The following is a 144,179-nucleotide window of genomic DNA, read 5'->3' as shown; positions in this document are numbered from 1 at the left end:
TTCGGTATTTATCATTATCATCACCGGCTTATTTCTTTGTCCACTGCCGGATGGTGACCTCTGCCAGCGTCCTCCAATACCCGCCTCTTGCCGTGGCTGATTCCAACTTGCGCCTGCAAATTTCCTAATTTCATCACCCCATCTAATCTTTCGCATAGTATTTATTATTTCGGGCATTTATGTATGTCCACCGAATAAGACACTAGGAATTTTCAACAGCGCAACTCAAGGACTTGGCATTCAGTGGCACTGGCGTATGCTTCCACAGTTCGGATCATGTCCATAAAAATTGTGATGCTTTGTTTTCCTCAAAAGATATGCAGGAAAAAATTATTCGAAGGAAGGAATAGAAAATGGAAGGAGAAAGAACGGGGTCGCATCACGCCTGAACTGATATCAAAAATGTGCGGATCCCACGCGATGTTAGAGTCAGTTTGAACGACGCTCATTGGGATTCAGGAACAGCGCATCTCTTGTTTATCGACCAAGTGTAGAGCAGCCGACCAAGTTGGTAACATTTTCGGCAGGAATCGTGTGGCTCAACATAAGCTCGTTGCGCTTAAACGTATGCGCATCACACGCATGACGACGAAGAAATGACTACGGTTAAGAGGAAGGTTTAGCTCGGTTGCTCCAATCTAAATACATGTAAAAGAGAATTCGTTTTTCTCGGCAACCACTGCACCAAATTTGACAAGGTTTGTTGCATTTAAAAGAAAAACTTAAAACCTATGACTGTTTTTTTTTTTGGATTTCTGATTTTGTTAATTTTTTATTAAAAATTGGCTCGTGTTTGCGGTAGTGCTCAAACTACGAAAAATTAAGAAAGAAATTGGCATTTACAATGTAATCATTCCTTTCTTAAAAATACGTTATGTCAAGTCAGCTTCAAAATATATTGGACAATACTCTAATAGCACGGGAATGTAAAGAGGTAGCTTTCGCTCTCAGTGAGTCATCGTCGCCTCCAGTATTCATCACTTATTATTAACTTTTCAGCACCCTGCATACGACATGCTCGAGAGCCAGTAAAAAAGACCTGTCGTGAACGCTGCAGTCTTAGATACGTTCATCGGCACTAAATTCTTCACCTTAACCTCGGTAGATTTCATTACATGTCAGTCAGTAAGTCCGTCTAACACGTGCAGAAACGTTTCAAAATCAACGTTTTTCAGTTTAACAAGACCTGTCAATGCCAAACCGCGGACGAATTCGCTAAACATGCAGTTCTCCTTACAAAGTCAGTTACTATCATGGGCGCCCGAGTGCATCTCGCAAGAAAAAGACCGCAGTGAAACATGTGGGCAGCACATCTCTGCATTAAGTGTCCACGAGGAGATTAGCGCTGCAAAATGTAGGGCGCGTGGCAGTGAACATAAGTAATTAAAGTGAAAAAAAAATTCTACATGCATACTGCATACGTCGACTCCCACCTAGGCAACCCGCCAGCCATCGACATCTTTGCAAACAGCAAGAGGTTTGCCTTATAGCTCGTAGATGGCGCAACAGCAGTTTGCCCACGCCAGCAACTTCTATAGCGCGCCGGCTGCAGCGCCGAAGACGGGGATGCCGTGGTCACGCTTTGTACGGCTGCGGCGCATGCCCGCCATCGGCTCTCGACAGCCATACTTGGCAGTGCTGTCACGAGTCGCGTGCTGTAGCCGACCTTCGCTTTCTTCGAGCGGATCAAATGCAAATGCAGGATATATGTGAGCCAGAAATTATTAGCAACGGACCCGCCACGGTATCACGGTGGCCATGGCGTGTGCTGTTGAGCTGGAGGTCACTGGTTCGATGTTCGCCATGGCGGCCGCAATCCAATGAGGGCGGAATGCAAAGATGCAAAGTGCATTGTGTGCAGGTTAATGAACTACAGGTGGCGAATATCCGCAGTTACCCACTGTGACGCGCTTTAATCACTTCGGTTTTATTTTCGGCACAATAAACCCCAGAATTTAACTCTAAATTATTATCAACTGTGAGAGGCTGGGCTCGTTGCATGCAACCGCCTAACGCGGCAAAACTCGGCATTGGAGGAATTCAAGGGACGGCGGGAAGGTGCACGTTAAAGTCTATTCATTTGAAACGTAGACTTGTCATTGGCTGCAGGAATTTCGCAATCCTTGCTTAAGAATATCGCAAATAAAATATGGACGGGAAGCACAGGACAGGCGCTAACTTGCGGCTCGTTATTTCAAGAAACCGTCATTGCAGTAAATATCGGATGGCTGCACGTGTACAAAAAGAGAACGTGAGTCTCCTCAAGCCGTATCATGACTCCGTTTCTCACGTCGCCTTCAGTCGCTAGGATGGCTTCCCTTCGCCGCGGGGTACTGTGGTAGGGATGAAGCAACGCATGCAGCAGTGGTACACTGTCTGGGCGGGAGATGCGAGCGCAGATCGCGGGCTGTTGACGACGGCTTCGACTGTCTTTGTTGTGCCCGTCGTGCGGTCCTTCCGCGTGCTGTCCAACGTTAATAAACCTCATTTCAAAACATACAAGTTTCAGTTTTCATACCGCTGTTTAGACAGCCGATACCGCTGCCTGTGTGCCTTAGCATGAATCAATAATCAGCTAGTTCAGCAGAACGTATTAGTCAGACTTGTTTTTAACTTTCAAGTAAATTCTTTTTTACAATTTCATATACAGCATCCAAACATACATCGCCACATCAGGAGGGAGGCTAAAGGCTCTGTATGCCTGACGAGGCCTACCCTCGCAGTCGTAACTTCAAAGGTAAAATTTGTTCATGTACTGTTCATGTAATGTTCATGTAATGTTCATATAATGCTCGTGCAGCGCTAGTGTCGCGGCTAGTGTGACCAAAAGTCACTTTGTTATAGGCAAAACTGGGGAACACATTGCAATCCAGCAGTTGAACTTGATCAGAGCTCAATTACGTTGAATCATGGGAACCTCACTACTAGCATCAATTTGGGAAAGTGGTCTCGTAAAGATGCCAACTAGTGCGCACTAATGCATAGACCTTCCACGCAGTTTTGTTTCGTTGTGCTCAGGGATAGAGAAGGTTTATGGACAAATTTATGAGTAGGACTGCAACGCCTACCGCTCCGCATTTGCAGGATGCGTAACTAAAGATGGTGCTTATCTCCACAGTTCTGGTAAGCGAACAGCACCTCCGCACAGACTAGGCTCGCTTCCTCGATTACTATATGCGGCCTAAACTGATTACTTAAACGTTACTGACTGAATGTTGATTCCTTATGTCACTCAGTGGTGTGTATAATTGAAATTTCAGTTACAAGGGAAAGGAGTATTTTTGCCAGGATATTTACCCTTATCTTTCACACTCCCTTATAACAAATTTTTCAGCGCTTCTGCAGCACACCGTACTTTGTATACTTAAGCGTATATATAGCCGACAGCTTCGTCTAACTTTCGTCTGTGTGTGATGACGTCAGGCGTTTCTGTGAGCGGAACCTTCGGCCTGGTAAAACTTGGAACAAAGGCTAAAGGAGTCGCCCTGACACATGCAGCTGCACAATTGGAAACAAAAGCTTGCGGCGCACGAACAAGGACATTTATGCAACTCTAGATTATGTGATATGAAGAGCCGCGATGTCCTTCCAAGATAACAGACTTGTAACAATGGAAATATCTATGCATTAACTACCCATGTTGGTTAACCAGCATAAATGCGCCTGGGGGAAATTAAGGTCAGATGTTCATCTGGTAATTCTTCTGAGACAAACTGTAAAAGGCGTCATAACCAGAATCACAAGCAGCATACATTTTTTAACGTTATGAAGCGGTACGCTGCAATAATATAGAACTCCTCATTTTAAAGGCCTTAATTGAACCCAATTCAACTTTCTTGACGCGATGAAGTGTCACGAGGTAATAGTTTGTAATTCCCTAAAATCAAATACCGTAATGGGACTTCCATTGGAAGGTATGCCTCCATTAAACAAACCGACTCCTGACGTTCTTTAATATATATATATATATATATATATATATATATATATATATATATATATATATATATATATATATATATATATATATATATATATATATATATATATCAGGTATGATGCTGCGGCTGCTGTTAGAGCAAGAAGTTGCACTTGCAGCTAAAACTGTTCCGGAGGCACCACAGACTAAGGAACATGGCGCGGTATGAAACTCAGCACACCCTCCAAATGTTTGTCAAACATTGACTGTCGTAGGCATCGTGTAAAAAGAAACTGGTTTTTGTTGCAGCGTTGTTTTTACCATTGAATGATAGCAGGGATGACGACAAATCTTGCGAGGCGATGTTCCCAAAAGGCAATTGATGCTTTTCGCAAGTGAGATTCTCTGCCACTATATCGATGGACTAAATACAGGTGACATTCAATCAGTTCCCTCGCCACTGTAAAAGCAAGAAGTTAATTTATGCACGGCGGCCCTGCTCGGCTTCTACCGATAAAGTTCCAACGTGCTACCGTCTATCGCCATGCTTACATGGAACTCTACATCGGTAGAATGACTCGCTTTGTCGTGAACATTTGGTAGAGACAGAGAGATTGCCGCAGCAGCAATAAATCACCGCGTCCAAGGCGAATGCGGAAACTAGGCCTACCTCTTGCTGGGAACCTGATCTACACGTAAACCTTTGCCTTCATCCATTAACCAGCCAGCTCTGGATGCTTAACTTTCTTATGTTAGTTCTTTCGCAAGAGGAATTTGATTTGGGGTTTTTTGAAATGTTCCTGTTTTTTTTTTTTTTTGACACATGAGCGGCAACAGCTGGCGTGAGGTCTACGAGTTGCAGAGAACATCGCGAAGATGACCCTCTCTCTTTGCGGTCGTGTGGTGAGTGTAGCGGTGACAACCACAAATTCTTTTACTATGACTGTACGAGGCAGTGAGTCTCAAGCCAAATCACACTCAAGGCTTTGAGACATGCGGAGCTTGATCGGGATGTGCAGTCGTCAACCTGTAGAACCAAACCTTCTTTATTATTCGGGAAAAACCGTAAGAGCCGTAGAATATGTTGCATTGCCGGTCGTTTTCGAAACATTATCACACTCTTGCAACACTATAACAAATTTTGTGGGAAACAAACGTGACCGCTCAGACCGTAGGCAGTGTTCCAGCAAAATAAACTTGATAGCAACGTAATGCGACTATAGGGCTACATTACAACCTGTCGCCGGCCATGTTAGCACGTCAGTTCACTCACATTCACTCACATTCTTCCAATCGATGAAAAACGCAATCGGTATCTGTTTCTGATAAAGGGAAAATCAGGCATCCACCCGTTCGTAGCAATTGCTACAAAGGAAACCGATACGGGTTCCTCGAAAGAAAAGCCTCAGAGTTGAAGAAAAATTCGTCCTGGTACGGGACTCGAACCCGTGACCACCGCCTTTCCGGTGCAGCCACTCTACCATCTGAGCTAACCCGGCGGCTAGCAGATGGCAGGGCGAAGTCGAATTTGTCGACAACACACGAAGCAAAGGTAAGTGTTTGACGTAGTAGTTCTGCGGAAACCCGCAAGGTGGAGAGAAGTAATTGATAAAGGGAAAATCAGACATCCACCCGTTCGTAGCAATTGCTACAAAGGAAACCCAATCGGGTTCCTCGAAAAAAAAGCCTCAGAATTGAAGAAAAATTCGTTCTGGTCCGGGACGTTTCTCTTTCTGTAGCTTTTACGAGACTATGCGTTACAGTTATTAGTCGAGCACTTACAAGAAATTTGCGACTTATCACCTTGGTTGCAAAATGTTCCATACCCTCTAAACCTTAGAAGAAATTTCTGGCAAGCACCAGAGTGCGATAAACAATTTTCTACTCTACCTGTTTCTTCTCTACCAGTTTCTCTTTCTGAACGTGCCCAAGAGGTTGGATTCATTATGACGTAACGACACTCTGGCTCGCTTTGTGCCTGTGATTGGTTTAGTTGCCACACTTGAGCGCAACCAGCAGAAACAATCGCAACACCAGAACTAGCCCTCCCCCCCTCACCCGCTTATTGCTACACGACCTCAATAAATTTTGCTCCATGTCATGACGTCATGCTAATACAATAAGCGTAGTCGACGGTTCGTTTATTCACAGGGTTCGCAGGCTCCCATTGGAGTATTAAAAGAGAGGGGGGAGAAACAAGCTGTGATTAAAGAGAAGCATTAGCGTGTTAATAGTTTTCGCGCAAAGAAAAGCCGTGTGTTTCTTTGCGCGAAAAACTGTTAACGTGCAATACCAGCTAGCCCACTAGTGTGTTTTGTCAAATCAATATTCATTATACGAAGCGAGTTACAGGTCGATTACAATGACATCATCAGGATGATGCAGAAAACAATACAATGATGAGTGAGGGCTCGTGTAAAGTAAACAAGTTGACAACAACAACGAAAATCATGAAAATGCGGCAGTCAGTTCTGATCAAAATTTCACCGGCTCGCGGATGTTGAGCATATCCAGGAAGGCCGTTCCACAGTTCGATAGCGTTTGGTAGAGCTGATGAAGTAATTGTTTTTTTGCATCTGAAGATGCCTTTCAAACATCGGTAATTGTGCAGACAGGTGTGAAGTACGAAGTGGTTGCGAAAACAGGTAGGGAAGACGGGCGATTGCTTAAATTACTTTCATATAATACATTATTATTTAAACACACCCCTCTCCAAACCACTGTAAAACCACTAGATTCATGGCTATTCGCTCGTAGCGGGCGAGCGCCATTATTTGAGGAACAAACAAGCAAGGGAACATGACCGCGGCCTCCACTGTGAAACAATACTGTTGTCGCAGTAAATGTGTTCAGGGACAAAGAAATCGGTAAGGTCAGCTGTATGTTTAGGCAATGATTTGCATGAAACATTGCCAGCTCTTAGTGATAATGGATGTCAGTTTTCCCTACTGAAATAATGAGTAATAACAAATGTTTCACCTTTTTATTACCAACATATAAACAGAATTAAACAGAAAGAAGTGTGAGGGTAAGTGTGCCAACTAATGACGAATCACCTGAAGCAATAAATCGACGGACACCGACCAAAAGAAGTACTAAAAATGATTAAATCTAAAAGACGTTTCGGCTTCCCTACGGAAGCCTTGTTCATAATGGGATGAAGGAAAGTTCAGGGAAGCTTATGTATACTTCAAAACGTGACGTAAGCAGCGCGTGTATGAAGGGGGGAGCGTTCCCTCATTTCGATTGAGCGTGTGACGTGTTTTTTGTATCTCCAGGGATTCCAGATACAGCCGCGATTTCAGGTTTCTTTCTTGGCCGATATCTCTCGAGCGATCCCAGTCAATCTTGTGGCCCGTTGCATCCGTGTGCTCGGCAAGGGCATTCGAAACTGTACGTTTCTTTTCAACATCTTTCTGATGCTGCCTCAGTCTCTGTTTGAAGTTGCCCTATTCACAAATGTATGCGTATTCGCAATCTGCGCAGGGTATCTTATCGACTACGACGGGAAACGATTCTCTCGGAAGCCTGTCCTTACCGCCAACGCGTGCTTGCGTCAGCTTACACACGGGCACGTGCGCCACCTCAACGTCATAACTGCGCTGAGTGCGAGACAAGGTTTCGCTTATCCCTGGAACGTAGGGTATGGCAGCACGCTTTCTTGGTCGGGGATTAGCCGGACGGACTGAATTGGACAGGCGGCGTTCCACAGCACTCAAAAAAGAGATGGGATAGCCGCTTGCCGGGATATCTCCTCGCAGGTGGTCCAAGTCTGTGGAACGACTTTCTGCTGTCGTGCAAATGCGGTTCGCACGGTTGAGCAGGGAGGCAGCAACCGACCTTTTGTGAACATCAGGATGAACAGATTGAAAGTTCAGGTAGCGGCCAGTGTAAGTGTCCTTACGGTATACGCTGAACGAGAGCCGTCCATGGCGTCTGGTGACAAGTACGTGTAAAAAAGAACGAATCATCTGTTCAACTCGACGCGCACTGAATCCTACAGAGTGTAAATGATCCTGCCAACAGGCTGTGACACAAACGGTGGCTGGAAACCATTCGTAATTCATTTGTGAACCAGTATGTACTTAATTGAAACAACCACAAATATTACGGTGCATCAGTTAATGTGTGACAGGTGCAGGCTCAATAGCTTGTCACTTGAGACAATATACTTCGAAACTGCACAATTCGTGAGGATAATTGCCGGTGTGGTCCTCTTTCCTATGCCACATCGTCTAATATTGTAACTTTCACGGTCGAAACCATGTTTCCAATAAAAGTCGTCGTATATTATTTTTTGGACATTTCTTCTTCAGTCGAAAAGCACTTAAAACTCGCTACGAACAGCGGTGGCCGGAAAACACAATTTTTCATGGACAGGTCGCTCTGAAACCGTCTCACGAGGAGCGGGCACATATATTTTCGTAAAATCCTGCTCAACGCTGGTTCCCATCTATTTCGCTGCAGAAGGTCACGGGCGACAAAGCCTTTCGTGAAGTTCTCAACAATACGCCTTTGTCATTGTCATGTCCTTTGCTCAGTGCGCGGACATGTCGCGAGAACAATGGCGTGGCCTATTTTCTGTTTCAGGGACGCGCGCGCGCAGATTTGTCTCCCCAAATTCTGCGAACCTGTGCCTTACCGTCACAAACAGGCATTGGCCAGCTGAGGGTTTCCTCTTGCCTGTTTCTTTCATTTCTCCCTCTCAAGATATTCGAGAGCGAGGCTTCCTTCCTCCAACGAGGCACAAGACATACCGCGCAAGCACCTGAGCCGTACAGGCCACACCGTAATCATGGGGCCGGCACGTACTGGCCTTTTGATCCTGGGTAAGTTCACGTGAGGTATGAGGCTAACCGCGCACTCATATGCGTGCCGACCGTCTTTAACAGTATAAATGCTTCTAAATGCAATTCTATATTTTGCACAGTAATTCCTTTGCGCACGAAATTGATTCTTTTTTTTTCTACGAGAAATAGAATTGATTTGCTTTGTTACTTTTGCTATCTGGCATACGAGTCGCTTCAGCGAAAGCGTTGTATGCATGCCAGCCTTCGTATGATCAGACGTGGTGTTAAAACCCTCAATTCTTCAGGAAAAAGATCTTCGCGCTCTTCACGGTCAAATTTTAGCAGTCCAACGCACCTGCATCGCTTGCTTTTATTTTACGCCCAAGAAAAGAACTCAACATGAGTGAAAACTCACGAAACGCTCGTTCATCCTTCCCTCGCACAGTTGCTATTACATCACATGGAAAACTATATTAGCATAAGTGTTTCTTCATAGCGGCCAGAACACCATATGAATTCACATTGTTAGTGCAATGAAAATGCGCTTGAAATAATGCTCTAGTGCAATGAGATGCGTGAAGTGCGCTGTCTGAGAAATTGTTGCATTTCGCAGCAGTATCTGAGCGGAACCAATAAAACCGTGCAACACTGCGTCGTACTCCTTAGTATGCGCTGGATATCCGAACACTTGGCTGCGTGTTCAGGCTGTGACAATATTAAGCGCTTTCTTCGATATCGTGGTCCGGTAACTTTTGATGCAAACTCCGAGGGAGAAAAGAAAGGCTTCCCATTAACCAATGTACGCTCCGGCTGGTTGCGCTGTACGGAGCTGAGGGAGTAAAAAATGCTTACATTTGCATAACTCGCACAATTTACCTGTTTCCTTATCTGCCATAGCTGAGCGCTATTCAGCACATTTCTGGTGCGCTTTTACGGCTCTGATGGATACGATTTGCATGATATCGAAGAAGAAAGCGTGTCCTACCAAGCCATGCAGTTTTAAGCACATCTTTGCATTATATAAACTTCACACTAATTACGTTATCTATATATCAAACCAAGAGAGGCCGAGAAGTCTTCTCTCCTTCCGCCAGTGTAGTTATAAAGCTAAATCGAAAGACTAGGTGCATTGCTAAACGAGAACATTCATGCATCAAACAGGACAAAAATAGAGAGGCAGTTCTTTCCTTGGGAAAACTGTACCAATGCGTTTTAATTCTGCGCAATGAGATGCAGGACTCTGAAAGAAAAGTTTTTGACCCCTATAACTACTTATTGTTAAATTGTTATGTTTTCTGGCATGCAGGCATATTCGTCACCTGTGGCTCTGCGCAGAATTTCAACTTCGGAAATGGTATGCATTTCTTTATGATATTAGACACTGGTTTTATTTTCTTACGGTTTCATTTTTATTTCCTTTCACATGGTCACGCTGGTTCTTCACAGGCTAACAACGCGCAAATGATTCAGTCATCGCCGCTGCAGATAGGATTACCAAAGAAAAATCGTCAATCGATTCAATCAATTTAATGACTCACGGGAGGTGCTTAAGATAACTGCCAATTAACATTTTCTCTCAGCTACACATCTTTCGCGACCACTTTTTTGGCAAAAGCTGCAATACAAAACTAACTTGCGGAATGCAAGAGAGGAGGCACGATCACATTAACATGGCCAGCATTCCCGTTTTGAGGAGGATAGCCTTAATGCTCATTATCTCTGCCCCCGCGCACATCAGCTCTCTCCTTTTCTACTACGAAGTAAGCCGTAGCGGACAATCGAAAAAATGCTCCCTCAAAGTCGCCGCCCTGGACACAATGGCTCAGGTATTCAGTGGCATGGCCACCTCTACAGTGCTGTGCAAAAAATATGCAGTAGCATGGGCCAAAAAGTTTCATCACCGGCGACGACATAAGATGCCTTAGTCTGACGACATGCGTAATCCTAAGAGATGTCTTAATCTAAGGTACAACCGGGGAAGAAGACGCGGCTGCGCGTTGGTCTTTTTTGTCGGTTTAATCTGAAGCAGTCCTTTCGAGATTTTTACCACCTAAAGGAGCTGTCTTCTTCACCTACGTGGACATGCTGCTGGCTGCTTCTGAACGCCAAGCTACAGAGAACACAATAAGCTCAATGTTCATAATAGCTAAACTATCTATAATAAGTGCATCACAAATTTAATATGTCGCTTTTATCTGGGCTTTCTTTAGAAGACACGAGCAAATAATAAAGCTTCTGTATTGCATCTCTAGTATATGTCCGTACTTCAGTCTGTGTATCCACTATTTATTTACATCTATAACAAGCATATATTATTGTTCACTGGTTCGTAGCTGCGTTCCAGCGTACGGCTGCAGTTTTTAGAGGAGCTGTTGCCGTCAAACCTGTACACATGCCGCGTACTCTGGCTTTTGCTTTGGGTGACGTCACCACAGATATCTCGAGCTGCTACTTCACAAGCGCACTGAAGATGAATAAAACTGACGATTATGTTGTAGCTTATAGTAATTAACCCGAGAAATGGCACAAGGTAATTGTGGTGGGTACGCCAAGTATACCCGGTCACACTACAATAACAGGGAAAATAAATTGAGGTACAAAAAGAGATCCTCAGTAAAAAAACAAGAAAGAGAATTATTGTGAGCGCAACACATGTCTGACTTTCATCTTCATCCTCTCTATGTATCATTATCATATATCATATATCATTATCATCACCAGCTGCACAGGTTGATCCTCGTGGTGGTATCACGAGCTCGGATCAAATAAAGCGGTTCCTTATAGTACGTAAAATGGGCGTAATCACTCTGCAAGCCACCATATCATAAGGTTATCGATGCCAGGCTGATACTTGTGCATTACCTGCAAATCGTGGGCATACTGGGCATAGACTAGCATCTTTTTTTTTTCTTAAGAACATTTGAATATGTTTATGCGCTTACTGCTCTTCCGCTCCAGGACGAATTTTGCCGAAATATTGAATTTAAAGGTCAGAATTCTTCAATGTAGCAGCTGGAACACTTACTCAGCTTTTTGACATTAGGAAAAAACAGGTGTAAATTTGCCTAAATTTTGATTGTCTATATCGCACCCCCCCGCTCTAGCTATTAATGGAAGCCAAACTACAAAGTCATGTCTTGCCGTACTGCAGAAGCCAGAAATGATATAGCCGCGGCATTTTATACATCACTCACGGAGGGCGATCTATCATTCATAATAAATTCATCCATCGTTCACAAGTTCACAAGCTATGCCGAAACGCAAACACCAATTCAGGCTGATGCACAGCGTCACGCGTACACGCTGCAATGTCACAAGGTCGAAAGTGATGCGTGATGCTTGTCGAGGGAAGAATGGTGGTGAATGGCAGGTGTATGCACAGGAAAGTACGGCACATACTACCAAGCAACCTTTAGGTATACTGTAGCTCTTCCCTCACAGTGGGGCATACACATGCTGGCCGATTAGCCAAGAACGGGCACATTCCCAGTGGGACAGACTGAATCGCTAAAAAAAAAAAAATTATGTAAATCAATGATTCTGTGAAATATGATTCACCATTTTATTAACCAGTGTGATTTGTACATATCTGTGAACCGACATTAAGTATTCAGTCTTTATGTAGAAATTATACTAGGACTGTAGGATTGGAAAAAACGGGCATACGCCCATACCTAGCGGCTAAATCAAGGAAAATAAAGTAAATCCAGGAATGCTTTAAATTTCATTTAACATTCCATTAACAGATCGTTCTGCATGTGATCCTACATTTTATGTCCAGGTTTTATATAAAAAGTTGATATAATAATTATTCATATTTTTTTCCGCACACATTGTCAATATGCAAGAGTAGCATGCTGAATCTGAGCCTGGCGACGTTTAATGCTAGAACATCATCTAGTGAGGCGAGTCTAGCAGTGCTATTAGAGGAATTAGCAGGCATCAAATGGGATATAATAGTGTTCATTGAGGTTAGGAGGACAAATGAAGCATATACAGTGCTAAAAAGCGGGCACGTCCTGTGCTACCGAGGCGTAGCGGAGAAACGAGAACTAGGAGTCGGATTCCTCATTAACAAGGATATAGCTGGTAACATACAAGAATTCTATAGCATTAACGAGAGCGTGGCAGGACTTGTTGTAAAACTTAATAAGAGGTGCAAACTGAAGGTCGTACAGGTAAACGTGCCTACATCCAGTCATGATGGATAATGGATGAGATTTCAATGCCAAGGTAGGCAAGAATCAGGCTGGAGACAAGTTAGTGGGGGAATATGGCATAGGGTCTAGGAATAGCAGGGGAGAGTTATTAGTAGACCTTGCAGAACAGAAAATTATGCTGGTAATGAATACCTTCTTCCGCAAGCGGGATAGCCGAAAGTGGACGTGGAGGAGCCCGAATGATCAGACTAGAAATGAAATAGACTTTATACTCTGCGCTAACCCTGGCATCATACAAGATGCGGATGTGCTCGGTAAGGTGCGCTGCAGTGACCATAGAATGGTAAGAACTCGAATTAGCCTAGACTTGAGGAGGGAACGGAAGAAACTGGTACATAAGAAGCTGGTCAATTAGTTAGCGGTAAGAGGGAAACTGGAGGAATTCAAGATCAAGCTACAGAACACCTATTCGGCTTTAGCTCAGGAAAAGGACCTTAGTGTTGAAGCAATGAACGGCAATCTTATGGGTATTATTAAGGAGTGTGCAATTGAAATCGGTGGTAACTTCGTTAGACAGGATACCGGCAACCTATCGCAGGTGAGGAAAGATCTGATTAAGAAACGCCAATGTATAAAAGCCTCTAACCCTACAGCTAGAATAGAACTGGCAGAACTTTCGAAGTTAATCAACAAGCGTAAGATAGCTGACATAAGGAAGTATAATAGGGATATAATTAAGAGCGCTCTCAGGAACGCAGGAAGCCTAAAATCGGTGAAGAAGAAACTATGAATAGGGAAGAATCAGATGTATGCGTTAAGAGACAAAGCCGGCAATATCATTACTAATATGGATAAGATAGTTCAAGTGGCTGAGGAGTTCTATAGAGATTTATACAGTACCAGTGGCACCCACGACCGTATTCGAGGAGGAATTTGGCATACCACATGTAACGCCGTAGGAAGTAGAGAAAGCCTTGGGAGCTATGCAAAGGGGGAAGGCAGCTGGGAAGGATCAGGTAACAGCAGATTCGTTAAAGGATGGTGGGCAGATTGATCTAGAAAAACTGGCCACCCTGTATACGCAGTGTCTCGGGACCTCGAGCATACCGGAATCTTAGAATAATTTACCATAATCTTAATCCATAAGAAAGGGGGCGCCAAAGACTTCAAAAAATACACACCGATCAGCTTACTTTCCGTTGCCAAAAAAGTATTCGCTAAGGTAATCCCAAATAGAATCAGGAACACCTTAGACTTCTGTCAAGCAAAGGACGAGGCAGGATTTCGTAAAGGCTACTCAACAACAGACCGTATTCACACTATCAATCAGGTGATAGAGGAATGTGCGGAATATAACCAACCCTTATATATAAATTTCATTGATTACGACAACGCGTTTGATTCAGTCGAAACCTCAGCAGTCATGCAGGCATTATGGAATCAGGGTGTAGACGAGCCGTATGTAAAAATACTGAAAGATATCAGTAGCGGCTCCACAGCCACCGTAGTCCTCCATGAAAAAAGCAACAAAATCTCAATAAAGAAGGGCGTCAGGCAGGAAGATACGATCTCTTCAACGCTATGCACAGCGTGTTTACAGGAGGTATTCAGAGACCTGGATTGGAAAGAATTGGGGATAAGAGTAAATGGAGAATGCCTTAGTAACTTGCGCTTCGCTGATGATATTGCCTTGCTTAGTAACTCAGGGGACCAACTGCAATGCATGCTTACTGACCTGGAGAGGCAGAGCAGAAGGGTGGGACTAAAAATTAGTCTGCAGAAAACTAAAGTAACGTTTAACAGTCTCGGAAGGGAACAGCAGTTTACGATAGGTAGCGAGGCGCTGGAAGTGGTAAGGGAACACATCTACTTAGGGCCGGTAGTGACCGCGGATCCGGATCATGAGAATGAAATAATCAGAAGAATTAGAATGGGCTGGGGTGCGTTTGGCAGGCGTTCTCAGATAATGAATAGCAGGTTGCCATTATCCCTCAAGAGAAAAGTGTATAATAGCTGTGTCTTACCAGTACTCACCTACGAGGCAGAAACCTTACGAAAATAGTTCCACTTAAACTGAGGACGACGCAACGAGCTATGAAAAGAAGAATGATGGGAGTAAAGTTAAGGGGGATAAGAAGAGAGCAGATTGGGTGAGGGGACAAACGCGAGTTAATGACATCTTAGCTGAAATCAAGAAAAAGAAATCGGCATGGGCAGGGCATGCAATGAGGAGGTAAGATAACCGATGTTCATTAAGAGTTACGGACTTCATTCCAGGAGAAGGGAAGCGTAGCAGGGGGAGGCAGAAAGTTAGGTGGACGGATGAGATTAACAAGTTTGCAGGGACTACATGGCCACAATTAGCGCATGACCGTGGTAGTTGGAGAAGTATGGGAGAGGCCTTTGCCCTGCTGTGAGAGTAGCCATGATGATGATGATGATGATGATGATGATACATGCTAATAGTTCAAGTTCGCTGGTGGTTTAACATAACCTTCGCATAGATATCTACAAATATATCCGCCGAGGTAGCGACCTGTTTCTGACATCTGTTGAGGTGATATGTCCTGTTAAATCTATCAAACCTCTCATTCCGACTCAACAGCACACCGCAGCTTGCAGCCAGACAGCCACGTAAGACCTGAGAAAGTGGGAAAAGAAAATTTCGCTTTACAAACTCCAAAATAAAAGGGGGAACGTAGCACGTTGTCTGCGATGCTCAAAGACTTTACAAAGTTTAACAAAAAGCTCCAGAAGTACGGGGATAATCAGTGCTTCTAGCACTTTGTAATAAAGCTTCATTCTGAAGCAACCCTTTTACGCGCAGGCACGAATATTAAAAGACTAAAATAGAATATCTAAAGTAATTTACGACACATGAAGGAATTAGAGGTACCGTACACTGGCTTTCGGATTCAGCAATCATAGTGGGTGAAATAGTGGACGTCGGCTTGCATTACCTTGTTTCAAGCGTTTTCTGACGACCACCGCATTATTTTAATGCATTCAGCACGCACCGGTGCCTTACGTCCTGCATAGATAATTTAATCAATACCACAATACCAATGCTGCCACAATTGCTGGAAGCCTGCCCTACTTCCTCACTATATAGTCTCCCATTATTGTTAGAGGGCGCCCTTTAAGTTAAGCTGGAAAAGATCTTTGCGTTTGCGTGTTCGCCAATGCTTTAGACATTTGTGTGGTTGCGCGATCGAGCTCTGCGAATCGAAACCACAACGCAATTAGTAACAGGTAAATGCCGCATTTTACCCTGCACTTGGTAGCGCAGTAGAGCTGTTCTCACTTATATTGAGCCGCTGGGTTCTGAAACACTCAAGACACTCGTGCTCGTTACACCTTGAATCTTTTGAACCACTCGCAGAACTCCAGCTGGGGCACAGAGGCCGCGTCTGCCGTGAACTCTACGAACTAGGACTGGCAGGCGTTCATCCTATTCACCTTGGCGCCGTGACTGGAGGCCGGAAGCTTCAGCGCAGCGGAGTGGAGTCGTCCCGCGTCTGGGCCTGGCTGGGAAATCATGGAGGCCGCGGCTTGTGGGGCGGCACCTTGGGCTCTCATCTTTGGCTTAGCCCAGCGCATGTCAGGCACGGTGGCCGCTGGGGCGTCCTCAGGACTGGTGTTTGGGTCATGCACGGAGGCCGTAGACTGTGGATCGCGCTGCCGATGTATGGATTTGGAAACACCATCGGCTTCTCTTCGGCAGTCCGCATCGACAGACGAGCGACGAGTGGCCTAAGGACCGGAATGCCGCAGGGCCGCGCCGGTCTCATCGGTGGCTTCGAATCTATGGGATCGAACGTCGATTCTGGTCAAGATGGTCAATGGGGTTTCAGAGGTCGTAGCAGGACAGGCAGAAGAGGCAGAACAGGACGAAGAGGCCCATGGAACCAGGAACAAGGAGGCATGGGCGGTGATCAGGGGTGGCTCCCTCGGGAGCAACAGAACCAGCGTGGCGGCGGGCAGTGGGGTCGCATAAGCCAAGATGGTAGTGAATTAGGTGGATCAGGTGGCTGGGGAGCTCCAGGGCTCGGTGAAAGCATTGGCGGTGAGTCTTTAAATGTGGGTGAGGGCAGTTCCTTGAGCGGTGGGGCCGTCGGTCAAGGGTCGAGAAACTTAGAAAATGTAGAGCTTGGCATCAGCAGTCTAGGACAGCAGGGTGCACAAGGACGCGATTCGAGCTTAGGAAGACAAATTAGCTCCTCTGGCAGTGCGCGAGAAAGTGGTGGCGAAGCTGGATTGGGCTTCAGTACTGGATCAGTGGGACAAGGAAGCCCATGGGGCCTAAGGCGAGGGAGTGGTATGGGCTTAAGCGGCAGTGACGGAGGAAGTGGTTCTTGGGGTTCTGAATACGGAGGCGGTGCCTTCGGAAGGCTCGGAGAATCTGGCTCTTGGGGGATACGAGGCCTACAGCAAGGCGGTAGCGGTCGCTTCGGGAATTCGCTAGGAGGAGGAGGCACTTTTGGAAGGGGAAGCCTACAGCGAGGCGGTTCTGGTGGCTTCGGGAGTGGGCTAGAAGGTAGCAGCTCATGGGATTCAGGAAACCTATTAGGAGGTGGTTCTGCTGGCTTCGGGAGAGGCTCGTTAGGGTCAGGAGGCTTATTAGAAGGCGGTTATGGCGGCTTCGGAAATTTGCGAGGAGGAGAAGGAGGCTCTTTTGGAGCGGTAGGCGGTTCTGGTAACTTCGGCAGTGGGCTCGGAAGTGGCAGCTCATGGGGGGGAAGAGCTCTGTTAGGAGGTGAAGAGGGTGGACAGTTAGGCGGCGGTATGTTGGGGCGAGGGTTCCAGCTTGGAGGAAGTTTCGGTTCCAGGGGCTCGAGGAGTCAGAGTGGAGGCTTGTCTAGTTCGTTCGAAGGAGACTCCCTTGGCGTCGGAGGCACATCTGAAGACGAAACAAGTGGTAGTAGTAGTGCACTTAGCGACCTTGGCGGCTCCAGCGGAGAGCAGTTAGAAGGTGGCGCAAGTTACGGTGGACTGTTTTCAGGAATAAGGCGTTCCGGGGGTTTAGGGGGTGGATCAGGATATCGTAGTTTTTTGAGCAGTGAACGAGGAGGAGGAGGCAGCCCCTTCAGTTTCAGAAGAATAAGGCTTATTTTACCTCGGCTAGGCCGCCCATTACGGCGCTGGCTATCTTGGAGCAGCTCACCTACGCAAGACGAAGATGGCTTTAGTGATGGAAACGTCGGTGAATCTTCGGGCTTCTTCGGAGGGTCTGGAGGAGGGCTCTTTGGGGGATCGGACAGCTCATCCAGCTTTGGTGGCTCGCGTGGGTCTTCTCAGCAGAAGATATCATTTTAGTTCCCAGACCAAAGCCTGTGTCTCAAGGAACAGATGCTATATTAGCAAGCCAGCGGCACGTTAACCGGGGTAATAAAGTCATTCTCTCTTTCTGTTTCAGTTCCTGCTTAAAATTGAATAAATGAAATGCTGACACCTACGTTGCGTCTTTATTCACGAGAGTATTTTCACATTCTACTCAATGAAGAAGTCACTTCTACCCATTTTGCCTCTTCCCATCGCAGCACCTTATACTTCTCTAAATTACTACGACTGCAGGCGCGCAATACGGAGATATTTAAGCACAAGACTTCTCTTGCGCATGTTTGTTTCCTCGATGGCACACCAAGTTATGTTGTACACTGGTAGCGAAAGCTCCATAGACATCTATTGGTCCAAAAAATGGCGGCTCATGGGCTACCCAGCGCCCCTGGATGCTGGGGGGCATGCTTACGCATGCGTGACGTAGCATGACGTCAGACTAACGTATGCTTTGGCGCAAATTATAAACCGGTCTTTTTATAGAACCCGCATTTTCGAGCCCGTATTGAAGGTTGCTACCTTTCAGCGCGCGCCAACCTTTGCCAGTCAAGTGTGCTCGAGTTCCTGCTAGTTATGTCCTTGTTTATGCGTTTACGTACAATTGTGAACCAAATGAAAGTGACTGGCAACGAAGGCAGCATAGAAAGACAGCAACACTTACAGGCACGGGCTAAGCATGCATAATTCGTAGCTCAAATACTCGTACCAGTACTTTGTCTCTGAGTAGAGCGAGGTACGGTCCACAAAGCGCTGGCTCAAATGCAGTGTTCACGATAGAATGTACGTCTGGTATAGCTTTAATTTTCATGGTTAATTACATCAACCAAACAAATACAGTGATAAAGCACACCAGAAACTGCATGTCCCAGGCAAACAAAAAAGTAACACTGTATAGCTGGCTAATCATCCCGACGGTCACAATGTAGATAGGAAGAAGCGCTGAAGTGCCACAAACATTGCCAGGTAGGAAATTTAAATGTGCAGAAAACAATGCTACGAGAGCTTCAATTCAGAAAAAAATGACATAAAATAAATAGGTGTATCAAGATATACCTGGAGCATAGGGCACTGGGGCACTCTTCACATTTCATTTCTTCAGCTGAAAGAATATAGCAGCTATGTTTACACCTGCAAGACAATGTTAAAGCCAGTTTTAGCATCAACAAACCTGATCAACCATAGTCTGAGCCTGCGTACAACCTCCAGACCTGCTTGTGGTCGGCAACCACAGTATTTTGAAGCAATTCTAATCCAGCTAAACCATACATAAAGTACATCTTACAGTGAGACGCAAGGGCATCCACATGGCAATAAAGCATATATCGCCGTCTAGCACGTTTTAATATAGCCAGATAAAGCTCAAGCGCTGTTCCGCGTTTCTTTTCTTGTCATCTCATTGTGCTGCAGAAGATCCTGCTAAAACTCGAAGGAGACGCAGCAAGCCTGTTTAAAGGTGGCTTTGTAGCCAATGGTACTGAGTGGTAGTTTTGAAGACGTGGTTGATTTAGTTTTACACGTCAGCACGAAACCGCAGGGGGCGGAAAGGTGTAAAGATTGACCCCAACATCGCGGAAACCAGTTGAATCTACTGCCAAAAGGGTCTCCTTAGGGAGGCATTCTATTTATCGGAATGGAGCTTTATACGACAATATTGCACAAGTACATAAGGGACACAAGAAAAGGCTGTACAGTGCATAAAAGTACCGTAAAAGAGTGACATAGTGGAATGAGGAATGAATGATGCCGCATTGTTAAACCATTGCTCCTTTGCGCATACATGTCACGTCCTAGCAAAGCCAAATACACAAGACAAAAATAGAATACAATATTGGGGGCGAGGACTTATGGAGTCGCCATCTGTCGGAAGCGCCTTCCTTACGTAGTATGAGGGATCACGCGGCGCGCTCCTCATAGGTTTCGCTTACGGCGCTCAATAAAAACACCACGAGGAAGCCCTCGTGGAAATTTATGTAAGTACTCTCAAAAAAAGGGAAGTTTTTGACTGTCGATATGATAATCTTAGGCAAACTGAAAGCACAAAATCGTTTACAGATGCTATCTCATTACCGAATACGTACACTGAATGCCAGTGCGCGCTGACGGCGCGATGGAGTCTCCCGAATCGGCTTTCTGCGTGAAATGTAGACAAACGCTGAGAGTAAATTATGTGAAATATGTTCTTATAGTGGGCTGTCTGTATAACCAAATGGAGCATCACAGAATGAAGCCTCGATGAAGCGATCGCACGGGTTAGCAGCGACCGACAGCACGCCTGCATGCATGTCCGCGTACGATGTTTTGCTTTCGCTGTCAGCGCGTTTTCGCACCGTGCCGGAAGCTTTAGGCAGCAGCATATGAGCATTTGGCAGTACACTAGCAACCATTGTTGCGTGGACGCTATAAGAACTGTTCAAAAATAACTTCGTTATAGAGACTTCGACGCCTACGGAGCCTGTGATGTGCTGTCGCGACGATTCAATCTTCTTTTTGTCTTCTAAATTCTTGGACATTTCAATATCATTTCTCAGGTTGCGTCGTACTTTATGTCTATCGGTTTCTCAGGGCGCGATTTCCCTCTGCTTCTTTCCTTAATCCAGTGCATTGATTCATAACACAAACATGACCATATGCCATTACTTTTTTTTTAAGTGCGTCTTAGCGCTCCATTTTCGTTCCAGTGAACTTGCCAGTATCTAGCATCAACAAGTTCATAGGCCAAACCGTCACGACATTAGCCGGGCAGCGGGCGCGGGCGAGAGTCTCGGTGCGCGTTTTCTGCTCCTCACCGAACATCGCAGTCCCGGCGCTGCAGCAGAAATCTTCCTCGCGTCTGTGCTTGCTGCATACCCGAGTTGTAGTCGATGGCTGTTTGCCGGTCCTAAGTTTCACGAGCCAACCTTCACGCAGCTCCTTGACCTGTGGCTACGTGTGAATAAGGCAGACACCGGGCTCCGTTGCGCACCCAGCAGTAGCCTACCATGCTGCACGCCTCAAAAGTCAGCCACTACCTATTATAGTACTTTCAAATATTGTCAAGCAGTCACCCAAGGCGGTAAAGCCTCACCACTTAATCAGAACAGCAGCACAGCTGGGACTTTAATCTTTCGTTTTCAGCTCGCTTCGGCACTTCCGAAGCAGCCGACGCGGCCGCAGTGTCCACGTGATCCCTCATGTCACGTCGCGCCGACGGTGGCTCCAGCTTTTCCAGTGGTGGAGCTCGCCCCCAATAGCCAGGCTGTGAACCAGAAAAACCATTTGGAGCCCTCTAACAGCCTAAACAGATCTGTCATACACACTGGAAAATAGCTTGCAACTTCACAGAACATTCAACCAGTAGCTCGGGAACTGCATCAAGTGCGTAGCCCTAGCGCTTGCTTCGTAGCTTTCCATTTAGTGGTTTCACTATGAAGCTCAATATTTGTTCCGCGCGCAATCCAATTCAGCCTCACCCTGACGAACAGGGCAAACAAACCATCATAAATATCATCACCACACATAGTTAGCGATTTTTCTAGCTTGGCATGAAGCAACAAGCACTGATCATGCCCTACGTGTTCTTTTCCCAAAATATCGGAGGCAGATACGATAAAAAGCTGCTCGCAAGCATTGATGAATGCTACAAAGGAGGGTGCAGGAACTGACAGGCTCCCAAAGTCTTCTCCAGTTCTTTTCACTCTCAAGTACAAGAGAACTTGGCTTTGATTGGTAAAGGCTGCGTTCTCCTGCTTCAATTCACACTTATGCGACCCGGTAGCACACCTGTGGCCATTCATAAACGTATGCGCAAGGCAGCCTGCAAAATACACAGTGTTGTTCTCTAGTATCGGAGATGGATAATCATTAGCCAGAAATTCTGCTGCAACTAGCAAAGATGCCGTAGGTGTACCGAGAGAAGGAGCAAATTTAGAAAAACAAGCTGGGAGAGTGGCCAGAAGACAGACAATGCCTTCAGCACAGTTGCTGCTTTCCGACAGTTTGAAAAAGTTGCTAACTAAAATATGTCTAAATTCCGCCTGAAACTGTCGGCGACACGAGTTGCTGTTCGTTCAAGATTTTGACCTAACTATTGCAAAGGTGTTTTCAAGCGTATCCTGGTTCAGGTGTCTGGTAAGGAAGTATGCCAAATCATAGCAAGAGGCCAAGTGGTTCCATAACAGCAGCAAAGCCCTCATAGTTTCGCAGAAGCCACGGATGCAAAGTGACTGCCGTGTACAGCCTAGAGCTTTGATATTCTCGAAAACTGCAGTGCACTCCTCCAAAAACTCTTTATGCACAGATCCTGCACACATTGCAGATACATACGGAGACTTTCCCCACTTCTGTGAAATATTTGGGCTGTCAAAGAGCCTCTGAATCTTCTCAGTAAATTTGACCGTGTGGATAGCCTCTGCTGACAATTGCTGGAATGTTACCTGCGTGCACAATGCAGCAGCGCAACGGTTGCTGAATACTTGTGCTGCGAGTTTCACCAACATCTTGGAAGCAAAAGTCAAATTAAAGTGTCGGGCACTCAGTATGGGAATGGAGCGAATTTGCATTTCTCGATACCTATCACAAGCCTGTCGTATGTACGAGCTTTTAATTGTGTCACTGCCTACCCTGGAGTCGTACTTCAACAACATATTACGTAAACATCCGAGCAAATGTGGTGGATCAAAAATAAAGAAAAGTGGTTCACCATTGACATTTAAGTACGGCTTTTCAGGGGTTAGAAGGTTTGAAAACAAAGAAACATTTTTGTTCACCTGATCACAAACCACAGCCACACACTGCAATCCAGCTACAACCAACATTTTGCGGCATTTGAAAAGGTCATGCAGAACAGTCACAGGTGCTGCCTTATCTGCAAAGAAATAGCCGAGAGGCTGCTTACACGGTGTGCATACACGTATTCCTTTAGACATGAACACAAGTGCCTTGTTTGCGAGATTTGGACCTGATAGTGCACTGTACTATTCCAGGACATAAAATCTGTCGGACACTGACCTATATGACAGCTCCTATGCTACATGCATCTCATCAAAAAATCTAGTGCAAGCCCTGTCTTGCCTTGGAAAAGACGCTGCTTGTTTGCTGATTAAATTAAAAACTTCAGGGTAAAACCCAACCCTCAGCGGTAGGCGGGCAAGCCACAGATGCAGAGACCTAACAGATGGAAGTATTAGTAGTGTCCTACAAAATATTTACCAATAAAGAGAAAAATTAGACAGGCACCCGTTCATAGTAATTGCTATAAACGAAACCCACACGCGTTCCTCGAAAGAAAAGCCTCGCAGTAGAAGACACATTCGTCTTGGTCCGGGACTAGAACCCGGGACCACGGCCCTTCCGGAGTCCGGACCAGGACGAATTTTTCTTCAACTGCGAGGCTTTTCTTTCGAGGAACGTGTGTGGGTTTCCTTTGTAGCAATTACTATGAACGGGTGGATGTCTAGTTTTTCCCTTTAATAATTACTTCTTTCCACCTTGTATGTTTCCGCAAAACTATTTCGTGAAAACGTGTAACCTTTTGGACTACGGAAGTATAAACCTAAAGCAAAGGCTTTGTTTTGGCTACACCATCGACGGCTAAACTAGCTGACATTACGCATCTTCAGCTGAGCTTTGACAAAAGCAGCAACAGCTGGAGTTAAAGGCTCGCACAGACTCTCTACCAGTTTGGCGGTGATCTTCATGCGACGACGTTGAAGCAGCAGTCCTTGAAGCCTGAGATTGGCTCGAAATTTCTGAAGAGACCGCCTTTCGTTGATGGGGCTTGTGGAAGATCCTGAAGGGTAGATAAGCGACAGATGAGCAATAAGTTGCTGCGCCTGGTTTAGTCATAGCTCCATGTAATCTTGCAGCGCCAAAAAGTGCGCAATATTTTGAAAATGTTTCAAAATCATTAACCTTTATAAGAAAAAGGTGAAGTGCTGAGCGGAGCTCCTGGTGACAGATCAGCACTCACTGATAATGCTGTGACCTCTCCTGCCGTGTCACGTTCCAGAGATTAAGTGCTTGCTTCAGAGCTTGATTGTGCGAACGTGTGGTCAGCTGCGACCACAGGATAGAGAAAGCAAAATACAGTGACATCACAGTTCTAAAAATGAAGCCAGAAACCAAACAAATAACTAAGCCCAACAAGCTGAATTAACACTTACACCGAACCATCATCAAGCCACTGGCGTGGGAACGAGCTTGGTTCACCGTAGAACTGGCACCATCTGAATCTGCACAGCGCAGAGTAAAGTAATTGGAGCATATTTCTGAGCCATACCAATTGGACTGTTCCAACATATCCTAAATAACACTCGCCTTCTTGAAAGAGTTGCAGCGACTGGCACGACTTGGCAACAGGTTCACCGGAGACAGCGGCTATCACTGGAAGCAGTCCAATTGGCTTTCAGTTATCACCGCTTTTGAAAGACGTATGCAAATATGCATGCAACCTTGCTCACCTGGTTCCCCAGCACGGCGCATTGATGCCGAAGTTTCGCTCGAAGATGGTGCACAGTCTATGTGGCTGCTGCGTTCGTCTGAGGTGTCTGAAATGGCAACATTGTTGCGAAAAGAAAAGAGAGCTTAGTACCTTCATGGCTAATAATTTCCAAACAACTATACCTTCCACAGCATGCGGTTAAGATATGACATTACTTACCCGCCGTGGTTGCTCAGTGGCTATGGTGTCTATGGTGTTAGGCTGCTGAGCACAAGGTCGCGGGATCGAATCCCGGCCACGGCGGCCGCATTTCGATGGGGGCGAAATGTGAAAACACCTGTGTACTTAGATTTAGGTGCACGTAAAGAACCCCAGGTGGTCGAAATTTCCGGAGTCCTCCACTACGGCGTGCCTCATAATCAGAAAGTGGTTTTGGAACGTAAAACCACATAATTTAATTTTAATTTACTGACATTACTTCTGAAAAAATGCTTGTCTAATCAATGTAACACTAAGCGCAATACAATCATGAACGTCCACCAACTTGCCCCGTTTATTGCATCGCCATTTTCTTTTTAGTTGTTGCTCCGGAACAAAACCGAAAAGAAAAAATAATGGTTTTCTATGCAGATTGGCCACCTTTTCTGGAGATTTTCATGCATGCATTGTCTGCCCTTGTGGCTCAGCTATACTAACCATCTTCCCGTGATTTTTAATGTAGCAGCACCGTTAGTGCGAATTTCAGCATGTTGTATCAGGGGACTGATAAGGCGCTGTGTAAACGCGACAATAGAGACTTATAGCTCAGCGAGCCAGCGGGCCCAGCGTGCCTAGCGGGCCAGCGTAGACGCCACTGCGCATGCGCGGTACAACATGCGCTGTGGCGTCTACGCTGGCCCGCTGGCTTCGCTGAGCTGTAACTCTCTTACGTCTGCATCGCATCCAATGCGCGGAGTCGCGGGATTGATATGCATGCAACGTGCCTGAGACCGTGAAGCACGCATAGTTGTTGCTTGTCCCCTGTATGACTGTGGACAGCAGGCGTTGATCTCTTCGCAAGCGCCAATTAACAATAGGCCGTTCAGTGGAAAAGTGTTACTGGGCCATTGACCCGACCTATCTATGAAGCGAGCCATAAAGGCTCTCTGAGAATATTTACTTAATACAGGCATAGATTCAAAGCTGTGGACGGGCCCTTCGAACACGACTGCCTGTATAACCACCTCTTACTGCCTGTCGTTATTGTTGCTCTTCAGTCACCTATTTTCCGGCTCTTCCACTCGCCCCTGAATACAGTAGCAGGCTGCAGGGCTCCTCTGCGTTTCCTCAATACATTCTCCTCTCTCTCCCTCTTTCCTTGAATAAAGCTTCGCTTCACACAAATTCCAGTACGGGTGTTGGATCTGCATAATTCTTTTGTAACTACGTGCGGCCGGTACAACAAACAGCAGCCGTAGTCTTTCACTGCAACTTAGCAGCGGCGTTGAGCACGTGTACAGAATAAAGTTGCGCAGCTTTCTTTTAATTATTTTTTGGTTATGCAAATGAACTTCAACCGATTCGCACCAGCTTGAACCGTTATTTTCTTCCCTTCGTAGCTGAACCGGAACTGAACGGTTTTCGGTGAATCGAAATGAAAATCAGAACGAAGAAGTTTTCGGTTGGACACTGTGATCCGGCACACCCGATTGAAACTGATGCGCGTGGCGACGTGATCATGTGATCTGGCACAGCCGGTGGAGACCGGCGCGAGCTGACATATCACGTAACGCGACGTTGCAGAGAACGATCCGCGCTTCCCTTTCCACATTCCTTCTCACCGTCTCGAGTCTCCATCAGCACAACACCAGCGGGCCCTTGTACTGAGGTGCCCCAGTTCATTGCCAATTCTTTAATATAAAGTTTACTACTACTACTACTACTACTACTACTACTACTACTACTACTACTACTACTACTACTACTGCTACTATTACTACTACTACACTCTAAAAACTAGGAAGGGTATCGCAGGAGTGAAACTGCCGGTTCACTCTTCAAAGCGTCGTTTTACTCTCGCAAAATGTCGAGGAGAGTGAAATGCATTGTTCACTCTGTCACCAAGGAGAGAGTGAAATGCGCTTTTCACTCTCCCCTTCAGAGAGAGGGAGTGAAAAGACTCTTGCGACAATAGAAAAGAGAGACTCTTGCGACAATAGAAAACAAAACGTAGCGTAATCTTCTGCTTCAACCTTAGGTGGCTGGCCCCGAACATGGCAATGTATCATTCATGCACGCTGAGCAAAGAACACATCCTTTTGCTTCTAAGAGAACAGGCCGCCGCAGTTCAAAGGAACGCGTAGCGAGCGCTCTACTTTTTCACTCGGAGTGGCTCCACCGCGCGCGCGCGCGCTCAAGATCGCGGAACAACACAGCCCTGGAGAAAGCTGATCCGTCCAGCGGGCAAAGGCCAGCCGAGGGAGATTGTGTGTCGGCCATCTCGCGTCGCCACGAAAACACGACAGTCGTTCGTCATGCCTTGGATATAACAACAAATCCTCCACGGTAAGTGAATTCTAACTGAGGTGCACATTCTCCGTATGTCATGCTATCGCCAGGAAGTCGTCGCTGCGCTTAGCCGACGCGATTGACAAAGGACTAGGCGTACGCGCTGTCTCTCGATGTCAATCTAAAAAGCCAGTCGTCGCGATAACTGCATGTGATTTTATCACTTTGCCGTTGTCTGTAAGAGCTTTAAAAATCGCAAACGCTGCCAGAACTATGGTATGTTCAATAACACGCCAGGCGAGAGGACGCTTAAAATGGTTAGTTCACCAGCCCGTGATTCCGAGCCTATGCGGAGCGTGATTAGCGTGCGTTTTGTGTGTTTGAATTTATTCAGTTTGGCAGTCTACTGTGTACGGAACGCTGTTGAACTAAGGAATCACATAACAGAAGGCGTCATTTTGCTGGCAGCATGCTTTTTTTTATAAATAAACCGCGCGCTTGACGGTGTCTCGCGCAGAGGGAATCTGCGACCACTGAAGTTACGTGCAGCACCAGTGCTAGTTAGAAACTTTGCCGCAGGCATTCAGCTGCATGCTGCAAGAGGTCAGTTGGGCGTGTTATCTTGAACTTACTGAAAACGCATGAGGAATCCATGTTTTATGCTAAAAAAAGTATAAACCCCATATAAGCGATCTTGCGCGCGGCAGCTACAAGCGACGCGACGGAGATGGCTGTCGCGTTCGCTCGTCGCCTACAAGTCGTACTCCGTGCGAGCGACGATTTTGAGCGACGCCTCCCCGGTGTTGCCGGCATGAGGGTTGCAGTCACGCGTGACGCGTGCTTTAGTAATTTACGTTGATGTATTTTACTATAAAAAGTAGCATAAAATATTTCCGGAGGTCTTGCAGTACGTTCTTATCCTTGCACGTATAAAAATTGAATCATTTGCTCGTTCCGCGCGACAATCGGTAGTATTTGAGCGATGTATGTACATCCAGTTCCGGCTTCGCGCTATTGGCTAGTCGCTCATAGCACTTCTGGGCGACGAGCGACGATTTCTAGATTTCCAGAACCGAGTCATCTGTTCAAGCGACGGCCCGTTTTGTCGCTCGAAGCCGTCGCTCGTCGCCGTCGCGCACTAAATCACTCTCACAGTGTTTATCCCTAAGACTGAACTGTTTTTGCTCATGTTGAAATGGTGTGATTATTGGTCTGGTTTTGTCTCCTGTTGCGGTTTTCGTGCACGGTGCGAAACTGAAAGGATGCTTATGGTCTACGAACTCGGTGAATTGTTGAGCAGCTAGTTACGCATCGGCATCGAATATAACGGCTGCTGTGTGGAATTACAATTGCAGGGGCGCTTTGCATACGCTTATTGTTTTGGACATGCCTGTGCATTTGCTAATATGAGTTGGCGTGGCAGAGTTATGTCATATGAACAGCTAAATCAGCCTTCCTCTGGGGGTTACAAGCGTAATGTGTGCATTTTGCTATAGCATGGCAGATCAAGATGTGTTTATCGCTTGAATATTTTTAGTAGAGAAATAAAATATCAAAATAAAATGTTGCTTTAATTCCGTGTTACCAGTCTGTCGTACTCAGAACAATAGGTTGGTGTAATAAACTAATAACTGCGGTTTAACTGCAACTTTTACATGCCTACAAGAATCTAAAATGCTAGATTTCAAACTGCAGCAGTAGTCGGGTCTGTCAAAAATGAACTCCACTGCGCACTTCATGCATGAAAATAAGTTCATGCCTTTTAGTAAGCTTAGATGCAGGCCGCAGTGAACTTGTTAGTATTGAAATGTGGGTAAGCTTGCCATAACAAGCCTTGTTGCCCTTTTTTATAGGCACATCCATATATCCATTGAGCTGAAGGACAATATTTTCATCCCTACTGAGCATCATGTTTGCAGCTATAATCCTCAAATTATGGCTTCAGCAGTGGCACAATCAGGGATGGTGCGGGGGGGGGGGAGGGGGGGGCACACTGGGCACGTGCTTAGGATGTGTCACAAGTGGTGTTTGCAATACACCAGACTCTTGACAGACCTATGACGTCCGAAAATGACCAATATTCTATTCATTAGCAGGAGTATTCTAACATTCATGAAAAACAAGGATGAACTGTGGTTTATTTGTTTTTTGGCTTAAATCTAAAAATTGAAGTTAGTTTAGCAGTTGACTGTTGCAGTCATTTGGATGTTTTGCATGCATTTCACTAGGAAGACTGAGAGCTAAGACTTTTTTATTGCCATGGCCTTGACTGTCTTGATGTTGTTTTGCACCATGCCCTTGTGTTGACTTTTGCATACGATATTTTTCAGGCACCCGCTTTATATAACGCAAGAAGGCAGCTGCAAGGACACGAGGATGTGAAAGAGCCAGTGCAGCGCGACTTCACGTAGTGCAGAGGAGCCAATGCCAAAAAATCAAAATACATTGGCATGTTATTTGGACAAGAAAACTAGTATGTGGGTATATTGGGTGTACCATTTGACCAAATGTCAACAAAATCAAGATACAGTATGTTACACGAAGATGAAAATTCTCACGTGCTCCAGGCAGTCATCTTAACATGGTATATTTATGTGATGTCTCTGATTGGAAAGTCAAATCAAGTATGCTCTCTGGAGACAAACACATTGCAGCAAGTGTCAATGAAAAGTTAAAAATGTGTTTTAAGAAAGCTGATTAGTTCTGAGAAGTGACTGCTTTTTGTCTTGCCTCTCAACAGATATATCCATGTGATAAAAAAATAGTGGTACAATGAAAATGCATATTTGCTTAGCGACATGATACATACTTGCAATGAGCACGGTGCCTGTGTTTACTATAAAAAGCAACAGCCCATGCTTGGCTAGGTTAGGCCAACTACAACATGCAGGCATGGGTGATTGGCGCTTTTTTTATTTCTGTGTCGTGAGGTTTATTGACGTGCATATAGGTGCAGTGGCACGCAGTATGGCTAGTACAAAAAAGGGGGGGGGGGGGCAGATATATGTAGCTCACTGTACACGACACAGGGCAAAGGAAATCCGTGTTCAGTAACTATGTTAAATGCCATGTACGTAAATTTTACAACGCTACTCGTTCGAAGCGCGCACAGGTGCATATTGAAGAAAAGTTTCCAGGGTAGATAATTTAGTTCGTAATTTACACTAATTTTGCTCTAACCACGAGACATAATAATTTGAATATACTGCACGGAAAAACCTAGAGCGAATTAAATTGTGTGTCAGCTTCGTGTGTATACATATAGTCTTTCCTATGCATTAGGTTTTTTGCGTAATGCATTAGCAGTTGACAGCCTATCTTATGATGTGTACTCTGTTTACAGTTGTTTATTAGTTTACTCGTTTGTTTTGCGACTGATGAAATGCCGGCATATATATATTTTCCACATTTTACATAACCCTGTATGTTTTGCAGGGACAACCCAGGACGTGCATTTCTCAGCACCCAGTCAACTGCCAAAAGTGACTCAAACACAGGCCACCAGTAAGTGGACAACAGTTGCAATTTCACATTATGCAGTTGGCGGCTGCCTTGTACGGAGGCTTTTTTTTTTTTAATGAGATGGTGATGTCGTTCTAATGTACATTTTGACCACAAAGGTGCGATCATGTCTCACAGAGGCATATATGGTTGCTATTCTCTGCTAGGGACGTGTTCTCGTGTTCGTGAAGCATTTGTGTTTGGCCGTATTGTCGCCCAATGAGTTGGATATAAACACTAACTCGCCACTGCCGGCAAGTAGTTGCGAGAAACGCATTATGACGCTGTAAAGTTATTTCATTAATTTGAAGGAAAGTTTCGCAGCAGGAAAAAAGGTTGCTATTCTAGGTAAACATGTCTTTTTCTCACAGGTTATTTAGCCAAACTGTGGATACATGAAATTCGTGACTTATGAATAGATTTTAATTTATTCTTTAGTAATGCTTTTAAAAGAGACTAGAAATAGCATGTGACTACCTCTGCAATCAGTAGACCATACATTTACAGTCATAAGTGGCAGTTCCATGCAGTCTGGCACTTTATATAACCTTTCCTTTCAGCAACATTGGAACTGGTGGCTGCGTTTTCAGAAGGAGAAGTGCACTTGACACTGTATATGAATGTGTGAATTCGGTTTTCTTTGTATGTGTCGGCTCACTGACAAACAGTGCAAAAATCTGTTGTACCATGAGCCTGACGACGCCTTCTGGTGCTAGAAATGCGGCACTGCGTATTTTATAGTACTGCATGACATTTAAATCAAAGCTACCACATAAAATGATCAAGAAAACTAACCGCTGTTATAGCTGTTTTCCTCAAAGAACGCTTGTCCTTTATGGGCTGTGTTAATCTGAGCTCTCCACCGATGTTTCAGTAGTATTATCCCTTAGTGAGTGAGAGATTGGGGACAATTAATCGTGTTAGTGTTTAAGTGGTGTCCTAATTATGTGCATTTGTTCCAACAAAGTTGTCTAGATTACTTTATTGTGTAGTGTAAAGCTTATGAAACCATCAGCAACTAATGAGTTGCTAACGCGCATATGGATTTGTCACTATACAGGTGGAACTCGGCTGCACCACTGCAGTGCTGCGGAAATTGCCTTCACCAGCGGCTTTGCAACAGCTGTTTCGCAGCATGTCGGTATGTGTTAATTTATAATTATGTTGGGATGGGCTAGTATTATGGACCACTGCTACTCTGTATTGTGACAGATCCATATGATAAGGGATGTAATGGGCACAGCGAAAACCTTTGAATTTTTTACTATGGTACATAAACAGGCTCTCCTTTTCGTCACTGGAGCAGGAGAGAAGGGCATGCAGGCACTCCTGAATGTACATATATTTCAAAACATGAGACACACACACACACACACACACACACACACGCACACGCACACACACACACACACACACACACACACACACACACACAATTAAACTAAAGGCAGGGACGTTCCATCTTTCATCTTGAAGTGAATTGTGCAGCGCAAAAATACAACACAGACCACAGAGAAGCACACATGTTAACAGGTTTGATACACACGTTAGTTCAACAGATTTGATACTTCAACTGTGCTATTTTACACAAGGGGGAAGGGAAAGGGGAGAAAATCTGAAAAAAAAGTGGAGTGGAAAAAAAGGAATCGTGCCAAAAAGCATGAGAAGCATCGCGCAGCCAGGATCACCAGCAGGACATCTAAAAAGCACTCTGATAAAATTACATACAGGACAACCTTACGTATAGTTTGTTTCAATCAACTCAGATCACATGCAGCCATTACTGCAATCAAGTTGTTTCCTTATGTCATATGAGGGAATGATGTGGGCCCAAAAAACTGTTTAGAGCTGAAGGATTATGTTCCATTCTAGCCTCATTGCCTGTTTTTTTATCATATTGTTATCAGCTGCTTATGTTAGGGACAAAAAGTAAGAGTACGAACTGTTTCCCGATTCGCCATTCCACACAACATGTATTTGTGACTATATGTACATGCAGATGATCCATAGTTGAAAAATATTCAGTACAGTAGAATCTCATTACAAGATGCACTTGGTTGTAAGAGACATCTGAAAATGGTTTGGTTGGTTTTCCGATGTTTGCCACGTTAACAATACTGTATACAAGAGACACCTTTGTTACTAAGGGTGACTTTTTAAGTATTCACTACTTCGAAGGGACACAACCCAGACACATTCACTTTGTGCACCTTGTGTGCTCCGAAGGGCGTAAAGATCACGCAATCCTTACACAAGTCAATCGCGCATGTCTCTTTTAGCATGAACCAGAAAAGGAGGGTAACGAGGACAGTGCAGGGCAGAAAGTGTCGGCAGTTGAAGCTGACGAGCGTCTAAGAGCACCTCAAAGGTACAGCGAGCAACAAGGCTTGCAAAGTGAAGTGTTTAAATTCCAGAAGTTGGGAAGGAAGCTAACACAATCTACAGTCACTAAAAAGCTGTGAATGTCTTCTATAAAGGGCCCCTAAACCACAGAGGTTGAAATTTAGTTGCGGTGTTGCAGTTCTACACAATAAGGCGATGAACAGGTAGCCACGAGAATTTTTCGAAACGGTGCAGTAATAGTGGAGCTACGTGTGTTTGATTATTGAAAAGTAGTCCCCACTCATTTGACACTTTCATCTGGTACACGCCATATGGACAGTATCGTCTTTTCCTTGCCTAGTACACCTCCAAATGTTACGGGACAGGCCAACACCAACGAGCTCTGTTGCTGCCGCGCTGGCCTGTCGTCCTGCGAGGGGTAGCGCTAATACAACGGAACTGTATGGTGACTCGTGTTGAAGAGCCTCATAGGGAGACCCTTCTGTTGGCGTTTCTGTTCTTTGCCCCCATTGGCTGCCCACAATGGCATCGCGCGCAACGCGACGAGGAAGAAGGAGTGTGTGTATTTGCTTGCAGGCCTTGCCGGCAGTCGTACACTTTCGTTCGACCAATCGACAGCACCGGAAACTGGTGACATCATCAGAGACAGCCTGGTGACGTGAGGACAAACTGGGGGGTGCAGGATAGGTCCAGAGAGGCGCACGGGGTCATTTTCTTCATATTGTGGTGCTCCGGCAGTGCTACGCACTCTGGCATTTGGCTTCGTCGATCGTGACGGCATTCTGATTTTGATACGCGTGTTTACTTGAAATGTTCAAAAAATGTCGAGAAGTGGTTTAGGGGCCCTTTAAGCCACCCTGAGCATTTATTCCTTCAGATATATCAAAACATACTTTACTGATGATGCATAATAAAGTGATCTAGTCGGGCTCCTCAGTGTCTCAAAATTTTTGGTTTCGAGAGACATGTTTCCCGTGCCTCTTGAATATCTTCTGATGAGGCTTTACTGTAATATACACAAATAATTGTGTAACTCCTCCTGCAAGTATTATTCATTAAGCCCGGTCACTTATGTGCAAAGCTTGTGGTTAAGTCTTGATGTCCGTACTTTTTAGAGCTATGTTTATTAATTCATGCTGTTCTTATTGGTTCTTCGATGCAGGAGACAATGCCTACGAAATTATTGGCCCTGATCATGAGAGCCCTCAAGGGGCAAACAACATCTCTGTTGCAGAAGTGAGCCCGATACCACTTGGAAGTTACCATGACAGATGACACGGCAGCAATAGATACAGAGACTGCCATGTCTACTGCAGCTGCAACAGTGTACGAGGCAAGCAGCAGCGCGTCAGCATCAGCAGCAGTGTCAGAAGGAACCACACCAGGCCTGGTAGAGCAACATGTGTGCTATCACTGACTTTTTTTGTAGTGGATACAACTCATTTGCTCAACATACAAAAGCTTTTCACCACGACAGTGAGCCAGTGTTATTGTGCAGCAAGTGCAAGACTAAGTTAGGTGTTATAACACAGTACAAGCATCACTTTAATATATGCAAATGCAAACATATTACAGTTGTTGCCTCCCCAGCCAGCCCACATAGTGACAACAATGTTGAACACATGGTGGGACACACCTCTCCCCCATTACAAGATAGTAGAGACTGTCAGTGTTGTTGCTAGATTGACTGGTCTTTGTAGGCAACTAGAAGGACAACACAGGTGTCATAAGATCGTTGTTGATGTTGTTGTTGAAGAGGTAAAAAAGAAGTTTGATGCAGCTGAAGTGCCAACTGATATTGAGCAAATCAGAAGCAACCACCTGAGAAAGCAACACTATCGAAATTTGGGTATCTATGTGCCGCCAACTCTGGTAAGAATGGCATAGGACAGAAGTGTGATGAAAATCACACAGACACTGCTGTTGCATCACTGGCCACAGTGAGCAGCGACTTGTAGGGCAAGAGAGTCAACTGAAACTAACATTATGATATAGTGTCATGCTCCCATGTGACCACTTTTCAAGTTATTTTGCAAGATACAGCTCAACCTCCAGAAACGAGACTGCAACTTGTCTGTAAAAAAGCTTTCACAAAAAATTATTCATAACACTATTAACATCGCAGTATCTTTTTTTTTGTGTCGGTTCGAGGTTCCCGGCTGTCCATTAATGCAAAAATTGAGGAAAAAAAGAACATGTGTCGTACTTACACCTTTTTAACAAGTACGAGGGGGACAGAACTTTTCTAGTCATGCATCTTCATCATACTATCAAGTTTTTAAATGCCTTTTATAATTATTATTATCAGTTATATCTGAGTGCATTTTTTGCATGTAGCAGGTGTAAAATCAGGTCAGTTGGATCAGATGCCTTATCTGCAAGCGAGCCCTATATTCAAGAATTTGAATTAAAATAGTTACGTTAGAGACGCAGCCTTTCAGCACTTTATTGCCAGTGGTTTAAGCATTGCTCAATACTTTTGTGGGTGGCGATTTCAACCGGCACAGCACTGCGCTTTGCCACAGTCACATTTGTCTTCAAAGCGGTATTTACCATTTGTGTTGATCTGTTTGTGTATGCATAGAGCAAGTTTTTAATTTATATTTTTCTGTATTCTTGTGCTTGCACCAAGCTTGTATAAGGCAGTTACAAAATGTGGGTCACTATAACGAACTGTTCTGTTGAGCTTACACTTGCAAATAATCGTGTTCAGATGGCCGCACTTCTATGCGGGTGCACCGCTAGCTTTGTGTATGTTCTCATGTTTGTATAAAGCTTATATAAGCTAGTTAGAAAATGTATGTCACTAAGCATTGTGATATTCTTTAAAGAACTGCTTGGTTGGTTTTACACTTGTGAATTAGTATTGAGGCGGTGGTATTCCCATGTATGCCCACTGCTAGCTTTCTGTGTCCTCACGTGTTTGTATTAAGTTTCTACAAGGGAGTTACAGCATGTACATCACTAAGCGCTGTGATATTTTTTAAAGAACCGCTTTGTTGGTTTTACACCTGTGAGTAATAGTACTCGGGTGGCACTAGTCATGTGTAGGTACACAGGGACCATTTGTATACATTATGCTCATGTAAAGCAGTTACAAAGTGTATGTCACTAATTACTGTGATATTTGTTGAATTGCTGTGATGGTTTTACACATGTGAATAATAGTGGTCAGGACACAGTACTTGCGGTGTATAGTTGAATTTATACACTGGCAAGACATGGGCTGTATACGTACCAAAGAAATGTATGTCATTATATTGTTGTGATTATTACTGTTTGGATTTTAATAAACTGTAATAAAATTGTTTCTTGTATCTATTGAGGTATGGCAATTTGTCATGCCACCAAACTGAGGACCTGAACTTGTGCATACAAATAAACAGCTAATTTAAGAGTATACTGCTCATATTCTGCTAAACCAGTTTAACAAATCTTGTACTACAATGCTGGAAAAATGACAGAGCTGACTCGGATGTACAGAAAAAGTTCTGCACTGGCTGAAGGACTGCCCCACACTGGAGTTCGTAATGTTGCGTTTATTGGAGTAGAACAGAAAGTGCACTTCTATTAAAAATGCGACAGTCGGTGCAGAAACATAAGGCAGACGAGCGGATGTGGCACATTTTTTTCAGGGCCCTCCATGCCTACTACTGCATTTCTAGTCTTCCTGTGCTCTGCGTATAAGCCCCTGTTCAGCCAAGGTTTTTACTCCATGACAGTTGTTCTACTGGGTTCGTAGCAATATTGAAGAAAAAAATTCGATGGTTTTCAAGGACTTTCGAGGCCCCGACACAGTAACTTCAAGGACCTCGTGCAATGTGTGTAGTAGTTTGGACAGGCAATAACTTGTTCAAGAACACCGTTAACTTTAATGCAAACAAAAGAAAACAAAACAAATCGCATTTCAGTGATTTCAAACATTTGAAAGACTGCTAATTTGCCTTTCACCGCCCACCACTAAACGCACACAAGGAAGCATTTCAAGAAAGCGCTCAAAGTTTTTCTGCAATAGCACAATTAACTACTTGGACCTGCAACATTTGCAGTTTTTGAATACTGTTTGGTTTGACAGTGTATGTGATGTCATCTGTTGCCTCAGCTTTTTTCACCATCAAATACGCAATAGTCATTTCTAATTTCTTTTTATTGTGTCTGTCGCTCTCAATTTACTCTTCACGGCTTCTCTTCGAATGCCTCAACTGTTGAGCTTCCTGCTTCTGCTCCTCCAAGCACATTTGTCGCCGGTTCCATGTGCATAAAACTGGTATCTGCAGCTCCTTTGTAATTTCAACTTTAAGGATGTCGCTTTCCTTCTATTACCTCTAGAGACAATTTTCTCTGACATGCGAAAGAGTGTCACAGAAGGGAAAAAAAGCGCTTGGCAATGTCTGCTAAGTCTAGCCAAGTGTAAAAGTTTAAGGACTTTCCAGTACTTCTAAAATTTCAAGGGTTTTCAATGCCTTGAAAATGGCATTTTAGAAATAAAGGATTTTCAAGGATCGCTACAAACCCTGGATTCTAGCACCTAAATAATTTTACAAGCTTATTTTGGCATGGAGTTAGGAAATTCATGCTTTCTAGCTAACGCTGCACTATCTCTGTACAGTGAAGCCACGAGAGCGCAACTATTTTGGAGTAAAGAAAAATACTGAAAGCTTTTAATACCACTCTTCTTTTTTTCTATGGAGCTTGGTATTGCCTAGTTAAGTTTACGAATGTGCCTGGTTTTGGCGGGCGTTTCTTCGACATTTTCTGGAAGAAGCAGATGTCTAGCCCCCGTATTCAGAAATGTATCTTAATGCAAAGCTCATGCTTGACTTGATATAAACGACGCCTGGTGCGAACGTCCCCCAAGACGCTCACTGTCTTTCTTTTGGTGCGTTCACGACTTGCGTCGTTTAGATCAAGTCAAGCATGGGCTTCAAGTTATGATGCATTTCTGCATATGGGGGTAAGCGTGCATAATTCCGGGCAACGCGCTGTGCCATTGACACTGAGAGAAAACGGGGAAAAGAGAGTTAACCACTTATGCTCCTAAACTTTCGCGTACCTGTGGTGTGCGTGTATCGTGGAAGAAGAAACAGCGCAAACACAAGGACGAAAAAAAGCATCAACCACACCAGCGCTTCGTGGTGTGGCATGTTTTTGCGTCGTCCTAGTGTTGCGCTGTTTCTTCTAAAATGCTCAACCAACTAGCCGGCAAGTCCATCCTGTGCATATATAAATTGAACACACGCATGAGTGTAGATGGTCTTCGAAGCTTTTAGAACGAGCACTGCCACAGGATACGAGCAGTGCACGCGTAACAAGTGGACACATTAGTCATTTAAACATGCGTGCCAATGCATTTGACGCGGCTATCGGCATAAGCAGTCTCCAAATGCTGGAATGCACGCGCTTCAAAACGCTAACGATCCGCTGCTAATGCTGGACAACAGCTCACAGCGGACTGAACCAAACTCTAAACTAATGCACTTGAAAAGAACGCCTACACGGCAGCGTGAGGCACGTCGAAATGCCTGGTACTGGCGTCGCAGTTGCTCACCAGTATACGCGCGAATTAAATTCACATACGTGGATGGTTGGCGGAATACTTTGTATCGGCGTATTTTGGAGAACATGGACTGGAGAAGCACTCGATCATGAGCTGAACGGCACATTTGTTATTTTCCTGCGGTGACGACAAGCCGTGAATAGTTCTCACGTTGTCGTCTACGTTGTCTTCCTTCGTTAGTCGTAGCAAGGAATGGAAATGATGCAAACGCACACGTATTCCAGTACACAACAGCACAGCACACTGCAGAGAAACCCCACCCACCACAGCCGCTTCATCAAATACGTTTGGTATATATATAACCTCTAAAAGAACACGACTGGGCGTGGCGGCGCTGTGGTGTAATGGTTATGATGTGTGTTTTGAATTGTACAAATGCGAGTGTACGCGGGTTCGAATTCAGGTGATGTATAGAGCATTGTGATTCTTGATAAGTATGTGATTTCTTTGACAATTGTATTCTAATCAGATTGTGTGACTCCTGATTGTGAAATTTGCGGAGATATTTGCAGATTAAGTGTTAATTCGCATTTTTTTCTCCTCAGTGGCGTTCGTGACGCATACGCATAGGCCACTTCAGAGCAGTCACGCCTCACGGTAGGCAGCAAATAGCCAGGAAAAAATGACTTTAAAATCCTGCATAACTTTGCTCACGCCTATTCTGAAGGCCGCTTGGAATCGGGCCAGTGTCTCTGAGGAGCCGCCTAGGGAACAGTATATCAGCGGCCCTAATTTGATCTGATTTCCTGCCTGCATGCGTGACCAGGACTTGGCTAAGAGGGTATTGGGAATAGTACTAGCACTCTGTTCTGAAGGAGTACAAGCACTCTGTTTGGGGGAGTAGAAGTACTCGGTCTGGCGGTGTACTATTAACCCTGCGGGGAGAGTATCAGCACTCTGCGGAAGAGTACTAGCACTCCCTGTGGGAAGAGTATTATCACTCTGCGGAAGAGTACTAGCAATCCCTTGCGGTGGAGTAACAAAACTCTGTCAGGAGGAGTTGACCTACTCTCTCTCAAAGAGGGTCGATCTACTCTCGAAAAGAGAGTGAAATATGGGACAAGCAGCTACTCCTTCAAAGAGAGTGCCCGGCACTCCCTTAGTTTTTAGAGTGTACTATTACCTCCTTAATGCGACAAAATGATTTTGCTGACCTCCACTGTTTTGCTGTATATGCTTTTACATTAAATCAAATAAACGTTAATACGCGTAGAGAGCAGCGTTTCCACAAAAGAGGCTCACACTAAGATGAATAAGTGAATTGACCCGGGAAACAATTTAAATATCTCACCTAAAAAAATGTCGAGAGACGTCATTCAATTTGATTATAGTATCATTTAATTACAGAGTTACATCAAAGACAAGGCTTTACTGCAAAAAGGTCATTTCTTGATAACTCTACGTCTCTGGTGTTGCCTATACTGGCTCATATCTTGCCTCATTAATGATGTTATGCATTTTGATGCACGTAGCGGTGAAGGCGCTTATGTGCTTCTTGAGGACGACGGGCTTGTGCGAACATCTGTGACTATTAATGCAATTTCTATAAGACCACACGCGTCAGCGAACTCACCACTAATTTCCTTCTTTCCTTCCCTCCTCTCTCTTCCTGTCATATTTGTTTCCCCTTTCCCATTCCCCCTGTGTGGGGTAGCCAGCTGGACGTTATTTTGGTTAACCTCCCTGCCTTCCGCTTTTCTCTTTCACTCCTTGATGCACGGGATGCGAGATGATGCGATGGAAGTCGGGCGAAGCGTCCGATGTGTATCCCCTGCATTGCCGCTCGCCCTCGTTCAGCGTTTAGCAGAATTATTGCCGCCAACCATGGAACTTTACCGTCAAACTTCACGCCTGCAGCACGACCATCTCTACCGCTGTGGTGCCTGCATCAACCAGTCCCCTTCATTGCTGTAATAAATGTTATTTCAAGTACATCGGGCTTCAACATCCCTAACCTTCCTCCGCTTCCTCGTACTTTATATTTCGTCGACAACATCGCGAAGGCCAGGCACAGAACTCGCACCCTCACGTACGCCCTGAACAACGGTCTGTCTTCACCTATGTTGGCTGGTCTACTCGGAAACGTCGCCCCTATAGAAAAAACGGCATGACGCCTCTGCAAGATTCTTCGAGCGGAAACGTGGCGACAGATTCGACTCTTCCGGGTCCACATTGCGGCGATATGCGAGGAAACAATGGACTCAGCGGCTTCAACAGCAATGATGAGGTATTTCTACGACTTCGCAGAGTTGCATACCGAAAGCTTGTGGAAAGGCTCACTGAAGAGCCTCCCTAGAAGAAAGAAGCGTAAGCCTCAAGGAAGCAGTGCCGTCAACCTATCCGGTAGAAAGATCGCCGATTATGTGCAACAGACCCTAAACAAGGGATCAAAACACGCAATTGAACCCCCGGTAACGGCAGTACAGTTTCTGGCCATGGTTCGCTCAGTCGCGGAAAGGACCCCTGAGCCAGAAAAAGTGACTTACATCAAAGAAGTTTTGACGGGAGTGTCGAAAAAGAGCCTTGTAGAAAAACCCAAGCCTGCAGGAACAAGCAGAGTGACTAGGTACCCCAAGAAAGAAAATCTAAAACTGTCCCTCTCGGACAAAACAGGCGCGATTGTCGTGATCAACGTTTCTGAATACGAAAAATCCGCCCAAGAAGTGATCCGCAAGAATTTCGCAAAAAGCGTCATTACCTACAAAGCAATTGCAAAACTGAAAAGCGAAGCCGGCAATACATGTGAAAGCATGGACTTGACAAGATTGGCAAAGCACGTGAAAGAGAGCAAAGAACTCACTCTGACGCCATTTTTCACGGTAAAAACCCACAAAGAGGGAATTACTTTTAGGACGATTGTTGAAGACCACGGAACCTGGCAAAAATGCATCGCGGCCTACCTTCAGGCATGTTTGAACTCCTTACCTTTCGACGACCCGTTCTTGATCCGTAATTCTGACGAAGTTATTGCAACACTAAAGAGTAGCACACCAAAGTCTTGTTTTTCAATAGACGTGAACGACCTGTTCTACATTGTCGCGAGGCCAGTGGTGGTACAAGCTCTAGAAGAAGCCATCGGCACGTTAGGCTAAACCAAATTTCAGGACGTGTGCAAGTGCAGTATTTCTAGTTTTGTGAACTTTCTAAAACTGTATCTACAGGGTGCATTTACCGAATATAGTGACAGTGTGTATGAGCAGAAGGATGGTATCGTTATTGGTTCCTGTATAGCTCCCGTGCTTTGCGATTTATGTTTGAGTGTGGGAGATAGAAAACTTCCCGCCTTGTTTGAAGAAACCAACATAACTACCTGTTGCGGATATGTTGACGATTATTTGGTGTGCATGAAAGCAAACCAAAGCGAACCAATTAGCGTAGAAACTGTCACCAGCATGTTCAAGAAAGCGCATGAAGGTCTAGAATTCGCGTGCGAGACTCCTACCGAAGGTCGATTGCACTACTTTGACATAAACATTAGGCTCAGTGGCTTCCACATGTGTTGGTGCTACAAAACTAGAGGAGAAAAAGAAATCCTGTGGTAAGACTCTTGCCATTCTAAAATCATAAAAAGAGGCATCGCCAAGGCTTGCATCAGTCAAGCAGTTGAAAAATCATGCCTCCATGCTGTGGGGGAGAGCACCGATCTGCAAGTAAGCCGCTTAAGAAACAGTGAGTACCCGAACAGTATGGTGGTGCAAAGCTGTGAAAACATGTTGCCCAAAATCAGAGCCACCAGGAAAAGGCAAAAGAAACACAGGAAAAAGAAAAATTGAAAAAACGCGTGGTGTTGTCTTACATCCATGGGTTGTCACATAGGATAAAAAAGACAGCCCAACGTCATGACGTTCAAGTACTGTTCTCCGTTCCGCAAAAGCTAAAAGGTATGTGCAAGAGGGTGAACGCAGGATCCAAAGAGGGCAGTCCTAGTGCCATGGTCTGTCAGACTAAGCCAGTGAAAAAGTGCGTAGAATGTGCTACTTCAGTGGTTTACCAAATCCCGCTAGATTGCAGGAAAGTGTACATTGGGCAAACTGGACGTTGTCTAATGATAGGTTACGGGAGCACAAATACACGTGCCAGCTTCTGACAGCCCCTAGCAACTTCGCTGCACACTGCAAACAATGCAAATGCTATCCGCTACTAGAAAGCAGCACATTCACTGGCACATAAAAAACAAAAACGGAGCGAGAAATATGGGAGGCATTTGCGATAGCTAAAAAAAAAGAGATGTGCGTAAACACTGCGTCCATCGCGCTTACCGAAGCTGAGGTCGAGTTTGCCAGGGCGAACGGGTGCAAGTGAATGATGTGTGCCTGGGCCAAAGTATGATCACATGTCGTCATGTCATATCTTTTTATATTCCCCCCCCCCGCCATAGCTCCTTGTATATAAGCCCGTCCTTTAACCGTATTAGACAGTTGGTAGTTTGCGCTACGTACGTCCACGTCCTGTCCTTCACTTAAATCGTCAGTGTAACACTAAGCGCAATATAATCATGAACGTCCACCAACTAGCCTCCTTCATTGCTTTACTAGCATGACTTGCCTGCCGACATCTTACGTTCACCGATTGGGGCACACTTTTTTTTCTCAATTTTGAAACATGATTTGTAAACGATGACCCTTCAGCAATTGTATACGGCACTGATCCTTCGGAGAGTCGGAATCATTCGTAACATCTCAAACGGTTAGAAAAAATCCGGACTTCATAGCCCAATGAGAAAAGTTTTCCGGAGCTCGCGTATATGATCTATAACAAAATATTAACCTGATCTTCCACTCAAGCCTATAGAGTACAATATGCCCGCCAAGTGTCATTCGGTCGACTAAACCTGAACATTTGTCGACCTGATAACATATGCCGTAGGTACAGCACTCGAAAAGATTGCGACCCATATGAATGTCTCCTTAGAAGATGCCTGCAGCGTGAGCAGAGAAGGTGATTTCGGACCCTCTCCTCTTTCCTCCTCTCCACCAGGGGTCGGCTGCGAGCGCTACTTGTGGCAGCTGCTCCAAACTTGAATCACGTTCCCCTGCCTCCGAGATTTTAGCGGCGCCTGTTGGGATCCCGGAACCAGGAGCCTCGGTCTCCCGTCGTGTGCGTCTATTTGTCGTACAAAAATCCCTCACGTGACATGATCCTAGGTGCCTAAGGACAGCATCGTTTAGGGATTTTTGAGAAGGCGCGATGCTGGCGCCGAGCGACGCCGTGGCGTGTTCGTTCTCGGCGTGATCGTTCTCTGGACCGTGCGTTGTTCAACATTGCTCATGTGATTGTATACGTGCGTTGCTTGTGTGTTGGTTGTAGGTTCTGTGTTACTTGGCGGAAAGCCGTGAGTAGTAGCGGTGCGGCACTGCGGCTTTGGCTTCGGTGAGCTCTGGGAGTACAGAATCTGCGTTGTGTGACCCGTGCTTTTTTGAGAACCCGGCGGTGGTGACAATTGAAATATCAAAGTGGCCTAGCGCCTCGGCAGCGAAGTTCTGCGAACCGCGATGTGGCGTCGCCGTGTCCGACTTTGCTTAACGGACATCGAGGGATGTGCTGCTCGTTGCAAGTCATGTAAATGCAACTGCGTCGACCGCCCACTGTTAGCGCTCAATGTGTGTTTGGTGTGCTGTGCTTGAAACGAGTGGTGCAGCCGTGCAGCGGGGGTGGCGGAGGAGCAGAGTGGCTCCGTTTGCGCGTTCACAGACATGTGCTCCCGTCTTGGTCTCATTAGCGGCTGTCGCGGGATTGTGGTGTGCTAGCTCCTTGCCTAGTATGAAGTGTACGACGCTAACACACAGCATGATCACGTTTTTCCGCGCCATATGTCGTTTGCATGACGGCCGAGTTGAATCTGTGTTCTTTGCGTTTGTGTGTTGTAAATTACTTTCTATTGTGGAACTTTTGGGAGTCTTATTACGCAAGGAGTGCGAACGTAAACATAAACACATATGCGTGTCTGAAATATTGAATTACCCATAATACCCTTTACGACTGATAAGTGGGCTACACGGCCTGTGTGAATCAGCTACCGTATGTTCCGTCGTTCTTACGTGTGGTAGACTGATGCATGGTGCGCGTTTATTTCTGTACTGTTGTAAAAACCATTTGTTTATTCATTCAATACAAATGTACGGCTTCTTCGCCGAGTACATTTTAGTTACGTGGTGAAGCATACTAAAAGTGGGAGGGGGCCTCTATCGGCCAGCGTAGTATGTCCACTTAGGTGACCTGAGAGGTGAAGGGTGCGCGAGTGTATAATTAAAGAACTCTTATTATGTCCAGTGACAGTGGCCCCTTTTCATTTTTAGTATGCTTCACCACAGTACATTGCTTGGGCTTCACCGCGAAATATTAGTGTATTGCGAGAAGAATGATCGTAAAAAGCCTAATTATGCAACGTTTCTTTTGTAGCTTGCTACACCGCAATACAGGGGCGTAAGTAAGCATCGTGCAGTAAAGCGTACTAAGAGTGGAAAGGGCACATAGGTTTACACTGTGCTCATTATATTCAATTGTGACATAATTTACAAGTGCATCTGTGCTCATGGTAAGCTTCATTGACAATTCTTTGTGCATAACAAATTCATATTGCAGGGAAGCTTACTAAAGCACATTCGCCATTATGGTACGTGTTATTCACCTTCAATGCAGCAGCACAATGCGGATTCTTGCCCCTGCTTTTGGCTGGACTGCACATGCTCTTTGAGAATTGATTCATTTCATTGATTCATTCTTTGATTAAGCGCGAGACCTAGCAATGGGTAGCCCAAATATAGATTTGAGAAAACGAAAACGAATTCAGCAGTAAGAAGCTAAAGGGCTTTGGACCAGTGGCCAAGCCTGGATATGAAAGAGGAGGAAGAAAAACTGAGTCTTTCCACTTCAACACAAGAGTCGTGCAAAGTCTGCCCGACTCTTGGCCAATCCCCGTGAGTGGGTAAGCGCCAAACTCATCAAGGACATCATCATCGTCAGCACTGGGAGGCACAACTCCCACAAATAAATACGACTCTTATTTTACTTTTTTAAGGAGATTACTGACTTGCATTGGCAAGTGTTCACTTCAACAAACACTGCATGAAGTAAGTTTCCTGTGCATATTTCACCAGCTACTGCATCATTGTTTCACATTATGAGTGAAACTGCAATTTTTTTATGCCACAACTTGCGCAATCTTGTGTTTTGCAGTAGGACGTTAGCAGTGCTATTAAGGCACTTAAATACTCGTGAATAGTAGTAGGGAGAAAAAAAATAAAATTAAGAAAGGAGTGGCTTTTTGTGCGTAGACTATGCATAGACCTGGTGCTCTTATGGTCATTTTTCCCTATCCACTAAACTATTCTAAACAAGAAAAGTTTATACACAATTAGTTTATACACAGACCACAACTAAACCACAGGTATCGTTGGTAAGTAAAGTATATTTATTCGGTGAGGTTTTCTGCAGCCCTGCTATTGGGCTTTCCTTCCTTCCTTTTCAGCTGTGCAGGTTCATTAAGAGGTGATGAGACAGTTTGACAATTTTAATCGTTGAAAGACTTAGCGAAACCTTTTTCAGGTTGTTTTTTGGTTTCAGACTCTGCTCATTGCATTTTAAGGCGTGTTTTGTGTTTGTTGCTTTTTCTTTATGGGTAGGACATGTCAACAATTTTCACACCATGTTAAGTATGTGGTGCCACAGACTGTTCTTAGATGGAGTCTTGCCCTTTCATTCTGTACAATATGATGTAGGTTTTTTGTGTCCAAGGCCGTTTTACAGCGTGATTGTAGCATTTTGCTAAGTTTTGCCTTTGTCACCCAAGCTTGAAAGATTGCTACCCACTGCAGGTGGCATGACACATGTCACGTTTCTTTTTCAATAAAAGGAAGTCTATCACTTATCCTGTGCACTGGTTGTCTTTTGTCTTTTTTAATTGCAATTTTTGCCTATATTTGCTCTTTTGTTGCATTTCAGATTAGGAATGGCTATCATAATTGACGTTTAACAATATTGCACACAATGTGTATGATATGTAATTGCAATATATGGCCACCATAAATATAATAGAAGTTAATTCAAGAATAGTGCATTTGCATGGTGGTACAGCCATGAATTGTGGCTATAAGGTACCAGCGCTGCAGATAGCACTGCTTGTGCAGAATATAGTTCAACTCTACTACTTTCAAACATTGTTTTTATCTGCATTTGTATAGCTCCAGTTTCTGTGAACAACACACATATGGTGGAAGAGTGGCTTGCACCTGCAGTTGGGTCCAATGAATAGACAAATTTCTGCCCGTTTTCATGTTATTAGCATATTAGTAAAGGCAGTCGTTTTTATAGTAGCCTGTTTGCCCAGTGTAGAAGCCGCTGCAGGGTGTAGGATCTCATACACGTCTTCAGCTTTGCAGGGGACACAGCATCTGGCACATAGTTTGTCACAGGCCATGTATTCGGGGCAAGTTGAGTTCACTACCTAGCAAAGGGAGAACCAAGCTTGTCGGATATGAAGTAAACCGCCTGTATACTCAGTGGCCTTCATTTCGTGTGACATATGTGCTTATAGCGACCCTTGTTTTAAGCACTTCTTGGCCAGCAGCAGTCATTTGCTTTTGAAACACTCAGGATAGCTTTCAGCAAGCTGGAAAGGAATAACACTGAAAAACCAGCAGATGTTAATTGTTGCACTTATCCTGCGAAGGTTCGTACAGTATGATGAGGGCGTAAATAAACTAGGGTGTTCCACAAGGCCTTGTAGCACATGTCACGAGTTTGCAGCAACATGATGTATAGCACTTTTTTGATCGCATGGTATAGGTTTAGCAGGTGTGGCCATGGTTGAAGTGCAGTGCAAGGTAAAGAAAAAAGATATCTATGAGCAGCACCCTGGTAAAGGAGACTCTGGGAAACCTAGTGGGAAGCCTGTTGAACATCTGGTTGACCCACTTGCTGGCTCCATCGGGCAAAGTATGATGAAGAGAAGGAAGTCATCTACACATCAGAAGGTTTTTACATTTAAACACTGTGCTAAGGTCATAACATGCCAACAAGTCTCAGTGCGCAGGCTATGCACGACCAACTACATATGCCTTCTGTTCGGACATTGCTCATTGTAACTAACAAGGATGGAGTGGACAAAAAAAGAACAGCAGCTCCATTAATTTGGTTTCACTGGTATCAACAGTGTTTTGTAAGTGTACATTGCCATACTCCCCAATGCCTTCTTGGGTGACATCAGCATGGACCAGCTTCAGGCAAGGGGTAATAGACGTCCTTACGAGCTAAAAATGCATGCATGCCTGGAGAGCACATTGTGTCCAAAAAGTAGGCACTTCACAGGTGCACTGGAGAAGGAACAGGTTATTAACAGTGGGCAAAGACAAGCCACTAAACACCCAACACTGTTGCCATATAACGACCTCTGAAACAATCCCTCTTAAAGAGGAAATCATCTTTGTGTATCCATAAACAGGGCAGATGGGCAAAGCCCCTTCAGTAATGCTGCCAGCTTCAAAAGCCCATTTTGCACATCCTGAACGCTTCCTTCTTACGACTTTGCTGGGTGCAAGCATTCTACTGTCCAAAAGCTGTCATTGAGAGCACTGTTGGTTTGGTGGCAATAAAGTTCAGAAGCAATTGCAACAAACCTCCCTTCCTAGTTGGCCTGGATGCTCACGGTGCTTATGAAGCAGCACCATGAGGCAAGCAAGGTGAACGGATGCCTCCAAGCCCTTGTTCGTTTATCACACTGTTCTGTTAGTAACAACCATAAGACTTGAAAACAACAAGCTCAAGCTCGGCGCTCGCATGGTTACTGCGGAGGATCCATAAAAAGCACAAAAACAGAAAACTCAAGGGAAAGGATAAAGCACCATTTAACACTTAGTATTGCTACACCCATCCCCTTCTTTTATTTTGTCTGGTCGTGCTACATCTTTTTACTATATATAGTCATGAACTTAGGTGATGTTCCCAATCAGTGTCCAATTCTTATATACACTATGTGCTGGTTCAAAGAGGTTCGAAACACTGCAATGGAAGCTTCAAGTAGAAAAGGTGCCTGGAAGAAAAAAAAAAGCTGTGCTGCAACCATCTCGGCAACATCTTGTCCCTTTAATAAAAATTGTGCTTCCATATTAACTTGAGCCCTCCAGTTTAGAGTAAAGTACCAGTGCACTTATGAACAATGAATCCATTCTCAAAGAGCATGTGCAGTCCAGCCAAAAGCAGGGGCAAGAATCCGCATTGTGCTCCTGCATTGAAGGTGAATAACACGTACCGTAATGGCGAATGTGCTTTAGTAAGCTTCCCTGCATTATGAATTTGTAATGTACAAAGAATTGTCAATGAAGCTTACCACGAGCACAGATGCACTTGCAAATTATGTTACAATTGAAAATAATGAGCAGAGTGTAAACCTATGTGCCCTTTCCACACTTAGTATGCTTTACTGAACGATGCTTATTTACACCCCTGTATTGCAGTGTAGCAAGCTACAAAAGAAACTTTGCAGAATTAGGCTTTTTAGGATTATCTTTCTCGCAATACACTAATATTTCGCGGTGAAGCCTAAGCAATGTACTGCGGCGAAGCATACTAAAAGTGAAAAGGGGCCACTGTCACTGGACATCATAAGAGTTCTTTAATCATACACTCGCGAACCCGCCGCCTCTCAGGTCGCCTAAGTGGACATACTATGCTCGCTGATAGTGGCCCCCTCCCACATTTAGTATGCTTCACCGCGTAACTAAAATGTACTGCGGCGAAGAAGCCGTACATTTGTGTTGAGTGAATAAACAAATGTTTTTTACAGCAGTACAAAAATAAACACGCACCACGCATCCGTCTACCACACGGAAGAGCGTCGCAACATACGGTAGCTGATTCACACAGGCCGTGTAGCCCACTTATCAGTCGTAAAGGGTATTATGGGTAATTCAATATTTCAGACACAAATATGTGTTTATGTTTACGTTCGCACCCTTGCGCAATAAGACTCCCAGAACTTCCACAATAGAAAGTAATTTACAACACACAAACGCAAAGAACACTATATGTCTCGTTTTCAACTCGGCCGTCATGCAAATGACATATAGCGCGGAAAAACGTGAACATGCTGTGTGTTAGCGTCGTAAACTTCATACTAGGCAAGGGGCTAGCACACCACAGTCCCGCGACAGCCGCCAATGAGACCAGGACGGGAGCACATGTCTGTGAACGCGCAAACGGAGCCCCTAAGCCACTCTGTTTCTCCGCCACCCCCGCTACACGGCTGCCCCACTCGTTTCAAGCACAGCACACCAAACCCACATTCAGCGCTGAACAGTGGGCGGTCGACGCAGTTGCATTTACATGACTTGCAGCGAGCAGCACATCCCTCGATGTCCGTTAAGCAAAGTCGGACACGGCGACGCCACATCGCGGTTCGCAGAACTTCGCTGCCGAGGCGCTAGGCCACTTCGATATTTCAATTGTCACCACCGCCAGGTTCTCAAGAAAGCACGGGTCACACAACGCAGATTCTGTAGTGCAACAGCTCATCGAGGCCAAAGCCGCACTGCCGCACCGCCACTACTCACGGCTTTCCGCCAAGTCGCACAGAACCTACAACCAACACACAAGCAACGCACGCACGATTACATGAGCAATGTTGAACAACGCGCGGTCCAGATAACGATCTCGCCGAGGACGAACACGCCACGGCGTCATAGAATACGGCGTCGCTCGGCGCCAGCATCGCGCCTTTAAAGGATCCCTAAATAATGCTGTCCCTAGGCACCTAGGATCAGGTCACGTGAGGGATTTTTGTACGACAAATAGACGCACGCGTCTCCCGTCAAGCCATTGGTCGAGCGCGCGCTAGCCTGGTAATCGTCACTTCCTCCGCGACAGGAAGTAGGGTCGGCAGCGAGCGCCGTCTCTCCGAGCCTACCCTGAACTACAGGAACCTCCGCTCCTACGGGAACACTTGCGACGCGACAGGCATCTAGTAAAGGAGGTATTGTCCATATGCAATTTCTCATCCCTTAAGTTATTCCAAAGACATGTGAAAATGCTAACATCATAATAAACCACAAAAAAAGAAAGGACGCTGCAGAACTTAAATTTTGTGGGGAGCACACGCGCCCATCTTCCCCCGCGTCGTCGCGGTCGCGTCGAGAGCCGGCATAGACACGGGAGAGGCGCACTACACCCTCTCCCGCTTCTCCCTCGCTTTCGCGACGCGCACGCATCCTTTCTCCCCGACTCACGGAAAGACAGCTGACGGGCGAGGAGGACATTCCCCTCGCCAAGGTAAAAAGGTACAAAACAGTGCCACTGGAGGAGACCCTCGCTCTCTGATGCCGGACCCCTAACATGCCGGACTGGAGCACTTGCCGCAACCCGTGAGCGACCTCGTTTGCCTGACTAACCCGGGCAACGAGGCCAGCCTATTATTACTTATTACAGAGAGGACACCCCTCTGCCAGTGTTCTTTATTGCTGGTAGCAATAAACGTTGTTACAGTTGACGCGGCTGGTTGCCTTATTCGTTCGAACCCGACGTAGCCGCAATTCCCGCGCTACGGGTTGGGGAGTACCACGGAGCGACTGTGTGGGGCTAGATCCGCAGTTCGTCTTTAGCCCTAGCCGCACGCAGAGTAAATGTGGGGGTTCCAGTCTGCGTTCCAGCCTGCTAAGCCCGCATAGAACACAGGAAAGTGTTGCCAGAGAATGTTACTCTTTCAAAAAAAACGCCGTTAATTATGCGGATGCAAGGTTTCCCAACCTCTACGCTACTGTTCTTCTAAATTGCCACGCCAGCACAGCTAGTGATTTTACGCTTCTACGGACACATTTGATAGAAACTGGCAATTGGCTGCGGATTTGCCCACGTGTTGGACAGTATATGTTCATTTTGAGCATCACGTACTGAACTTCGATATCAGGAGTGCCAGCATAGAGAATCTTGGCGCCGGAAGAGACGATGGACACATCTCGGTTTACAGCATTGCAACTGACCTTTACACGGCTGGTTGGCTGGCTGTCCGGTCTGGCTTGGCTGGCTGGCTGGCTGGCCAATCGGTTGGTTGGTTCGTCTCTATGAATGACTGAACCTTTTGCCGACATCTTTAGTAAAAGGAGGATGTTGTAAGCTGTAGGCTGATATAGCCTTCACGTCATCCCTTTTCTGTTATCCGCTTCAATTATTTGTTCTGAATGGTCGTTCGTAGATGGGAATTGACGCTGAATGGTCGTTCGTAGATGGGACAGCAGATGTGGACGAATGGGAAAATTTTTATGCGAAAGTCATTGAAGATGGCGTGCGCGTATTGATACCTACAAAACCACTCAATTAGTGAAAGTTCCCTCATTTGTTTTCGAGAGAACTGGGGCGGAACTCGCTAAGCGAACTTACGCACAAATTTTGGCGTAAGAAAAATCTTCTGAAAAAGCGCATTCACGAAGCTAAACGTGTTCATAAGATCAGCAAGCTTGCGATGCCCGCCGCTGCAAAGACGAGCGCTGTAGTCGAAAAAGAATGCGAATATGTAAAGGTAGGACAGGTATGAACTTCAGTATTTCCGCCGACAGTAAGCGTAAGTCGATCCGCAAAGCCTAAACAGCCATCGCGGGTGACGAGTTAAGAAGTTTCTACAATAGGAGTGTAGCAGCCTTGCGAACATAATTATGTCTATCTGCGCCGCGCGAGCTGATGCGAGTAACCGAAGGAACGCGCTGTTGCGGCTTATTGGCACAACTAATAGCTCAGTATGGCGTGTGCTTATATCTTTGCGGTGCGGTCTGATTTGTCATCTAAAAGTGCTTTGAGCTGTTTCAGTGCAGGTATGTCAGTTATTGAGCGTGCGCTGCCGTGGAAGGCAGCAACACTAATGCTGTGTGGCGAACTTCTGCCTGATGTCTGATAGGCTGTGTTTCTGTATGCGCGCAATAGCCTGAACTTTCGTATTCGTCATGACGCTCTTTTGGGTGTTAGAAAATAGAAATCTCCGTCTCTGACAACCGTCTAGTCATGTGTTATGAGCTGTTTTATCTTATTTTTTCTTTCTAGCTTGAGCTTTCTCTTGCTCGAAGGGCTGCGGATGATTATATTTTTCAGTGCTTTGGGGGCTATTATTCTCCGTGCGAGATAAAACAATGAAAAATAGCGTAAACGTTTCTAATTATCAAATATTGTTGCTGTTGCACAATTCGTTGTCGTCTTCTATGCTATTAGCCTCAGCCTTCTATTATGTAGCCTGTATACAGTTTCAATTCAGCACTAAGATGAAGTGACGTAGTGTCTATGCCCACCGTTTTGCTCGTTCTGAGGCCTACGGGGTAAACCAACGTACGCGTACGGCGGATGGCAATACCGTATGTGATATGGAGCGCCACGTCTATATAATGAAAAAAAAAATGACGAGAAATAGCACGCACCACCGTTGATACGAAAATCATATAGACTGCTTGAACAATAGTGATGTTGTGAAATAAAATGCACCGCACGAACGAAGCGAAGAATTGTCGCATGAGTCGACACGCACACACACACACACACACACACGAAATGAAGTAACTCACGTGTTTCAGTCTCTTCGTGCGATGTTCTTTCTATAGTTTTCTCCTTCACTTAAGAAACTCTTCGTAGGCCTTTGTGAATTCAACACAAGGATTTTCTTCCAGCTGGCAACAGTCCTGCGGTGATCCGCGCCTGTTGCACAGTAGTCAACATGACGGATGAAATCACCGGTCGCGGTGGCCTAGTATCGCCAAGTGAACAATGTGAAGCGTGCACGACACCAAGCACAGTCACGAAAACGCGCCGTATCGGCAAGATCAGCATTTGCGTGGCTCGAATTATGCTGCCTTGTGCGCACTCGCGCAGGCGCACAGTTCAAATGATTCAGAGCGTTTCAACGAAGCCACGACATGTGCGTGCAATTAGCTGTGTACGTGCATATCGTATGGATTATGCTGAAGGACTGAGCTAACTTCACATGAAGGCGGGGTGCTTGCGGCATACGGCTGACAACTCAATAATTATTTCATTTTATGTGCAACTTCCGTATTTACGTTCAGCCGCAACGCGCGTATCCGCAACTTCTCAGGCTTCGGTTGTGCATAAGCGATTCTTCTGGCTTCACGTGTATTAATTACTCGCAAGAAAAGTAGAAAAATACGTATCGAGAAAATCGTCAGGCTAAGGAGACACAATCTTTCCAACTATATTGATCGCATGCTTAGAAGTATTCAAGCTATTAGACTGAGAACGGGGAAGGATCAAGGGCGATGATCAACGCCCAATATCTCTACAAGTTTCAGCTTGCCGATCACATTGTCCTGTTGAGCAACGCCGGGGAGACACTGCTACAGATGATTGAGTACTTTTACAGAGAAATTCTAATATTAGCATAAAAATACTATGCAGAAGACGAAGGTAATGTTCAATAATTTGTAAAGCGAACAATTAAATCATGATTGGCAGTAAACCTCTAGGGTATGTACAGGAGTAAGATTGTCTAGGTCATTTAGTCACAGGGAACCCTGATCCTTAGATTGAAATTTACAGATAAATGAAAATGGTCCGAAGTGCACACGGCCGGCATTACCAAACAGTGACCAGAAGCTCACCGTTGTCATACAAAAGTGTACAATCATTCCATTCTTCAACTGCTATCATATGGAGCAGAAACTTGGACGTTAACAATGAAGATGGTGAATGAGTTAAGGACCGCTCAACTAAGCGATTGAAGGATTAATGTTAGGCCTAATGCTAAAAAAGAGGAAGAGAGCGGCGTGGATCTGAAAGCAAGCGGGGTTAGTCGTAGTTGAAGTTTAAAGCGAACATAGGAGCTAGAAAGGCCGCGTAATTCATATGGCAGATAATCCGTGGTGCATTGGAAATACGGAGAGGTTGCTGGGGAAAGAAAGCGCTGTTGAAGACGCCGGAAATTTAGGTGATTTAATGAAATCAGGAAATTTACAGGCATAACTAGGAATCAGTTAGCGCAGGTCCGGGGTAATTACAGATCGCTGGGAGAGGCCTTCGTCCTGCAATGAGCGTAAAAGTACGCCGATGACATTTTCATCATCATCGTCAGCCTGGTGACGCCCACTGCACGACAAAGGTCTCTCCCATCCTTCTCCGAATACACCAGTCATGTACTAATTGTGGCCATGTTGTTCATGCAAACATCTTAATCTCAGCCGCCCACCTAACTTTCTGTCGCCCCCTGCTACGCTTCCCTTCCCTTGGAATCAAGTCCGTAACCCTTAATGATCATCGGTTATCTTCCCTCCTCATTACATGTCCTGCCCATGGCCAATTCTTTTTCTTGATTTCAACTTAGATATCATTAACTCGCGTTTGTTCCCTCACCCAATCTGCTGTTTTCTTATTCCTTAACGTTACACCCATCGTGCTTTATTCCATAGCTCGTTGCGTCGTCCTCAATTTAAGTAGAACCCTTATGGTAAGCCTCCAAGTTTCTGCCCCGTAGGTGAGTACTGGTAAGACGCAGCTGTTGTACACTTTTCTCTTGAGGCATAATGGCAACCTGCAGATCATGATCTCAGAATGCCTGTCAAACGCACCCCAGCCCATTCTTGTTCTTCTGATTATTTCAATCTCATGATTCGGATCCGCGGTCACTACCTGTCCCAAGTAGATGTATTCCTTTACTGCTTCCAGTGCCTCGCTACGTATAGTAAACTGCAGTTCCCTTCCGAGACTGTTAAACATTACTTTAGTTTTCTCCAGATTAATTTTTAGACCCGCCCTTCTGCTTTGCCTCTCCAGGTCAGTGAGCATGCATTGCAATTGGTCCCCTGAGTTACTAAGCAAGGCAATATCATCAGCGAATCGTAAGTTACTAAGGTATTCTCCACTAACTCTTATCCCCAATTCATCCCAATCCAGACCTCTGAATACCTCCTCAGGGTGTTTACCAAGTTGACATTTCCAAATTCCCTGAGTTTTCCAAGTTTTCCCTGAGTGCCTTTGCAAAATTCCCTGAGTGATGCTGAACTATGTCTTTTGTCAAGACCAGCTGAAACCATATCGCCTGGTGCTGTCACTCTCTAGTAAGCATATGAAAAAAAATAATACCAAGGAGTAGTGTTTATGTTATTCAAAAAGAGAATAGAAGGGAGGAGTTAGCAAAATGCACAGCAAGTAAAATGTCTTCGAAAAAAATTGCAAATCGAGTCGGACATTCTTAAATACGAATAAAAAAGGAGATGCATACAAAAGCAAATATTTTCGAATATGAGCTACTTCTATCAACTGATAGCAAGCTCAGTGGTATGAGGCCCGAACTTTGTCACAATTTAGTTCTCTCTCTACAGCTCATAAGTCAACCTCAACGGTCCTGACACACTCTCAGCCCATGCACGGCGCCTCAGTGTTGTGTTTCACTGCTTTAAAGAGTTTATTTTGGTTTGGATGAAGGGCACTTGCATCTCGGCATCAGCCAACACTTTGTTTTTTGAGCTTAAGCTCCTTCAAAATGGCGGCAGCACGCTTCCTTTCCCGTTCATTCCTCAATGCGTTGGTCCTTTCTTTTATTGTGCTCCTTCCGCCACTCGTTTGCCCCACGGACAATTTGAAGCATCTTCTTGTTCAGTGGCACAGTCCACGTCCGAGTTTTTGAACTCCTCAGGGCCCGCGAAAACGTTCGAAAAATTGGCCATTTGGAAAAAAATAAATGCATGTCATTTGCTACCCTTAGGGCTCAAACCGCCACAGACACATTCGAAAGCGCTCTGAAGGCCTGTTAGTACACGTATTAGGCATATCGCTGCTCGTACTGTGAAAGGAAATACCGGGTGCACGCATGTATAATTAAGGAATACCTACTGTGTCCCTTGGCAATATCCCCTTCCCATGCTTGTTATGCTTCACTGCAATACTTTTGTGTATGCTTCACCAAGTAACACATCTGTACGGAGGCGAAGCTGACTTTGGGAACTGGCATTATGCAACCCACCGTGCTTTCCAAGCTTCTAAGCCAATCACGAGGACCGCAAAGCCGGAGTCCGTGTCATTTCTGACAGCAGCGAATTCTTTCAATGAAAAACACGGCACCCAAGGGCAACAAGCTTCATAGCGAACGTCGAAGCAGCTAGGCCATGCGGTGCCGCAGTGGTGGCTATGGCTACCAGCGGATCCGCGTGCGAGAGCGCCAATTTGAGGCGGTGAGGTAATCAAAATGGCAGCAGTGGTCGCGTTAATGCCGTTTCAGACCTGCGGTCACGGCAAAACATCCGGAAAATCGGACGGCGAAGAGTCCTTGCGTCCGAAACTTCAGACATTCTGATACATTGACTCTATGGGGTACGTGGTGGTGCCTCGAATCCGTCCAAATTATTGGGAATCCGGAAAGTCTGTCGTTGACTGTACACTGGCAACTCCTCCACCCGACGACAGGACGTCAAGGACGATTCATTACGATTCCTCTCTGTTACTCGAGCCAGCATTACCGCGACTTTCGACCCTTTCAATAAAATTACAGCTAATTTTCCCTGATAGAGGCCCAAATTCCCTGAGTTTTCCCTGAGTTTTTCCAGACTTCTCAAAATCCCTGAGAATTCCCGGTTTTTCCGGTTGGTAGACACCCTGCTCCTGTAAACTCGCTGTGAATAGCATGGAGAGATCGTATCTCCCTGCCTGACGCCTTTCTTTATTGGGATTTTTTTTCTTTCTTTATGGAGGACTATGGTTGCTGTGGAGCCGCTATAGATATCTTTCAGTATTTTTACATATGGCTCGTCTACACCCTGATTCCGTAATGCTTCCATGACTGCTGAGGTTTCGACTGAATCAAACGCTTTTTCGTAATCAATAAAAGCTATATATAAGGGTTGGTTATATTCCGTACATTTCTCTATCACCTGATTGATAGTGTGAATATGGTCTATTGTTGAGTAGCCTTTACGTAATCCTGCCTGGTACATTGGTTGTCCGAAGTCTAAGGTGTTCCTGATTCTATTTGCAATTACCTTATTAAATACTTTGTGGGCAACGGACAGTAAGCTGATCGGTCTATAATTTTTCAAGTCTTTGGCGTCCCCTTTCTTATGGATTAGGATTATGTTAATCCATAAAGGGACTTCTATTGCACACTCCTTAATTATGCCCATACGATTGTCGTTCATATCTTCAGCACTAAGTTCCTCTTCCTCAGTTAAGGCCGAATACCTGTTCTGTAGCTTGATCCGGAATTCGTCTATTTTCCCTCTTACCGCTAACTCATTGATAGGCTTCTTATGTACCAGTTTCTTCCGTTCCCACCTCAAGTCTAAGATAATTGCAGTGACCATCCTATGGTCACTGCAGCGCACTTTTTCTAGCACATCTACATCTTGTATAATGCCAGGGTTAGCACAGAGTACGAAGTCTATTTCACTTCTAGTCTCGCCATTCGGACTCCTCCACGTCCACTTCCGGCTATCCCGCTTGTGGAAGAAGGTATTCATTATCCGCATATTAATCGGTTCTGCAAACTCTACTAATAACTCTCCCCTGCTATTCCTTGAGCCTATGCCATATTCCCCCACTGACTTGTCCCCAGCCTGCTCCTTGCATACCCTGGCATTGAAGTCGCCCATCAGTATAGTGTATTTTCTTTTGACTTTAACCAGCGCCGATTCCACGTCTTCATAGAAGCTTTCGACTTCCTGGTCATCATGGCTCGATGTAGGGGCGTAGACCTGTACGACCTTCAATTTGTACCTCTTATTAAGTTTCACAACCAAACCTGCCACCCTCTCGTTAATGCTATAGAATTCATGTATGTTACCAGCTATATCATTAATAATCAGGAATCCGACTCCTAGTTCTTGTCTCTCCGCTAAGCCCCGATGACGTTTTACAACATCCAAAATTCGTGCGGAATATTAACGGACTGTTGCTCTTGAGCCGCAGTTCGATTCTGCTGCGAAGCCGCATTTGCATATTTACACAACGGCGTCGTCCGCCACTTGTGTACCACCGCCCCCACCACCCCCATCGTATATATATGTGCCAGGGACTGCTCCGAACAAAGTTCGTCAGTGTCGCAAGATCGACGACTTGAACCGATTTGATCCGAAACCAACTAGAATGCTGAACCGCTATGTGCTTCGTGTACGATGGTGTGCAGTATTATAACGTGCACTTGAACGTGTGTCCTTAAGAGACTTGTAGACGCATGGAGACGTTGGTGCTGAGCATCATGGTGATGTTGACATATTAGCTTTCACTGCTATGAGGTGTCACTTGGGCTACAACAGACAGCGTAGACAGCTACAGGCCCTGACATCACCAAGCAATGATTTATTACCGGTATACAAAATTGGTGTATACCCACCTTTGTGGATTTTGCCTCCATCGGAATGCGGCTGCCTGAACATGCAAAAACAAACTCTTCACCTGGTGGGAGGCATCATCGTGTTTTATCAGCTGAGGAGAAGCCAAGAAGAAGCTGATACCATCTCGAAGTGTTATAGGCAGCGTAACTTGCAGATGTGGATCTTTCATATAGTGAAGTTTTCTGTCATAATTTTGGGAATGTCGGTAGCGCCAACTTCTTTTCGTATTTCTCTTTCAGGACTACTTCAATAGCTCTCTGTGCCCTCGACAACGATCTTATGCAAAGGCAGTGGGCCTTTCGTCGTCGGTTGGCATTTGACGACATCGTCGACCAGCCCTTTATAGATGGTACCAGCTGCCGAGGGGGCTAATATTCAGCACATGCGTGGCATTAGAACCGCACCTGCATCCGTGTGCACCGCGACCACGTACAAAACAGGTGAACGTATGGGTGCTGTGCCCCTTACCTTGAGCCATACGAACAATATATTATAGACCTTTTTTTTTCATTTCCGCGAGTACGATGGAAATAGACATTTAGCCGCTTTGTAATACATTGTTGTTGGTGGTGGTGGTGTTGTTGGTGGTTTTGGTGGTGTATAGAGGCGAGGTTAGCCTGGCAGACCTCCCCAACCTTTGCTCCGACTGAGGGTCTCTTTCTGCGCCAAATATATTACCATGTGTTCAGTCCTGTCTCTCGCAGAAATGTGAGAAGAATGCGTAACGCTTCCACAGCAATTCTTTTCACGGCGGCGTAATGAATGGGCGAGCGCGGTTGCGCTTGTAGGTGCTCTAGCAGACGCCTGGAAAAGGAACCTGTCGAACAGGAGTGCGCAGTGATTTGCCGTAACAATATAGCCTCAACTGCATATGTATGATGTGCGATCATGTTATCAGTTGACCGCACTTCTTTCATTTCATGACGTTTAATCCGAGCTTGGCTTCCTCCTCGATCTCGTACAGCGCCGGAAGGTAAATGCACTGCCAGTTCGGTTGTACCTTTATCTCAGCGTAAGAAGCTTTTGGCTAATAAATTGCGTACGATCAGTGCAGCTTAGTAAAATCCACCCCTGAAACCAGCAATAAATATTAAAAACCGTGCACACAGAAAAGCGAGACAAGCAGGCCTGCCAAATAAATGGAAATTTGACATGTAAGTGCCGTCGTTGTCATTGCAATTTTTTATGCGAAAGAATCAAATGGTCCACTCAGCGAAAAAGCCGGCGTCTCTAGTCTGTAGAAGCGAGAAACGGCGCCTAAATTCCCATTGGCTGCGACGCCTAGTCACGAGCGCGCCTCGACGGAGCAGAGTAGGCGAAAGAGAACACCTACTGTCGCATACTGCGCCAAGTGTTGCGTGAGGGGAGAGGGCATCGCCGCGACGCCGCGTCACTCTCACACTCGCTCTCGTAAGCGTGTGTTATCTGCACGTTCCTCGTCCATGCCAGTTTTGGCCTGCGTTCTAACAGCAACTTGGTAAGACCAAATCGAAACCTGCCAAGCCAGCCAAGCGTCTCAGGGCGCTCGCTTGCCCGTGAGGAGTTCCTTACTCCAAAGACCGCTCAGAGGCATTCAGTTGGGCATTAATGCTTTCGCATTGGCAACTCAAAAGAAGTGCTCCGTTGCCCCCGGATTCATTATAACAATGATCACTACTACCACATTGAACGTGTTGAAGCCAGCATGATGTAATTAAACATATTTCTGGAGCTCCGTGTGCTCTCTTACTCTTTTTAAAAAGAAAACCGAAGATGTATGTCTTGTTGATGAAAATGGCGATGTTCTTCTGAACAGTGCTGATGTATTTCCAGATCATTTCTGTTTCGTATTTGGTGCAAAAAATTCTTCTAGCTCCAGTGACTTCCTTCTCAATGTACTATGGAGTGTACGCCATGATTCAATAAAGGCCTTTCTTTTTTCAAGTGTTTGATGTGCGTCAAACTATCCCTTTCTTGTGGCCCTGATGGTATCCCTCCCGCACTGCTTAAGACGTACGGCTAAATACTTGTCGCTGTTATCACAAGCACCTACAACAGTGCCCTAAAATCTAGTACGTTTTCTAGCTCTTTAAAGGTAGCTCGGGTAGTGCCCGTAAACAAATCGGGTGCCAGAAGAGCAGTTAATAACTACCGGCCTATATCTATTTTCTGCGCTGCGTCAAAAGTGTTTGAATCCTTATTGCATTTCCTGTTTTCTGTTAGTCCTAAGGACGTGTAATAGATGAACAGCATGGCTTTGTATCAGGGCGCTTCATATCAACGAACACGTTGACAAAAAAGACCTATGCTGGTACTGTGGTAGGTATATAGTACGTGCACATTAGAAGCTCTTGGACCTATGTAAAGCATTTGATTTATAGCTTGTCATGGCCTCCTTATCACAAAGCTCACGCAAATGAACAAACCTTCTTCCATCACTGCCCTGGTATCAAATTACCTAAGCGATATATCGTGCTTCGTGGGCATTAATGAACAGCGTTTCATTAGCTATGAGGTCACTAGCGGAGTTCCTTAAGGATCTGTTCTTAGCCCTCTTCGTACAGTTCATAAATGATGTTTTGTCAGCAATTCACTCTTCGTTCCTTCTGTATGCTATTAAGACCGTCAACAGTGTTCACGATTATATTGACCATCAAAAATATATTTTATTTGCACTCAAATTTGGGCAGAAGTAATAGGCTACTGTTAAATGTTTCCTAACCTATAGTATTCAGATGTGCGCTGAAAACACATGTGCAATTTCCATACACGCTTCTGGATGCTCCATCGCCCACGGTCGATGAAATGAAAGTTCTTGACGTGTACTTTCACAAAACTCTAAGCTTCACTTCACACGCTAAATATCACAAACAATCTGCCTTTCGCGCTCTTCGAATTGTTTGTCACATATCGCATGTCATCCACTCCCCTGCGGCCTTTCTGAAATTGTATTCAACTGTGTGCCTTTCACTTTGCAGTATACCCCTGTAGTTTGAAGTGGAACGTCCAAATATAGTTGTGACCTCATTGAACGCATCAAGAATAAAGTGATATCTATCTTCAAGCACCGCTTTTGCAATTCTAGTGACCATAGTTCAACCCTTTCAAATATACCCCAACTAATACTTATAAGAGAGAGAGGTATTTATCATGATAGGAGAGCTGGGAGGTCGGCCTCAATCAATGTTCTGACCTGCTACTCGGCGTTGGGGGAAGGGGAAAGGTTGTAGACAAAAAGAATAGAGAAGACGTTGATTATAAGGATGAAGGTGGGGGGAAAAATCTTGCACGTTCCTACAAAATCCTATAAAATCTATAAAACCTATAAGATCAAGACGTAATAAATAAGACCTTTTGTCCCTCTATAAAGTGGCCCATGACATTATCCATCGTGCAAAGCTGCTTAACCATGTGCAATTTACCGTGCCTCAAAAGTATGCAAGGCAACATTCTGCGTTTTCTGCCCAGCCTTGTATTAATTTCTGTCCTATGCCTTGACTTGAAAAAGAACATTTAATACGTATTGTGCCAGCATTGTCATATATCAAAGTTCATTTCCTGTGTTTCGCTTGCATATATGTCGATAATCACGTCGTGTGATTAACTCCCTTTTTACTCACCTCCTAATTTTCATTTTCCCTATTTGTTTCGCTATATAACACTATTTCGTCTACCACATTTGTCTTCTCTGCTCAGTTTGTCTGACGTGTTACTTTTTAAGTACACAAGTAGCTTTTCCTAGGCACTATAATAAACATTTGATTGATATATTGGTTGACTGACTACATGAGTGCTCTACTGATTGATTCATATTTGCAACTTGCGCAGGTGCCTCAGTAGTGGTTTTTCAGGCTACGTCGCCGAGACATAGTAAGGACTTTTCGTGACTCAGCATGATGCATTTTTTTTTTCGTTTTCATCTAAAGCGGAGATCAAACGTAGTGCTCGTCCGTGATATTCGAAATATAAGAACTAGATAGCACAGGAGTGCGTCTGAACAGTGCAAAATGCCATTTGTTATTCAAAAATATTTTTATGCTTCTATAACCACAATTTCATTCGTGTCCTGCGCACGTCACCATATGCAGAATCGCGTCCGTGGCTAAACGACATTGCAGATTATCTTATATGAGATCAGAAAACATACTTTATTTTGCCAAAAGCATTAGTGTTGACGTCAACCACCCTTTTTATGACCTGATAGGGACAGCTTGTCGGGCTAGAAAAAGAGAACTATATTAGGAAAAAGTGAGTTTTGCCTAGTCTCAGCATGGAAGATTCTGCCGAAAGTCGGGCAATATAGACAAGTATATATTTATATATGTTTTCGCTAGTGCTCTCAAGACAGTAAATAAAGCGCGTGCACCTGCCATCACACCTCCCATAATACAATCATGCAAAGCAAGTTTCTTTCAGTCTTGTTTACCGGATTTAAGCTGGTAAGGGCAAGCATTGATGTTCTCAAGAAAAACGCGAAAACTAGTGGGCGACCGTTAGAACCATTTGCAGCCTGAAGCAAAAGCAAAGTCTTTAATTTATTCGCTAGCTAATCTCTTGCACCTTAGGTAATCATACGTATTTGTCACGTAGAGTATGCAAAGAGCTGTTCGTAGCCTCGGGTACAAGAAAACCGTGAAGGCGCCAAACGCGTGTTCGCATTAAGACTAGCCATGGCTGTGGCACACCACCTTGAAATCTACTTGGCTCCATTTTACATGTTGAACTTTCGCAGACGATATAAGAGAGTAGCATTTTACAAAAAAGGTTGGCAAATTAGGTAGCCTGTCACACACATTTCGAAAGCTAGAAAGCTTCATAAACATATTGCTTACGGCTGTCTGTATATAACGCGCCAATGACATCTGTTAAAATGGTCAAGTTTGTCTTCCTCTTTACTCGTGTAATCGCAAATTACTTTCTGAACGCGTTGTAGAATGGGCCACCGTAAGCCTAGTGAGCGATTTCTCTTGCTGCTCAGGGAACTAATAGAAGCCGACGTGGTGCACCTCGCTCTGAGAGCGCCGCGTCCTGCATTGCTCTCCACATTCCCCGCAACAAAAGAGTTCACTCAGCTGGCAAGCTTGTAACGGCAAACTTTCCCGGTAGCCTTTTCTATGGACCCGAAAGAATACGACAAATTCGTACTTGACGAAGCAGAGCATCTTTCCTTTTCCCCTGTCTCTGCCTAAAACAATGGCTCGTCAATCTAGAAGTGACGCAGTCCGCTTTGCTATCCGTTCTTCGAAGGCTATCTATATCCTCTCTACCGGCTGACATCATGGCTGCCTGTTTAGACGCAAACAGCTGCCATGACCTCGGAGCGTAGCCTCGGCGGCTTCGGCGAAGCGGACAAAAACTGAAGCACCATGGATCCTACAGCAAGAAATGTCCTGGCATTAGCAGGTAATGCTGGGCGCTACCCTTATGAGCCCCATGTTGCACAACGCTTTCTTGTGACTGTCTTACGTCATACTTGTGCCATCGTCGTACTTAGCTGATAGCTTGCTGGTTGTATTTCTCGGGCGCTACCATTCTAGCTTTCGTTTTTTTTTTTTTTCTTCTGTGCTACCTCGCTTGGTTTCATTCCTTTGAATACTAAAGTTAGCGCGTCAAAGCGCACGCTATCCTATCCTACTGCAAAGTCGTGCCTCGCCAGCCAGTGATTTGTAAATACACAAATTCTTATGCGCTCACAATAACCAGTTAGTGTTAGTAATTATTGAACACTTTGTATAGTGGGAAGCACGACGTCATCCTTTTTTATTACTATATCTTACTTCATTAGCTACTACTCTGTTTACTGCGGCTAAAGAGAGATCAGTTCAGAATCGAATAACCTGTGCAACATCACTCTGAAACATAAACGGGAAAAAAACGCTGTCGTTAGGTATGTCTGGTCCACGAACCCCACGACCGTGATATGGGCGTTCTACAACTACTTTGCACTCGAAGCGGAATATCCTTACTCCCATATGCTGAGGATTATAGCTTAGAATATCATTGAGGAAATTGAATTTCACATGTTTTGCGCAACACCACGCACTCCTTTACGTATCGTAAGAAGAGTCATGTCTCTACATTGTGCCGTTCAACACTTAAGCACGACCCTCATGGAGCGAACTTCCCCGACGAAGTTCGCGCGTCATAACATGTAGGGAAGCGCGCCGTCACGCTTTCGCTTCACCGCCACTCAGGCGACGATCCAGGGGCGAATGCCACCGAGCCGCTATCAATGTGGCGAGCCGTAACGCAGGAGATTACTGTTCCTTAAATGTAACCGACAGCAAACTTTAGCATGTTGTGACACTTAATAACGCCATAAATTAGTGTTTGAAAGTTCTTTCGCAGTTATTTCTCCTACTTTTTACGCCTAGCAATTCGCAGCCTCCAGAAAGCGCAGAGAACAGCTCAGCTCTGGTAACACGCGGCTACAGTGGCTAGTGCGGACAGAGAACACCTACAACGTGCGGACCGCTCACACACATCGGTAGGCAGTATAGGATCTGTTTAAGTGTCGTGTGCTAGGGTCCGTCTGGGTCATGTCCACACTGGGCGGCCACCTCTTCCCATGCCGTCATCTTCTTGCGCTGGTCCTTGTAGTCGGGCCTGCAGCAGTCCCACAGCACCGGTCGTTCTTGCACCGCGATTAACAGTCTATCATTGAATTCCACGCGTGCGGCCTTCAATGACCTTTTTTTGCGAATGCGCCGGCTGGTCGTGCACTTCTTGCATGTTCGCTACACACGGGAAATGTTGCGGCGCTACAAAAGCAAAAAGAAATTACGTGTGGGAGCACACGAGCGATGATCGTGGGTACACCGCCGCCATCAATCCCATGATGCAGAGGCCGGAAGTGCTGGCTCCTGATTTACTCGGGCATGTGGCCGCGCGCCGAACACTTCCGGCGGTGGGCGAAAATATGCGTCCCCTCCAAATCGGTGGCGCGTGTCCTGATTTTTGACGCCGGGCGTCGAGCGGCCGCCGTCGGACGAAGTTCGCTGCTCGGACGCCGGAAATTCATTCTATGAGGGCCGCGCTTTACAGGATAACTTGTAGAGCGCTTGGTGAAGCCAAAATTGTCCAATTTTAATTGCATATTGTATTTTACTTTCTGGTTTAGAATAAAGATATTTAAGTTCAGTGTTGATTTTTGCCCACATCAGGAATATCTTGTGAAAAACGTAATATTTCATTATAGTTTTGCTTAAAGCTCATATAAAGGGGTGTTGAATGTTTGCATTTAGAAAGGTACCGCGATAGTTGTTCTTTTTTTGTCTAGGGGCCTTACGATTTGGAAAAACCCGTAGCATACGTCCGCGTTCCAGAAACGCTGGTACTCGAAGGGGATGGAAGTATTTACTAGTCAGCAGTCGAGTTAAGAAAGATACTCTGAATATTAGCGGGAAAAAAAGAAGGAAGGATATCGACAGAATTGGACTCGCTACAGGCGCATTTAACTGTGCCACATATATATAAAAGCTTTACCGAAGCATTAAAGGATCAAGGAAAGATAAGCAATGACCTAGGCTGGGATAAATGTAGTAAAACCTTATTAGACACAGCAGGCTGTGTGATAACTTATCGCCACCCTCGTTTAAGAAAGCTCCAATCATAATCATGATCCTTTGCAAGGGGTTCCAAAGAAACGTATAGGTGAACCTACCAATCCTCATGCCCGACCCCTTTGGTGCAGTTTGACACTTTAAAAGCGGCAATCGCGCAACGTTAGATGTGTCGCGCCGAATCAGAATTGAACCTGGTGTATTCAAGATTAATGATTGCCATGTATAGGACCACTCGCTTTTTGTGAAGGCATCGATCGCCTCAGAGATGCGAAGAAGAAACCCTTGTAAGTCCTGCTGTTTTTCACATCAGTCTGCCTTAATCCATGTCAGTCCTCCTTAATTCACCCTAATCCATCATAACCCTTTAATCCACCTTAACCAACTTCAACGATCCTCCTTAATCCTCCTTAATCCATCCTAATACACCATAACCATCTTTAATTCAGCTTAAGTCTCTTTAATGCACCTTGGTCCATTCACTGATAAGTCACTAGTTAACTTTGTTAAATCATCTTTTATAGACGGCTGGACATTCTTTGGCTCGCTGCTGGTCTTCCTTGGATCATGTGATATTGTCTGTGCTTCAAAACTCGAACTTGAGATAGACATTTAAGGCTTTTGCCTTAAAAATCAGAGCTGATAAACAGGTAAAACAGAACAAGGAGGAAGCTCAGCGACAGCCTTACTAAAGTCAGCAGTGGATTACCACTCTTGCATTTTCTTTTCATCTGTAGATTGCTACTTAGAATATTTATATTTACTAGTTTGTAATGAAAACTCAAATCTTTTCATTTTTATGCTACGTCAAATTTATGAACTTTTACTCGATGAAGACTTTCTGTTGAAACTTTGCTGGCTGTATTATTATATACCAAGGCGTAAAATGAACTAGGAATATGCATTTCCGCTTACTTATAGTATGGCTTCTCGCCTCAACATATAAGTTCAGAAAATGCTGTTTTTTTTTTTGGATGTCTAGTTGTTGATGCATAATTCCCAAAGCATGCATCACATTTTTTATTCTATTTCTTTGCATACCTGCAAACTCAAACTCCATATACTACAGGACACAGCAATTTGGTTTCAAAAGTACGAATGCACGTATGAGGGGCAAATTTGGCACTCTTAAAGAGAAATATCGAAATTTTAAGGCAATCTTAAGCGCTTCAAATGCATACATAACATTCAAACGGTGATTATACAAGGGCCAGCTGTTACATAATTTTATCCGCTAAAATAAAAACATGCGTCTGCCCAGTACAGCATACCTTAAGACTCAGAGTAAACATAGTATCAAAACATATGAAATCCCTTTTTAGTTAAATTAGGCGCAAAAAGTGTTTAAGTGTAGACCGTGTAAGGAACACTTTCCCTCTTTTTCTCTCATTCAATCGACGCTGAGCAAACTAGCATTCTGTTGTGCGGAAAAAAAAACTAATTTGCTTTGTAACATTAATCACATATTTAACAACGTGGTTTGGACAGGCCGAACTTAATGTAGCATTATATATAATAACTGCTATTTTATTAGTTAATATATGCTGCATATTACTTCAAATCGTACAAAGTGAGCTAAGCGCTCAAGCAGATCTTGCAGAAGTGTATTAGCTAATTTCATCGCCTCCGAGATTGGCGATGCCCTGCTCTAGCGTGCACTTATACTCGCGCCCTGGACCGACTTGCCGTACACTTGAAGTGTAGACACACAATATGCCACTGTTCAAGCCGAATATACCGGGCCAAGCACCGGAGCCGCCCCAAGTAAAGCTGTACATTGCGTTGTCCAGGTGTACGTCCTTAGAGAGGTTGTTTCTGTCTCTGGGTCTGATGCGCCGTAGGACTAGTGGTTTTACTACACCTGTACGCCAACTTAGTGGATAAGTTTGCCTTCTTCCAGAGGCACAAAATGTCCTTTTATTTTCGCACACAATTCATAAATGGATGTTGTGGTGGTGGTGGTGGTGGTGTGTTGTAGCTACATGCTCGTTTAGCCTGGTGATCGAAACTGGCCATCGCTCCACTTGAGCGTCTCTTTCATTGTCACTGAAGTATTCACGATCTGTCGAACTGTCCAGTGTTTCCTAGAAATATGAGAAGAAAGCGTGAAGCTTTCTTGCCGGCAGTGTCACATCGTTGCCGAAACAAAAGGTGATGACCACACGCATGCAGGGGGCCTTTTGTTAATTCTCAAGTAAAGCGTCCGTTTCACAACCGTAGCTTGGTCGTGACCACAAAAAGTGTTCGATGTCTTCTGTCTCATTGTGCGAAGTACAAAGCGGAGCTGGAATCGATACCTCCCATCTTGAATAGCAGTGCAGGGGTACATGCAGATCCTGTCCTTACTCGATGCAGTAGCAAGGATTGCTCGCGACAAAACCACCGGGCTATGCAGGGTGCATGCGACAAAGTCTAAAGTTATAGAAAGTGTACACGGACGTCAGATTTAGGGACTTGATTGCTTTTCTGTGAGAGTGCCGCGTACGCGAGAGCGTCATCTTCGTCATTTCCAGCAATATAACTGTGAGAGGGGATCCACTGAAACTTTATACTGAAACCTTTCTTCTCAAAGTCTTTCACCAATGAACGTGACTTGCGTGGGAACTCGCCTAATGATAAACGGCCACAGCGTTACCATACCACTTTCGAGTCCATGAGCAGCGCGACATCTTGTGCAGGCAGGGTATTTAGCTTTCGTAAGGCTGCAGCTATTGCTGCACCCTCGACAACTCTTGGTCAGACTACATGGTCCAGCCGCCCCGGCCATGAAGCTCTCAAAAAGGGTATGCAAAATGCAGCTGCACCCGCTTTGACAACCGACCAGTATAAAGTTAGAGGTGATTCTCGTAATTAGTAGTCAAGTGCTTCAGAACAAGTAACTTTGATCCTGCAGATGGAAGTGTTCTTTGAATGCAGTCTCGGTAAGCGTAAGCTGCAGGTAATATGTCGAAAGGTGCTGGGTGGGTCTATTCTAGAGTGCAGGCCTTAGGCGTTCGTTCCTGTGGTCAGCGTAGGCGTAACCGAGTGAATGGGAACAGAGAAGGATGAAAGAGAGAACGCGAAGTGCAAAGGCGGGTAAAAGAAGGCGGTAGCGAAAAAAGCGCGAGGAGGAAAGCGGAAGAGGAGGGCGCAGTGGAACCATGAGGCGGAAAGCAGAAGAGCAGGTTATGCCGAAAACGTGAGAAGAAAAGCGTAAATTCGCACAAGACGGGCTCTACGGCGACGATGGCTACGAGATGGCGCCAGAGTAGCGCGCGTCGTCTGGGAAGCCAGTCTGCAGCGGCTGGTGTCAATCACGCACACGCGTCACACACGCGCTGACTCTCACAGTCTCCTCATTAGCGAGGCAGTCGCGTCACACTCGCCCCATTTGGAACATGCCGCACGAGACAGATTGTCCGCGCCAGTCAATATATCGCAAAATGAAAACACGTATAGAGCTGCACTCAAATTTCGCGTTTGGGAGTGTCCCAATCATCGGTGATTTTTTTTTTCTGTGCCTTTGTCTCGAACAGCGCAATCCCCAAGGTGTGAAGCACGTTCAGCGCTGTATAAAAATGTGTATGTGTCCTGGCACCTATAGGTTGGAGAAGGGCTTTGCCGGGTGAAGATTCATTTAGTCGTAGTAACTAGGTCAAGAGAGCCTGAGACGCCTGAGGATGGAACATACATGATACTGTTTTTACCGCGTCGAGTGACTCGTTTGCCGCCTTACTGAAGCGACAACTGCATGGTACGCCGTCATGGGGCTGTATAACATAAAGCTACTCGAAACTTTTCTATTGCAATTCTGCAATCACCCATTCATGACTGGCCATAAAATGTTCGGGGCACCCCCACTACCCCTGTATGGCACGCCATGTCACGAAAACCGCGAAAACGCCCCATATGATATTATATGCGCAAACTGATTATGCATGATTACACAGAACGAAAGAAAAATTATTATGTTTAATTGAGCGCCTTTTTCACAATTAGCCCTCTAGTAGTGGTCAAATGCTTTCGAGCTGCGCCCACGTCGCCTGTATGTCACGTGTCACAAAACCGCGAAATCTCGCCGTATTGTACGATTCGTGCACGCTGATTATACATGATTAGACCGAACGAAGAAAAAAATCATTATTTTTGAATCGACGCCTTTTTTACCATTAGCCGTCTGCTATTGGTCAAACGTCTTCGGGCTGCGCTCACTTCGCCTGTCAGTAACATGATGTCACAAAATCCCGAAAACTCACCACGTCGAAGTGGCATGTATGCGTTAAATATGGATTCATATGCCGAACAAAACTGTCTTTTTTTTTATGAATAGCTGAAGACTGCGTCATACCTAAAGGAGTAGAAGATGGCTGCCTGCCAAATGCTATGGTACTGGCTAGTCAGAGCTGCCGGGTAGCATGGATTTATTTGCGTAAAATAATTTTTTGTGCCTGTATAACGTTATCGAGCGTTTTTGGTACGTACGCGAGTTAACTCTGCCCACTCTTCTTTGCTGAGAAATCATTGTGGTGGCGTTTTACAGCGAAGCTGTATTTGGCTAGCCGATTCGTCCGTCTGTCGCCTGTCCGCCGAAAACTCCTCCGGCGCAACCCCATGCGCATGCGCGAGAAAATTAGAGAAAGAGATACACGCGATTGGCTGCCCCAGCATTGACATCGTTGATCTCCGTCGCAGCCGAGCGCGCGAGCATTAGTTTCCCTCCAGCTTCGAAATGCCTAGGTCACGCGTCATACGTACTCCTGAGGAGCAGGCAGCTTTCGATCGGTGACGCCGTGAGCAGAACCGGTAACGAGCTCGCCTACGCTGTTTCAATGCTGCAGCACGGGTACAAGAACAGGTTCGTGCAGCCGAGCGCAAGCAGTACCTGCGTAGCGAGTTTCCCGCAATCTACCAAGGCGTCGTTTATTGAACCGTCGAAATTAACTTAGTCATAAACACCGGGGCCGCACGTTTCAGCTTCGCTGATTAACCATCTTTACAGAGTGCTTCGGCGGTGATTGTTACCTTCCGTTGAATGCCACCGCGATTTTCTACCTACCACCGCAAGCTAAGGGAAAGTGGACCGATCGCAAACACCGGCACCCCATACTTCACCAAGCAGCCCAAAAATGGGACACCGATAAGGAGCACATGTGTCGCATGCCACTTTTCTATGACCCGTCTTTGCATTGTTTGCTGAAGAATGTGTTCGTACCAACAAGTCTAGCTTGCCACTATTCTATAGTTCAGCGGCACCACCCTCCTCATCCATTTGTCTACTTTAACTGTGCTTGTACAGCTCCATTCAAACTCTCCCCACATGAGGGTGCACCTCGCCTCTTGTTAGCCAAATAGAAGTTCACCGATGATTACGATACTCCTTAAGGCGAAACTTGAACGCAGCTCTATACGTGTTTTCATTTCGTGTGTCATTATTTTGCATTATGATTTAGGTACACGGTTTACATTAGGAAGACAACGCTGTGAGTTGCGTAGCTGGCGCGGACAATGTCTCGTGCGGCACATTGCAAGCGGAGTGAAGTTTGGCGCGAATGCCTCGCTAATCAGGAGATCGCGAGAGGCAGCGCGTGGATGACACGTGGGCGGGATTAACAGCAGCCGACACAGACAGACCTCCGTTGATGCAGCGCTTTGTTTCCACGCAGACGAAGCACGCTACTCTGGCGCCATATCGTAGCCATCGTCGCCGCACAACCCGCCTTGCGCGGCACTGCGCTTTTGAAGCGAAGCTTTCGTGGCCTCTGCCTTCGACTTTCCCGCTGCTGCTACTATTGCTGTGACTGTCTCGCACGCCACGTGGGGGGTAGTTCAGTGCGTGTATATATATGGAAAGAGCGTGGCAGAGAAGAAGGGAGACGTGAGAAACTCGTTTGACGTTTCCAGCGCGTGGAACGCACACAATGCCCTTTGGAGCTCTCTGGGCGTCGCTACATTAGCCTCTTGACAGCTTTAATTGTCCGTGACCGATGCAAAAGCACTGCAGAATATGTAGCGCTTACCTTTTAACTAGCGTGCAAGCCCAGAGGGAAGCTAGCTAGAATGGTAGGGAGGAGGGGGGATAAAACGTAGCGAATGGGTAGAACCGATGAAGTCGCGAAGAGTGAATAACAACCTTGCCACTATTCCCTCGTAGTTTCCATAAAAGGAGAGAGGGGATAGGGCACAAACGACGTCAGAAGACAACGAAACCCTACTACTAGCTACGACAGCGATTGTCAGGAAACGGGATAAATTTAAGTTCAATATACGGTACGGTAAGTATCTGGTATTTCTGAAAAATGAACACCACGTAACATGTCAAGCGGACAACTTATGCAAGGCGTGCAGAAGAGCGGCATTAATGAAAGCGCCCGCAGGGTCTAGGCGAGACAAAGGAAGCAGTTGCATGGCAAACAACACTTATGTGCCCCTACAGTAGCTTTGCAGCTACGTCGTTGCTCGGGGTGGTGAGTTTGATCCCGACTGCGGCAGCCGCATTTCGACGGGGATGAAATAAAAGAACGCTCATGCACTTAGATCTAGGGACACGTTAAAAAATACCATTGTGTCAAAATTAATCCGGAGTCCGCCACTACTGCATGCCACATAATTCGATTGTGGTTTTGGCACGTACAGTACCATAGTTCAATTAAAGTTTAGTACTTCTGCCACGATGCCATGTGAGGAAATGACAGTGTTCCACCCTCTCAGATGTTAGGAAATATAGCACATAACAATGCTTCAAGCAAACACCTGCCCTTGTGTGTTCTGTGTACTATGCAGACAAACAGCACTGATGCACGCAAGGTAACGTTTAACATGCGGTCACTACTCTTGTTTTGGACTGAACGTTGAAAAAGTTAAACATTCGTCGTGAACACCGATAATTATCGTCCATGAAAGCATACAGCATAGAAAGCTTCGCTTACATCATTTACATCGGTTCCCAAAGAGCTTGGGATCTGCATAATTTTTTCTTCTCACCCTTTCGTTCCACAAACGACAAGAGTGGCCCTTCGTCGTGGGGAAGTCGTGCCACCAGTGTCAGCGACGACAACACCCAAGATAGCGTCACATCGAGCCTTACTCGTAGCCGCTCACAGTCGCCCCTCGCAGGAGAAGTCATCGCCGTCACAAACGCTGGTACCGCGGACTGACCTCAGCAGCCCGATCGTAACCCTCCCCATCTCACCCCCCCCCTGTCTCCCCCCCCCCCCTACTTGGAAGCACTGATGAGATCACCCACGCGGGCGTGGATGCCGTGGCCGCCGGCAACTCAGTGCATGCACCCTTTTCCCTCGGCTCCTCCGCTTTCCACCTCGTGCTTTTACTGTAGCCTCCTCCTCCGCTTTCCTCCTCGCGTTGTCTTCGCTCTCGCCTCCCGCGAAAGCGAAGAGAGCTCTCGCGGAGGCAAGGGGCTACTTCTTTTACACCTCGCTGCGCTCCGTGTTCGCTCTTTCATTCTTCGCTCTTCTAGTTCGCTCGGGTACAACGCCGACGCCGACGCATATCGACGCTCAACGCGGGAACACGGGTTGAAGAGTTACGCTCTAATAATAAACGTTGCTCAGTGTAGGCAATGCTATTTGCTTTGAAAGCAAAAAAACGTGACCTCCTGTAAACGAGTAGCGCTTTGTTTGGGCTTTTCAAGCAACGCAGCGGGCTACCGCCCGATGCTTTCGTCGGTGGCTACGTAAAGGTGACTTCAGGAGACTGGAATAAAAACAGATTGAAATTGTTTTACGTCATAGGGCCCTAAATATGGAGCTGTTAGGTCAAGGCACTACGCCCACTGCACCTCTTACGCCTTTCTACATTGACTGTCATGTAAGATTTTTACTTAAGATACTGTCTTTCCATTTGTGTGTTGTGTGTATAATTTCTCTTGCAACTTTAGTTTACCTTGAATGTACCACTGGTACAATAATTCCCTCTGGGCGCATGTAATGATCTCAAGAAATAAATTACAATACTAGAGCAGCGTGCAGTGCCATTTAAGTGAAGATCAATCTTGAGCACTGATTCCGTAGGTATTTGTTCGGCCATGCGGCTGTGCTTCGTGGGTAGTGCGCACTGGCATGGCAGCGCAGTTGCTTGGCACAGTCACTGGACCGGGTTTGCAGTGTCACTGATGCTTCAGTGATAATTTTTAACTCGACATTTTTACAAATCTTTAATTTCAATTTATCCTTCTAATCTGTAATTGCAAAGTAATAGCACTCAACAGCGCTTTCTTGCTACAAAAATATCAACCTTCTTCATCGTCCCCACAACCAGCCCACAGCTTAAAGGAAAACTTTTTTTTTACTCCCTACAAATACTTCACAAAGGCATTTTCGTTGCTATGGAGATAAGGGATTAATGTCAATATGTCCGGTATCTCACAGTACCATCACGAACCGCGTCGCCGCAGTAATTATCAATGTCCCTGATTTGTAACATGAAACTCATAACGAGTCTATTCTGTTTCAACTGTAGAGCCAGTAAACAGTTCTACTGTTGTTGCCGACGCGAACAGTTCTTTATTTACTACACGCAAAACGTAGTGTATTTGAATAAAAGAATCACGCTTACTACGGCTACTGAATCGTGTTTTATTGACTTTTTGCTATAGCACGCACGACAGCGTGCCTTTATAAATGTATTTTTGCAGATATTGACTGTTTGCTATAGCACACACGACAGCGTGCCTTCATAAATGTATTTTTGCAGAATATGTCACATATATTTCGTCTGCAGTGTTCTTTTTTTTTTCAGTTTACATCTAAATGCGCAATTCGTTGAACCTGAGTATATCGTACAACGTCAGGCTCAAAACAGCCTGTAAGAAAAAGTACCAAAGTCAGATGGGCAGGAATGGTACCGAATCTTCGAGGAGCTGGTTGAAGAGCTTCCGAGTCCCTTTCCCTTGTAGTTATGCCTCCAGTTTCAATTGAAAGTAGTGGTGTTCGATCGTGCTGCAGTAAATGTGGAGCATGTCAAACTTAAGCAGCACATCAAGCATATCTTCGTCCTAAACATTAGGTTAACAAATGCTTACATAAATTTATCGCAGTATTTGCATGCTATAATAGCATGACGCCATTACGTGTGCTCGTGCGTTTTAGAAAGCCAAATCTAGACGCGATAAGCAACAAATTCAAGCACAAAGAAAAGAGCAACTCGCGCTATTTGGGCTGTAGTAGGCGAATTGGTGGTGAAAAATAAATGGCATATTACTCAGAACAATTGCTGATTGAGCACTTGACATCATATAATCACTTCACTCTTCATAACAATATCAAGGGTGGCTGAAAATTTAGGCGCTATGTTTCCCATTTGTACGAAAATTTCATTCGCAAACGCTTTTCTACTATCATTTTTCAGCAGTGGTATCACACACCCCTTACCATTAATACCTGCTCGCTTGCAGCAATGTTGCTCCTAGCTTTTCTGGTGTCCAAAGCTGGTTCATGGGCTAGTGCTTTCCGCCCCTTTGTATTACAGTAATGACCGACATTTTAGTGCAACTAAGCATGTATGCTCGTATTTAAGCATAGCTATTGTCTCATTAGTAGAGTCGGTGCAAATCTGTCTTATTAATGAATCTTCGAGTTCTTTTTTCCTTATGTGTATTTACTTATATTTCGTTAACATCGATATACATACTTATATTAATTTTATTTACTAGAAAGAAAGCACGCAGATAGTTCAAGAAGTAGGATTTTCTCTCTGATTAATCCTTGCATAAAAGCAACAACATAGACAACTGCCTTTTAAGTTCTGCCACTATTCATTGCCCTGTAGGCATAACCAGACTTATTTGTCCTTTATTGCAGCACTCCTCTTCCTACCATTACTTCAAGCCTACTGTCCCCGTCTGGCCCCTGACGTCATAGTAAGTCTGCGCTCATCATGTCGCAAATACGCATTTAAGCAGAAGCACTAACCCCCTCAAATCACATAAAAAAGCAAAATAAAATGGGCAGCAGGATAGGCTGGCAGCCATGCAGTAGTTTGAGGTCGCGTCTTCTGCGGTCTTCATTATTTCAGCGCTAGTTTCGAGAGGCCTTGCCGCAAAATCAACATTTATTACCTTTACAACTGCGCTGCACTGAAGAGTCGGCAACTCAAGCACACAATCTTCCCATTTGTTCCACCGCAAGAGTACGTCGAGAAGGCAGCCAGAAATAGCAATCATTCTGCTGGCATTTCCTGCTAATGCAAAGTCTGCAGAGTTCTTACTATAATACCCTGTTCTGTTGTGCCCGCCTGCTAGCATTCGGTCATTTGGAAGGATGTAATCTTCGTGAAATTACCTCCTACTTTACCCCCATGCATAATAGTGCAGTATGAGAGCATTGATAGCGCGAGATTGTCGACCACCTCGTCACCAAGCTTCGTCATCATCAGTGCTGTTCGCAGTGGTTGTGGTCTCGTTACCATAATACCAAATGACGACAAATGAGAATATATAAAGAGTACCTTTTGCCCATACTTTTCTACCTAACTTTAAACATTATCGCTTTGCTTTATAATTTACAGCCCTTCAGCCACAACGGACACAAAGATTAATTATGCGCATAGTTTAAACATTTCCGCACTTCCTGGCCAACAGTTTCGCTGTAACAACACATTGTGTCCACTTCTTTATTCCTAGAGCGCTAGCCAGTTTATGTGCGCTAGTCTGGAATGGTTTTCTTTTTCATTGGAGTTAATCATCTTCACCATCGTCATCATGACGCTATTCGGTTGCAATGTTGGACAGAGGCGTATATCGGCGATACCGTATTCCCCCTACCTTTTGCTAGACGACTGAATTGGACGCCTTCTAATTCGCTAATACAGTAAGGAAGTTAAGGTTGGCGTGGAATTATTGAATTCCTATAGCAGTATCTTGGTTGATAAATAAAAACTACGGCTGCTTGCTTCACCCACTTTGCCGCTAAATTGAAGTCATTTTCGACATTACAGCTTGCGAGGCAAAAATTTGTTTTTTACTTACTATTTGGAGCTACTTACACTTCCTCTTTCACTCTTTCTGTCTATCTGACTGCGTACATTTTCGAGAGCTATCAGATGCAGAACTGCAATTTCAAATGTAGTTAGTACCGCAAGTTACCACGTGTACGAAGACGAATTCAATTATTCTCACAATGACAGATTTGAGCACCTACAGTGAATTGTGAGTACCGCAATGAAAAAAACTTCGCGTTTCACACATCATTCCGTGCTAAATAGCATTTTAGACCTGAGATTAGTGCCATATTTTCGTCTCTCATTCTGGTACTCTTCGTATCCTGCAACTTCAGGCGTTTTTCTTCCTGCTAGGGCCATTTAACCAGTCCCTGAAAAAACTCTTATCCCTACTTTCCAAGCGGAAAAACTTTTTGAAATCGTTCGCGAAATTTTTGGTGCCCTCATACCTCACTCTATATGAAGGGAAACAGACATATCAAGAGATCTACTGCGGTAGATATTGCAGTTCCGCCTCATCGGCTGAACTATAATTATTTGAAGCAGACACTACTTGCAAGACGAATTACAGTCACTTTATTTAAAGAAAACTGAATTGTTAGGTGTGTGCTTATTCACTTAGGATCATACATTTCAATTACTGTATTAAAGCCGGGCAGTAAGCAAGCAATATCCATTTCGAAAAAACTTTTCACTTTGGCGCCACTTTCGAGAAATACGTCTTCAAGATCTGTAACAAAATCGATTCATGTGCAAGGTAACACTGATAAAGACTTCATGCTGTTTCAGTAACTACGCAACAATTCAGTCAGTACGAAAAGTAATATTCTCGCCAGCTACCTCTCTAGCTTTTGTGCTTGGAAGACGCACTCCTCTGCATGGGGCCTGGGTTCATCAGCACGGTCGTACTACAGTAAAGTGGCGCTTATCTTAGAATTTCTCCTAAATAGATATAATTTTGCTTTGGTCTGTTTCAATTTCGCAACTGCAATATGTGCCTAAAATTTAATAAATATATTGCAATGAAATGTGAATATGTGGTTCTTTCTAATTAGCTACATTGCTAATTTTCGTGTATGTCCACTTGTTCGGGCGATTCACCAGAATAAGTAGAATTGCGCTATATGCTGCGTGCCAATTTTCTTAACCTGTTTAAACTAAACAAATTAGTCGAATAAGTAAAGAATAAGAAATCAAAGCAGAGAGCTGACCGATGTCTTTCGTTTTCAGAGTGGGAAGGTTATTCCGTGCCGCTACCTATGCATCAAGATCAACTTCTTTGAGATGCCCTCCATCGTCCTGTCAACAGAGAGAGATGGAGTCCTATGTTCGGTGAGGCAGTGAAACTCTAAACATTGAACACTAATATCAGACCATCCTGTTTACAGTCCTCATATCTCGCATCACCAAACTGTTAGCGTAACGAAACAAGTCACGTTTGTTTACCATTGCCACCTGGGCCTCGTGCAAACTGTGAGAATGGCCAACCTCTAAGTTTCACTGTGCGAGCACGCTCGTTGTAGAAGTATGCTCCACAAGGATTTCAGTGTTGAAGCCTAAATGTTTCATCCATTGCAATTTTTCTAGGGCGAGTTCTTCAGTATTTCCACATGCTCCGAAAAACGTGTGCAGGAGGATCGGGTAAACTCGAAAAATGAAACTGCAGTCTCGATCTCTCCATGCTAGCAGTCACGTAAAATTAATTCTAAAACACATTTCTTGAAGTTGTTTCAGGGTTCAAGTATTGTAAAATTACGCGCAGTCCCGCATCAACTAAGCCGATCAAGATTGCCTAAACAGGCAATTTCGTACTCCACAAATAAAGAAAAGGACGTTGTCTAATTCTTACATGAAATTATAGGACATTTAAAACTGATAATACGTCCAGCACTAATATTTGGTAAGCTTTAAATCATCCCTTTTATGGCAGCCAAAATATTTTGTTAGCAACGTATACTCTCGATCTTGGCACAACGATGGACTAGACCCCACAGATTCTACCACAACATACACAATACAAGCACGAATAAGTTTAGACTGCATTGCTGAGACGAATACTACGCTTCTTCGAAAGACACAACATGCCTGTTTTAAATATAAAGTTCCCTAATGAGAGGAGAGAGTCTTGCAACTGCATAACATGACAAAAATGAATGCAGTTTGGGTCGCAAGCAAAATTTCAAAAGATCCCCGGGCCAGATACGTGGTAACCTGTACGGATAGCTAGGAAAAACACGCGGTTTCGTAACTGGCAATTTCAGCGCGTCAGCACATATGTATCGTATTACTTTGTATCATATTACGACGATACAAAGAAACATTCGAAAACTGTAGTGCAGCTGTGGCTCCCTGTTGTAGCCTAAAAAGGTACTGACTGATTCGGTTCAAGTTGAATTACGAGTTCATGGCAAGCTTTCAGCGTATAATAGCAAAAGAAAGAACGGGAACGAAAGCATAAACAGAGTTGAACCGATTTCTGGTGTGATAGGAGAGGGTGTTATGCCTATATGCTGCAGTAGATGTTCCATTATGGACTTAAGTATAACACGGCCACTATTCTCATTCGTCCTGCCTACGATAACACTGTTACAGAGCATTTTAAGTTCGCTACATTCCGACTTAGTATGGTAACTCAATCAGCGCATCTACAAAGTCGACGTTTCGGTTGTCAATACCGGAATGTCAAGGTTAAATTTTTCTAGTTATCTCCCTGAGAATCTACCAGATGGAACATACTTCAACCACTACGCCCATTGGTTGCAATTTCCAAACAGGTGGCAATGCTTTCTGAGACAAATAATTTTGTACATGCGAAAACACCAGTTCAAATATGGACTACATAGCCGTAGTCTTTCAGACGCCACTACACGAAGCTGTTAAAACAATCAAATCACTTAATAAAAAAAGACGGTCACGTGCTTGCGAATAGGTGGCGGTGATTTTAGTTTTGCACCTTGACGATGATTATCGCAACCGCTTTCAGGTATAAGAACCCGATGGTATGGTACGGCAAAACTTTATTGAGGTCCTGCAGATCGTGAGTCATCACGAAGCGGGCCGCTCCCACGTGGGAAGCTGAAGGCGAAGCCTCTTGGCCGCATCGTGGGCCTGCTGGACAGCCCATAGTTGGTCAACCAGAAGAGCATAATCCCATGTCCTTAAATATATTATCTGGCAGCATATTACATATACAACTGTGGCCGTATTCTCGATAAATTTCAGGGCGAACGCTGATAAACTATGAGGCCCCCAGAGAGAAGGCCCGTCGTTCTAGTGGCGCATTCAGGCGGACGCTACGTCACGAAAAGGCGAAGTTAACCCCGAAAGTGATCGACGCCGGGCACTACACTCCTCTTAAAATAAACCTTCAAATCAACATTGTTGTAAATGTAGCACTCCGTACATGAAAACAGTGAATTGCAATTGCGGGCACATCGCGAAGGTCTACCACCCGTTATTAGTAACTCCACTGCATGCCCTTCATCTATCGCAAACCTTTTGATACGAACTATACGAGATGAGAACCATAAAAATGAAAGCAATAGATATATTTACTCAAGTTGTGCTTTCTTACGTGCTACTATTTGGCGGCTTCATTTCTTTCTTGATACTCGAAGTGCACTGCTACTCATGTGATTGAGCGTTGCATAATGAGGTAGATATTGTTCAACACTTATTCAACGTTTACGTGAATGACACAGTACATATTGATAGACACGCACAACTGATTCGATAGGCGGACGACACCAACATATTCTTGACATCAGACAATGTCACAGATCTCTTCCGAGTAGCAAATTATGTCATGTAAGAGCTTCAAAATTGCTCTGAAAGAAATATAGCCTAAAAATGGTTACTTTGCAACAAAAATCCATTTTTTTCTACCGCGAGAAGCAAGTCCGTGTCTGCTCACGAAAGTTTGAGGCTGAGCTCCACCCACATTGACATAGCCAAAGAACACAAAATTCTAGGCGTAGTTTTATCTAGTCGAAGGACTTCCGACGCTCACATTTAACATTTGTCCAGAAAGTTGTCCGAAGGAGCTTCTGAACTCTACCGAAGTCGCCACTTCTTCCGTTCAGGAATAAACTCCAAATAGTACATTTTATTTTCCGATCCTATTTGCATCAGTGTGAACAATACTCTGCATTAGTGTGGACGACAGCAACCAAGCAGAATATGAACAGGCTTATAATCTTCTATATAACTACTGACTGCGTGAACAGTGTCCCCTAACAACATGCCACAATAGAATTACTACAGCAGCATAAAATTACGACTATAGAACAGCTGCATGCCTGCCATCTCCTATATGCATTACGCTTTTCAGATAGACTCTTTCAAGAGTTCCTGAAAAATGTCTTACATTCAAAAAAAAATCTCCGCACTTCGTTGACACTGACATTGGAGGTAATGCCGGTACAGGGTTGCTGAAAAAAGTATTTCTGTTTTTTTCTTGTTTTTTACAATCGCTTACCTACTTAGTTTCCGTGTCCTTCAATAAGTTGGCAGTTGAGTAGTGATGACAGACTGTCTTCACTCAGGCTAAGAGATATGTTTCTATATTAAGATACAACTTAAACAAACAGCAGTTGGCAACCAAGGCACACGGACCACGTGGCGTCATGTTACTTCTCCAGCCAATCACAGAAGCAAACAAAGTCGTCGTCATGCGGCGTTTTCAATATGGCGTCGTACATGATACCTACGGCGCGTCTGCTTTTCTTGAAGAGTCTTTTCATCGGTGGAAGCGATGAGGCGTGCAAAAGACGTGGACAATGTACATGTACTCTTCAAAAGTCCGCGATACAGTTCATTTCACTGCTGACACCGTTAACTCGTTAAACTTCACTGCCAGCTGAAGTAAAACTTGAGAGTAAATAGTTGCAGCGAAGCAAGTATTTTATTTAGGTTCAATAAAGAATTAAGCTTCCACCTTTCCGCTATAATGGCCCGTTCACACTGAGGAATCCGGCGTCTACAGAGAATGGAACGCCGAAAATCGCGTCGTTCACATTGCTTGCGCACCGCACCGCCGGAACGAGATACAGCGCCATCTGCCCCATAAAGTGCTAACCTCCAACCAAGCGCGGTATATCCCGTATGTTCGCGCAGCTCGAAATTGCGCAGTTGTCTCCGTTCGTGTCGAGTTCGTGTGTTAATTTTGCGCGTCTCCACCATTGCTTGAAAAGGCAATGATGGACCCTGAGCAAGAAGAGGCAGTACTGCTAGGCCTGTTGGCAAGCACCTTTCTGGCGATGCGTGACGCGCAGAAGCATTCGCCGAAGAGACGACGCCACCGGCGTTGCTGGGTTCGTCCTGCTTTGCAAGGGCGCGCGTAGCTTGGTCACGCCACCTTGTCAGGTCGCTTATACCTTGTGCTTCGCGTGGTACTTGTCGAAAAGGACGGGGCGGTTACGCACCAATTCGATGAGCATTTCCGATATCGCGACTGCGATATGACGAGAGCGTTGGGCTTGGCCGCCATCTTTCGAATTGCTGAGACGCGCTCCGATTGGTTCGCGGCGAGGCAATCCGGCGGCAGCTGCCGCAAAAATCGGTCCGGGAGCGATCGGTGCGGAAGGGGCTGTTTTCCGGCGGATCTCGCCGCCGCCGAACTGGGTTCCGCCGAATTGGGCGCCGCTCCAGACGCCGAATGCCTCAGTGTGAACGCGCCATAACAGACGAGTGAAAACGTATGAAGTAACGCACTGATAATTTTATTTTTGTGGTTGCCGCCTTGTTTAGGTAACAGGAAAAGTTTAAAGCAGGAACTATTTGCAGCCTCGCGGAGGAACAGTGGCTGGCGGTTATTATGGCGTGGGCGAGACTTCGCTATAGACTTAAGTTGTATCCTACTAGAGAGGATGTTTGAAGCTTTTGACCCACGAATAATAGCACAGCATACACCGTTTGTTGAAGCCATAACCTCGTGTTACCTTGTATTACCATGTATTAACTTCTTTAGACATGTATTCATTCTGTGCATGTAATATGTATTGACTCCTAATGAGTTCCTCCAGTTGAGTTGTGTAAAAGTAGAAGTGCACTTATCCTTTCGTGTAGCATCGCATATGTTCTTGTAGTATCAATAGCCCGTTTTGTCTACCTGTACGGCTAGATTCTACGTTACGTTTTGTATGTCTTCTCAACTGCAAGACGCCACATATGTTTGTAGACGTTCTGTGTGTCTTCTGCAACTGCAAGCGGTGCCTTGGCGCCGCTTGCAGTTGCAAAAATGCTTTCTTGCCAAGGGGGCTGCAACCATCATTTCGTAAATCTTGAAAAATAAATATGATGACGATGATGAGATCCAGATCCATGTGCTAGCGCAGCGGTAGACTTACTGACGCAGACGCGTATTAGGATACCGGAAGATCTATCCAGTAATGACAGCACCGATGCTCACATCAGGTGGCTTTGTGACCAACAGTAGTCAGCCGAAAAGCTCAAGAAACACTGCGGTAATAAAAACATACAATCTATTCGTGATTACTCGCCACTGGCGACCTACTGATGTTCTAGATTAATCAAAACCAGATTTTCATCTCAATAAAACACAGCCACTTCGCAGTACGCATCCAGTAGTATCTCGCTTATCGACAACACTGTACAGTATGAATATTCTACTGATCCGCAAAACATTTTGCAGTTGAACATTTGACATTATCTTGTAGGGGGACCACACCGCTTGTTGCTCTATTCTTGCGACGCTATGTACTTTAAGCACTGCTACTCTCGTCGCCTAGTTTCTTATCACTGTGTATGAAAATCCGAACAACGCAATAGGCGGCTTTAACCAAATGCTAGTTGTAAATGTGTTGTAGCAACACTACTGCGCATGAAGCAGCGTTAAAGCGTATAGGCGTCATTTCAACAAAGAAGCACGACTGCAGAAACAATTTGGGGCTTCAGATTCGGAGATAGTGATCAAATTATCGCATGTGAAGCGTTAATTTACCTTTAATAACAACTACTTACAGAGTTGTGTATTCTTAGCCGGGCTTAAGGTGAATTTATTTAGCGATTGGTGGCATCTTCATAATTATGGAGTGGAAAGAAGATTGACATTACGCAGAGTGAGTGAGTGAGTGAGTGAGTGAGTGAGTGAGTGAGTGAGTGAGTGAGTGAGTGAGTGAGTGAGTGAGTGAGTGAGTGAGTGAGTGAGTGAGTGAGTGAGTGAGTGAGTGAGTTTTTGAAAAATCCCTCACATTAAAAAAAATCTCCGCACTTCTTTCACACTCGAAGACTGGAGGTAATGCTGACGTGAGTGAGTGAAATGCTCAGTGAGTGAGTGAGTGAGACAAAGCAACTTTCTTGGAATTCTGACTTTAAAGCCCTCGAAGAACAAATAAACTCAATAATAAATGTTCTCCGCGGCAGGCACGACATGGGGAGGGTTGCTTTCATCCCTAATAATAATAACAATTATAATAATAATAATAATAATAATAATAATAATAATAATAATAATAATAATACTTTATTGACACAGGAGTTCCGCCATCAGTAATACATAATAGGCCTGCCAAAGCTGCATTGGGCTTGAGGGCAGAGCCGACAGACAGCGTTTAACACAATGTAATATCGCGGATACAACAAGATATGCAGAAACATTGTTAGAAGGAACGGACACAGAAGAGAAACACAAACAGCTATCAGGAGGCAAAATGAAAACAAAACCACGTATCCTACGCTGTAAAGTAGCATTACCCAGCATTCTTAACACAAAGCAAGAAAACATACATCAGGCGTTTGTGCATTACTTAAAAACCATCAATTATGCTATTGACAAAAGCCAACAAAAACAATAGAAATAGGAACAAAAAAGAGACAGGAATATACATATGAGATCTGCAGGGAACAAGGTACTGAAAGAAAACAAAAGTACTCTTGTCACGCTTTATTCACACACATTAGTAGGTGTTTAATGAAATAAATAAATTGATGTACTTGCTCCAGCACCATAAAGATATGTAGGCTTTTAATATACGTGAAAGAACCAACCTTTTAAACGATTAGAGGGTAATGCAGCGAAGAATTTGTTTTAAATTATACTTTGGTTTCGCGCGAAAGGCACTTGCTGGTAGTTTATTGAGAGAAGAAGGGATGAAGTAATTACGAGTGCCCTGACCGTACTTGGTAGAGCAGCGAGGCACCTGAAAACGGTCTTTCGGCCGGAGACAACGAGCAGGAACATATTCGGCCTTGCATTTGTGCGACCAGAAATGCCTCATGTTGGCCGTTGCCGTTAGAAGGGCGTTAGAATCTGGCAACTGGGCGTTAAATCTGGCAAGAGTACATAATGCACTTATAAAGCAATACACTGAGTATTCTTCACCGGTTCTGCATGAAATCTCCCGTTCATCTGAAGAGCGACTTCAACAATCAATACCTAGGAGCCTTAGAGTATGCTTAGGCGTTCCTCGAGAAACCGCAAGTTCCTTGGTAATTGCAGAAGCATGTCATCCTCCATTTCCTATTATGAGGGAGGTTGAAACGTGTCGACACTGCTTTTGCGTTTCAGAGCAGCCCAGAAGGCACCCACTAGCAATTGCACTTATTGAGAGAGGGCGACGATCAATACGGTGACTCGGTGAAATCTACTACCACATGACGAATTTTCCCTCTCAGATATCTCCTAACCTCCATGGCAACTTGTCGCCCCAGAAATTTAACTTTCGGTTGAAGGAATTATTCGCAAACGAAGCATGTTTATGCTAGCAGCACAGCAACTAGCGTTACTTTCGATACAGGTTATATGCAACCGTTTACAGATGGTTCTTGCCAAGCAAATTCTACAGCTGCCTATATCGTTCCAGGAGGCAACCTTATACCTTATACAGACGTTTAAGCTGTCTCACACGACATTATAAACTACAGCAGAGCCTTTTGCAATATAGCCTTTGCTACGATACGTAAATTCACTGCAGAAATGGAAACAATGGGTCAACCTTTGTGACTCGCAGTCACCTTTCCCGTCACTACAGGGTGACATCAGCAATTCGAAGAACATGTTGTTAGTTAACGAGACACTAAAGTACCTCATAAAATCAAGTGAATAGAATCGCACAATAACGTTCTACTGAACACCTGGTCACTGCAGCATTACTGGGAATGTTGCTGAAGACAAGGCAGCTGGACAAACGCGTCTTTATAACGCCACATATGGTCTCCCTCTAACACAAGGCGCATTGCGGCACATACTAAGAGATATGGTCCATAGTCGCAAAGCGGCATGGTTTGGTCAGAACTCGAAATCTTCAGATTTATTTCACATTGACACTTCGCTTCTGTTTAAAATTCTGTCCACATTGGATACAACGGAAGCCTTTGAAACGCTCGTTCACTGACTGCAGCCTTGCTACGGCGTACGCAAAGCACTTCTACAAAAAACTTCAAGAGCTGATCGTGCGGAATGCGCTTGTGAGGATGTACAGCATCCTCTGTTTGTATGCGCGAGATATGACACATACACACACACAACATTCAACACGTGATTTAGTGGCATTGGGCCGCAGGCCCTTAAGCCTCAGAAAGAGCTTAGGTCCTTGGCCAACACATTCACTGCAAAGACGAATGTTACTAGCTCTCGAAAGAATAATACAAGCGAACCCTATTCTCGATAACTATTGAGTAGAGTGTTTATGCGCGATAAGCTCATTCTATCACATTTCTTAACCGAATTTGGCCAATTCAATGCCTGGATTCACGTACCTTCATTTGAATCTAATCCGTGCTTTCTTTTGTGGCTAATTTTGGTGTAGTTGTGTCATCGGACTTTGTGTTTACTTTAGTGCACCTATGTTACTGGTCTTTGTGTTGCTGTGTTTCTGAGTTGACTTGCAGTTTTAGCGTCGCAGTAGTGTATTTATGTGACTCGACGTTGTGGTAATATGATTTGGAGTATATTTTTAGTGTTAATGCGTTTAAGTTCATTCTCTTTTTTAATCTCTATGTGAAAAGGAGCAGCCGGCACCACTTAAAGGAGACAACATCATCTAAGTACCATATAATAAAAAATTAGGGCTGTTAACCAGTAAAAAGTCCGGTTGGTTACCCTACCATGAGGGAAGAGAAAATGGGAATAAAAAGAAGGGAGAAAGAGAGAGAGGAATGCTATGTATGTGGGCAGATGTACGGACAGCACCTATGCAGTCATACAGTAGTTCTCAGAAATTACAGAAGTGTCTTCACTGCCTTCTGAGCGTATGATCGGTGAGGACGGTATTCCAGTATTGTGTTCACTCAGTCGACGATCATATAGTCTCCTAAATGAGTCGTACATAGATTGTCGCTGTGTTTTAAATTGAGGGCAGTGCCACATTAGCAGAGAGAATAAGAATTTATTTGCGTGTAGATCAATAATACTATAGCCCGCAAGTGTCAGTTTAGCAAAAGTCAGGCGACGTGTAGTTACGTCATTAATACGCCGGAAGCGATTGGCTTGAATTACGCTGACACTTCCAAACGGCTTCATCGAGGAAGAAAATAAAAAAACGGATAAGTGTCATGCCCCTTACGCAGTCTTTCGTTTTACGTAACCACGCAATGTCAGCTAGAAACTTAACGAGCTGCTCGTCTCTGTATTGAAATACCGAGACTATGGTAACAAAACGAAACTATTCGGAGCTCTCTACACTGAGAATCATAGTCACTGTACTGATAAAACAGTATACCTACTATTGCTTAATATAGATTATCCCCGTATTCAGAAATGCAACTTAAGTTGAAGCTCATGCTGGACTTGATTTAAATGACGCCTGGAGTTAACGTGCCCAAAGACGCTCACTGCATTTCCTTTGGCGCGTACACGATAGGCGTCATTTGGATCGTCAAGCATAAGCTTCAAATTAAGTTGGATTTCTGAATACGGGGGTAAGCATTGCTACAAGGAAACCCGTCCAGCTCTGATGTGCCTTGTCCACACTGAACATCGCTCAGTAAATCGACGACGCCCCAGCGCTTCCGTTGCGCAAATAAATCGCACCGCGGGGAGGTATGACGCCCCCAACTGGCAGCATTATAGACACTTAGAATAGGGATCCGAAACGTTTGGGGCCCCAAAGAAATAGCGTCGAAGCCACTGCGCATGCGCGAGACGTAAACTCCGTTTGGGTTTTGCGTCGGGCACACATTTTTCACTGATTCAGCCGGAGCCCCAAAACTGCCCCAAAAGCTTTGCGTCAACAAACATGGCTGCCCCCATCGAAGCCACGGCTCTAACCTAGCACCAAAGTGGGGTCGATTTGTGGTAGCGCGTGAAGTTGGCAAGCTAGGATAAGTGAGTGCGGTTATCGCTTTCTCGCAAATAGCGTGCGTTATGAAGATTGATTTATTACGTGCCGCGGATTGCGAATTCGATTGTTCATTTCACGGCTCGTAGGCCTAAGACGGCTTAGCTTGGCTGGTGAAGGCATGTAAAGTTAGTTACTTAAAACTAAGTGCAACTAATTGCTTGATGATAACGTCTAAATTGTAACTAAACGCGGAAACAAGAATGTAAAAATTACTCTTCTTATAATAAAATGGTATATTCCATTTATTTATTTATAATAACTTTTCTTTGACGCCGTAGTGGCGCTGCAAGCGAAACACGCTATCCATAAACGCAAAGCCCTATTATAATTCTAAAACCCATCACTCCTGCGTGCCCCAATGCTAACACCCGCAAAGCTCATTGAGGCCCCAAAATTTTGGGGCCCCTATTCTAACACACTGTATTGTTGACGGCCGAAGGCACATTTGCGCCGACCTGCGCTTTTGCCACCAGGTGGAATTTTTTCACCTATTTCCTTATGCTGTGCCTGTATTCACAACACGCACCAGCTGCAATGTGGCGTGACCTCTCCAGAGCGCATGGGCAGCGCCGAGCGAAAATTTCCATTCATGAAGCGACTTCTGTGGCACGTTAAAGTTTGACTTAAAATGTCGTACCGATGTTGAATCAATGGGTGGCCGATGGACCTGCCGAAAACTAGTCCCTCCGCCATTTTTCTTTCCGTGTATCACATGTCGGCATGTCGGCAGCCAGCTTTACTAGTTACCAGCATTATGCATATCGGAACTCACGAAAGCAGACAGCAGGCACGCAACATGATTATCCTGCTCTTTCCAGACGCTCCTCCTACGCAGGCGGGGAGTCTGCAAAAACGGGGGCTGCGTCCCTTTCGAAACCGACGAGTTCAAGGGGGCTTTCGGCAAGGCAGTCGCAGCCGTCGACACGTTCGCCTCGGGAACTTTCATGAAGACAGTTCCACAACCGGGCGTACTCTCCGGGCCAGCCGTGGACACGAGTGGTTCTCCATACAGCACAAGCTCAAACACCGGCGCTGGCCCTGTAGTGCCGGTCGGCAGTGCGGCCACTACTCTACCTGTCGCAGGAGACAAGGCGGGTGTCTCGGCCCCCTCCACTGGCTTACCGCTCACGCGCAAGACCGAGCTTCCCAGCATTCCTTCTGAAGCCGGCTCCAACTTTCCGAAGCCGATGCTCAACGGAGAAACAGCAGGTGTCACCCCCGGAGCGACTGCTGTCAAGTTCGGTGGAGGTTCGCCAACGGTCCCTCTTCTTCCAGGAGCACGTGCCAAAAGCGAAACCCTAGCTTCGCCGACACCAGCTGGGTCTTTGCCAAAAGAAGGGCCAACCGGCGGGCCCGGACCCATTTTTCCCATCGGTGGCGCGTCGTCAGGACAAGGCAGTACTTCACTGAGTAGCAGTTTACCTGGAACTGGAAGCGTAGGAGGAAGCACAGAAGGAAGCGCAGGAGCAGCGAGCGGAGGAGTGTCTGGGGCAGAAGGCGGAACGTCGCGAGGACCAACGACGAACACAGAAATTACGCTCGCCAGCATATACGGTACTTCACCATAAGGTAGTGAGGAAGTAACACGTTCTTCAAGCTCACCAGTGAAGCCTGAAAGTTCCGGAACAGATCTAATTTTTCTGCTGTCAGTGGTACCAAAAAAATAAGCTCACAAAGTACCAGCGGCTTTTCCTCTCACGTGGCTTCGACGCAGTCTGACAGAAATATGTTATTGTTGCGCCAATTTATACGTAAAAGTTTCCGAAATAAAATCAGCTCAATGAGACCGATTGTTCTGATAAAAGCTGCAATCTGGACATTTTGTCATTCCTGAGACGGTTACAAAGAAACGTTTCTGAGCAGCACACGTTGCAAATCGACAGGGCTGGTCGCAATTACCACTCTGTACGTGACACCAACGAGAAAATTTAAAGCCCCATCACAAGTACTTTATTGAAAGGAAACATATATATGCACGCATACAAGGGGGGGGGGGGATAAACCGCGCATGTGTGTCAAAGAACTAGGGTTAAAGCATTCAGAGGCAAAAATCAAAATTAAAGTTGGTCTAACTATCAATAAAATCAAATTTTTTATATGCAGAATGACTGAAGAGTGACTGATGCAGTTATCGCCTCTTTTTCTTATATGGTAGATCTCTACTACTATTTCACGGTTTGATGGCTGTTGCTCTTGTAGATATACTCAGTTTCTTTCAAAACAGGGTAATAACCGCAATCTCTACAGTTGGCGGCAAGATGTGACGCTCCAGATGACTTGACTGAAGCCAGGTGTTCTCTTAAACGCACGTCGATACAGAGTCTTGATTGGCCTACGTATACCTCGCCGCAGCTAAACGGGATCATGTGCGCTATGCCCATCGCACAATCTGCAAACTTTGTGGCATGGTTAGTGTTACATTGCTATGGTATCCTGCGAGTACGGGAACAAATTGTCAGAAGTTTTTTTTTTTAAGCTTAAAAAAAATAACCTCAATCTTGAACCTAGTGCCTACGTGCTTTAATTCATGTGAAGTTCTATGCAGGCACGGAACTGCGGCTATTTTCTTTTTGCGGCTATCTTCACTGGTGCTTCGAATAATTTCGTTAGTATTTAGTTCTTTCAAAGTATTACCACACACTTATTTTGTGACATTCTGAGGATAAGTAGTATGTTTCAGTTTGTCGATCTGGTTGTGAAAGCTTGGTTTCATTATGTGTTGACATGACTTTTTCAATGCAGATTCTAAACTATTCTTCATGATTCCTCTTTCTGCAAGTTTGGAATTGCCCGAGCGGTAGTTAAGGACAGGTTTAATAGGTATGTGCTGGTAGAACCAGCAGACGTGAAGCATTTGAAAGACCAGTCTTAGATCAAGAAATTGTAATTGGTTAGCCTCTGGCGATTCGAAGGAAAAATTTAGTTTGATGCCATTTTTCTTCAGAACCCTTAATATGCTTACAACAACCCTGGTTGGATTCACAAATTTATTACGCACCAAAATATCATCGACAAATCTAAACGCATTAGTTACTAGTGGTGCTAGATGACGTAGTTGCCCCTTATCGAGCATGGTTAAAACAGGTTTCTTAGGAAAGGAGCGACTGACAAGCCTATGCAAGTGCCTGGACACTTAACGTAAATGTCTCCTCCCCCCTCACCCCCCCCCCTATGACACAAACGTGGGTTCTAAGTAAAAACGCAGCAACTCAAGAAAGCTTGCAACCGAAGTTCAACTTTTGGGTTAAAAGAAAGTTCGTCATTATCAACCGCAACACATTCTTTCATGCAAGCCATTAATTCATCATGAGGTATAGAATAGTGTATATCTTCTATATCGACGCTAAAAGGCTTGATTCTGTCTTCTCTCTTCATTGTCGTCTTTCTTGCGATAAAACAGTTCTCAAGGTGCAACCAACCCAACTAGCCCAGTTGTTAATTCTGCAACACAACTAGGCAGACAGTGCAAAGCAATGGGCACGCCTTTAAGCGAACTGCCACACCAAACGGAGATTATGTTGCGTAGTCCCCCGTAGTGTTCTCGGGCTCATAGACCATTGTTAACTGTATATTTAGTGGCAGCATGTGGCTTTCACAAAGGGAACGTTGCAAAATAGCTGGAATTACGCTTTTAACTGAAGGCTATCGCTCATTGATTTTAGCCTATTTTGATAATGTCCTTTTAGCGAGCACACCTTTATCTCTTTGTTTATTATAATTAGCGAGAGAAGTATAAAACAAAGTATGTATTTCAAGACTCCTTCACGTCACACCCTCTTAATATGAATCGAAGATAAGTTTAAAGCTCGCGTGCACATTGAGCGAAACTACAATGGCACACCCTTCCCGGGTGCATCCATGCTTTCCCGAAAAGTTGACTGAAACAGCTTCTCGAGACCATCTATTAAATGACTTCGAGTAATTTACCAATATCGAGTTGTGCAGGGCTCACTGTTTAACCCGCACGCCATCTATCACAATGGGTTAATAACCGCAGCTTTAGATCAGTTCGCTCGGCTGTAATTATTCCAAAACTGCCTGCATCAAGACGAAATCTAAACAATTGCTCTCATGGAATTGACAAAATTTTGCAGAGAATTTCGCAGAGTAATGACCCTCAAATATGGGGAAACTTAGACAAGACGTAAGTGTAACGAGCTTGATATCCTAGCTTTACGCCGTCCAGAGTACAATGAGTAATGCAACCTGTACAAATTTGTGCCTTCTATACCACCGTCAATCCTTTACTGCCAAACGCTTCACTGCAAGCGCGCAAGGCGCGAGAGGAACTACAATTTAACCCGGCTGCCTAAAACATTTATTACAGCGAAGCTGTTAGCCTCTCGTTGGTCGGCATTTTGAGTGACCATGTCCGTGGGAAAAAATGTGGGCCAATCCCGGATGTAGCCCAATATCGGGCCGACCCGTGGCGGAGGTCAAGCAGACTTCAAGCACCCAGCAAAGTGAAGCGAAAAGTGCATATATTCTTTGGAATCGTGCGTACAATATAGAACAGCATGCGTTTCAATAAAGAACAAGCACAAAACGAGCATCCGTACCACATAGTTGGTGATAAGCCGCTGCTGATTACAATGCGAAGCACGTAGCGCTCCCTCCATACGTTTCCCGGTAAAGATTACTGTCGCACAAGCTGCCACGTCGACGCAGTTTGCTACGTGGGGAGTGACGCCACTAGCCTTTCGTATATAAAAGAACCAGCCTAGCAACTCATTTCATTGCTGTTGCATCACCGCTATGGGTAGGCAACGCATGGTTAGCACTCCCGAAGAGCAGCGTCAATACGAGGAGCGGCAAAGGGAAAAAGAAACAACAATACAACCAGCGACGGCGCACTGTTAAAATTACCATTGCTGCTATTGCTACCATTACTGTAAATTACCATTATTGCCATTATCACCATTATTACTGCAAAGCAAAAAATTATTACATACTCCCTTCAGCAGTTGCAGTGGTGGTTTTCAGTAGCTTCGCAGGGCCAGGATGGCGAGTCAATTTGTTTTTGTTGTTGTTATAAACCATCTTAATGAAGGATCCTTAAGACGCTGAACATGCTTTTTTTTTCACTCAGAGCAATGTCTTCAATGGAAGCATCCGTCTTCCTACACGACGCCACATTCAGTCTCCACAGACATTCGGTCATCGATAGATTTTGCTCTATATATACCTTGACGGTGACTGCAGCTACGTTCACTTTCACAGAAATTCCATCGATGAACAGAACCATTGGACTCCCGCCTACCAAACATGGCCGCTTGCATAGCGGTCCACATTTGACAGCACCACATGCAATATTATGTCGAACATAACGACTTGCCATTCCAAACATTCGTATTTCATTAATGTCAGTTTAAAATGTTTACGGCTTTTTTGCTTCGAGAAAACTATTTTCATACGCAAATCATACATTTTTATTGTAACATAAGCCGAAACATACTTTGCTGAGAGTGTTACTGCTGAATGTTTACAGTATAACTGCCGCCAGCCATTGTTTTTAGCCACATGCGCGAATATTATGCGAACTTTCTATGGTCTCATATCGCGATGCTTTTTCTCATAAATTTAACGCAAAAGCAATCTGCCATACGGCTCTGTAACAACATGTCAGTTAATTGTTCAACAATGCTGCCCGAACATGTTAAGATGAAGAGGTCAACAAGCTCCTTTCACATCTTTGGGCATTGAGTGCCAGCAAACGACGCCACATAGACACATGAGAGGTTTGAGTGAGCGCTGCATCAGTTTTCAGAACTTCACAAGAATGGCACACGAGACGAGTCGAGCGAAGAACATTCAGCGTTCCTCAGTATGCAGATTGGGTATTTGTAGGCTGGGCAAAGCATCCGTTAGGTAGAGGTCACAGTGCTCTGCATCAAACGTCAATATCGTGGGCTCGCTCCCAGGTATGCATGCCGTGAGTCTCTTACGTACCGTCGTGCTATGCTTCTTGCTCATTACTGCTCTTCTCAGTAAAATTACCCTCAACACACAGGCATCACTCCAGATTCACTAGACTTGCAAAATTACAAAAAGAAGCAGGTAGTCTCGCAGTCATGAGTCGAGCATAAATATGAGAAAATTCGGAAGAGTTGATTCCGGTCATAGGCCTGTTTCATGAAAATTTATTTATTTATTTATTTATTTATTTATTTATTTATTTATTTACAATACTGCCAGGCTCTATGAGCCCATAGCAGGTGGGCACTATATATGTGTACATATACAAAGAACGCTCATCATGTTAAGGATCAAGCAATACATGTATAACATCAGCTTTGCACTTTACACATCGACAACTTACACTATATAATGTATACATCAAATACAAGTATATGCTAATTTTCGAAATAGAATAAGATGGCAATTTAGGCAATCTGTGCTGCATACACGACTACTTGCACAGGGTACAAGTACATGCTGGTTTGCCTGATCTAATAATAGCACTAGCAATTCTAACCTGGTAGGACATTTTTGTTTTTTCAATTTTTCATTCAAACTGAGACAGTGACTGAGCGTTAGTGGTGAGAAGCGTTAACATATTCCATTCACGATAGCAACCGGAAAAAAGGAATATTTAAACACATCATTATTACATTTATACTCTACTGAGGTTTTTGTGTGCTTGTGCCTGGTAGGTCGTGTTTGTGAATAGGAAATGTAATTTGAAATGTCAATTTTGAAATGTTTATGCAGGAGTTGATGAAGAAATTTCAAACGTGCCTGTTTTGCTCGTGCTTCGAGCGTAAGGAGCCCAGAAATCGCTAGAAGGTTAGAGTGAGAGTCTTCCGGTCTAAATTTGTTATGTATAAATCGAATGGCTTTCCCTTGTACTGCTTCTATTTCCTTTATGTTAGTCTGGGTATGAAGAAACCATACAGTGTTTCCGTATTCTAGGAGCGGCCTAACGAATGTTTTGTATGCTAGGAGTTTTGTTGACAAGGGTGCGAGTTGAAGTGATCTGCGAAGAAAAAATAATTTTTGCTTAGCAGATGAAGTAATGTGGTGAATATGCTCGTCCCACCTTAGGTCTGACGTTATTGTTAAGCCTAGATATTTATATATCTGTACTTTAGTCAAAGCTGTACCATTTATGGCGTAGCAAAAGTCTGAAGGTTCCTTTTCCCTCGTTATAGTCATACATGCTGATATTGTTTACATTTATTATCACCTGTCAGTCTGAGCACCATTCTGTAATAGTACTAAGTGATTTGTTAAGGGAGTAGTGATCTGGATCATTTTTTTCTCTATAAATGATACAGTCATCCGCGAATAACTTTATTTTACAGTCTATGTTAGTGGTTATATCTTTAATATACACGAGAAATAACAAGGGCCCGAGCACGGAGCCCTGGGGCACTCCTGACGTAACTGGTACTATATCTGATGTTGTATGTTCGAAAATGACAAACTTACACCTATTAAGCAAAAACCCACGAAACCAAGCAACAACTTCTCCGTCTCCGATAATGTCTTTTTAGTTTAGTTATTAGCTTGGTGTCACAAACACAATCAAATGCTTCAGAAAAAGCAAGTAGGATTATGTCCGTTTGGCAGTGATTGGCATTACCCAGCGCGAGATTGCGTATGACTTCGATTAATTGAGTCATGGTAGATAAACCCCTGCGAAAACCATGCTGGTTAGGGGACAGGATGCCTTCATTTTCAAAATAAAATAGTTAAATATTTTAAAATTAGATTTTGGAGTAGTTTGCATGCCGTGCTCGTTAACGATATTGGCCTGAAATTTGATTCAACGGATTTATCTGCCGATTCGTAGATCAGAATTAGCTATTTTCCAATCTTTGGGTAGTTTTGATGTTGAAAGGGATGTACGGAAGATAGGGCCGAGGTATCTGCTGCGCCACTGTGCGTACCTTTTAATAAATTAGTTCGGTATATTGTCCGGACCGCATGCTTTTTTAGTGTCTAGGGCAAGGAGAAGGTTAAGAACACCAGCGTCTGTGATAACGAGTGGGTCGATAGTGGAAACAGTCCGTGGAAATAAGTCCGGCATGACACCATTATCTTTTGTGAAGACCGAACGAAAGAATTGGTTATATTTATTGGCTTTGTCGCCTTTTTCACTTGACGAGAGCTGAGTTGTGAGTGTGTTTTCTCGGCGAAAGTGGTTCCAGTATCTATGTGGGTAGTTCTTTATAAAGCTGGGGAGTACAGTGTTGAAGTAGTGGTATTTTGCTTCTTAGGATCTCTGTTTGAAATTTTTTGCTGCAAGCGCTAGTCTAGGGGTCTTAGATGGGGTCTGTTGCCTAGCTAACTTTGCGTAACCTTTTAGTTGGCGCTTTGCATATATTACTTCCCGAGTAATACACGGGTTATTTTTCAATGTTTTTTTTTTCGATTTAACAAAAATCGAATTTGTTACACAGTGGGACACTATGTCTTTAAAACGCATCCAGACAACATTTACATCAGTCAAAGGATCTGAGGCCAATGCCGAAAACTCTTAGAATTCGTGAGCTATATAGTTTTGTATGTGGGCGTCGTCTGCTTTGTCGAAATTGATTGTAGTTTGGGCTGCCGTTCGCACTGATATTTTCTAATCTAAAGGCAAGATACACATCGGAATATTGTGATCTGATATTCATTTTATGACTTCTACCTTCACTTGTTCTAAGAGAAAGTTACTACTTAACAAGATCAGGTTAAGTATACTCCGGGAATCGTTTTGCACGCTTGTGGGGCATTCCACAATTTGGCGACAGTTATAATTTAACATCATATCGAGAAGGCCTACTGAAGCCTTTGTTGTGTATTGCATGGTGGACCAGTTAAGGTCGGGAGGGTTAAAATCACCCATAATAACAACACGACAATTTCGAGCATGTTGCTGCAAATATTCTTGTATGGCAATTATGCATTCATGTCCACATACGGGGCTTCGATATAGGCAGCCAACAACTATACTTGTGCCTTTAATGTTATTCTTACAAAAGATTGCCTCAGCATCAGCTACTTCTGGAAGAATGATCAGTGGGACTGATTTCTTTATTGTTGACGCAACGCCTCCACCACGTGATTGTCTATGTTTCCGAACCGCTACGTAGTTTGGGGGAGTGATTTGATGGCTTGAGATAGAAGATAACTATGTTTCGGTGACTGCCGCTATATCTGATTCACGATCTAGCACTAAGTTTTCAAATGGCTGTACCTTATTTAAGGTACTTCGAGTGTTTACGTTTAACAACGTTATTTTTTCTTGCGCTGGTATTGGCGTGTTGCCGGGCGGTCTACTTCGTTTTTTTTTTTTCCACGTTCGCGTTCTTTTTTTACTGCATTTTGTCGTGCTTCTTTATTTCTACTCCGTCATTCTTTTCGTCATCCCAGATGAAAACACGGTTGTTAATGAATAGTTTGTCGTACGCTAACGACACCTTGTCTTTATTTTCGCGGTTTTGCTTAACACTGTCCCAGAGTTTTTTTGTTGTTTCTTTTGGGTCTCTAAGCTTTTGCGAAAAATATTCCCCTATCGAGAGGTCTGAGTTCTGTAGTTTAAAGCCGTTCTTTAGTATGACACTTTTATCTCTTGCGTCTGGTAATTTAAATATGAATGGACTCGTCTTGTTCGGTCCTCGTCTTCCCAAGCGATGTATGCGCTGAATGGCCACAGGAGTTCAAGGATTTTTCCGATTATTTCCTCGTTTACGGCCTCTTCTAGCCCTTCGCTTGTTTCTTCTTCCATTCCTGGTAGGCCTTAAACAATTAGGTTTGACCTCCTGCTGCGGTTTTCTAGGACGTATATTTTTTCTTCAGGACTCTTATTTACCTTGTTCATACAAGCCATTTCTGTATGACATGCGGAGACTTCAGCTTCAAGTTTCCTAATGTCGTCAAGCTTGCTATATATATCCGGTAGCCGCTCTTCTTTGATATCTTTAATGTCGGAAGCAATTTCAGTAAGTTGTTTGGCGATTTCCTCGAGGTCAGGGCCGGGGTTGCTTTCAATATCTCCGCTCATGAAAAATAGCTTCTTAAAATATGTCATGCACGATTCACACACAGCCATATACTGCCATGGGCACGGCAACACCAGCAAGAAACGGTCCCTTGAACGGATGCATTTCCCAAACCGCTTTCTCACCTGCATGTCCGGTGTCACCGCATGTCGACGGTGCCACCGTGCCCAGTGCCAGGGGGGCCCTTGTGGAACGCATATATAGCCGCGAAATGTGCAGACTCTGGGTGGCGCTCTACAGCAGATGGGTAGGCGCATGTGCCGGTAAGCTGATGAAGCTGACAGTCGAAGATCCGTGTTGGCAGCGTCGGTGCGTAGTCATTCGTTGCATGCCGGTCCAGCGCAGTCGCAGCGGTCCCGGTAGTTCCGAGGCGCACATCGCCTGCGTCGAGCAGCAGGACGAAGACGAACTGCAAAATGTAGACGAACGGGCTATTGGTGAACCGCATGTCGACGGTGCCACCGTGCCCGTCGACATGCGGTTTCTAATGAGCACAATCAGCACCAAATAGGTAGGCGTGAAAAATAAGAATGCTTAAGACTTCAGTGGCTCTCTTATTTCCTTCACCCAGTTAGCGTGAGAAGCATTCAGAAACTCGCCACATGTATACAACATGTATACATTCTATAGGCAGTATGCGTTGACGTCATCGAGGTCGCCACATTCTACTGTGTGGTTAATGAATCCGTGGCATGAGTTCTCACACCGCAATTAGCAGGCCTACACCCGTGCGCATGCACACCGGTAGCCCCGAGAAAGTCAATCACGCCGAGCAGTTTCACCCCGAGCCCATACCATTAACCTACACGCACATCCTACAACACTTTCGCTTTCACGAAGAACACTACAACCGCCTCATAACGCACTGGCGCGAGACGGAGCCGTAATGTAGGGAAAACTCCGGACAAATACATATCGACACTTGAGTCTTTACCACGCCACACACCTTGCCTGTATTCCTATATATTCCCACACAGCGATCAATGCGCAACGCTTTACCACCTGGTATGGGCTTGCGCAAGCACATCTGACTTCGCACCCATAATACACCCCACCACGCGGCAATGGGAAGCAACGCTGTCGAGTTCCGACTCGACGGACCAGCTAAGCCTGGTCAACCTAGTGAGAAGGGCAGCTAAGGCAGCTGGACTCCTGGACTAAAGGTACCACCCACTGCAGAGCGGAGGAGCTACATACGCTCGTGCGCTCTTTTATATAAAATGTGTTCTCTTTCTCTCTCTCTCTTTCTCTCGAACATTGGTGGGTAGTTGGTGTAGTCACCGTAACAAATGCTTCGGGACATTGATTTATGTGTGCCCCCATTGACTTACCTTTATAAGATGTTTATGTAATGGGCCTAAGTTTGCGTGTGAGTTGGAGTGGATGTGTGTAGATAAAGTGCGAGAAACTTACTATGCCAGGAAGCGGCGATACTCCCTTTGTCAGCGTGTAACGAGCGGTATTCACTCTTGCCGAAGTTCCGTGGCTTAAGTCTTTTCTTTCGAGGTTAGCGATACAACACTGGCGGATGAGTGAATTTTTTTTTATCCTCGAGGAAAGCCATGCACCGCGGAAGTCAGGCAACACAAGCAGTCCGTAGCAGCTGCCTGTAAATTTGGCCACACAGATTCACTCCATTCCTTAAGATGCCAGTGACTATTTTTGAGCCAACCGCAGCGCACACGTCTTCCTTCTACCGTTGCGCTTCTTTTCAGCATGGATGGAGCATAGTGCGTTAGCAGACACCCAGATGCGTTTCCGATAGCTGATTGCGCAGTAGCAGGGCAGAAGTGGTGACGGTTTAGTATTCCTGCGCTTTCGATGAGACAACGTGCGGTGCACCGCCGCAAGCGCCATCTCGTTCATCTAGAATGCACTGCTCCATGAAAAGGGTCTATAAATGCTCAGTCACCCGCTCGTACTGACAACCTCCCAGAATCCGCAGGACACTTCTGCAGACTTCAAAACAAACAAAGAGAGGGCACTTCCATCCCAAATCCTAGCTTATAACTGTTGCTTCCTTACGGGCACCTTCGACTTCACCATCGTCTGCAGATGCCTTCGGATATGACGGCACGCAAGGCGTCGCGCAAGCTCGAATGCCATGATCTGCCTGGCATTTCCTAATAGCACGCATGCGCTCCGGGTCAGCTCATCATTACCTCACGCACCCCTCCGTGGCATAGCCCTTCCTTCCTCCTTTCAGCAACTGAACATCGTTTCGCACATCCCTAAAAATCACCTAGCCTCCCCTTGTTGTAGTCTTCACTGCATAGCATGCTGTCATGCAGGAAAGACGCTGGTCAAAGCAATCCAGGAAGAATTGAATTTCACCCTCTGCGTCGCAAACCGCAAGAGCGCTAGTAGCACTGCCGAACAGGTACACCTAAACTGCGTGACTGTTATCACCAAGGAACGTATGCTTAAAGCGGCTTGTTCTGATCGGACAAGCGAATGAATAAAACTGTGTATCAATATTTTAGCCCATAGTTGCACTATCAGTAATAACACCGCCTGTAATCAGGTAAGTAAATGTTTTGATGGATGCCGTCGGTAAATACACTGAACTTATTCCCCGCTGCCGTTACAGCCATTATGTGGTCGCCGTGTAAGTGACACGCAGTTCCTGTGGAAATGATTATGTAGCAAGGAGGGGCGAGGCGCGGCAGCTGTGATATTCAGGAGTATTTGATCCAGCAGTGGCACGATAGTCACGATAGCGTACGATTTGCGAGATGAGAAGTCTAGCATTGTCAAAGTATCCCCAGCTATCAGAATAGTGCCACCATAACCAGGAGTCGAAGCAAGAGAATGTGCCTCCTTGTTGCTTATGGCACTAACCAACATACGATAGGATCCACTAGTAATCGAGACTCATCGGTAATGGTAATCTCATGGTACTCAGTACTCATGGTGCCAATGGTACTCATAGAACTCATGGAACTCGCGGTAATCGAGACTCATTTCACTAGCGCGGGCTGCAACGCGGAACACAATAGGAGAGCCGGTCGTTATTTTCGAGAGGCAGCTGAGATTCCCACATCTGGAATGCTGTTTGCAGCAATGTAAATTGCAAACTGTTCTTTTGTTGTGCGCAGACTGAGTAAAGTAATTGTGATATTGAGCACAAAGCTCAATAGAAGCGCCTCGCTCTTCTTGCTCATAAAGAGAGAGCCTCTAGTGAGAGCTGTATATATAAAGTATAGCATAGCGAAATTCCTCACTCGCTACTCAAGATCATTACAATGAAACAATAAATAAAAGCACTAGGAAAATTTCTCCTAATTTTTTCGTCAGTGAGCCCTCGAACAAAGGCAGAGTAGCTTTCTGAAATCAGTGAATCGCGCAGTTTTATAAACGCTGATACAGAACGCTTTATTTTATTTCGTACACCAACACACTGAGGAACTGAAAAGAAAACCCATCTATACTGTCTTGAAGCTTGCACGGGTGTAATATGTGTTGCATAATAACCAGTTTCTAAAGTCAGCTTTGCTGTTATACAGTTGTGTTTAGCAACTAAGCTTGCGCAAATTATTGCGGTGAATCATACCAAGAGTGGAAAGGGGCCAGTGTGACGGAACGTACTACGTGTTGCTTAAATATCCAAGAGCGCATGCGCCGTCTCCAGGTACTGCCCGAGCGCTGAGACGTCTAACTGTACTGGCAGTCATGCAGAGCTGTTTCTGACGTTGCTGTTGCAATTTAAGGCTCTTTCTTAGAGCCATGGCCACAACCTTTTAGAGAGCGTGAACAGAGAGGAATCACGGTTAGAAAGCATGGCCCGAAGTCTGCTGATGCGTTCCCCAAAATAAGCCGTTGTAAGAAAAGAAAGAACATATTGGCAGTGCTAACGCTTAAGATGTCTTCATATGGGGTGCCTCCGTGAACTGGCTTCTAGATGCTGAACCTACGCATCACCGCATCGTAATTACAATCTTTGATCAAACATCAACAGATCCACGTGAGTTGTGACTCCAGCAGTAGCTTCCGGGACTTTCTGACCATTTCACACAAGACTGCGTTTCATTTTCTGCCAACAGCTTTCAATATTACGGACTGAGCACGAGGTCGCGGCATGGAATCCCGTCCACGGCCTCCGCATTTCGATGGGGCCGAAATGCGAAAACACCCGTGTACATAGATTTAGGTGCGCGTTAAAGAACCCCAGGTAGTCGAAGTTTCCGGAGTCCTCCACTACGGCTTGCCTCATAATCAGAAAGTGGTTTTGGCACATAAAACCCCATAATTTAATTTTAATATTACGGGTGTGAAAGCCCGTAAAAGAGTTTACGACATTCTCAGAGTTGCTAAATAAGTTGCTCCCTCAGCTCGTCGCGAAATGGAGATACGTTCGACGCTCCCAATACCAGGCGCGCCGTATCAGTGCTCATACTGTGGCCGAGGAAGGCGCGGAAGCGCGTGTGTAATTGAGCAACGCATACTGGGTCCCGGTGCGCTTTCATATACAGGGCGCGGGAGGTGGGCGAAAGAGGGGCTCAGGTCACCACAGCCACGTCAGAAATAGCTTTGAAGACCTGCAAGTAGGCTTAAATGGCGTATCGGTGCTCCTTATTGTGTTTCTGCAAGTGTTAATTATGAAACACGTACTGTGGCTGGTGACAGTGGCCCCGTCACACTTCTTAATATGCTTCACCGCAATACATTGCGTATGCGTCAATGCACACGCAATGGTTCCTCAAAGTCAGCCAAGCTGACTTGGAGGAACCGGTCATTATCCAACGCACATTAGACCCTTGCCTTGGTGCCTTGACTGAGGCGGAGCTTCCGGCCTAGTGACATGCCAAAGCAACGTTCACCATCTGCAAATAAGGGCAGAGAAGTAGACATTCTGAGAGATGGTGTCTGTCTAGCTACAGCCCTTTTGCGTATACGCATGCAACACAGAGAAAAATAAGGTTCAGATTCCTCGCCGCATCCTTTTTTCCTTTTTTTACATATGCGCAAGACGGTTACAAAGAACGAAAAGAACTGTACCAAACAGATTATTTTATCATAGTGGGGGTGTGAAATAGCGGCAATTTTAACCCTGCTTTCACAATGCAATTTTCTAACTCTGAGTGTTGTTCTAACAGCGTTTGATATTTGAGGCACCTCTTCGGCAGTAGTATAGAAATGTCTGGAGAATTAAAATTAACTTTTCGTGAGAAAAAAGCGTGGGGCACTTCAGTGTCATGCTTCAAGCCTATATTTGAGTTTCGATCACACTTACTATAGCTGAATCCTCCTGGCTATCTTTATAAAATCGAAGAAGCTTGGCATGACTTAGCCGGTCCCTGGCGAACGATATCTATGGGCCAGATAACTCGAAGCGGATATGCACCAGAGCTTTACATTCGTTGTTTTATTTGACATCTGAAAAACTTATGTCGCTGCAGTGATTCTTACAGCGCCCATTTCGCGAAGAACGTCACGGTTAATTGTTTTAGCTATCGTTAACTTATTGAAGCATACTTGTATATCTGTGAATCAGCGTCCGGTGGATGAAACCAGCATGTGCGCACTTAAGATCACAATGAGCCGCCTCTCCCTTCCATCCCTTTTTATTTTATTTTTATTTCCAATACTGTGAGTCCTGCCGGGCTGTTACAGGGTGGGAATACAGAGCACAAAGTTCACGCAAAGAACGCAGTCAAGTTTTCTTCAAAACAGTCAACCCTGTTATTGCTCGGAAACACACAAGAATTCAAGTTATTCCATTCAACAATTGTCTTGACAATGAAAGAGTGTTTAAAGACATCAACTCTTGGCACATAAGGCATTATAGCGTAATTGTGGTTAGTTCGTGGTGAAACCCTTCCAGGAGGCTTCAAATACAAACTGGAATTCAGGTTCAGCTTATTGTGATAGAGTTGATATAAAAACTTAAGGCGCGCGATTTTCCTGCGCACAGCCTTTTCCTGCGCACAGCCTTTTCGCTATGTTTATAGTTTAGATAAAAAACAGCCAAAGGAACTGAAGATATCATTTAATGTAACAGTACTATCGTTCGTTGACTAACAAGGACATAAAGTTTTGGTTTGTTTTCTTTCTTCCTGCATGCAGAGTGGGAAGCAACAGGTTACCTAATCACGTAAGCATGGTGTGGGGAGGAAAGGGCGAAAACCAACGATAGCTAAATAATTGCCCTGATATGCAATTCATATTCGTCTATAACTCATCGCTTAGAACGGCCCAGTCAACATGCTGAAGTGATTAGCTTTAGGCTCACGGCAAGGAACTGGTCAAGTCGGTGCGCGTTCATGAATGCAGAGCAAAACCTCACCAAAACCCAGAAAACAATAGGCGACCGCAGAGTGCTGTGTGTTTGTCGTCTGGAATATTATAACAGCGTAACTATCGGCGCATTTACACATCCTGTAGCTTTGTGAACCAGTGTTTTTTCGCAGCATTATTGGAGCACTGAGGTCTAGTTGGCTGCACTGGAATCGCAGCTTGTGCTTGTATTCGGTAAATACGAGAACGGTACTCGCAAGTCACACCAACTAGTTGATACCACTGACTGCTCCTCTCGCGCCTGGGCGGCACCTTCTGTGTCCATTTTGCCTTGTAGACATCCACATCACTCGCCAAATCACATGCACGAGTAGTTATTGTTGGACGAATGTGGCCAATGCATACCACTACCGCTAAGTGAAACACTTGACCAAGCGACTTTTCTGGCTCCTAACAGTAGGACTCGAACCCCGGTGTAAACAGTCCATGAATATGTTACGCACAATGTACCAAAAGCTAGTACTTCGATGTTTTCATTCCAGTGTTCTACATTTCTGTGTAAATCAAGCAGCTAGCTTCATTGGTTGCTCCTACCATGCCGACCGAAACACATCAAAGCAGTGCGGGGATGAAAATATTCACGTTTCTGTGTGCAGACGCTGCTGCTACGCCGGCGTGGAGTCTGCAAGAACGGAGGCTGCGTCCCTTTTGAATCTGAGGACCAAAAGCCCAAAGGAATGTTCAAAAGAGTGATAACAGCCATCGACAAGTTCGCCTCTGGTTCCTTCAGAAAAACCGTCCCTGGACCGGACGCACAGTTTGGGCCCATCGTGACCGTCAGCCCTTCTCCGATGGGCGGTGGTTCTAAGGACACCGCCGGAGGAACGTCAGAGCGTGCAAGCGGCCTCCCCTCCAGTTCGCTAGCCGCAGGTACCGGGGCGGGTCCCTTGGTCAAAGCTGTGAGCTCAACACTTACGAATATCTGGACGCAGGCGTTTCCACTTAATCTCAAAGCACCACTTCCGACTCGGCCCTTTGCGGCTGGTAAAGCACCCTCAAACGCCCCTGGTCAGACGTTAGGTGGAGTGACACCCGGTAGCAGTGATAGAGCAAGTGTTGTCGATTTTGGTGGAGGTCCACCAACTGCCCCACCAGTGCTAACAGGCGGCAGCAACAACGAAAGCCCGCCTTCGGGAACGTCCCAACGATCGAAGCTTTTTGGGCCAATGCCAGGACTCGCGTCATCATTATCCTTACACAGGGCAATAACGAAACTGAGAGGCAGAAACTCAGCATCAGGAGTCACTTCAGGGAGTCCGAGCTCCACCGTAAGTGCAATAAATGTGGTAAGTGCAGCAGGTGTTAAGGAAGTAGTGTCTACAGCAGTGGGAGGAACACCGCGACCAAATGCCGTCAACGTTGGTGGAGGTCCACCGACGGTTCCACCACTGGTGGAAACGGGCAGCAAGAACGAAGGACCTGCCTCCGAGACGCCGCGAGGAACGGAGGCATCTGGAATATTGTCAGGACTTACATCCACAATAGGATTGGGTGGCATACTTGACACATCGCACGCCAAGAAATTCGGAACAGGTCTAGCCGTTGGGACTCCGAGCACTTTCGCAGTTGGAATAAACCCAGGAAGCGTAACGGTTGTAAACGAAGGAGGGTCTGGAGCAGTAGATGGAACTCCGAGACCAAATCCGAACTTAGGAGTTGGGCTACCAAATGTCGCACCAATCACGCCACAGGCCAATGGTAATGAAAACATAGTTCCAGAAACACCCCGAGAGTCGGGATTATTTGGAGGGATGTCAAGGCTTCGGTCGAGATTAGCGGTAAATCGTGCTCTAAATAAATGGAAAAATAAAAAACATGAACCAGGTGTTGCTCCTGCAAGTCCAAGCTCTCCCGCAGGGGGAACAAAGGAGGGAAGTGCAGCGGTAATCAATAGAGCAGCGCCTGGGCCTGTTGGCGGAACGTCGCAAGGAAATGATGTAAACATTAGCGTAGGTCTACCGGTCTCGCCACTGAGTACAACAGATAGCAACAACAGAATGCCGGCCTCAGATACACCTCAAGGAGCGGAGTCACCTGTACCAAAGCCAGGACTCACGTCATCAATCGACTTAGATAAGGCACTGAAAACATCGTCAGGCAAGGATTCAGGACCAGGTGTCGCACTCGGAAGTCCTGTCTCATCCACAGATGTAGGAGATGTGGGAATTGCGGGGGTCATGAATCAAGCAGGCCCTGGAGCAATTGATAAAAAGATGGGAACGAATGAGAACTTTACAGAAGGTCTACAAACTGGAGCACCACTGACGACACCGAGCAGCCGTAACAGAAGCGTGGCCTCAGAGGTGCCCCGACAGGCGCTATCGTCTGTAGCTATATCAACACTCCTGACAAACAAAACGTTAGATGGTGCTCGAAAGAAGCTGCTAGATGAGACGTCTGGATCCAATATTGTTCCAGTGAGTCTGAATTCGCCTGCAGTTGGCACGAGTGGAGCAATCGCAGCGGTAACGACTGCAGGAGCGGCTGCACCTTCGGTAGCAGCAGGTGGGACTTCACTAGCACCTGTCGTCGACTCCACTGGACGTCCACCAACAGTTCCGGTTTTGACAGAGAAAAAGTCACACCAAGTATCCGACATACCCTCAGAGAAAACGGAAGGGTCTAATTTGCCCTCTAAGATACTCGGAGGGCGGGAGACCGCGACGCCTCGAGTTACGGGGACCTCTGGTTTAGCCGTGTTAGATGAAGGGGCCAGACCGCCACTAATCGCAACGGGGCAAGCGACGCCGGTTTCATTCTTAGGAGGCGCATCACCTCATGTACCGAGTCTAAACGCACCAGCACGACGCATCTTTGGGGGAATTGCGGGCGCAGCGAGTGCTCTAGTACGTCGTAACGAAGGCCAAACATTTCCAGGAACAAGCACGAACGGGGCCTTTCTACCAGATGCAACATTGCCAGCTCATGAGCACAGGGACACGCGTACAGAAAGCAACCAAGTAGGCAAAAATTTATCTAACTTATCATTAAAGCCTGAAACTTCCCCCGCACCTCTCGTTGGCCCAACGAGCGGCGGTTCCTTAGGGCCTAGGAGATTCATTAGCAATTTCCTTGGTAGGAGGCGCCGACGCAGTCTCAGTGCGTAATGTTTCCTCGCAACTTACATGGAAACAAGGACCCAATAACGCTTACAGTGAAACTGTGTGTATTCAATAAATGTACTAGTCGGAGCACCTTTCCTGCCTACCCCATTCGTTTTAGAATCAAACAGATCTTTCAAAAGTAGCCCACGGCGCAAAGGTCAATTTCTTCATTTCAGCTAGACAATCTCGAAAGGCACAGATAGCTTCCACGAACAATAAATGGACATTTATATATAAATGCCCGTGTGTCTTGTGTACTGACATCGTTTTATTTTGCGTAATTTTTCTTTAGTCGTGGGCATGCATAAAGCAACGCCCTAACTATCGCAAAAATCACCGAAGCGATTGATAAGAAATTTGTACTGTCTTGGTAGATACGTTACTACATACTGCACCTGGTATCGTTGTTTCATATTTGAAGAAAAGAAATCATCACGGCATTATGATTTAATTATTCTAAGATCAGCACAATATAAACCTCAATTCTTACATTTCGTGACAAAGAAACGTAATACGAAATATATATATATATATATATATATATATATATATATATATATATATATATAAAATTCTGGGGTGTTACGTGCCCAAATCTCAATCTGATTGAGAGGCACATTGTTGCGGAATGCACAGTCAGGATACATTTTGACTGCCTGCAGTTCTTACCGTGCACCGTCGTGCATCGTCTCGTGTAAATACACGAGCGTTTTCGCCCTTTAACCCCATTGAAACGAGGCCGCCGTGGCCGGAGACGAACCTGTGACCTCGAGCTCAGCAATGGAACGCCATAGCCACTGGGTTACCGCGGTAAGTGTGCTACGAAAGGTGCCCACGTTAAAAGTGGCAAAGCGTTCCAAAGCCAGATGAAGAATTTTCGGGGAAAAAAACAAAGAACTGAACTGCAGTGTAATTAAACAAACACTTGGCGAGGAGATTATGGCAGAAATGACCGAAGATTATTTGTCAACGTGAACCGTAACTTTCTCGTGTAAGCAGCTGCGTATCCCCACGTCATCTAGGGTTGCCAACTCTCGAGCGGACAAAGTAGGTAAAAAAAGAAGGAAGGGGAGGGGTGGAGGGGGGAGGCTGGCGACAACCGACCCCTTCAGTGCCAGGAGCCTCCAGTCCGGACGTGCAACCAAGTTGGACAAATTCTTTTAGTCCTACCATGCTGCGACTTCACAAGAAAGAGGCAGTAGTAGCTGCGCGGCTAATACAGCTGCCACAACAGATGAAGGTATTGTAAACGGTTGCGGCCTAAAGCACAACTAGAACCACTTCGAAAACGAGCCCACCTTTATGTTTATGACTACACAAGACAAAAGAGAAGAAAGTGCAAGTGAGATGTCAGGCACTATAGAAAGCAAATCGTGTTTATTGATTGTTACATCAACCAGCCAACCGCCCAGCCAGATCAACCAAATATATTTCAAATCCGTACATGGTGTAGGCAGGGCAAGCAAAACGCCCAACTCAGTTGGCTTGACAGGGACATGCGCCCCTTGCAAAGCTTGTGTACAAAATAAAGAAAACAAGAATGAGCAACAGCAACCGGCCGTTGTTAGGTTGAATTGAATTCTGGGCTTCTATGTGCCAAAACCACGATTTGATTATGAGGCACCTGGTAGTGGTGGACTCCGAATTAATTTTGACCACCTGGGGATCTTTAAGTGGCCCCACTTCACGAGACACGGGCTTTTTACATTAAAGGGACACTAAAGTGAAAAATGATTTCTTCTGCATCAGTAAATTACCGTTCTACAACACCAAAAACACCAATCTTACAACGATAAGACGTTTGGTAAGCCAGAAAAAGCGCATGAGCGAAATACGGGTGGCGACGCCTACTTAAGTTCCCGCATCTGGGGGCTGTGACGTCTTGGATTTTGATGGCATTTTCTAGGGCCTACTAATTATATATAGCGGTATAGATTGACTACTTTGTGTTCTAAAGGAACCAAATATTAAACATGACAAGTTTCGGGAACCTTTATTCAGCCAACGCGTCCCCAATGCGAAAACATACTTTGGAATCCCTGACGTCATGCTGACGTACCGGCGCTGGGGTTTTGGCGCGTCATTCAAATACTGATACTTGGACCTTCATTTTCTCATCTAATAATCAAACTATTTTTTTTAATGACTGCCTGCAGGGTTTTCAAACAATGCTTCATTGGTCTAAACTGATTTATTGTTTCGCTTTAGTGTCGCTTTAAGCCCCCATAGAGATGCGGTCTCCGGGGTCTGGATTTGATCCTGTTACCACGATATTTTTAGGTAGCACACAACGGCAAGAGAGGAATTTAAATATAATCAATGAAGGAGTGTAATTCAAGCAAAGTAATACAAGGACAATCAACCTTGTTATAGAAAGAAAACAAGAAAATAACAATGGATTATCACCGCAGTCGGACATTCTTAGGCAACATTACACAATTGAAAGAGAGGAATCTAAATATACACAATGAAGTGTAGTTCAAGCAATGCAATACAAGAAAAGTCATCATTGTTGCACAAGCATAAGGAACGAAGTAATCAGAAACCAAGTGAATTTACAAAAGACAGTAATGAGTAGGAAAGTAGTTCCATTCCATAATTTATGCGCACGCAGGGTATGAACCAGGTCCCATTATGATGAGTGTTTTAATTGTTATGTTTTTTGGATATCTTGGATAGGTGTTCAATAAATTGACTTCCTCGCTTTTTTTCTGTAAAGTGCTGCTGTAAGAGTAATTTATTTAATGGTAAGATTACAGTACAAACCTGAAGTTCCTTAAGAATGGGTTCAGTGTGTGCGTCATAGACCGAGTTGAAGATAGGACGCATTGCCTTTTTCTGTAGTATAGAAAGTTTAGTAATGTTTGACCCAGTAGTGTTGACCAAGACAAGGTGACAGTATTCTAAGCGTGACAAAACAGAGCGTTATAGACTAACAGTTTGGCGGAAAGGGGCAGAGAAAGCCGTACCTTTGCAAGGGCACCCACGACGCCTGCAAGTTTACCGCTCAGCATGTCAAAACGTTTATTGGAGTTGAAATGTTTCGTAAATGTTTCGTAGAAAAAAAGCTGAAGTCGGGACATTTGGCCATCCCGACAGGGTACAGCAGAGACTCAGGATATTTATTCAAAAGTTGGGACTGCCCCGCTAAACTCGGGATGGTTGACAAACCTATCGTTATCCGTGAACTACTAATCCTTATGGACACATCAGCAATCAACATATTGTTATGCGTGAAGGAGACCGTTTATAACCCTTAGGGATGAAGGGGGACCGTTTACTTAAGTCGCGAAGGTGAGCGCAAGAGCGGTCAGCTGGTTGATCAACTGAGCGTCGTTCTCTTCTTCCTTCCCCACTCGGGTCCGCAAGCACGTTCGCCGGTCTTCGTTTTCTTCATGCGTAACATTCTTCTCGTCGCAGACGAAGCCCGCCGGGCGAGTCAATTCATTCGTCGTGATGTGAACAATTTCAAGCTGGCGACATGGGCCACTTGTGTCTTGGCAGCTCTTCTACCACTCGCGGTGAGGCGAGCTATGTTATACGTGACTTCCGTGAGTCTGTTAATAATAACATACGGTCCATCGTAGGTAGCCAAAAGCTTTTGGCAGGATCCGCGTTTCCGTACTGGAGTCCACAGCCAGACTAAATCACCAGGGCGATAGGCCACGAAGTGGCAACCTAGCTGGCAGCCGCAACACCCAATCATACCCCGACCCAATATATCTTGTAATCGCAGCACTCCAGTTGAAACTCCGTAAGAATCCCCACTAGTATCCTGCAGCTACAACATCGTGGCAATGTCTATCCATCAAGCTCAATGCTGAGGTGCCTGTTGCAGATGGGGCGCTATCGCTTTAATATATTTACTACCTACCCCTTGCGTCACCTTGGCACTTCCATTCTGAGGTATTCGCCGAGAATGGGCAAATACTATCCCATACACAGTGCCTAACATGTCTGTTTTGACAACTACCCAACGGTACTTACACACTGGGGTGCGTACCCAGTGGGGCGTGCAGCAGGGGTGCGGGATCCTTCAACCATCCAAAGTGGCTGAAGTAGCTAAACAAAGTTATCGCTTTAAAGTATTGGTTAATCACTGGATCCGCACTGAAATATGGCCAATCATTTCTCGCCTCACCGATGCAGTTAGAACTTACGTCCGAATATAATGCCCTCATATAACTATTTGTCGAATCGTGCAAATTAGCCTCCACCCACGTAGGTTTTCTAGCCTACTAATACTAACCTTAATAAATTGTGTAAAAATGGTTAACCGACAGCTTCAGAGCATCATGTTGCAGTGTTGCATCATGTTCCAGAGAGCGGGAGCAGACGAAGGAAAACACTAGAATTCGCGCTCATTCATAGCAGACGACAGAGGCGTGTCCTCTCGACCACGTAACCGAAACGCCGCTATCACTACTTTCATTAGTCGTACACAAATGCTCGTTGTTGGCGGCTACATGGATGGATAGGCCGCGGCCATTTTAAACCTCGTCCTAATTTCCACGGACCCAGCAAAACAGACCTGAGATTCGCGAAAATAGCATCGGAGTCAATAGGTTAAGCTTCAAGTACTGATGTAGGCTGTACATCGTCGCCCAAACAAGATAGCAGCTAAGCAGCCTGCCTAAGAGCTGGACGGGAATATCGCTTGCTCAATACCTTGCAATAGAAGACTTAGTTACGCTATGTATTTTTCGTAGTTGCACAAGCGGAGTGGTAAAATGCGCCAACTGTTTTCCTTTTCCTATAGCTTTTCTGTCGGTGCAAGGAAGCGTCAAGACACGGAGGCTATGAAAAGATGCGTTAAAATACTTCGACTGTCAGCCCTCTTTTTAACCCTCAAAGTAGAGCAGCTTCAATGCTGGCAATAATTTGGAACTCAGCTTTTCTTTATAAATTACAGGTGCTGCCACACGTGCAACTGCTGCGCATTGTTGTGCAACATGTTCATAAAGGCCAGACCCATTACACAGCGCCTGCATGTGTAAGCTCCCTGAATACAGCTAAAAGAAATTGACTTCCTTCTCGTCCGGCCTCTCCTTCTCCTGGCATTCTCGCTGCTCGCTCTTTCTCTCGTAGCCCACCCTAAAGGTTTGGTCGTTCGCTCGGAAGCCACTTATAAAGTTACATGAGTTGAGACATTAAAAGTGTTGTTTGGTGCTCGCGCATGAATTGCTACCGTATTTCAGGCTTCATTATTGTGTGCTGTGCTAGGAGCGATGGTGGAACGCTCTGAAACTGGCATAAGTAAATGTTTTTGGGCTTTTTGAGGCGCGTAACTGCGCGCTTGTTTTCTCGCAACAGGTTGGCCGCCTGCTTCCACTTAGACGAAGGCTTTTGAGGCTAGTTTTTGGGCAAATTCCTTTTAGTGTCGAGTACAAGCACAAAAATCATAATTCTTTGTTTGGCCAATATTGTATACGTAACGGGCACGACGTTTATATATACAAGCCAGAGCTTTGTTTGAGTGTTATGTCGTCCACCGCCATGCATTGTACTCGTAGGGAAAAACACTGTCGCGGCTTGCACAGATCAACCCGCTTCGCGAGTTATTTCTATTGCATTGATCAGATTCTTTATTTGGCTTTCCAAAGACACTTGCCTGCCGTGACAGGGCTGCGATGAAGGTTTCGCCGGTACACAACAAAGGCGATGCGCTTGCGTGTGTGCAGCACTATGTAACTGCCGATTCAACAACTCGGATACGTTTGCGCTGCTCGAAGTGCGTACGTGTGTACTTGCGTGTTCCCAATCGACTGCCGTGTACCCAATCGCCTGAATAACGCGTGCGTCATGCAGAGACGTGCGCGATCAACGCGGAGCATCTCAGCTATTCTCGTCGTTTCGTCATGACGCTGGCATCTCTTTATGCAGTGAAACTGGTCCTACACTTTTATGACAAGCTGGTACCGTTGGCTCTCAAGCGCAAACGGCCCAGTGAAACCTGTACTTCATCTGTGAACAAAGCGTCTGAAAGGACGAAAGTTAAACATAAATATGGTTTCCATCAATGAGCACTTTACCCCTTTGCGCAGTTCCAGGTCAATATGAGCGAAAAAACTGGTGCACCACTTTATCCTGCCGAAACGACAAAGCTGAGAAAGCCTACTCACAATACTCACAATTATTTGTGAGCGAAAAGTAGCCAAAAACATAGCCAACACGTTTTACGATGTTCTGCAGGTGCCTTATAGATGGCGTAAATAGTGTCGAAATTTCACCGCGTATTTCCGGTTCCAAAATTACCTCCGCCGCATGCAACCAGCACAACACTGGCCTCAAGATCTGCGTAAAGAATTCTAGAGAAAGTTGCCACTCAGACGTGGACTTGAACACAATTTATTGTTACAATGAACCGAGTAACTTTTTTTTCGATTTACTCATGACGTTGTTGGTATTTACTGAGCCTCGTTCTTAGTTGCTTCACGGCTCGTTGTAGCGGAGGCATTTTTCTATAAGAGTCGGGCAAAATGTTGCCAGCTCCAACCTCGAGGATCAGCTTCGGCTGTTGACGATTGTGTGCAAGAGGCGGTCCAAACTCAAGGCATTAAATGAGGGATGCCTTTCCTAAACTTCATTCATAAACTAAATATGTTATTTCACTCCCGCCATCTCTCTTTCTGTTTGAAGTTACTCGAAAGCAGCTCGACGCTGAGTTAGCAAATGCTGCCGCTTGGAGGCACACTGGACCCTGGAGAAAACTTGAAACCTTCACGCCTCTTCCTGTGTGAAGAAGCGGAAGTTGTGAGTGGGAAGTTGTTGAGTGGGAACAAAGAGAAAGACCTGCTGGCCCATAACAGAAGGGGTGGATTAAAGTTTATGGTTTTAATTGCCACCTGTATTAGGGCGCTGGCAATAATCCAGCTGGTATTAGTATCGAAAAAGAAATAACGGCGCCACATTTGAAGAGGCATTCGCTGGCAAGATTCGTGCAATATGAAAACTCGTACGTAGGTTTCTGTAGATGCAGGCACGAATGTGTGTGTTGCCTAATTTCCGCAGAATACTGTGCACCTTACTTTCAGTACGATTTGAAAAATAAAATAAAGAAATATAATTTCACTAGGGAACACAAAATCGATTTATATGGGTACCCCCCGCGCGGATGTCATGAAGTACAAGGCAAACCCCTTTGTCTAAGAAATTCAAGCACTATACATCAGAATAGGAAGTCAGTACAACAATGTATATATATATATATATATATATATATATATATATATATATATATATCTTTAGAAACTGGCAACAACTATTTGTAAAACCACCACGGTGATGCGTACAAAAATAATAATATAGGGGCGTAACAGTACCGCAAGCACCTGTTATGTATATCAAACGCGGGTTCTTTTTCTCAGCACAGCTGGAAAATACGCGTGTGCAAAGTACAGTACGGTGACTTGAGGCGAACGAAGAGGAATTACAATGATGATAAAGTATGTGCATATAAATAAGTAAGCCATAATCGCGATTACTCGTACGCACAAAGTTCCAAGGAAAAAAAATGTCGCAGAAGTATGGTATGAAAACCGACGAGTTATCACCTTGACGTTGACAAAGCAATCACTCACCGACTTGTGGTAGTTCTTGAACGATGCATATTATTACAATAATAAGCTCTATAAGTGATGATGGCAAGGCAATTGCTCACCGACTTACAATAATAAGCTCTATAAGTGATGATGGCAAGGCAATCACTCACCAACTTTTGGTGAGCAATTGCCTTGCCATCATCACTTATAGAGCTTACTATTGTAATAATATGCATCGTTCAAGAACTACCATGAAACAATCTCAAATTTCACATAATACATAGCTGCTTCACTAAAACAAAGAACGAAGAGAAAAACATTGCGTAGAGTCCCATTTGATACTTCTCACACTGAGGATTTACGGCAATGAATTAAATATACAATCAAGCTACATTTGAAATAATTTCTATGCCACATGAACCATATAGAACTACAGAGTTGAAATATGACAGATACTGTTCATCTGGCTGAAAATCTTTGCAGTAGTCCGCACTCTCTGCCAGACCAAACTTAACATGAAGGAGAGCTTGCAGTGTATCATCCGACATGCGATTTCTCAAATCATTCTTTGTCAATGAAACCTGGCTGAACACGCGTTGGACTGGTGCGTTCGAAAGAGGCTGCGCAAGTAGGCACAAAGCGAGCTCAGACAGCAGGAGGAACGTTGGATTTCCGGCAATCTTTTTTGCATTCCTGATGCGTGTTGATGCTTGGTGATACTAGAGCAGAATATTTCGTTTTGATCGACAGTCGAGACTACTGCGCTTCGCTGAGCATGTACATAAAGACTCAAACTGTCGTGTTTCGCGTTTAAAGCGACTTACTAATTCTTCGTAAGTTTACTGGGTAAATAAATAATGCGGTGATTTGCGGGAAAACCAACCAATAGGCTTCGAGGAACCCTTAATCAACACTGAAGGACCACGGGCGAAAATGACTCGCTACGAAATGTGTGCGAATACTTGAGCTGTTGTGTTAAGCCGACACAATAGTCTGCTGTATAGCAGCCGGCATGGAACATGTACTCTACAGCTGCCAGCCCGACCGTTTTTCTTACTGAACCACACGTGAACCGGCAGCAGATGGCGCCGAAACCAAAACAAAAAGAAGATAGCTTAGCGCTGTAATGACGTATAAATATGGCAGCCTGACTCAACGCCACCCTCCCCACGCCGGCATTCCTTTAAAAAAAAGGCCTTCGAGATTACCTACATATATTTGTAGCAGCAATGAGCTTTGGGCTTTACGGCGGTCTTCCAGAATTTTGTCAATGTGGTCTTGTGCTCGGGACTCGGCAGTCCTCAAGACAAAAATAGCCCAAAAATAACCATGTAGCCAACTAGGAATTCGGAAGCCTACCTCCTCGCATGCTCCTCGCCGCAGCTGCGGCGGGAAGATAAAAGTGTGTCGCTACCATTTCGTTTTATTCAGGGACCTTATGTCTGTCAGGCTCTTACCGCCATCTTTCGTTATGAATAAGAAATGCTGCAGCGTGCGCAATCCCTGCATGTTATCCAGACTCCAGACCACTTGCGACCTCGTTGGCTGTTTTTAGACCGCAGCTGCGCGCGCGACGCATTGGAGCAAACTCTACAGCTGCGCACATAATGGATTTATAATAGTAAAATATCTTTTAGGCCACGCTTATTAACGTGTCTAAGTATTCTACTAACTTTGTTGATTATTGCGAACTTAAAGGGCACTAAAGAGAAACGTTAGTCGAGCTCTGCTAGTAAATTACCTTTCTATAGTTAAAGAAAACGTCACTCTTGTCGGGAATGGAGGTTTGATAAGGCCGGAAGAGATGAAAAATAATAATAATAAAACGGCTGATGACACCGCCTCGGAGGTTCCCCACCCGACAACCATGACATCATGGATAGTGATGACGTCTGCTTGAACTCAGTTAACCTCCTAATGCATAATTTTTTTTCAAAAATAAAGCTTGACAAAGCTTAGTTCATGCCAGAAATTCCCAAACAAATCTCAATTAGGAAAAGTCACGGGAGCGATTTTATAAGAGCAATATGTTGCATATCATTTATGATATACCCTGCAGTTACGGGTATATTTTACGACTATACAGAAGGACTAATCTTCAAACAGCTTTTTCAGCGGAAGAATCGACACGGCCGACAAAGAAGCACGCGCGCACAGCTCTATCTCTGGCGTCCGTCTCGTTTCTTGCACTGAAAAAACTGTTTGAAGACGAATCAAAACCAACTAGACCGACTTTCAGTTGTTTTTGCACAAAGATATTGGAATCAGAGAAAATCAGCTAGAATTATCGCGAACACTGAGAGTACTTCGCTGTAGTAAATAGAGTACATTTCTCGCAGCTAGATTCATTGCAAATTTCTTAAAACTTTTGATGACGCCGTCATTGGTTGATTAAAAACTTCGTTGTATGGGCCGGATCTTTTAGTGCGCTTCTTATTTCTGTTTTGCGTAGGTAGGCGTTAGCAGCTCTACGCATGCCTGAAGAATGTCTTCTTCCACTTACTCTGAAAGTTCTTCCTTGATACTCTTGTCTTTAGCTCTAGAAACATGGCTGCTCCCACGCCGTGTCAACCGAAGAAGAGCTGTAATATTTTCGTTTCCTGACACGTTCATCAGAATAATTACGCTAGCGAACAGTGTAGTCTGTAAACACGGCATATTTTGCCACCAAATTGGCTTCTCGAAACAAAGCTAACCTGCTTTCGTTCACAAAACAACCCCTAAATTCATGTTGCGTCATGCATGCTACACCAAGTAATACTTTACTCACAGGACGACCACAATTTTTTTCTCGTTCCAAACATCAGAATATACTGAGAATGAGCAATCAAATTCCTTGCTATTTTATCAGCACTACTTTCAGGTGCAATAATTAGGAAAATAACCTGTTTGTTTACAAATTTAGTGGGCATTGCGCGACGATACATATCGCGAGAGAAAATACCTCGTAAATGATTTCCAATGCTATAGATGCTATAAATTGCAGCGCTGTATATGACACAGATAAAGGGTAAATATCTGTTGAATAACTTTGTGTTCATTCTGTCAAGTTAGAACTTATTATATGTGAATCATATGATACACCGTGCTGTAAGAATTTGATTCATTTATCGGTAAAGACGGCCTACATTGCATTGTAACCGAGTTAGAGATAGACTTTAGCGAGTTTCGAGAATTTCGCCACAACGGCACAAGTGAGAGAAAATCTCTCGAAATCCGTGACTTCACGCTGTCGTAACTACATACGCTGCGGTTATGTAACGCGACAATCCCGGTGGCGTTGCACTTCAATGCAAACTTCTATTTTAGAAAAAATACGCGTATATCCAAGAGCCTATGAACAACACTTCAATTCACTGAGCTAAGGCCCCGAAGGGTATGTCGGTACACAAGTAGGTTTGGCGTAGGTTAATGTTTCAGTGTAGTGCGCCTCTTGAAACTGCTGCCCTAATTGATGGCAATGGCACAAGAAGCCGCTCAAGACACGCTAAAGAGAAATAATAAATCAGTTGTTAGTTTTAGGATCTCTGATGGTAGAGGTCCATTGTGCAATTTACAAAAACATTCGAGCTGTGCCATATGATCACCACGTCCCACCCTGCTGCACCCCAACTGCTCCTCTCCCACTTATATGGGCACTTTCGTTGCAGATTAAGCAGTGAAAACAATTTCTCTCTTCCTTTTCGTTCTGCCGTAAATAACGCTTTCTGCAACCCATTTGCCCTTTTTTTTCCTGCACCCGCCGTATTTTTAATGCTAAATATTCTTCTTCGAGTCAAGCCAGCTTTTTGTACATCGTAGTCTTCGCGGGTCAACAAGCAGATAGCTACCGGCATCAACAGTAAAGGAAGGAAATTAGCTGGCGCTATTCTTGGCGGCCGCTCGCGAGGCGACGCCGGAAAACCAGGGAAGCGCTTTGGGGGTGAGCGCTGTCGCCGTGTGGCCTTCCATCGGCGCAAGGAGTATGCGAATGGTGATTTTTGAGAACGAATCGAATAGTGCCACAAGAGAATCGAATAGAGAATTCTTTTCGAATAAGGAATAGCAGTTATATCGCAATTATTATACAACTATGTTCGCATCCCAATGGTCTTAATGTTAGCGAGTCTCTGTTATTACATAGTTGACTATGACGTGCAGTTTACTAAAAGCACAAACGGAGGATGAAGAGACAACAAGTCGTTACTTCGCGCGTGCAAGGCTCTTCAGAGAGTGCAAATGATCACTTTGCAGCCTGTAAAGTATGGCTACCTAAAGTATGCACGTGGGGATGGAAATTTACCACACTACTGCTCCACTTTTGTGTTTATTCGAGCGCACTTGACGAATAGTGACTATTTCATTCCAAGGCCCAATAGCATAAGACACTGTTCGATTCGTTATTCGAAAGTTTAGAATATTCGCACACTACTAAAACGATGTAGTGTGCGAATTACTAATTCAGACAACCGGTTATCCGTTCTAACTTTTCTAAAATGGCTCAAATACAACACTTATTCTATTTAATTAGTGCAGTTGCAGGGTCCCTCGTCATGTAAGCTAGGTAGCTATTGGCGACACGATCTCGAAGAGTTGATTGTTGGGCTATTTGGATTCCTATACTCAGCAAATAACTTAGCGCAATAAAAAACATAGCTACAAGTTTTAATAATCTTGTGAAAAGTCTGCCTTCTAGGTCCTGCAGCACGAGAAATTTTCTCACTTTTTCGCTTCCACAATGAAACTGGGCACTTGAGGAACACAGGAAATAACGTGCGCAAGGAATCTAAGCTGTTCACGTCTTCTGACGTCTTCCGGTCTGTGACAGGCAAGTCGGACCATCTTAATTAGATGTGCAATTTGTTTTGTCGGCCGCTTGGTTCAATGCACGCTGCCTGTAATGTGGAAGTTAGATAAACATGTCTTGCTTTATGCTGCAGGTAGCCAACAATCTCGCACCTTCGAAGCATACAAAATGAAGAGAACGTGTTTATTACTTTTGCAGCCGCTGAGCTATGTCACTTAATCATAACGCAACTATTGTACGCGTAGGCATCTTGCGTTGAATCTTTCCAGAGTTGATAGCAGCAGTGTGGCCGCTAAGCCACGGAAAAACAACCTAGAAAGATGGAACGCGCGATGCGATAGAGCCTAAGAAACCCTAGATGGCGCGTGCTGTCTTTGCGATTGCGAATGGCCACTACCACCCCCTGGAATTTTCAGCTGCTGAATTGAGCTTCTAAACTCCATAGGGTAATGTAAGTAGCATTAGCATGGGTAATTACTAAACGGAAAGCTGGCGGAATGATATTTGCTGCCTAAAAAGTAGTTATCGAGCTGATTTACGAAGCTAAAGCGAGGCACAGGACAATTACTCATTATAGATAGCTCCCTGACAACTAGCGCTAGAATCAGATTGTGCGAATCAGTCGGCCTTGCGTTTCCGTCCAAGGATGCGCTCTCAGTCCGCTCCTTGTGTGGCGGCATGCCTACGCATCGCTTTTTCGGTCCGCCGTAAACCCAGTACACACTGTATTCTCAGTAGAAATGTCTTATCACCTCAAAACCATAGGGAAAGCTGGCGCGCGCACAGCTGCTCTGGCTATTATAAATAAATCGTTGATATGCGCGCCATCTGCGGTGCTACACCAAGGGTCTCAAAGCGCTAGCTACCCACATTGGAGCGGTAACTTTGACCATTGTCATTGGTATAGCAGTTATGCGAACGCTCGAGGTATTCGGAGCTCGTGCCGTTCGCATATAGACAGCGCTTGCGCATCCCGAGCACGGAGGATTACAATGACTTCAGAAGTCTACAAGACCCAAGGCCTCCAGAAGGCCGCCATGCGTCGAGCATTCTTGCTACGCCATTTCCTATAAACCTACCACGAGATGCCTGTTTAAGAGGCAAAGAATGCAGGAACCTGCGACTCAGCGCCGTGCACTGTGTAGGTTTTTGCAAACCGATGCTATTAGAGGACGACAGGGCAATCCCGTGCCCGCATTCTCGCCCTAAGCTATCTTTTTTTGCACGAAAACACGCAACCTACTCAGGCTCGATCAGCGGTTTGACAATGATCTCGGCCGAGAATTCTATATTTGCCCCAGGAGCCAATACCTATGAGCACACAGCGCTGTGTGGGTCTATACTTGTGCCAATCCTATCTACTTCGCGCTGTACACACAGAACTATAACTACCTTGCAGCGACCATAGGGCACTACGACGGGTACCCCAGCGTCGCTGACACCGGCGGCTAGGGATGTGAAGAAAATGAGACGTCATTAAAGGGGGCCTGCATCCCTTTTTATCCATGCATTTGAAGTTAAATTAGACTTCCGAGAAATACTTTTCCTCAAAAAGTACTTCAACGAGTTCAAAGTTACTAGCAGTCAAACATACTGTTCGCGGTCCTTCCGCGCCTTCTTCAATGATTTGGACTGCGAAGGCAACGGTGGATCGGGGTGTGCCCACAACGCTCTGCCATACTGATTATCACCGTGGCGCGCAGTTCAAATTTTATTTTGACTGTTCACGTAGATGACACTATTTCCAATTTTGGCGCCTACGACGCGCCAAGCGCTGTTGTCCTCAGCGGGCCGCAGTGTACTTAGCCATTGTACTCGTCGCGGCACCCCTCGGTGGCCGCGGTATCAACGCTACGTATAGACCGTTTCATCGGGCGAGGAGGATAGGGCGCCTTTCCTCCTCTCTGGTTTGGGCGATCCGGCGCGGCGCTGCTTGAAAGTATTGCTGTCGCGTGCTGCGAAACGATTTCGAGATGTTTTAGATCTTACTTTGTGAAATTTACGCCACGTTCGTTCCTGTAAGGTGGTCAGGGAAGCCTTTCGGTGCGTCGGTAGCTACTGTAGGCAGAAATATCTCTTGGGAGCGCAAAAATGTGACGCGCATAATCAGTCGCGGTGTACGCGCATTATCAGTCTCGGTGCGTGTATGTGTTGTTTACTATATTGCTTATATCGATTTTAATTCATCAAAGAAAACCGGCGTCTCTGTATTACCAGCATTAAATGGGAAATCAGCCCACTGTCTGATCGATTGGCGCAGGGAGTAAAACATAAAACATAAGAGCGCATGCTCGTGCACGGCCAACCTAAGGCAACCCCGAAACATCTGAGCGGCAGGCGCTATCAAATATTTGTGATACACTGGCACCGTTCTCACGCATTTCAAATGTAGTATGCTTGAAATTACCATATGTCTACGCTAGCCTTGCTGTATGAGGCCCATGGCGCTGCTGAACACAGCGATCCCTGCGGTTGGTGAGCCAGCACGATATATATATAAGCTGTGTGCTTTGGCATTGCCTTTTTGGCCTGTATACAGCCATAATATATGAGAGGGTTCGCATAAAAAGAATGCGATGGCTATTTTTGAGCGCGAAATTTCCATAATACGTGTGAGTGCGTCGTAGAGAAATGAACGAACACAACCGAAAAAAAAAATCGGTTATCATCCTCTTTCTCTAAAAAGCAAGAGAAAACGGGCTAACACCGCACAATGTTTATAAATATATAACCGCTGATGCCGTATTCTTGGACCATGCGCTATATAGAACAAATATATCTGTAATCCAGCACCTACTACTGCTTAGGACGCTCGTGCAGTTCGTAAACGGTCGCTTTGCTGGGCAAGCTTAATTCAGACTGCAAGGTATGCTGCTATTACTAGCCAAAACTATCTTATTCATGGGTGGAAACCTCATCCATCCAACCAAGTAATCACGCAATGTAACCTGCAGCGAACCGTTTTAACTCTTGTCAAAGTATAACAGCCCAGCTCCTATCGTAGCAGAACGGTACCCACGCTGTTACGATCGTCGCGTATGTTTCATGGCTCCTAAACCGCAGCTTAGAAATAGGATAATACTACAATAAGGTCACATTAGAGATTGGAACATTCAGAAATACACAAATGATCTCCGAGGCTGATTGTAGGCTCAAATATGCGCGCACACATCGCGCTGCGTGTTCCGTCCACCTCAACGCCAGCAGAAATTCCCGCCATGACGCCTTAACTCACTTTAGCACGTATCACAGAACCGTTTACCACGTAGAAGACGCACGTCATACTAAACAGACCGCACGACCGCGAAAAGAAACGCCAGAACCTACTGCCGAGCGTATACCTGCCATGCAAAAGACCGCTTTCACCCAAGCCAGTATGGCGCTGCTCATAGGCGGCGCCACTGCGTTCACAAATGGCGGCGCCTACGAAAAAACGGTCTATAGCAGAACGCAGCTGCATGCGACTGCACCTCTTGCTTTGTGCACATGGCTAGAGTGCGCGCTCGGGCTCATGTGTTGCTGCATGGCTGTGCTACGTGCTGCAGGCCGGCTTTGTCCTGCACCAGCTTGGCCGACGGATAGTAGCCACATCCAACTTGCGCATTTCGAGGCGCTATATCAATTTGCCTGATTCCGAAGTGAAGTCTGCGCAGGCGTCTAACCAGCAGCCGCCAGAAGTGAACGCGCTGTCAAACGTTCTCATGGCCTGACCTTCAATTTCGCTTCGTTCGAGGCTGGGTGAATGTTCAAAACTAGTCCAAAGTAGCGAGACCCGACGGCTACGACGTCGATAAGCAGGAATCCTACGCGGTCGGCCGCTGCCGAGTGTGAGCAGATAATAGTCGGCTTCTACCGGTAGTACGTAATTATCGAAATTTTCAGATTTTCGCTTACTTCACTCTGTTGATTAAACTGCATCAATAAATATACACCGCGTAATAGTAGGACGACGCGCACAGGTCCAAACACACTTCTATATTGATGCTAGTTTCTGACCAACAGCAGCCGCGTATGGGAATCTGCCACAGTACGAAATGAAGCGTTCAGGAAAGAGTAAGGAGCAGGGGAGCTATAACGTAAAGCTATTCCAAACTTTTCTATTCCAATTCTGCAATCAGCCCGCCGCGATTGGTCAAAAGCTTTTTGTACCACCCCCACTTCACTGTCTGTCACGCGACGTCACGAAAACCGCGATATATCCCCATCTGATATGACGTGTACACGCTGATTATGCATAATTTGACCGACCAAAACAAAAATTGTTAGTTCTGATTCGACGCCTTTTTGTCATTAGCCCGCGGTTATCGGTCAAAACTTTTAGGGCTGCACCCACTTCACCTGCCTCTCACGCGATGTCACAAAACCCCAAAACCTTACCGCGTCAAAGTGACGCGTACGCGTTAAAGATGCATTAATATGCCGAACAACACTGAAGTTTCTTCTGAATAGCCGCAGGCTGCCCAGTTCCGAATAGAATAAAAGATAGCTGCCGCCGATCACTCCGGCACTGGCTACTTGCCCCTGCCGGAGAGCATGGGTTTATTTGTGTGTAATAAAACTTTTTGCGTGGCCATGCAACATTTTCGAGAACTTTCGGCACCTTTACGACCTCGTTCTGCCAACTCTTCTTTGCTGAGGATCCGTTTTAGCGTCATTCTTAAGCTTCCGTTGCATGCCGCCGTGATTGTCGACGAGCCACCGCAAGCTAAGTAAGCGAAAGCAGACCAATCGCAGATGCCGGCACCACCCTCTTCATCCGGTTATCAATATTCAGTGCAGTGGCTCGGCCCCATCGAATCCCTCTCCGATTGAGCATGCTCCTCGCCTCTTGTGAGCCAATTAGATAAGACAAGCGGCTCAGTGCAGGCAATGTTATTCGTTTTTCAAGCAAACAAAAGTGACCTCCTATGAACGAGGGGAGCATTTGATTAGTTTGTTCAGGCGACCCTGCGGGTGACCGCCCCATGCTTGCGTCGGCGGTTACGCAAATTTGATGTCAGGAGATTGGGATAAAAACATATTGGAATAGCTTTACGTTATACGGCCCCAGGTTTCTGTTGAAAAGAAAGCGTTTAAGAGAAAGGTAACTGCGCGCACGAGGGATGGTTTAGGGCCCCTTTAAATTCGACAAGGAACCACGCTTCACCGTCCGTCTGTGTATTCCACACGGAGCTTTGCCGAGGTGAATTTCGGATAGGTTTGGGCTTCTATTCTCGATCGCTAGCATGCTAATTTAGGTGCAGCATGCGTTCTTGTACATCATCAGATCTCAAACACTCTTCTTTTTTGATAACTTCTTTATTCCACGAGCGTACAATCAGTGCAAGCAAGGTTTGTACTCACCACTACTGGCTTGTCTCCTGATCTGGAGAAATCAGAGCTTCTCCTTCTTAAACACTATACATACTAGCATTCCCACAGCGCCCTCATTTGCTTCCATCTTTCTGGCTCTCCCGTTCCTACCATCCCCCAATGCACAGTTCTTGGCTTCCCTTTGCATGCAGCCAAAAACGTGCAAGCCCTCCACCATGTTGTCACGACCTGCCACTCGGTGACTCACCTCCTGCGGCACGTGTTCACGAGGCTCATGCGTGCAGAGTTGCCCACCGGCTTACCCTCAACAAGTTCCTTTACTCTGTACCTTACATTTCATTCACCCACACTCAAAACATCCTCGAAACCGCTCTTGAGGGCGTGTGCAAAGCAGCTCTCAACCTCGCTGTGAGCTTCCTTCACTTCAAAACTAGTCCAGCTGCTCCTGCCCTAGGCATGCCCTCTGGCGGTGGGCTCTGGAATCTGCATCCTGCCTGACACCGTACGCCGGACGGCGAAGGCTCGACTTATAAAAGCTCTGCTGTTTGAAAAACATGTGCAGTAGAAGAAAAAGATGTAAATGTGTACAGGTTTGCAGCAGTGCCGCTGCCGTTGTTAGGATGGCATCTGCGTTGATAGGGTAGCGATGCCAGTGGGTGCCCGAGGGCATGTACGTACCTTAAAGATCACTTCCCATCCAAACAAATGTGGCATTTTAGATTTATTGCAGATTGTTGTGGGCTTGACTAGATAAGTTTCGCGTTCTGTCCAGAGTGTCCTGTAGGTCATGTCGTCCTAAGACCTAAAAAATAAACGTTAAGAAGTAACGTCCTACTAAGTACTCGCAAACTAAATAAATAGTAAAAGGAAACAATGAAACCGAAAGTTCATTTGCCATATTACTTGGCAGGCCTTATGCGTTTGCCTCTGCGCTCAGGGGGTGCTCATGACAACAAAAGAATGGTACCTATTTACTCTATGGGTATTGTAACTGCAATTAATGGGTATACCACTGCCTTGGCCCAGCTGTCGCGCTGCCGCCAGCGTCCACATCGACTCGTCAGACTGTTAATCATGTATTCCGACACTGTCAGCGAACGACTATGATTGTTTTAGTTTTTCGAGTAAGTGTATCGCTCGTGGGCTCACCTTGAACGTTAACGTGCAGGCTGTGTAAGCTTCCCCTTGCGATCATGGAACACTCTCTAAATATGCTATTTTCGGCATGCCGCATCCACAATTGTAACAAACTCGCCAACTGGAACGCTTTTAATCGACGCGAGCCAAACTGTTCAATGTATCTTTATGCAACGACGACTTAGCTCATGCAGTATAACAATATTTTTTTTATATATCACAGCTACTCTTGCTGCCACTTTGACGGCTTTTGTGCCGATTTCTTCGGGTGGTTACAATAGGAGGCACTCATTAACCAAGAGAAATATTTTTGTTTGAATGTTCTTATTGGCCATTGCACAGGAGAAAATAATAATGAGCTTCAACATTTGATTTCGTCCTCTGCTCCTAGTTCCGCAGTCTTGATATTGTTTTCCTCTACTTCGATACTTTCGCTTCAATACGCCTGATGACGAAACTCGGTCCGTCGAAACTTGAAAGAGCCTGCTGCGCCCAAGACAGCAAGTGCTGGACCGTAGGTGCTGAACAGCAGATCCGTAGGATTTTCAGGTAAAGACCCCCAGGGCCTGGAAAAGCTTTACCTTCTGACAAGCTTGGGTCATTGACCTCTCCCCAGTCGTCAGTGAAACACTGGATTTGGTATGCTTGCTTCCCCTTTTCCAAAATGAGCTTGGGGCGGCGCATGGATTTTGCGCCAGCCTTCTCCTTCTCCGAGGTGGTGTGCTGGGCTGATACGAACCACCAGACTGGTTGATTTGGACGCTACCTATTTCCATAGATATTGATCTAGCAAAGAAACGCGGCTTTTAAGAGACCTCCTGACTGTGTGGTGTGCCCTCCCGCGGAACGATGTAGTCTGCTCTGATCTGTAGCTGCGTGGTACGTGTACTGCGCTCGATGCTTCTGCCAGTTCGAGTATCAATGCATTTTCCTGTAAATAAGTTGGCCACGTTTCCCCCATGTCAATACCCCCCCCCCCCCCCTTCAATTCTTCCAGGCTCCCGACCTCGTGCTTTTCACCAAGTCAGCAACTCTCGATGTGAGTTCGAACCACGGCATGGACCCTCATAACCTCGATGTGACACCTGGGTAGCGACGGCCAGCTACCCGTGTCGAGATGCACCGGTGGCGTAGGCTAAGAGCGACCTTCAGTGTGACGCCACACTCCAAGCCCACAATCCCCGAATCCTACAACGTGCACAAAACGCTCGCCGAGTGTCATAGCCGTCCAACTCTTCGTCTATAACACCCGAAAAAAAAATTTTGATGACAAATAATTTACCGTAAAAACGAGGGGCCTAATTACGGTGGGCGTTAACGCCAGCCATGCAACGGCAACATAAACAACGCGTTTATGGAAGCCTATGGGTGCCCGTGGCTATATAAAGATATAGATTATTTGCAGAAAATAGGCGATGATCAAGGTTTAATAGAAGGATGGGTAGACGAGCGCCCTTAAAGAAGGGAGGGAGCAGAAATTGTTACGACTCCTCGTGATTGATCAGACTACCACAAGCTGGGCCGCGAAATGTCGTGACTGCTCTTTATGAAAACTTCTTGCAGCTCAAGGCCATGTAATTTCAGCTGAGCTAACTACCTGAAGCGGCCACGCGGCTAAACTGCGTCTACGACTCCTCGCGCGATCGACTACGCCACCATCAGCAAAGCAGTCTCATTTCTTAGCGAAGCGCAGTTCATGCGGCAAAACTTCCCAAGCACGCAGTTTTCCGGAATTCGTGCAGTAGTAGAATTCAGAAGAACAGATCAAACTTCCTTTTTCAAGATGTACGAACAAGCCCGCATTGCCACCCTTGTCTTCGAATTCGTCAGTAGACCCAAAAAGTGGCAGTATAGGGGAGTTGGTAGACGGCATTTTGATTGTATAACAGCGCGGCAAAGAGATTGACTTTGCCCTTTCCCGTTCGCAGCGCTGGTATACCATCCACGGCAGATGTTCGGGTTTTCTGCTACCTGAAAACGATAAACGCGACGTAGAGGGCGCTGCAGACTAGCGTTTTCGCAGCGCCACCTGAACGGCGCAAAAGGTTTGCAGCCTGAAGGCCTTGTCATACGAATAATCTGCACGTGTACTTCACGCGCATATCTGGCGGAGAAAAAGATGAACAAATAATTACAACGTAAATGTACTTCGCCAAATTTGATAAGAAAAAAAAAATACAGAAGCAGAGAGCTGTTCAGATCGCACAAAGATGCGCAGGCCGCATGACGCTCCCCGCGGGGCACTTGAAAGCCTTCCAGAAGGCCTCGACGTCTCTGAGCACAGCGTTGCAACGGAAGCTGCCCGATGTCGCGTGTCCCACACTGCGAGGTACCTCGTGTTGGCAAAACTGGAAGCAGTGGGCTGCGAAGAAGGCTCGCTGCACGCTGCCCAGCAGCTCGGACAGTTCGGCCATCAGCGTCGAGTTGCCGGATTTCGCTTTGCTCTCGTTGCGCATTTTCTCGAAGGCACCGTACGCGATCCGCACGCCCAGCTGGTTTACCAGGACCTGCGACCGCGAGCAAGGAAATATTTCGAGCCAGAAGTTTCAGCGATAGAAACTTGCTTCATATTCTATAACGATCCGTTTGATTTTAATGCGATTAGCATTCTTAGGGTACTTGGCACACTTTCCAGGGGCTATCTATCTATCTATCTATCTATCTATCTATCTATCTATCTATCTATCTATCTATCTATCTATCTATCTATCTATCTATCTATCTATCTATCTATCTATCTATCTATCTATCTATCTATCTATCTGTCTCGTCTGTCTATTACCTTTTTTCCCACGAAACTAGGTCTCTAGATAGTCCATAGACAATGCGTAGCTCCTCGGGCTGCTGTTCTAAGGGAACATGGTTCGAAACCAACCGTCGGCCCAACTTGGGTCACTGGGTATGTGGCACTGTATACCTGTGTGCCACTCTTCAACGAACCTCTGTGACGCCAACATGGGTCAATGGCATGCAGGCCTGCGGCATCGGTATGTACCGTTCTGTGATGAATCTATTTCACGCTGACTTGGAGCGATGTATATGTAACCACTAGGTATGTACGTGTGTTCCGTTCTTTAATGAACGTCTTTGGCGCCAACTTCAGTAACTAGGTAACTATCGTTGGGAGCGTGCCACTCTATAATGACAAAAAGGCGCTTTTAATTTATCCGCTGCTCGGCGTTATTCAACCTGCGCCATGCGCTGACATTACGGCTCCGCCGATAGACGGCGCGGCGTGTGATGTGAAACGCAGCGTGCTGTATGTAGCAACAGTGCAGCGGGAGAGAAGGCCAGAATGCACTTCAGCCAGCCGAATGTATGATCTGAAAAACTTTGAAAATTATCCCGTGCTGGGCAGAGTCGAACCCGTTTCAGGCTGTTTAATCAAGGACAGCAGCGCCCGACGCTTTAGCAAGCTACGCCGCAAATGCACTGGGCACGTGCCGCTCTTCAGATGGACGTCTTTCACGTCAATCCTATAGAGAGAGTTGCGTCATGAATACACTCGTTATGTGTCTTCGGTGAACCTCACGCCAACTTGACTCACTGAGTATATGGCTTCGGGAAGTGCGGTCAAAGAGGGAACATCTCCCAGCGTTCGCACGCGACGGCGCGCCACGCATCTAGGAGGCCACGCGCGGACTTCTCGGCGGCGCCACTATATGGCACAGCGCGTCCAGAAAGAAGCGCGAGAGAGGAGCCCGGGCTGTCGCGTGATCTGTTTCTCGACGCATGCACTGGTGCGCCACGCATTTCGGAGGCCACGCACATGCTTCGTGGTGGCGCCCAATAGATGGCGCAGCGTGTTCAGAGGAGTTGCGCTGCAGTACACGCCTCATACATTACGCGTTTCGACGATGGCAATATTTTGTGTCCCTATGTTGCTTCAGGGCTAAGCGCATTAACGTGGACAGTCAGCTTGTGATGGGTTTGTGCTGAATTGTTGTTCTTCACTTGTCAACCTATTCCACATTCTATATTAGAGACATAGTATGTGCATGCTTTTCTAATTATTGCAGTACCCCCTTTTTTTTTAATCCATCGTACACGTATTGGTGCTACCTGCCGATTGCCCAGCATCGCACACAAGCACTGTTGCTTATGCGGCTGGATATGCGACGGTTAAGATAGTGGATGTAATAAAGATTATTATTATTATTATTATTATTATTATTATTATTATTATTATTATTATTATTATTATTATTGCTTGGAGATAAGTTAAGCCCCGAAGGTGCGAAAAATGTTTTGGGGTACAAGGGCTATATAATTTTTATGCAAATGGTGGGAGATGTCGTTGACGTCTGTCGTGGCAGATTTCGCAGCTATTGCTCAACAGTTTCGTTTGTATAACAAGGCCAGTGGGAGAATTCTAGACTGAACTGTACAGCAACCGAAACAGCTAGGCAGACATAATCAGACCAAGCCGCGGGCAAGAAAGGGAAGTGGGTTTTGCAAGACATGTCCAGGGCGAAACAGGCATGTGAAAGATGAACGACAATGGATCTAATAAAATAAGATGGGTACTGTTTACTCCAAAATCTTTCGACGTTTTGTGCGCAATGCCTCGTAACTTCAATGGTACAGCAGGCCAGGAAATCTTCCAACCTGATATTAATAATTGAAGAATTACAGGCCCACATAGCTTGCTTTCGGTATATAGTGTGCAAAATATTCACTAAATAATTTTGCGGAATACTAGGCACGGCTCAAATTAGCCGAGAACAACGTGGATTTAGACATGGTTGTAGTATTCAACAATGAATCACATCCGTGTCATCAATCATGTATAACTGGTTATTCTGTAGAATATGACCAACCACTCTACATGGCATTCATAAAGTGCGAAAAAATCGTTAAATTCAGTGAAAATGCCAGCCGTCACGAAGCAAATTCCGTAGACAAGTGTCAAGTGAAGCGTACGTCAATATCGTAGCAAATATCCACAAGTATTTCAGAGCTACCATTATTGCTCACAAAAACAGTCGAAAAATATTGGTGATGAGAACTGCTTCATTTGATAACTGCCACACCGATCAGAATGAGAATTGTTACACTTAGGAGAAAAAGATAAATTCTACCTAAGTAGCAAGCAGAATATTTAGTGTTAGAAGCTTTTTTTAACACAAATTGCCGAAATCTAAATATCTTTAAATTGAAGCCCCATGTTCACAGACACGTAATTATGCACAAAAAGATATGACAGTTCGGCTAACTAATTCTGTTAGTTTGAATGAGGCTCACAAAGATGATAAATTAGTTTACAACTTCCGTGAAACCCCGGTACCTTGCTCGCGCGAGTTACGCGAATTTCCTATTCACAAATCATCGGAGGAATTCAGAATTCTGATTTCAATGTCTCACGAGATGAATTTCACAAAATTGTGATGTTAGTTCTTATTGCTCATTAACACTGTTGCGATCTCCGTTTTTCAGTTTCTTTGATTTCTTTATTTCCGACAATACTTCTTTCGAATAATCCACAACTGGTTCAGTTGGTATACAATTTGGAAAACCAGTATACCAGCGCACAAAAAACGAAGGCCGGTGCGAAAAACTCAACAGAGTCTCCTTGTTGTTACCTCGTGTTGTGCTTTCATCCTTTGGGCCAAAATAAGAACATTTTAATTATTACTTTACTTGTTTTGAAAGCGGCAGATCCCCTCAAATTCTGTACAGTAGATACCGAACGAGAATTTTTTTTTTTTGTTTTCACGTAAATATATGTATGCGCGCGATGATAAAGCTTCCCTTTAAGGTTTCACAACTTCACATCACAACTTCGTATATGTCTGGCTCCGACCCAAAAGGAAATGCTCGCCGGAGGAGACGATAGACCCGCTCTACATCTGGCGCTGGCATTTTGACACGATGTTCGGTGCACCGAGCGAGTACCTGTGATGCCTCTGCATCGTCGGCGATGGCGTGCCCGTGTTTGGAGCGCCTGGACTGGAGGCAGTCAAGCATCTTTCGGTACCTGGACGCAGTGGCCGGCTCGTACTTGACTCTCGACCTGCTCACCCCGTCCAGCGGTCCACGCACGGGGTCCAAGAAGGCGGCCACCAGCGACCCCACCGCGGCTCCAAGGGCGCCCGCGTTCACGCCGTCTGGTGGCGCATCGTCGTCCACCATGAAGGGGGCGAACACAAAGCCGGGAGACACGCGCACTACCGCGTCCAGCGGGTCTATGTGCACTTTGGAGTCTCGAAGGGCGTCCAACTGCGCAGCGAGAACGGCGGTCTGCTCGTCGCTCGAACGCTTCCCGTGGCAGCCTTAGTTGTTGGTCAGGCTTTTTAAGAGGACAACGCTGGGTCAAGCAAAACGCGGGACGGCTACTATGTCGCGCTTGGCCAATCCTATTTATTATGAGACGCGTCTACTGTTGAAAGGAGGTCTCAACGGTCATTCGCTATTAATTAAAATATGTCACGAAGTTCAGCCTACTGTTCTTGTATACTTGGGTGTCTTGCAAAGCGTCACGTCTTGAGGAATAAAAGGCAACGTTGGAGTTATTCTCTTTTAATGGAAAGTCAGGCGTTTCCTATGGTGTTCGTATGTATGTATGTATGTATGTATGTATGTATGTATGTATGTATGTATGTATGTATGTATGCATGTATGTATGTATGTATGTATGTATGTATGTATGTATGTATGTATGTATGTATGTATGTATGTATGTATGTATGTATCGGTATTTACGCCTGCCCTCTGCGTCATCCTCTTGAACGCTTTCAACGTTCTTTTTTTTTTTTTTTAAAGGCATCCCTTGCCTTTAACAACGTCGCACTCTAATTCCGCGAACACGTGTTCCTCCAATTCTGGTGTCCGGCCGAAATCAGGGGTGAATAAACGGCACGCCCAAATGTTGTACCGTTCATTGTGCTTATGGAACACGACAGGCAAAGAGCAAAGGATTTCGCCGGACGAGCGCGGCAGAGCACCTCTCTTACGGGCTAATGAATATAGCTAACGAATCTCATGGGCTAAATAAAGACTATAGAATTAGAGCTGCCGTTTCAGCACGGCAGTAAACCTTCGAGAACTGTGCACAGCCACTCAATTCAAATATGACGCGGAAAAGCATTGCATGAAAAACCAATGCAAGATCAGATATAGTGTATTAACTACGTTGTATGTAAGGAAGCAATAGACGGTTGTGCTTCATTATTGTGTATGTACGCGTTTCAATCTATCTTCGGCTACAGATCCTTTGAATAAAAGCCTCCACAAACGCAAGTACAGTATCAAAACTATCTCATCGTCTCACTCAAGTGTTCACTGTCAACAATCTAGTTGTCGTCCGCTATTTATTTTGAGAATGATCGAGGTGCTTGGTCTCCTTTTAGTGGCAGCCTCTACGCAGAATATTACTTTCCGCATTTTCGCCGCAATAAATTTGCGCGAATTACCCTTGGAATAGACGGACCATCTGTCCGAAGTCGTCCACTGTAATTTCCTTTCGTCGGCATCTGCCACCTCGCTTTTTAACCACAACACTCGGATTTCAGCCCGCCCAACCTGTCAACTGTGCGGTTCAACATCTCGAAACTACAGAGTGGGTTTAGGGGGGTGAAAAGCCGCATAATAGAGGAGCTCCGGAATAATTATGACCACCTGCTGTTCTTTAACTAGCACCTAGAGCACGGTACGTTTCAGCACTTCGTCCCCATCGAAATGCGGCCGCCGGGCCCGGCCAAAAACGGGCCCGCTACCTCGTGCCGAGGAGCGCAAGGTCAGAGCCACGGCGGGCGGGTCTCGCCAAACTTTCAGTTCTATATACTGCACCTGACGCAGATCGTCCGTGTCTTCGAGCGCGTCGACACGGGAAGTTTTCGCGTGCGCGACGCCCGACGACAGCGAGGTGATGAACCACTCCAGGAACACTGTGTGGTAGGTCACGGGGAACACGTAATCGTACCGACGGTTCGCGTCGGCCACCGAGAGCAGCGGCGTCGAGCTTGCCTCGGCACGCAGCATCTGCAGCCGGGCGCGGGTGCGCTCCAGCGTCACGTTGTCCTGCCACTGGGCGTACTCGGCCAGCGTCGCGTTCAGCACCGCCGACACGATGCGTGCAGACTGGGACAAGCGCCGTCTGGTGAGAACCTCCTGCGTGGCGAACGCACAGGCTCATCTTTAATTCGAGGCGACACGTCGCTAATATCCAGCCCGACATAGGTTACTGCTTCGCGCGTTCAGGTTCTGTGGTTTTTTTTTTTTTTTACGCTAGAGCCTTAAGGGGGCCGTGTCGCAGAAAACTCAACATCGGCGCTCCGCGTCCGACGTCGCGGGGAAGGAGAAAAACAATTTTCGTACCACATATACCCAGGCCGTCCATGTGACGCAAGGAATTCACTGAATTAATTGAATTTATCAACCTAAAATAGGTATAAAGCTCGTAAACTACGACTCACAAAAACTACAGGTATGATAACTCTCGGATTGCAATTCAATTTTCGAGAAGATATGCGAAAACTCAAACAAACCCCTTTTTCAGCGTTTCTACAATGCATAGACCGGAGACGGCGTGCAACATTTGCACACGCTGGCGCGTAAATATCTCAGAGTCCACGGAGCGGCGCGTCCGCTTTCTTGAAAGACTCCCATGGCGCTAGCCTCCGCCGCATTACCGCATCGCGGCCAATGCAAGAGGCTGCGTTTCGACCAGAAAGCCCGCCTACGTGCAAACGTTTCCCGGAAGGCTTTACGATTACATGCGCTGCGGTTGCCGGGAGGCGTGAGAAGCAGTCGGGGATCTTTGAATGCTGTCGTGTTCCACTATTTAAGCAGAAGCTTTAGCATCCTCCAAATTTTTGCAACTGTCACCTGGTTTTATTGGTAGGAAGTCAGGTGGTTTATATACATACATAAATATGACGTGACCTGAAAGACATCAAAAAACATGCATGTGCAATCAACAAGACAGACTTGCGCACTTGCATTCGTAATAGCAATATAAATACTAAATTATAATAAGCGTCCTACCCAAGGCGCTCATGTCGATGGCCTACGCCTGTAGCGCTCAGCTTTGATAATTGATCATGTAATATAACGAAATCGCCCAAACCAGTACCCTTCTAAGATATTTTCTTCGAGCCTTACGGCCTGGGACCTTCGTCACAGAAATCTTTGTCTCTTGTAATATATATATATATATATATATATATATATATATATATATATATATATATATAATCAGCCCGGTTACGCCCACTGCAGGGCAAAGGCCCCTCCCATACTTCTCCAACAACCCCGGTCATGTACTAATTGTGGCCATGTCCCTGCAAATTTCTTAATCTCATCCGCCCACCTAATTTCTGCTGCCCCCTGCTACGCTTCCCTTTCCTTGGAATCTAGTCCGTAATCCTTAATGTACATCGGTTATCTTCCCTACTCATTACATGTCCTGCCCATGCCCATTTATTTTGTCATTAATTCGCGTTTGTTCCCTCAGCCATTCTGATCTTTTCTTATCCCTTGACGTTACACCTATGATTCAAATTTCCATAGCTCGTTGCATCGCCCTCAATTTAAGTACAACCCTTTTCGTAAGCCTCCAGGTTTCTGCCTTGTATGTGAGTAATGGTAAGACACAGCTGTTATACACTTTTCTCTTGAGGGATAATTGCAACCTGCTGTTCATGATCTGAGAATGTCTGCCAAACGCACCCCAGCCCATTCTTATTCTTCTCATTATTTCAGTCTCATGCTCCGGATCAACAATCACTACCTGTCCTAAGTAGATGGATTCCCTTACCACTTCCAGTGCCTCGCTACCTATCGTAAACTGCTGTTCTGTTCCGAGACTGTTAAACATTACTTTAGTTTTCTGCAGATTAATCTTTAGATCGACCTTCTGCTTTGCCTTTCCAGGTCAGTGAGAATGCATTGCAATTCATCCCCTGAATTACTAAGCAAGGCAATATTACCAGCGAATCACAAGTTACTAAGGTATTCTCCATTCACTCTTATCCCCAATTCTTCCCAATCCAGGTCTCTGAATACCTCCTGCAAACACGCTTGGAATAGCATTGGAGAGATCGTATCACCCTGCCTGACGCCTTTCTTTATTGCGATTCTGTTGCTACGGTGGCTGTGGAGCCGCTATAGATATCTTTCAGTATTTTTACATACGGCTCGTCTACACCCTGTTTCCGTTATGCCTCCATGACTGCTGAGATTTCGACTGAATCAAACGCTTTCTCGTAATCGATGAAAGCTATATATAAGGGTTGGTTATATCCCGCACATTTCTCTATCCCCTGATATATATATATATATATATATATATAGCCTTTGTTGTACTACAGTAATAAATCGATGCCAAGAGAAGAGCAGTCGAGGACGATGGTGTGTTACGATGTACGAATAGATAAGTAAATTTACATGCATTGGATGTAGAGCCCTTAGTGGACCTAAAATATTGTTGCACAACACACGTATATTTAAAGATATTTACAAGTAAGGCGAGCAGCACAGCAGTCACAGCAGCCAAGATGGCGAGGAGCAACTTCTACATCGGCTTCATCGATACATGCCAATGCGACAAACTTCTGTCTCGCAGCATTACCCCCGAGGTGATAACGCCCGCACCATCCGGGTAGACTAGTGTGAAGCATCAGCGGACGGGTTGTACAGCTTTAGCCCAGCAACGTGAACTACATCATCCTGGACCGGCGTAGATAGTAACATTCGCTTTGCTGGTGAAATCTCATGCGTCACGTCGGTAACTTGGCACAGAACGCGATAAGTACCGTTGTAGTGTGGTAGAATCTTCGCTGATTGATAGACCAACTCGTCGAGTTGACGACAAGAGGAGCACTAAAGATCCTGGAGCGTAATATATATCCTTATTATGGCAACTGTAGCGCAACTACTGTGATGCCTGCGACATCTTAAGGCGGTCACTAGCGATATGACGTGCAGCATTCGCCCTTGCGATGACATCTTACGCCTACTCCGATGGTTGTTATGAAGCGGATGGGAGTAATGTATCCACGGGGAGTGTCGCTTCACAGCCAGAAGGAAGATAAAACGGTAAACAACATGCTGTATCGTGGCGTGACGTATTATAGGCGATTGTAACAAAGGGTAATGTAACATCTCAGTCGCGGTGGTCGGCGCCAAAGTAAATGGAGAGCATATCGGTTATGGTGCGATTCAGTTATTCGGTGAGACCGTTTGCCTGAGGAAGATAGGCGGCGGTGACCTGGTGTTTTGTGGAATACGAGCGGAGGAGGGCACTGACGACACGGGACATGAAGTAAGGACCGCGATCAGTGAGCAGCTGACGAGGAGCTCCGTGATGCAGAACCACATCGCGGAGAAGTAAGTCGGCAATATCGGCAGCCCAGCTGGTTCGAAGCGCGCGTGTAATAGCGTAGCACGTGGCATAGTCTGTCGCGAGAGCGACCCATTCATTTCCTGATGCTTATGTAGGGAAAGGTCCGATCATATCGAGGCCGACGCAGAAGACTGAATCTACTAGGACATCGATAGGCTGGAGAAAGCCGGAAGGAAGCGTTGGTGGCCTCCTTAAAAATTAAATTATGGGGTTTTACGTGCCAAAACCACTTTCTGATTATGAGGCACGCCGTAGTGGAGGACTCCGGAAATTTTGACCACCTGGGGTTCTTAACGTGCACCTAAATCGAAGCACACAGGTGTTTTCGCATCTCGCCCCAACCGAACTGCGGCCGCCGTGGCTGGGATTCGATCTCGCGACCTCGTGCTCAGCAGCCCAACACCATAGCCACTGAGCAACCACGGCGGGTTGGTGGCGTCTTTCATCGTTGACGCAGTTCGCAGCTGCCAACAGACTTCTGCACAGAGCGCAATAGAAACGACGCCGCACGCGGTCATAAGTGCACGCTACATCATGATGGCCTGCTTTGGGTTCGTCGTGAAGCTGCTGGAGGACAGTAGAACGCATGTGGGAGGGTACCACCAGCAAGTGCTGAGGGCCTTCGGGGTATACACTGTGGCGGTATAAAGTTCCACTATGTAAGGTAAACATCCGGACCGACTCATCAGAAGCCCCCGAGCTGAGACGGTTGATGAAGGAACGTAACGCCGCATCACGCCACTGTTCATCGCCGACATGAAGAAAGTCCCAGTGTGTGATGCAGGTTCTTGTGTTCAAAGGTTCTGACGGTTCTCTTAGGCGGAGCCTCCGAGAACCTAATTGAGGACAAAGCCGTTGGTTTCAAAAACACACGCACAAACTTTTAATAAAACTAAATAGAAATAGCAATAAACAGAAAGCATAAAATAACCACTCAGACACCGCGGTAAGGAACACACTCAGGGCTAGTACGGCGTTAACTAGTGCGCGAGTCCGGGCTGACCACGATGGCAGTGGCGCATATAACAGTCTCGACGTCGAGAAGCGGCGACAAGACGATGAGAGAAGTTGCGGCGGTCTCACCAAAGGTCGGGGTGTAGGATGGTTGACCAGGCAACCGGAGCGCCCTTGCTCTGGCTTGGAAATACAAAGCAGGAGCCTTGGCAGCACGAGCACACGGCGGCGGCGTTCTGACCGGGCAGCTGGGCGTAGAACTCGGGCCCGTAGCCCCACTGCTCTCGTCCTGCCCACGGGCACAGAAGCTCGAATGCCGGCCTCCGGCAGCAGGCGGCACGACAGACGGCGGCGGCGTTCTGGCCGGGCAGCTGGGCGTAGAACTCGGGCCTGCAGCCCGACTGCTTTCGTCCTGCCCACGGGCGCAGAAGCTTGCCGGCCTTGAGCAGCTGGCGGCACGCTCGGGTAGACTGGCGACGCATAGGAACGGGTTGGCAGGAGGCCCCGGTCGAGTGAAGTCCTGATGGCTCGGGTCCGGAACCCGACGGCCCGTCTTCAACTACCGGTCCGGTGGCCGACCTTCTCCCGGCGTCGCTTCCTGGCCGGCGTCTCCCCCTTCTGCCAGAGCGCCTCGCTTTTTCTTTCGCTCAGGCCGATTAGTCATTTTCCGATTGGCTGCTTGACGCATCGTGGTTTATCCTAATTAGTTGGCGTTTTTCTCTTGTTTTCTTTTCCTGCGCCGCGCATTCACGTGCCGGACGCTCTTCGGCGTTGTTTTCTATCCAGCACGGACTTCGCCTCGGTGCGCGCACTCCTTGTCGTCTGCTTCTGCCCTTTCTGACCACCGCACCATGTCGCGCACTACACACATCACACAGTGAGAAAGATCACAGGCATCGGTGTCAGCGTTGGTGTTGTCAGGTGGCTCAAGAGAATATCGGGACAGGCAGTCCGCGCCCTGATGTAACTGGCGAGTACTCGCCAAGAGTAACGAGTACTCTTGTAACCGCAAAGCCCATAGTCCAAGACGACCTGTAGGATCTTTCAGCGAGGAAGATTAGCAGAACGCATGGTGGTCAGTCACGACCGTGAATGGACGGCCAAACAGGTACGGCCGAAATTTGGAGATGGCCCAAACAAGGGCAAGACATTCACGCTCGGTAATTGAGTAATTGCGTCCTGTAGCAGGGAGAAGAGCTGGCGGCTAGCGTACGCTATGACGCCGTCACGACCATGCTGGTGATGGGCAAGGACGGCTCCGATTCCGTATCAACTGGCGTCCGTCCGAACTTCCGTAGTAGCGGAAGGGTCGAAGTGCGCCAACAGAGAAGTCGTGAGAAGGCGGATAAGCGCAGAAAATGTATAAGCTTCTCTACGGCCCCATAAGCAAGGCGTATTTTTCATGAAAAGTTCAGTGAATGGACGGGCAATGCCAGTGAAATTTTTGACAAAGCGACGGAAGTAAGAACATAAGCCAATGAAGGAGCAAACGTCTTTTGCAGAGGAAAGTACGGGGAAATGCTTCCCGGCGCGAATTTTTTTCAGGGTCAGGTTGCACTCCTGCACCGTTAACGCTCTTCTTGCGGTCCATAAGATCTATGGCAACGTGCCAATAGCCACACCGCAAATCTAAGGACGAAAAGTAACTCGCTCCGTGGAAGCAGTCGAAGGCGTCATCTATGCGAGGCAACGTATATACGTCCTTCTTAGTGCTCTTGTTCAGGTGTCTGTAATCGACACAGAAACACCAGGTGCCGTCTTTTTTCTTCATGAGCACAACTGGAGATGCCCATGGGCTACTCAAAGGTTCTATGCCTTTTTCTGCCATCTTGTCGACTTCTTTTTGTATAATCGCCCGTTGAGCAGCAGAAACGCGATACGGACAACGATGAATAGGGTTTGGGTCGCCGGTGTCGATTCGATGCGTGACAACCGTTGTCTGGCCAAGCGGGTAGTTGGCGAAGTCAAAGACATCTCGATACGACGCTAATACACGGTAAAGTTCAAATCAAATCAAATCATGTTTATTTTCCAAAGAACATTTGGAAGGAAGCCCGAACAAAAAGTGGAAGCTAGTCCACTTGACGAGGGTTCGGGGCCCCTTTAACAAGGCACAGCGAATGTGACAAATAGACGAGCAAACAACAGAATCAAGTTTATCAGCGTGTGCAGGTGAAACGTCCACGGCTATCGTTTTGTCGAATTCACTGGTGGGCAAGCTGATGGATCCTGCTGCGCGCGTAGGATGTGAAGGGCTTCAGATGTTAGCGTGGAGATCTGACAGTCGTTTACGGACGACAACGTTGCAAGCACAATTCCGGAAGGTAGAACATGGGCGGATAAGCCGAAGTTGAACACAGGCAGATAAGTTTAATCGTTGATAATTTCGACAACTGTGGGTGGTAGGGTGACTTTGTGTGCCAGGACAACGTCAATAATAGGGGATGCAACGTAATCCCTGTCAGCGACAGAAGGAGAGGGCGTCAAAAGAACATAAGCAGTGGGGCGGCAATCGCACGAGCTCTAGAGCACACAGTTGCGTAAGGCCACCATTAAGAGTCTCGGGGACAGAAGGGAGTTCAAGTTGAAGGACACCGGCGCCACAGTCGACAAGGGCTGAATGTGTGGACAAAAAGTCAATGCCCAATATCACGTCGTATGGACACTGCTCAAGTACAAGAGACAGAACACTTGTCCGATGGCCAGATATAGTCGGCGACGTCCGACGGCTCCAGCAGTGCCGCGCAATATGTCCAACTAGAGAGCACGCGAAACATATTGGGCGATCATCCGGCGTCCTCCACTCAGTAAAAGGGCTGGTCCCTCGGTGCGACTAGTGCAACTAATGGCGTGATTGGTGTGACTGGTGGAACGCGCACGGCGCAGAGAGAGGGGAGTCCCAAATTAACGACCTCCTGTCGAAGCACGGCTTGAATCAAGGAAACTATAGGCTGGTTGGCAGTCGGGAGACATCAGGCACAAGAGGAGCTGGTGACATTGCTTCTGTTTCACGACGAATGATTGGTGTCAAAGTGTCCGAAGCAGGCGATTGTAAAGTCGGTGGCGGTTCTTCGCATGATGACACTGCGGCAGTATTCGGGAGCCTGGTGAATTGCTGGGCGATACGGCGGGAATTCGCTTGTTTGAATCGTCGACTCTTCCACAATGGTACCCAAGGTAGCACAGTTCCTGAGTACCAAGAGGTTGAATGCGTTGTCAGCGCTACCTTTGAGTATGTGCCCGATCTTGTCCGCTTCGGACATCAGCCTTGCGGCAAAGCGCTAGATTATCCTGAATATACAAAATGTATGATTCACTAATGACTACGCGCGAGAGCCAAGTTCTTTCTTGCAGCTAGCTGGCGACCTAAGAGCTTGTAGAACAAGTCGTTCAGTGTTTTACTTTTTTTTTTTTTCGTAGGTCCCAGCTGGTGAGAGAGATCGTGCTCATGTGTCTCGTACCGGACGTGTGCGTTTCCCTTAAGATTAAATAACCACATTTGCCAGCATAAGCATATCGTCACACCTGTTCTTTTTGTTGACACGCTTATACCATGCAATCCAATCCTCAACGTCCACGTCATCTGCGCACAGAAGGTGCCTGGGTCTTATGGAAGCGATAAGACGACAGACGGCAGGGACGGCTGTTCCGGCGCGGTGACTGCTTCGGTGGCCATCGCCGAGGGAAGAGCGCGGCGACCAGTTCAGAGTTCCATGCTGGGGTTGATGGTGATGAAGGGGCAGCGTACCCCGCAGCCCCACCAGAAATGTTGCACAAAAAATGTATATTTCCATATATTTACATGTAAGGCGAGCAGCACAGGAGTCACAGCAGCCAAGATGGCGAGGAGCAACTTCTACGTCGTATTCATCGATGCCGGCCTAATGCGACAAACTTCTTCTGTCTCACGGCAATATGAGGGAGGTGATGATGCTGATGATGATGTTGATGATGACGATAAATGGACACATTGCGATACACCTGACCGTAGCAGTGTGGCTGCGAAGGGCAAGGTTCGATGAGTTAGGGCGCAGGCAAACAACGCGCTTTAATTCAGCAACCTAGAATCGGCAGACGGTCAAACAAACCAAAACTGACATTCCAATGCGCATTCATTGCAGGGGGCAAACTAAATGCGCGGGGAGACCGCAGCGCGACGGTGAGCAAGCAGAACTTACCGGACATGCCACGCCCTCTGTAGTACTAAGCGCTCACTATGTGGCGGGCTTCATGGGCACGCGGATCTTACTCTACGCAAAAGCCCATTTTAAGCATTCGCGAAGAGCAAGGCTTAGCCGTTGCGAAAAATAAATTCCGTGGACTCGGTGACATTTTTCAACTACAAAGCTTCGATTTTGAAAACAAATATACGTGTCTCTTAGTAGCGTTTTGCTATATAGTGATGTCTATGGCATTTCTTTTCTTGCATGAAAATTCCACCCGCTTGAATTTCTGCTTAAAACCATAGTCCAATATTTCCCTATCCTGCACGGGCTTTGAAGAAAATGGTATGGGAAGAGAAACTAATAGGAGGAGAAAACCATGGGAATGAAAACAAGGCATACAAATGAGAGATTTTGTTCATGATTTCATTGATATATACCAGTGTGAGGTGCTGATAGCCACTGAATAGAAAGTTACTGTGGACACGGTCATTCCAAATTTAATATACTATGAGCAGTTTAACTTGTAGTTAGGTATTCACCCTACGAGTGGATGACGGCAATGATCGTAGAGACCGAACTTCCTATTTGGGTCTGCACTAATTAAGGTATAGTCCCCGCTCAACAGCGCGGAAAAGACGTCAAGCCTAACTAGATCAACATGGCACGGTGGTCATCAATGGGCCGTGAATTAGGCATGGAAGTTATAACTTGCGCTTATTCACTGGTTAGTCGTTCTGTTCATTGATTAACTGGTCTTTCCGTTGGCTGGTTGTAATTTTAGTAGGACGGGGAAAATCATAGGACAGTGCACCAACAAACACTGCTTCCCAACTATACACTTCTGCGATATTCTTCAGCAGAACGAACAACAGCAATACTTAAACCTGTAAAGAGCCTCTCAGATCACGTAGTTAGTTTCCGAAAAAATTACTCGAGGAAACTCTCCCGCTCCTATCGTTC

The 144,179-nt window shown here is 45.5% G+C and overlaps 4 protein-coding genes across 6 annotated transcripts in view; 2 read left to right on the top strand and 2 right to left on the bottom strand.

The window, feature by feature from the left end:
* The first annotated feature begins 8,602 nt into the window (after positions 1-8,602).
* Positions 8,603-18,324, top strand: LOC126525142 (uncharacterized). Its single transcript, XM_050173195.3, has 3 exons — positions 8,603-8,748; positions 10,016-10,063; positions 16,252-18,324. Exons 1-3 carry the CDS (start codon positions 8,715-8,717, stop codon positions 18,183-18,185), a joined length of 2,016 nt encoding a protein of 671 aa, XP_050029152.2. The 5' UTR covers positions 8,603-8,714; the 3' UTR covers positions 18,186-18,324.
* Positions 18,325-64,025: 45,701 nt separating this feature from the next.
* LOC126525141 (uncharacterized) lies at positions 64,026-108,034 on the top strand. 3 transcript variants are annotated; one of them, XM_050173192.3, is made up of 4 exons: positions 64,026-64,194; positions 76,148-76,206; positions 78,516-78,617; positions 105,471-108,034. In XM_050173192.3, the coding sequence occupies exons 1-4, from the start codon at positions 64,158-64,160 to the stop codon at positions 107,979-107,981; spliced, it is 2,709 nt and encodes a 902-aa protein (XP_050029149.2). In that variant the 5' UTR covers positions 64,026-64,157; the 3' UTR covers positions 107,982-108,034. The 3 variants fall into 3 exon arrangements, with proteins under 3 accessions (XP_050029149.2, XP_050029151.2, XP_072143415.1); XM_050173194.3 differs by lacking the exon at positions 105,471-108,034 and adding an exon at positions 89,404-90,690 and having other exon boundaries at positions 64,049-64,194; XM_072287314.1 differs by lacking the exon at positions 64,026-64,194 and adding an exon at positions 74,103-74,156.
* A 20,849-nt stretch (positions 108,035-128,883) lies between these two features.
* LOC129383200 (neprilysin-1-like) lies at positions 128,884-135,299 on the bottom strand. The gene is made up of 3 exons (XM_055067558.2): positions 134,544-135,299; positions 132,651-132,974; positions 128,884-129,262 (listed from the first exon to the last, which is right to left on the bottom strand). Exons 1-3 carry the CDS (start codon positions 134,733-134,735, stop codon positions 128,951-128,953), a joined length of 828 nt encoding a protein of 275 aa, XP_054923533.2. The 5' UTR covers positions 134,736-135,299; the 3' UTR covers positions 128,884-128,950.
* Positions 135,300-143,267: 7,968 nt separating this feature from the next.
* The window catches only part of LOC126525010 (uncharacterized), an 11,009-nt gene continuing 10,097 nt past the window's right edge, over positions 143,268-144,179 (bottom strand). Inside the window, exon 4 of the mRNA XM_055067433.2 lies at positions 143,268-143,303. Coding sequence (XP_054923408.2) covers positions 143,268-143,303 — 36 coding nt within the window. The remainder of the gene's footprint in view (positions 143,304-144,179) is intronic.

This window comes from Dermacentor andersoni, chromosome 3 (genome assembly GCF_023375885.2).
Source record: "Dermacentor andersoni chromosome 3, qqDerAnde1_hic_scaffold, whole genome shotgun sequence".
NCBI lineage: Eukaryota > Metazoa > Arthropoda > Arachnida > Ixodida > Ixodidae > Dermacentor > Dermacentor andersoni.
The sequence above is the reverse complement of the archived record's forward strand: the minus strand, read 5'-3'. Positions and strand labels throughout refer to the sequence as shown.

What these genes read in the sequence shown, in the direction of transcription:
- LOC126525142 (XM_050173195.3), top strand. Translation starts at nt 8,715, where the DNA reads ATGGGGCCGGCACGTACTGGCCTTTTGATCCTGG. An exon ending in TACTGGCCTTTTGATCCTGG is followed by an intron (nt 8,749 to 10,015) that starts GTAAGTTCACGT and finishes TCTGGCATGCAG; the next exon opens with GCATATTCGTCACCTGTGGC. An exon ending in GAATTTCAACTTCGGAAATG is followed by an intron (nt 10,064 to 16,251) that starts GTATGCATTTCT and finishes AACCACTCGCAG; the next exon opens with AACTCCAGCTGGGGCACAGA.
- LOC126525141 (XM_050173192.3), top strand. Translation starts at nt 64,158, where the DNA reads ATGGATCCTACAGCAAGAAATGTCCTGGCATTAGCAG. An exon ending in AAATGTCCTGGCATTAGCAG is followed by an intron (nt 64,195 to 76,147) that starts GTAATGCTGGGC and finishes CCTTTATTGCAG; the next exon opens with CACTCCTCTTCCTACCATTA. An exon ending in GTCTGGCCCCTGACGTCATA is followed by an intron (nt 76,207 to 78,515) that starts GTAAGTCTGCGC and finishes TTTCGTTTTCAG; the next exon opens with AGTGGGAAGGTTATTCCGTG.
- LOC129383200 (XM_055067558.2), bottom strand. Translation starts at nt 134,735, where the DNA reads ATGCTGCGTGCCGAGGCAAGCTCGACGCCGCTGCTCTCGGTGGCCGAC. An exon ending in ACACGGACGATCTGCGTCAG is followed by an intron (nt 132,975 to 134,543) that starts GTGCAGTATATA and finishes CTCGCTGCGCAG; the next exon opens with TTGGACGCCCTTCGAGACTC. An exon ending in ACGATGCAGAGGCATCACAG is followed by an intron (nt 129,263 to 132,650) that starts GTACTCGCTCGG and finishes TCGCGGTCGCAG; the next exon opens with GTCCTGGTAAACCAGCTGGG.